The sequence below is a fragment of the Adiantum capillus-veneris genome, chromosome 7 (genome assembly GCF_014529385.1).
Source record: "Adiantum capillus-veneris isolate H3 chromosome 7, ASM1452938v2, whole genome shotgun sequence".
Lineage (NCBI taxonomy): Eukaryota > Viridiplantae > Streptophyta > Polypodiopsida > Polypodiales > Pteridaceae > Adiantum > Adiantum capillus-veneris.
Genome location: NC_140937.1, coordinates 158,007,154 through 158,151,332, shown reverse-complemented (window position 1 = coordinate 158,151,332; position 144,179 = coordinate 158,007,154). Strand labels below are relative to the sequence as shown.

At 45.1% G+C, this 144,179-nt stretch overlaps 1 protein-coding gene across 5 annotated transcripts; it reads right to left on the bottom strand.

Moving 5' to 3' along the window:
• Positions 1 to 24,313: 24,313 nt before the first annotated feature.
• On the bottom strand, positions 24,314 to 141,074 carry LOC147454909 (uncharacterized). Of its 5 annotated transcripts, XM_086516725.1 has the most exons (15): positions 140,577 to 141,072; positions 95,714 to 95,835; positions 70,530 to 70,672; positions 70,020 to 70,270; positions 69,862 to 69,908; positions 69,694 to 69,788; positions 69,519 to 69,621; positions 69,315 to 69,409; positions 28,319 to 28,457; positions 28,098 to 28,206; positions 27,829 to 27,941; positions 27,690 to 27,748; positions 27,491 to 27,599; positions 25,167 to 25,304; positions 24,314 to 25,038 (listed from the first exon to the last, which is right to left on the bottom strand). In XM_086516725.1, the coding sequence occupies exons 1-15, from the start codon at positions 140,983 to 140,985 to the stop codon at positions 25,033 to 25,035; spliced, it is 1,938 nt and encodes a 645-aa protein (XP_086372851.1). In that variant the 5' UTR covers positions 140,986 to 141,072; the 3' UTR covers positions 24,314 to 25,032. The 5 variants fall into 5 exon arrangements, with proteins under 5 accessions (XP_086372851.1, XP_086372850.1, XP_086372853.1 ...); XM_086516724.1 differs by having other exon boundaries at positions 24,314 to 25,304; XM_086516728.1 differs by lacking the exons at positions 24,314 to 25,038; positions 25,167 to 25,304 and adding an exon at positions 25,312 to 26,518 and having other exon boundaries at positions 140,577 to 141,074.
• Positions 141,075 to 144,179: the final 3,105 nt, after the last annotated feature.

The following is a 144,179-nucleotide window of genomic DNA, read 5'->3' as shown; positions in this document are numbered from 1 at the left end:
TCTATGAGTAGAAAAACGCTTCACTGCCACACATGGACTAGTAAACGCTTTTATCACCTCACAAATCACTCGACCACCAACAACTACTCTAATCCACAGATCCTAACTAAACCTATCTAGTCGCAGACCCTCGGCAAGACACACGCTTTCTGGCTATCCACTTGATCGCGGAATATCCTCTTCCGGATCCACTTAAGAAAAACACTTTCTTTAGCCGAAACTTATCTGAAACTAAATCAAGCAACCATCACACGAGTGTTAGTAGGAAACCTTCTTAGGTCCTTGTGTCCCCGGCAGCGGCGCCAATGTTGGACGTGGCGACTCACACACCCATGAAGTGCATGCAAACACTACCTAGATCAACATAATGTCAATCGAGGACACAGATGACACGATAGGCACACGGAGGAAATCTCTTTAGCTTGTCAGGCTGAGACCATCCTACACATACAACACTCAGGAAGGCCAACTAAACCACAATCAAAAACCTCACTGCTCTCAACTACACCACCTAGTCACATACACACATACGGAAGGTAACTCACCTAATCATGCCAGATTTGTACGAAACTTAAGGAACACCATCCCCTCACTAGGATACACCTGTCCCTAAGCTTCTACACTCAAAACCCTCACTCTAAACCCATCTGCGGAAAACGCGTAGGATGACAGAGCAAAATTTTGAAAGTGCCCGAAACTGAAATTTATGAGTACCTATGCATAGCTTATGTCGCCACAATTCTATAGACTACTAGCACGCAGAAAACAGACATCGTTTGATACACTTACGTCCACAAATAGCTCGTAGATGCGTCGGCGTGTGCGCTTCGTCTCGCGTGGAATGCTTGGCATTGTCACGTAGCTCTCCTCGAGCCTACAACAATGGTGCAGTCGAATATTCAATGTGTTGAGCGAGCCGGGCGTAGAGAGAGGATAAAGCTCACGCTCACTCTCTTTCTCTCTCACACACAGTAGACGGCAGCGTGTTAAGTATGGAGCCTGATTTACCCTTGTAATTTTCTGTGGTAAAAGCGCACATTTGTAAGGCCCCCATTATGAGGAGAAGCCATCGTGCGTGAAGGAAAATCACTCACTGGAAACCAAAAATTTTCATGGACAAGAATCAGGAGAAATTTTAGAGGCCGGAATATTCCTTTTCGCCGGAATATTATGGCCGACCGTCGGAAAGTGGTCGGAAAACAACCGGTCAGTTGGTCGGTGGCCGGTAGTCAATGGCCGATGGCCGGTGGTCGGAAGTCAATGGCCGGTGGCCGGTGGTCGGAAGTCAATGGTCGGTGGCCGGTGGCCGAATTCAATGGCCGGTGGCCAAATTCAACAGCGGACTTGTCTTCTCAAGGGCGGCCACACATGGGCGGATTGGAGGGTCCGATTTGGACTTATTCGCACAAGGGCGGCTACACATGGCTGTCTCTCATAAGAGAGGGCAGCCCTTTTGGCCTATAAAAGGAGGCCATTTCTACACACATTTCACAGTGTGAAGTTGATGCAACAAGGTGAGTGTGAGGTGGTGAGAGTGAAGCAAGGCGGGAGCTCCATTAAGGGTATAATCCCTTTGTAAACTACTTCTTGTTTTGAAGTACTAAAGCCATTGAGTGGCTGCTTTCCCGTGGACGTAGCCCACATTGGGTGAACCACGTATATCGTGTGTACTCTCTCTCTCTCTCTCTCTCTCTCTCTACTCTATAATCTCTTGTGTGTGAAATCTATCTCTCTCCATTAAGTAATCTACTCAAAAATCTATTTAGCTACGTCTTATTTCCTAACACAGCGCTCAATTTTGATTATGATAAAAGTCCTCCCTTTACAAAATGACCTAGGTACCTTATATACTAAGGCTACCTTAGGTTTAACCAAAAATGGGGTTGAATGGGTTAAATGGCTTTGTATTTACAATCTAGAAGTGTCATTGCACCCCGGCTTCTGAAACTAGAATAACTACTCATTACAAATGAAGTTTATAGCCATAATCCGCAGCATTTCATAACTCGCAAAAGATAAGACTTTGGTACGAAACTTGAGTTATGTTGTGTTGTTGACCCAACGGTCAACAAAAGGTCAAACCTTAAGGGAATTGGATGATTTGTGTGTGTACAAAAAAGTCTTTGCAATCCCTACTTGGGAGGGGGCGAGCCTTGCATGTAGGGGATGAGAGAGAAAGCCACACACACACACACACACACACACACAAGCTCCCTTTACACAAAGGGAATGAGGGACACATGTCAGCTCCCTAGGCCAAATGCCCACAAGGTGTACCCAATTCCTATTGGATGGCCTTGGAGGTGGACCGATGAGAATTAGGCTGGAGTAAATCTAGTTTAATTAATTTAAAAACACTTAATAAAAGAACCAATGAGAATTAAGTCCTCTAGAAGACTATTGTACAGTCTCCCAAGGGGTCCAATGAGAGTTTAGTTGAATTATTAAATTACATAAAGCTCTCACAGAAGGGTAAAGGGGGACATATGTCAGAAGGCTATCACTTATGTCACTTAATAGTCATTGGCTTGACCTGGGGAGGTCCAATGAGGGTAGAGCAAGAGCAATTAGCAAGAGGGCTCGCCCAAGAGAGAGAGGGGGCTGATTTTTGCAAGGCATTATCACACACACACTCACACAATCTCATGTGTGAAGAAAAGAAGACTATCTCTTCCCAAGCTTTAATGGAGAGCTCATCACCTACTCTAAGCTTGTGAGATAGAAGCCTACATCGACACACTCTTGGCATGTGGATGCAAATCCAACCAAGAGCCAAGCTTCAATGCATGCTCATCTCCTCTACCATGCTAATTACTAAGCTAAGCTATGCTAATATGAGTAATTATGTGAGGAGATGTACATCTTTCTCGTAAGATACTCCTTCTTCCTCTCAATCTACTCTCATACCCTGCTAGCTCTCACCATCTTCTAAGGTGTGTGAGGTCTTGGGTCTGAGACAGATAATTAATGTTGTGTTTGCTAAGTGTTTTTCTTAGTGCATGAAGCTTTCATCTTCATTGCACTAGCTAGTCTTGAAGGAACACAAAGAATTGTATTGTACAATGTCTCTCTTGATGGGAGAAACCATAATACAAAGCCTTTTGGAGGGGGGACCGGCTCCATGCAAATCCGGTCCTCAACTGTTGTCAATAGCTTAATTTCTCTCTCTTTTGAAAGTATTGTTCATGCTATCTAACTAGGTGTTATGCTTTTTGTTGCTCCCTCCACCCAAGCACTCTTGTAATTCTCATTAGGAATCTATTCTAATGAAATGCCCACTATGTTCATGCTAATTTCCGCTACACACAAGTTTTTATGCCATTAAATGTTACATTGGTATTAGAGCACAAGGTTTCTCTTTTCTTGCTCAAGAAGGGAGGTCCTCAAGCTAGCTATAAATGGTTGGTATTATTAATTGCCTGTGAGTAAGTAGAATAAGGATTTTTCAGCCTTGCAGTGTGCGTGCCTTTGTGCAGTTAATGGGCATCACCATCGAGAGCTATGGTCTTAATAGTGGAGTCCTACGAGGCTTGCCTATGGCTTAACCACTATTGAGATATTAGAAGCTTGACAGGAGGCGGTGCTATTTTGGTGTTGAAAGATTTACTCCTTGATGATGCATCTCCTTCCCAAAGGAGAACTCAAGAGCCTCCACTGAAGGAACGAGAAAGAAGTGAGTCTCCCGCCACCTCTACGGAGATGGCTCCACGAAGACGGTGGGCTAAACACTCTCTATGACCACCAAAGCGGAGAAGACCATCGCACTCTTCTCCACATCATAATTCAAAGAGGGATGATAAAAGGCAAGAGAAGAAGAAGGCAAGAGGACACCCTCTTCTCCATCTTCTTCATCCTCTTCCTCTTATGAAAGTGATGGTGAAGACGCCGAAGATCAAGACAAGAAAAAGGCGAGAAAGAGGTCACCCTCTTCTCCACCTTCTTCAAATTCTTCACCTTCTGAAGAAAGTGATGGTGCAACCTTTGAACCATCAAAAAGAAGAGGCCATAGGAAATCATATGCTGCATGGAAGAGGTCGTCCAAGTCGAAGAAATTCAAAGATAGAGGGAAGAGCATCTCTTTCCTTACCTATGATGGTTCCTTTGGTGCTACGGACAAAGTCTTGGCCTTTATCCAACAGTTCGATGCAGCGTTTGGAGATGAGGGCTTCACGGAGTCCTCTAAGCTACGCCATGTAGCTATGCACTTTCAAAAGTCCGCCAGACAATGGTGGTCTAGACTACGAGCCAACAGTGAAGCTCCACGAACATGGAAAGCTTTAAGAGCTTCCGTTATGAAGCAGTTTTTGGCCACCGATGCCAAAGACAAAGTACTCACCGAATGGCGAAGCTTAAAGCTCTCTCCCTATGAATCCATCCACAAATATGTAGACAAGTTTTGGGACCTACAACTCAAAGCCACTGTCTTCAAAAAGTTGGATTTTTGAGAGCAAAAGCAACAATTCTGTGCGGGCTTAACCGAAGAAATGGAGGAGTATGTCAACTCCCAAAGGCCACGTACCATATCGGCGGTAATACACCATACTATGGTGGCCTCTCGAATCAATTTGCAAACGGGGGCTAAAAGAAATAATAAGCCCACGGAAAACAAGGGTTCCAACGAGCCTAAGGGGAAGGACAATGTCCAAAAGTCTCCTAAGGGAAACTCCAGCAAAGCTAAAGAGAAGGGAGTTTACAAAGGTAAGAACAAACTCTCTCATGAAGAGCTTGAGCGTTATCGTAAGGATAACCGGTGTTTCAAGTGCGGCGAACAAGGACATGCATACCGCGCTTGTCCTCAAAAGAACAACCGCCAAGATCCTCCTAGAGCTTCCTTGGTTGAAATCCAAGAGGAGGAGACTCACCAAACTCACCACAAAGGATCTCCTCTATGCCATGCTTGGGGAAAGGTAAGAGAACATGATGATTTTATTCTCTTTGACCCTGGTTCTACTCACAATTTTATATCTATAGAGTTGGCCACCAAGCTAGGCATACAAGCTTAGGAGATGGGAGTCCTACCCGTAGACAGTGCTTTCAAGGAGCAAGAAGCTTCAGTCACTCCCTTAATTGGGAAATTGAGGCTTCATGTTCAAAGCTATGTGGACAAAGAGGACTTCTTTATCTCTCCTCTCAAGCATGAGGATGTAATCCTAGGGGCACCATGGTTTGATCGCCTGGCTGCCAATGTTAAATTCCCTTAAAGGAGAATCTCCTTTAAGTTTAGGAAAAAAGACATGTAAATAGATGCTAAGGAAATGGGTAACACTATTCCCATTGTACATACACCAACTTTCAACAAGTCAATAAAGAGCTCTATTTCCGTGTACATGATTTTTGTTAAAGATTCTCAAAATGAACCTAATGCTTTAGCAAAAGAAAATAAAAGCAACCAAAAGGAATTAGAGTTATCCAATTTTCTCAAGGGGTTTCAAGATGTTTTTATTGACGACATCCCTTGTGAGCTACCTCCTAAACGAGGTAATGATGACCATGCAATTGAACTTCTTCCAGGAAGTTCACCGCCTAACAAACCTCCTTATAGAGTTTCTCAAGCTCAACAAGAGGAGATTATGCGGCAACTGCATGAGTTAGTTGAGAAGGGCATGGCTAGGCCTAGCTCATCTCCATTTTGCTCACCTGTGCTATTAGTGCAAAAGAAAGACGGCACATATCGTATGTGTGTCGACTATAGAGCACTAAATAGGATCACTATCAAGAATAGGTTTCCCGTTCCACGGGTAGAAGACCTATTTGATAAGTTACAAGGATCGACCTACTTCAGTAGGATTGACCTAAAAAGTAGATATCCTCAAATAAGGATAGTTGATCAAGACATTGTAAAGACCTCATTTTGCACTACATTTGGTCTTTACGAATACATTGTCATGCCTTTTGGCTTGACCAATGCACCAGACACATTCAACTGCTTGATGGAGAAGCTGTTCAGGCCTCATCGGACCTTGTTCTTTGATGATATTATCATCTACTCTAATTCATTAGACGAACACGAGCAATACCTCCAGGTAATATTTCAAGTTTTAAGAGAGAATAAACTTTATGTTAATAGAAAGAAAAGTGAATTTTTCTTGCAAGAGATTCAGTATTTAGGTCACATTATCTCTCAAGATGGCATCCAAATGGATCCATCCAAGTTAGAGGTAATAAAAGGATGGCCTAAACCAAGGAATCTTCATGAACTAAGAAGCTTTATAGGTATGTGTGCATACTATAGACGCTTCATAGAAAAGTTCTCACAAATTGTCGGACCATTACATGACCTAACAAAGAAAAGCGTTAGGTATACATGGTCTGCTAAGGAGAACAATGCTTTCAAAAAGCTTAAAGAAAAGCTTATCTCTCAACCTAGGTTTACACTACCGGATCTCTCTTGAAACCATTTGAGGTCCAATGTGATGCTTGTGGTGATTGCCTTGGAGCTGTTTTGCTCCAAGAAGGGCACGCCATAGGCTATGAGAGTCGAAGGCTCGACCCTGTTGAGCAAGCTCTAGGCATATATGAAAAGGAACTCCTTGCAGTTCTACATGCCTTAGACTCATGGAAGCACTATTTATTGGGGACTCCTTTCATTCTGCGAACGGATCACCAAAGTCTTAAGTACTTCATGACGTAGACCAAGCTCTCCGACAAACAAATGAGGTGGGCAAATTTCCTTTCGCAATTTCATTTTCATATTGCTCACATTGCTAGCAAGCATAATCAAGTAGCTGATGCACTCTCAAGACGGCCGAGAGTGAATGCGGTTTCCATAGCAACTCACAATGATCTATCTTCAATGATAGATGAGTATGCTATTGATCCCGATTTTAGAGATGTGATTTCAGCCCTTGCATTAGGGAAGAAAGAAGAACCATTTACTTTACAAGACGGTTATCTTCTCTATGGCAATAGACTATGTGTTACTAACTCACTACGTGAGAAAGTAATGTATGAATCACATGCTCCACCTTATGCAGGGCATAGAGGGATTCAGTCTACCTTAAAGGGAAATGAAACATATTTCTATTGGCCTACCATGAAAGTGAACATACAAGAGTATGTTTCTAAATGTGTGGTATGCCAAAAGACAAAATTTGATAGAGGGAAGCAACTTGGATTTCTTCAACCCTTGCCAATCCCTAATTCACCATGGGAGAGCATATCCATGGATTTTATCTTTGGATTGCCTAAGTCTATCCATGGGAATACAGGAATATGGACGATACTAGACAGGTTCAGTAAACAAGCTCATTTTATACCTGTCAAAAAGACTATCAAAGCCCATCAAATGGCAACCCTCTTCATTTCACAAATTTTCAAGTACCATGGCTTGCCAATGTCCATAGTGTCGGATAGAGATCCTAGAATGACCAGTAATTTTTGGAAGGGTCTCTTTGAGAATTTAAGGGACAAGGCTAAACTTCTCTTCGGTCTATCATCCACAAACGGATGGCCAAAGTGAAATAGCTAACCTAACCATTCTCGATCTACTAAAATCCTATGTAACGGAAGTAGATCAAAGTTCCCAATGGGAGAAGTACTTACCCTTAGTGGAGTATGCTTACAATAACACTGTACATACTTCCACGGGAAAAGCACCTTTCGAGGTAATTGAGGGGAGATCAAAAAGTCCCTTGCTACTTAAGGTACATGGGAAGATCTTCGCTGCAGATGAGTATAGCCAAGACCTACAAGAATCTTTTCAAAAGATTAAGGATGCTATCTCTATCTCACAGCAAAGGCAAAAGGCTGCTGCTGCTGACAAGCACAGAAGATCCCAAGCCTTTAAAGAAAATGATTGGGTCTTATTAAAGTTTCCCAAGGCTCGATTAAGGCACACGACGGGCAAGAATCCTACGGGACACCAAAAGTACTATGCTAAGCTAGCAAAAAGGTACTATGGTCCCTTCCAGATTCTTAGGCCAATAAATGAGATGGCCTATCAACTCAAGTTGCCCAATCATTGGCTCATACACAATGATTTCCATGTGAGCCTATTAAAGCCTTACAAAGGAGAGCCACCTCAAGAACCAACTATTGAAGACCCACCGGATATCGAGGACCAAGAGGAGGTGCTGCAGCCCGAGTCCATTCTCCGACATGAAGACAAGGTATTAAGAGGCGGTAAGACTATCTGACGATATCTTATTAAGTTTAAGAATTATCCTTTTGAAGATGCTAGATGGATGCAAGGCATACAATTAAAGGATAACCTAAACCTTGTCAATGCTTACAATGCTTCCCAAGAGTAAGCAAATGTACAAAATGTTAAAAAATGAACAAAGTTTTTTTGTCTTATAAGACTCTTTTTCTATATTGTGCACAAAAATGAAGTAGTATGCATGCTTAGATCAAGTTTGCGGAGACGACGTCTCCCAAACACCAAGTAGATCTTGTCACTCTACTATGGAAGACTGATAGGACTAATGTGCAGACATGCTTGCAGCAGCCTCAGGCTCTCAAGAGCCAAATGGACTAGTCATCCATTGTGGAATGATGTCGTAGGGTAACATAGGGATCCTCTACCCGCTAAGAAAAGGACTCATGAATATGCTTTATCTTCTCTACACTATAGTAGAGTACGACTATGATTTCAAGAGAGAGGTAATGTCATAATAATCAATATCTAATTCTCCTAAATGATTTTCTCATGTTAAACTGATCATTTAATATGGGGAAGTGCCAGTGGAGAAAAAGCTAGAATGTTGGTTAAGCTAGCAGACCGGCCACAGTAGGGATCCAAAGGAGGGAAAATAGGGATCCAAAGGGGGGGCCATCTGCAAAAGATCCATGTGCAACAATAGGCTAAAAAGACCCTAAGGTTCAGCCCATTAAGACTTCCAAAATGCTAAGGTTTCAAAATTCAAAGGTTGTGTCCAAAGGTCAAACCTTAAGGGAATTTGATGCTTTGTGTGTGTACAAAAAAGTCTTTGCAATCCCTACTTGAGAGGGGGTGAGCCTTGCATGTAGGGGATGAGAGAGAAAGCCACACACACACACACAAGCTCCCTTTACACAAAGGGAATGAGGGACACATGTCAGCTCCCTAGGCCAGATGCCCACAAGGTGTACCCAATTCCTATTGGATGGCCTTGGAGGTGGACCAATGAGAATTAGGCTGGAGTAAATCTAGTTTAATTAATTTAAAAACACTTAATAAAAGAACCAATGAGAATTAAGTCCTCTAGAAGACTATTGGACAGTCTCCCAAGGGGTCCAATGAGCATTCAGCAGTCCAATGGCTTGCCTGATTCCTATTGGCCAGGAGACAAAGGGGTCCAATGAGAGTTTAGTTGAATTATTAAATTACCTAAAGCTCTCACAAAAGGGGAAAGGGGGACACATGTCAGAAGTCTATCACTTATGCTGCTTAATAGTCATTGGCTTGACCTGGGGAGGTCCAATGAGGGTAGAGCAAGAGCAATTAGCAAGAGGGCTCGCCCAAGAGAGAGAGGGGGCTGATTTTTGCAAGGCATTATCACACACACACTCACACAATCTCATGTGTGAAGAAAAGAAGACTATCTCTTCCCAAGCTTTAATGGAGAGCTCATCACCTACTCTAAGCTTGTGAGATAGAAGCCTACATCGACACACTCTTGGCATGTGGATGCAAATCCAACCAAGAGCCAAGCTTCAATGCATGCTCATCTCCTCTACCATGCTAATTACTAAGCTAAGCTATGCTAATATGAGTAATTATGTGAGGAGATGTACATCTTTCTCGTAAGATACTCCTTCTTCCTCTCAATCTACTCTCATACCCTGCTAGCTCTCACCATCTTCGAAGGTGTGTGAGGTCTTGGGTCTGAGACCGGGGATAATTAATGTTGTGTTTGCTAAGTGTTTTGCTTAGTGCATGAAGCTTTCATCTTCATTGCACTAGCTAGTCTTGAAGGAACACAAAGAATTGTATTGTACAATGTCTCTCTTGATGGGAGAAACCATAATACAAAGCCTTTTGGAGGGGGGATCAGCTCCATGCAAATCCGGTCCTCAAATGTTGTCAATAGCTTAATTTATCTCTCTTTTGAAAGTATTGTTGATGCTATCTAACTAGGTGTTATGCTTTTTGTTGCTCCCTCCACCCAAGCACTCTTGTAATTCTCATTAGGAATCTATTCTAATGAAATGCCCACTATGTTCATGCTAATTTCCGCTACACACAAGTTTTTATGCCATTAAATGTTACAATTCTGAAACTTCAATTGAACATCTCCAACACCTAAGATCTCACATGTCTGCCCATTGCCTAGCCAAACATGATCTTTATTGGTCACATAAGAGGTAAACCACTCCTTGTTTGGAGACACATGAAGTGATGCCCCTGAGTCTATCATCCAGTCACTCAGTGCATTTCCATCAGATGCTGTAAGAAGAGCTGAGTCCATTGTATTCTTCAAGAAGTAGATGTCTCCTGACACTAGACTGTCATCCTCTGCAACAATGTTTGTCACATTTATTTCTTGAATCTTCACTGAGGACTTGTTCTTCTCACCATGGTCTTCAGATTTCTCTTTGCCTTTTTCTACTTTCCATTCTCTACAGTCTCTTTTCATGTTACCCTTCTTGCCACAATGGTAGCATTCTATGTCACTCTTGCCTTTAGCACTGCGGGACTTGCTACGAGACTGATTCCTCTTTCCACCTTTGTCCTTTTCTTTGGTCCTTCCCCTGACAACTAAGGTTGTTCCTTTGCCTTTGTCCATTGTCTTTCTGTTAGTTTCTTCAGTAAGCAGACTGCCTTCTACACCTGCTATGGTTTGACCATAGCAGGTGTAGAAGGTTGTTCCTTTGCCTTTGTCCATTGTCTTTCTGTTGGTTTCTTCAGTAAGCAGACTGCCTTCTACACCTGCTATGGTCAAACCATAGCAGGTGTAGAAGGTTGTTCCTTTGCCTTTGTCCATTGTCTTTCTGTTGGTTTCTTCAGTAAGCGGACCTGCCTTCTACACCTCCAGATGGTCAAACCATCTGGAGGTGCAGAATTACTCAAAACTTTGCAAAAAGTGTCCCAACTTTCCGGCAATGTGATCAACGGGAACATAGCTCTAACAGGTTCATCAAACTTGACACCTTGAGCTGACATCTGACTGTAGATGGTGTTGAATTCATTCAGATGATTGAACATAGGTGTCCCTTCTTTCATCTTCAAGTCAACAAGCTTCTTAAGCCAGTATACCTGTGAAGCTGCACTCTGCTTCTCATAAAGATCACTCAACTTTGTCCATGCTTCATAAGCCGACATCTCGTCTGCTACATTGAAGTAAACGCTTTCTGCCAAAGTCAGCATAATGGTAGAAAGTGCCAATTCATCCATTTCGCTCCATTCATCTTCGTCCATATCTTCTAGTTTTATCCCCTTGAGCTTTATAGGTTTTATCTGCTTCTTTTGTACCAACACGTGCCAAATATGCTTCTTCCACAATGGGAAATTGGTTCCATCCAGCTTCTTGATATTGTAAAGAGCAGTGTCCTGTGATCCAACCATAGCTACGCTTCACAGTAGTTTACTTTCCTGGGAAAAATTTGGCAGAGTTTCCCCTGTAAATTGACCTCTGAACCAATATCAACCTGTCAAATGAACCAAGAAAGCTTCAGATTTTGCAGAAATTTTGGCAGAGTCTCCTTTGTAAAATGGCTCTCGTGTACTCAAAAAACAGACCAAAAACAACTCAAAAAACACTGTCTCTCTAACACTGTAAGTTGCGGGTAAACCTGTCCTGCACCTGTACTGGCTCTCACTATCCTGTCACACTATCCTGTAAGCATAGACCACGACAATGCCTCAACGGTAGTAAATCAAACATGCAATCCCAACTGTCTAACTCACAGTCAATACATCCTAGCTGCCTATCTAAGGGTGCTCTAGGGATCGCTCCAAGACTTGTATCACCGAAAGGATCTCCAATACATCCCATGTGGAAGTACCTGCAATGTCAAGATGAAATCTGGAATATCAAGCAGCAAACACAAGCTACCTGATGAACTAGTGGATGTCGCCTACAGTCTGTGTGTAGGTGCGCTCGTGTCTTATGTGACACGCCTCCAAGAACTGTGAGCCTTCCTTCGTTGTGTAGACAACCACAAATCAGCACTCTAGAAGTGCAGATATCCTCAGCACTTGCAGTCGTAGGCCGAAACCCCAAATTTGCAGAGTCGGATCTGCACCCGCCAAGACCACGTAGTCGAAAATGGCATGCGTAGAGCTTCGTCGAAGCCGAACGGTGGCCGAGATGACCTGAGAATGAAATTATGAGAACACCAAGCCCTTCGGGCTGCCCTACAGGATTTGGGGCCTTGTCTTCGCCTGTCGAATCTCACTCCAATCTGAGCAGGTGACTCTGCCTACCTGCAAATGCTGCCCCGAGCCTCGATCTGAGCTCTGATACCAGTTGAAGGAGTACGAGTGGAAGTGCGATGCGAGAGAGAGTGCGAGAAGAAGAGCATGACGATATGGTGAACTCGCTCTACTGTAATGTGTAGATCATAGTGAGTTCTTATTAGGTTTTAACAAAAGAATATGTGTACATACCTGGAGGCCCGCCCACTTACCTGGGCGACCACATTGGGCTTTATACCCCAACATCCTCTCCAACATGAGGATGCTATCCTAGGGGCGCCATGGTTTGATTGCATGGCTGCCAATATGAAGTTCCCTAAAAGGAGAATCTACTTCACCTATAGGGGAAAGAACATGTATATAGATGCTAGTGAGCGTGGTCGCACTATTCCACTTGTAAATCCTCTTGCTTTTGATAAGTCAATGAAGAGCTTAGTTTTTGCATACATGATTTTTGTCAAAGAGTCTCTAAAAGATCCTAATGTTTCATCAAATGTAAATGGTAGGAATCAAGAAGAGTTAGACTTGTCTAATTTTCTAAAAGGATTCCAAGATGTGTTCATCGATGATATCCCTATGGACTTACCTCCAAAATGAGGGGATGATGACCATCGCATTCAGCTCCTTCCAAGAAGCTCACCTCCTAACAAGCCTCCTTATCGAGTCTCACAAGATCAACAAGAGGAGATCATGAGGCAAGTACAGGAATTGGTAGACAAAGGGATGGTGAGGCCTAGTTCCTCTCCCTTTTGTTCTCCAGTCCTATTAGTGCAAAAGAAAGATGGTACATACCGTATGTGTGTGGACTATCGAGCACTAAACCATATCACTATCGGAAACAGATTTCCCGTGCCTTGGGTAGAAAATTTGTTTGATAAGCTACAAGGCTCTACCTACTTCAGTAGGATTGACCTGAAAAGTGGCTATCATCAAATAAGGATAGTGGATGAAGATATCCTAAAGACCGCGTTTCGCACAACGTTTGGTCTTTATGAATATCTAATCATGGCTTTTCGCTTGACTAATGCACCAGTTACATTCAATCGTCTAATGGAGAACTTTTTTAAACCTTATGGCAAATTCACTGGAGTGTTCTTTGATGATATCATCATCTACTCCAAGTCTTTGGAGGAACATATGCAACATCTCCAAGTGATTTTTCAAGCATTGAGGGAGAACAAGCTTTTTCTTAACCAAAAGAAAAGAAAATTCTTCCTTCAAGAGATTCAATACCTAGGTCATATTATCTCTCAAGATGGTCTCCATATGGATCCATCAAAGTTAAAGGTAATAAAAGCATGGCCTAACACAAGGAATCTACATGAGCAAAGAAAATTTATTGGTATGTGCGCATACTATAGACACTTCATAGCAAAATTCTCTCAAGTAGCAGGACCACTACACAACTTAACTAAGAAGAACGTTAAGTATGTATGGACTGCTAAGGAGAAAAATGCTTTTGATAAGCTCAAAGAGAAGCTTACTTTCCAACCAGTCCGCGTGCTTCCGGATCTCTCAAAGCCATTTGAAGTCCAATGTGATGCTTGTGGTGATTGCCTTGGAGTAGTTTTGCTTCAAGAAGGGCATACCATAGCATATGAGTGTCGAGGGCTCAATGCTGATGAACGAGTCTTGGGCATTTATGAGAAAGAGCTTTTAGTTGCTCTACATGCCCTAGACACATGGAAGCACTACTTATTGGGGACTCCATTTATCCTACGAATTGACCACCAAAGTCTCAAGTATTTCATGACGCAAACCAAGCTTTCCGACAAACAAATGAGGTGGGTGGATTTTCTTTCGCAATTTAATTTCCATATTGCTCACATAGCTGGTAAGCACAATCAAGTGGTTGATGTACTTTCACGACGACCAAAAGTTAATGCGGTGTCTATAGCTACTCACAATGATCTATCCTCTATGATAGATGAGTATGCTACTGACATAATATCAGCCCTTGCTTTGGGGAAGAAAGAGGAACCATTCACCTTGCAGGATGGTTATCTTCTCCACGGAAATAGGCTATGTGTTACCCATTCCCTTCGTGAGAAAGTTATGTATGAATCCCATTCTCCTCCCTATGCGGGGCATAGAGGTAATCAACCTACTCTCTGAGGAGTAGAGACGTATATCTCTTGGCCTACCATGAAAGTGGACATACAAGAGTATGTTTCAAAATGTGTAGTATGCCAAAAGACCAAATATGATAGAGGGAAGCAACCTGAATTACTCCAGCCATTTCCTATCCCAAATTCACCATGGGAGAGTATATCCATGGATTTCATCTTTGGATTACCCAAGTCTATCCATGGGAATACGGGAATATGGACAATAGTTGACAGGTTTAGCAAGCAAGCACACTTTATTCCTGTCAAAAAGACTATTGAGGCACACCAAATGGCAACTCTCTTCATATCTCAGATTTTCAAACATCATGGATTACCAACATCCATCGTGTCAGATAGAGATCCTAGAATGACCAGTAATTTTTGAAAAGATCTCTTTGAAAATCTAGGAACAAGAGGATCCCTTTTTACCCTACGACATCACTCCAAGATGGATGACTAATCCATTTGGTGCTTGGGAGATGTATCTGCCACAAACATGTCTGCTCTTTAGTCCATTTCATTCTCCCAAAGTAGAGTGAAAAATTCTACTTGGTGTTTGAGAGGCGTCGTCATCACAAACATGATTCTAAGCATGCATAATATTTAAATTTGTGCACAATAAAAAGAGAATTAGTCTTATAAGGCAAAAAATTGGTCACTTACAAGAAACATGTACATTTGCTTATTCTAATGTAGCATTTTAAGCATTGACAAGGTTCATACTATCCTTAAGCTATATTCCTTGCATCCATCTAGCATTTTCAAAAGGATAATTTTTGAACTTAATAAGATACCGTTGGATAATCTTACCATGTCGTAGTACCTTGTCTTTATGCCGAAGGATAGCTTTGGGTAGTAGCACCTCTTCCTGGGCTTCGCTTTCTAGTGGGTCTTCAATAATTGGTTCACTTGGTGGCTCTCCTTTGAGGGCTTAAGTAGGCTCACATGAAAAGCATTGTGTTTCAGCCAATGGTTGGGCAACTTGAGTTGATAAGCCATCTCAATGGTTGGCTTCAAGATTTGAAAAGGACCATAGTACCTTTCTGCTAGTTTAGCATAATACTTTTGATGGCCCGTAGGATTTTTGCTTGTCGTTTTCCTCAATCGAGCCTTGGGAAACTTAAGTAAGACCCAATCATTTTCTTTGAATGCCGAGGCCCTTCTATGCTTGTTAGACACAGCTTTTTGTCTTTGTTGAGAGATGGATATAGCCTCCTTAATATTTTGAAAAGATTCTTGTAGGTCAAGGCTATACTCATCGGTAGCAAAGATCTTCCCATGTACTTTAAGTAGAAAGGGACTTTTGGGTCTTCCGTCTATGATCTCAAAAGGTGCCTTTCTTGTAGTACTATGGACAATATTATTATACGCATACTCTACAAGGAGTAAGTACTTTCCCCATTGTGAGCGTTGATCTACTTCTGTAACATAAGTCTTTAGTAGATCGAGAATCGTAAGATTGGCTGTCTCACTTTGGCCATCCATTTGTGGGTGATACGCCGAAGAGAAATTCAATCTTGTACCTAGATGCTCAAAGAACCTTTCCAGAAATGACTGGTCATTCTAGGATCTCTATCTGACACGATGGATGTTGGCTCGCGTGTCAAAACAACCGACCTAATCTGAGTCTGAAAAAGCATGTAAGTCTAGCGGCAATGATCCCCCCTTGGGATAAAACAAGCCAAGATGTAAAGTGCCACTCAAGTAGTGGAGAATCCTCTTGATAGCCAGCCAATTCTTAGACCCTAGGTTAAGCATAAATCTACTGACATGTGAGACTACAAACTGAATATCTGGCCTCGTGTTGCATACATAAATGAGGCAGCCAATAGTAGTTTGGTAAAGAATGACATCAGCAGGATCACCAACATCATGTAGACTTAACTTCAAACCTGTTTCCATGGGAGTGGCAATAGGTTTGCAATCTCAAGTCCAAACTTACATAGCAATGTCTCTATGTAACTTTTCTGACATAAGGCAATACCACCATCACACTGCTTAAACTGTATACTTAAGTAATGATGCAACAGCCCCAAATCTTTCATCTTGAAAGTAGCATTTAAATCAACCTTAAATTCAGCAATATGTGCCTCATTGGGACCAGTGATCAACAAATCATGCCAATAAAGAACAACAATGAGAAGTACATCGCCCTCACACTTGACATACAATGTGCTTTCTGTTGGACTGTTATGAAAGCCTTGTTTGACCAAATGAGTGTCAGCTTTCTCATACCAAGCACGAGGAGATTGCTTCAACCCATACAAAGCTTTGTTACATTTGCACACCTTATCCTCTTGTCCTTTCTTGACAAAACTGTGAGATTGTGTTACATAAACTTCCTCAAATATGTCACCGTTCAAGAAAGTAGTAACAATGTCTAATTGATGTACATCCCAACCAAAATGAGCTACCAATGTACATAGAAAACGCACAGTAGTCATACGACAAGTGGGAGAAAAAGTCTCTTCATAATCTATGCCTTTTTGTTGTGCATAACCCTTTGCAACAAGTAGAGCCTTATAGCAATCAATCTCACCATCCGCTTGCGTTTCAACTTGTAAACCCACTTCGTACCAATGGCCTTATTGCCAGGAGGCAAATCACGTAAATTCCATGTGTCATTTTTTATAAGTGCATCATATTCTGATTGCATGGCAGCCATCCAATTTTTTGAATTCTATGCTTCATCAAAAGATAGAGGTTCCTCAACATCATGTAGGCTAGACACAGCCAAAGCATAACAATCTGATGCATAAGATGCATAGAGAGAGCGTGAATGAGTACGACTAGATAAAGGTGCATCCAATTTATTGTCACGCAATGTACGCACCAGCCATTTGGCATACCTCTAGCTTGCTCATTTTCAGCCCTTTCCTCATCAAGTACATCATATACATCTGCATCTGTAATAGGCTGATCTGTAACATTTTTTGAAACCCCCATAGGTTGTACATTTTCCTTATTGGAATTTATTCATACTTCCACTACTGAAAAGAGGCAACAAAGTGTCATAAATGTCTTGTGAGCATACATTATTGTCTCTAGTACATGACAGCACAAGGGCTGAACAAAATCTTCCACTAACACAATATCCCGTGAAACCAGAATATGCTTTGTTTGTGGATGATACAACCCGTAACCTTTGCTTTCAGCACTATAACCAACAAAAGTACATTTGACAGCCTCATCATCCATTTTTTTTCGTTGTGTTTGTGGCATCAAAGCATATGCCAAACAGCCAAAAACACGCATGTACTCAATAGAAGGCTTTCTATCATGCCATGCTTCATATGGAGTAATAGACTGCAAAGCTTTCGTAATACACCTGTTTAGTACATAAGTGGCACACATGATGGCCTCAAGACAGAAACAATGTGCCAAAGCTTGACTTTTGACCATACATCGTGCCATTCCCGTAAGTGACCTGTTTTTCCTCTCATCAACACCATTTTGCTGAGGCGTATAAGGCACTATACATTGGTGTTTTATCCCACGACTAGCTTGAAATGCATTAAATTCATGAGACATATACTCCCCCCCTCGATCGGAACGGAGGTTCCCCATAGTACATTTCGAGACATTTTCAACCATAGCCAGAAATTGTTTGAAGCACATAAAAACTTTGGACTTTGCTTTAAGCAAAAATACCCAATCATGCCTGGAGTAATCATCAACAAAAGTCACGAAGTAAAGGTAATTTCTCAAGGACAGAGTTTGCATGGGCCCACAAACATCACTATGCACAAGCTACAACCTGCATGTGGCCCTAACTGAACCATCCTTTGGAAACTTAGAACGCTGCATCTTACCCAAAATACAGCCTTCACAAACGTGTTTGACAGGTGCTTCAAGAGGCGGCAAAGAAGCAACCATGTCAGATTTTTGCAAACGCAGTAAACTGGCAAAATTTAGATGCCCAAAACGTGCATGCCACAGTTTTGCATATGAAACAGCCCTTGAATCTGCAATTGCATTTGCAAAATTTTGTCCACACTTGTCATACAAAGTGAGCTTATACAGCCCACGACACAAAATGCCAGATGCAACAATTTCATAATCAAAACTGAGATCATGTACTATACATCTGGCATCCACAAATTTGACTACAAGACCAAGTCTAGTAAGTGCAGATACTAACAAAAGATTCTTCTTGATCTCAGGTACATAAAGTGCATCAATAAGTGTGAAAGAACTACCATTTGCAGCAGTAAACACAATCTTTCCAACTCCCTGAACCGGATAAGAGGCATTGTTGGCACAAGTAAATGAATTCCCATGAGGGACAGACTCAAGAGAGGTGAACAGAATACGATGTGAGGTAATATGCTTTGTAGCACCACTGTCAAAATACCACACGTGTGAATCTGCAGCAACTGACATGCATGCATCGTGGACAGCAGGATTATAGGTAAACTCTGCACTAAAAGCCCATTCTGCATCAACATCAACATCACAGTCTCCTTTCATATAAGACTCAACAATAGCTGCATTTGTAGTGGAACTAACATTTGCAGTGGAACCACCCTCTTTCTTCTTAGCCTCTTTGGCCTTCACCTTAGGACACTGCTTGATCAAGTGATCATTAGCTTTACAATAATGGCAACGCATGTTCTTTTTTCCCTTATCACTAGAATTTTCAGACGAATTGCTGCCAGAAGAAGCATTAGGAACATGTGATTTTCCACTCGTAGAAGAATCATAAGAGTGGTTTCATTGTTGTTATCACCCTTTCTTTGAGCAGCAATAAAAGCCTGTTCAGCTGCACGCTGTCTAGTCCTGTTTTTTTGGAAAGTGACTCCTGTAGCAGCAGCAGCAATGTGCATAATGCAACAAACTTGACAACTTCAGGATTTCCTTGGGTCATAAGTCTCCAAGTACTAGCAAAAGTCTGGTAAGAATCTAGTAGGCATCAAGAACAGTCTGCACAAGGGAACTGTCTGAAATGACTTCACCTGCAGAAATAAGTTGCTCATTGATATCCTTGACTCCAGCAAGGAAAGTGTCCATATCATCTTTCTCATGCATAATCTTTGACTCCAGCTCTTTACGCAGCAATGCAATTTTTGCCTCATTGCAGCTTGCATAAAGACCAGCCAGAATGGCTCTTTACGCAGCAATGCAATTTTTACCTCATTACGGCTTGCATAAAGACCAGCCAGAATATCCTAAGCCTGTTTTGCATATTTCGCTGAATGAATGTGAGGAGTAACGGTGCGCTTCACAGACAATACAATCAATGCAAAAAACGGCACTGATAGAAATTCTGTACAAAATAACAAAATAGCATGTGCAGTAAAGTAGGTTGCAGTGGAAATGGAGGCCGAAATGAGCCCGAATCAAAAATCTGAGCACACTAAGCTCTACGAGGTATCCCAAAAATTTTGTCGACCTGCAAATGCTTGCCAAAGCTCATTGAAATCAGAGAAAATGAGCAGGCGTATGCTAGAGCTGCTGGCGACTAAGCCCGGGAGGATGCAACCTTCTCTGATACCAATTGTTGGAATTAGGGTTGCAGGAAAACGCACACACCTTGGAGAAGACGAAGGAAGCTCAAGGCACATAATAGAGAGTGTACTACTTAGTGTGCTATGGAAAGATAGACATCCCTAGAATGAATGGGCGTATACACAATGCACCGGGGAAAAAACTTCCAAGTGAGGGAAAAAATGCCTCGATGGTCCTAAGTGTGTTCACACACATCACTACCACATGTATATGGTAACATATTTGGCCTTGTAATGCATACAAAAATAAGGTAGCCAATATCTTGTTGACAGAGAGTCATAAAAGTAATCTCCAAATCATAAAGACTAAGCTTCACATGTGTCTCCATAGGAATAGGAATGGCGATAGTTTTTAAAGCCCATCTGTGCAATATTCTCAATATACTTTTTCTGACTCAAAGCAATACCTCCATCACCAAACGATGCAAAAGACCAAAGAAAAAAATCTCACAAGAGGCATTCAATTTAGCCTTGACAATTTGAAATGTGGTTCTTATTTGATCCAATGAGCATCATGTCATCAACATAGAGAACAATGATAAGATTACATCATTGCATGTTTCACATACAAAGTGCTCTCATTTTGACTATATTGAAAACCATGTGCAACCAAGTAAGCAGGTATGTTCTAATATGAATGCACAAGGAGATTTCTTTAAAACATACAAAGCCTTTTCAATGTACACACATTTCCTTTCTTCCCTTCTTAGACAAAATCACAAGGTTGTGTAATATACACCATCTCATGAAAATCACCATTCAAAAATATAATCTTTATATTCATCTCATATACATTCCAAGCAATATTAGCTATCAATGAACAAATGCTACAACAATGATAGTCTTATCATCTAATCCTTTACGTTGTTGCTCAACTTAACAACCAAATACATGCAAGTGAGCAATAGAAGGCTTATTTCCATACCAAATCTTCATGTAGAGTGATAAACTACAAAGCTCTAGTGGTCCGGACGCCTATGGAGTACATAACAAATTTGTTATCCTCTAACCAAAACGCATCTGGCAAAGTTAGGCTTTTGACCATACATTGTGCCATCTCCATAAGTGACCCACTTTTCTTACCAGCACACCATTTATTGAGGGGTATATAACAATAAAGATTGGTGTTTATCCCACGACTATCCAAAAATAAATTCAATTCTTTTGACATGGATACTCATAGTACATCCACATATAGTTTGAGCCCTGAATAGTCAGTGCTTGAAGCACATAATAATGTGGACTTTGCATTAAGCCGATATAACCATTCATGCCTTGAGATTTTCAATGAAAGTTGCAAAGTAAAAATGAGTCCAAATAGATAGGGTATGGATAGGACCACAAATCTCACTACAGGCAAGTTGCAATTTGCAGGAGACCACACAAAACCATCCTTTGGAAACTTAGAATGTTGCATTCTTCTCAAAATATACCCTCCACATAGATGGCGCCTCAAGAGGGGGCAATGAAGCAACCATCTAAGAATTTGATAAACCTACATAATTCAGATCACCAAAACATGTATGCCACAATTTTGCATCTACGAAAGACTTTGAATTAGAAATTACACCTGCCAAACCTTCCACATATTTGTAATATGCATTGAGTTTATACAACCAATAAACGAAGTAGTAGATGCCACAAACATATCACTTGAACAATTAAGATCATGAAAAATACATTTGTCATCCACAAATTTTAATGCAAGACTAAGTATCGCAAGCTTGGACACAAATAAAATAGTCTTCTTAATTATGGTACATACATTTTATCAAAAAGTATGGCAAGCTTAGAGACAAACAAAATAGTCTTCTTAATTATGGTACATAATTTTATCAAAAAATTCGAAAGATCTGCCACCTACGCGGTAGGGAGCACAAATTTAACGAAGCTGGCACACGTAACACTTTGTTTGTTAAAGACAATTGTAATCAGCTTGTAGCACTAGTGCCAAATTATCATACATGTGGATCTACAAGTATGCATCATGCATAGAATAGTCAACTAAGGTTTATGAGATCTATAGGTGCATATTATGGCACCATGCAATAAGGGGTGTACCAAAAAACAAGGAGATAGATTGCTACAAAAGTAAGGGTTTCTCAAAATACAGTGGGGAGATTGAGTGGGAAAGTAGCAAGCCTAAAAATGGAAAGCAAGAGACTAAATCAACCACTGAAAATTTTCAAAGAACCCCATGTTCTTCATTGTCTTTTGTTAGAAGCAAGGCATTGCAAAGGTTTTTAATTTCTAGATGACTTGATATAGGCCTCTTCCCTTCTTTAATTGCTTCTCTATAAAGCAAAAGCTACATCTAATTTCTCACATGCTTTGCTTCTTTTGATTTGGTTGTATGTGACTTTTTTTTACAACTAGTAAAAGTCTTTTTAGTAAAAATGTTGGGTGTGTAAATTCTCATGTATCTTTCTTCTTGTGATTTGGTTACACGCCAAGATATGTGCAAGATTGTAGCAAGCGGTTGTTTTGTTTGGATAAACTCCCACAATTCTCAACCAGCCAAGGAATGCACTGTGAAAACATAGTGGATCAAGTTAGTCATGTCACACTTTGTTCAATGTGGGTTGCTAATGGGTTTCTATCAGAATATTAAGACCCATGGCCATTCCTTGAGCTAAAAAGTGTCAAAAAAATGCTATGCTCCTTAATGGGATTTCATGCACACAAGAAATCACTTATTACGCGCCTTCTCAAATCTTGATCATGAGTAGATTAATTACTTGTCAAGGTTTCCTTAAAGTTTCAACGCTTTGTGCGTTTGTTACTTACCTTTCAGAAATGTAGCATGCAAGAGCTAGTGGGTTTCATAACAAGAGATGGTTTCAACTTTGACCAAAGGTAGTTTTATTCCTTGTGCTCGTCTTCGAGGCAACCACCTACAACTATGTTAGGGAGCTATGGTTGAAGAAGCAGCTCACCATGATTTTAGGAAAATTATTTTTTTCCTAATTTACTTTTTGACTTTTCTGCAACATAAGTCCTCCCCTAATGCGGTGCACATTTAGTCACATATTTGACATGAATCTTCTCCTCTTGGGTCTTCCATTCATGAGATGATATTAATCGTGTGCCTGTGATTGGTTTTTGTTCAATGTGTGCTCATAAATGATTTTCTTCTCATAAATATGTGCTCACAAATTATGATTATTCGATATTGGACCGGGGCGGGGTTTTTTTTTTTTTTGGGGGGGGGGGGGGGGGGGTGCATTGCCCTCCTAGAACTTTCTAATTTTTTACTCTCAAACTACACCATATGAAACATTTATGATTGACATACTTATCGTGTAGAAGCACATCCATGGCGTTCATGGTCACTATGAAAGCTTTAATTTTTTGTCTGTGGAATACAACTTCTCCAAAATAGCAATAAAAAGGAGAAATAAGACCTTAGACCCAAGGTCGCTTAACTTCACTAAGGCAAAACCTTTTAACCTTTTGTTTCTTGGAAAAAAGCTCATCCAAAACAGCAATAGAAGGGAGGAGTAACACCTTCAATCCAAGATCGCTTAAATTTAATTAGACCATTCATCTCAAATGCTAGCTTCACATTCAAGCCAATGTTCACGAAAATCGAGGGTTGTGTACTTTTTGACTGGCCAAAATTGCAAGATCCTCGCTAGGTTTAGAGCTTACCTTAAAGAAAACCAGTAAAATTTTACAAATTTTAGTGTACCTAAAAACCAAAGTGTGCCCTTTTTTTTTAGTAGTCTGGTGAGCTCTGACTCAAACCTTTGGAGCATGATTTGAGAGAACTGAAGTTGTAGCCATCCACAAAAGCAAGTGTAAGGGGGGAACGAGCAAGGCGTGTGCTCTTTCTATCACAAAGGTGGCATCCCTCCTCTTGCCTCGTTCAATAATTGTTTTACTTTTTTTCCTTTAGCAAGCCGGGAAGTCGGGACCTACTCTCGCAAGGTGAAGCTTTTGTCACTGATTTCAGCGCTGTGAGGCAACCTTAGACACCGCCTTGGGCACGATGAGCCTGTTCAATATTTTAGAACTTCCACCCTTGAATGACACTCAATCAAGGGATCCCAGGCAGACACTTAAACCAAGGATTTTGAAAAAAAAGTTTGGACCTATGTATCAAAGACAGGGTATCTTCATTGGCACTTAAAAGGCTTTCAAACAATGAGAGCAATCTTTAACAAGAAATAAAGGTTGAAAACAAGAGAAGCTTCTGTCGTTTCTCCAATGGGTGTGAGTGCAATATATATTAACCCCAAACCTTCAATCAATTTATAATGCTACTAGTTTTGTGTGTACACATTACCTATTAAAATGCATCCTCACTTTCTAGGCATAGACCCATTCTCTTTGAAGCTGGAAGGAGAACTACTTTACACTGACAAGAAATTCAGTTCTTAAATCTCTTGCTGTTACAAGGGTAAATCAAAATGATTGTCTTTAACAAATGTATTGACCATCTCAAAGTAGCTAGCCAAGCATGTTGGCAAATGCATGCTACTAAGACTAACTCGGGTGAGGGTAACATCCGAAGATCATTTCATGGCCTCCCGTCCTTGGTTTGGAACCTTGACAAATCACCGCAAGATGTTTGCATCCACAGCTCGGTGTAGGATTAAATGCATCTCCACGCGAGCAATGTTAAGTAGCCGCTTTAGCTGTCCTTTGAATCGTGACTCTGCTAATCTTTTCAAAATCTGAAATTCTACCGAGAAGTTTCTGTTCTGATGTTACTCTCTTCCCAATTCTCCGTTACCGCTTCTTTGTCAATAGCTGTCACCACTAGAATCTTCACCCGATTGGAACGAACAGAATCCCCTGATTATTACTTAGCCCACACACAAGCACAAGAGTTGTTGTACATTACGTTGAATGGTGCATTGAGACCGGATACGGGGTTTTTTGCTACGCAGCATTGGTGTAAGTGCCTTTCAATGATTGTCCATGAGCAACATTTCCGTAAGCTACTTTCAATGTGCCAGGCCGTGATATCACCATCAGATTAACCTTCAAAATCAGGGCATAACAACACTCTTGCCTTGATCTTGCAAAAGAGCAGTTTTGTTGTCATCTAAACATGGACCCTCAAAGCAATCATTCAACCCTGATGTAAAAACCATTAGTTGAAGAAATGGTTTGAGGAAAACGGAAACTGACAATATCATAAAATACTGGCGATTGAGAGAAGAATGAATGTTCATGCACAGCGTACAGTTTTTTACACGGAGATACCTGAGAGAGAACTGATGTTATCCGTACTGAATGATCAGCAGAGCCAGTAATGTACTTGTTTTGAGTAGGATGCCAATCTACAGAGGTGATTGCCCCATTGTGTTTGAGAGTGTGTTGAGCTTGCAGCTTCTTCTGCAACTGCATGAATACGTGGAACCAAGCTAAGAGAATGCACGACATCTGCTACCACCAGTTAAGGATGCTCAACAAGCCCTCCAAAAAGCAAAGGAATCTTCAATTGTTCAGTCAAAGTGGACGATAAGACTATTCAGTTTAAACAAAACAATTGAAACAGAGGATCCCCATATCAGACTTCAAAGCCGAGCATTGCGATAGATATACTCATCTGATACAAACCAAATCATCCTGTATGTGTAACTGTTGAGCTAGTATGTTTACTTATGAGTTCACAGATAAATGAATCAAGTCGCAAAATCTTTTCCAAATTTCCACTGATGCAAGAACGAACTCTATTCACAGCAGCAATCAAGGTGAAGATCATTTTTTAATGCAATAAAGGACTCCATTTAATGCCAGAAAAAACACATGCACATCGTACGAGGCAAACAATTAGTTCTACCCAGGATGAGAAAGCAGCACAACCAATCTTCCTGCTTGAATTTAAATTGTAACTCCACAGGCTTGAACAATAGCCTGTTATCTGTGGCACTCTCCCTTTGAGACCTTGTTTGCAAATCTTTCTTGTAAGAAATCCCAATGAATCATGCAACCCTAGGGAGCCTATACAGTACCCTTTTCCTTCTGATTCAGAAGGTTTGAAATGCTCGGAAGGTCATTGTTAAATGCCATCCCTTACTGGTGGATGGGCAGCTTGAAGTGATATCTGATAATCAAGTTCTCTCTCAAAACCAAAACAAGAGCAGCTACATTTTTTTATTTTCTTTTGGAACCCTCTGGTACACACAGTGGAGAGTCAAGACCGAGGTTAGAGATTCTATAGCCACGGAAGAAAACCGCTCCAGAAGAGAATCATGCCAATCCAAGCCCCGACCATGAAGCTGAAGACCAACGATGTCCATCCCACCTCAAGGAGCCCTCCAACAAATTTGCTGTGCTTGCTCTAACAGTGTAAAGGGAGGAGAAAAGCCCTAACCGAATCTTAGTCAAGGTAGCAGCATTGGAAGAAGGCTCTCCACCCAAAATATGCATGCAGCGAGACTTCCGTATACACCACACAGAGATGCTGGCAACCATGAAGAATCCGGAATCTCGTGCTCAAAGCAATAGTAGGAACCCAAATTAAGTATGCGAGGGCCCAGGGACACACCATGCATGAACACGGTCTGCAGCTTTCCCTTAGTATCAGAATGCCAGCCTGGAATTTGCTGCTTCTGTGCTAATCAACATCAAGAAACAAATTGTTCCGCCCTGACAGAGTGTGCCTAAGGGCAAGCCCACAAGCAATGCTTCAATGAGTCAGGCTGTAGTATATCTGTAGAGAAAGATCCATTGGTAGGGTACCTCTCTAGAGTTTCATCCCTTGGTGAAGTGGTTGCGTCAATCTATCCGCCGAAATCTGATCCCATTCATAGGTGGCAGGTGGCTAGTAGCCCTGCGACCAGTGCAGTGGGCTTGGCAGTGTGCGGCCACTACTGCAAAGTAGGGTTGATCCACTGCGGCATTGTGATACATACGACATTTATGTTCTGATACTCTACACCTTTGAATAGGGAAGCGCCAACCTTACGGAGGGCATGCTACATTGACTAGGGTGGGAGCTACACAAAGTATTTATCCCAAATAGTATGGCAGTCACCCGAGTCGAGGGGCCTTGTATGCTTCCAGAAAGGGGGCAGAAGAGGAGTGCGGAGAGCTATATTATGGGGTCCTGTGTCCCCAGAGGCTAGGAAATCATCTTTCAACATTCCTTCATACCATATACGTTCTGATTACAGTGGACCACCTTCCCCACCACACCCAGCCACTACCATTCAAGTCACTCATGATCCAACAAATATATATATCATGTCTATGGAGGACTGAGATACATGGATGTGCTTGGCTCGTCTCAGCACATTTGCATACGGTGTCTTCGTTAAACTTCTCACTGTCATGTTCTGCCATCTCCATTCATGGATACATTCAATTCAAACCTCCAAGTCAACCACTCTGTATTAACATCTTTTGAATGCTCTACAGGTATTAAAAAAGGTACCTAGCCACTACTCCTTATGGGCCACAATAAGCTGTTAAAAGTGAACCTTTTCTCCTATCAGTCTGCTCACATGTACCTGTTTCACATCTTTCAATAGTTCCAGACTCGCCCATCAATGCCTTTCATTAAACACAATTCGAAGCCTTACTTGGTATACGGGGGAGGTCAAACAATTGGATGTTAAAAGCAGCATGTTCCCTCGCACATCAAGTGCCATTTCATGCCGAGGTACAGCAACTTCGTTCACACGACAAAACCTGTAACAGAAGGCAAGAAAGTTAAAGCACTGATTGCAGAAGCTTAGATAGTTGCAACTTGCTCATCTATGTTTGACCTGGAATGCTTACATGCTGGCATCTTGCTCTTGAAGAACCTGTCCTTGATTATGTAAGCTCCATTCAAAAACCTGCCCATTTGCAAAATACAAAGGTGTCCTGTTAGACTCACGTATCATGTATCTGTTGGCAGCTCCTGAACTTACACTACCTTTCCATCAGCACCTAGACTGAAGATGCTAGCTTGGTCGGGTCCAAATTTTACACAGCTAACTGCTGAATCATGAGCCGGCCAGCCTGTAATAGGCAGTCTACCATAGGTATCTGTATCACTAAGTTAAAAGAGAGAACTTGGACACTGCAGTAATGTGGGATTTCCAAGATTCATGACGAAGTTCCTCGTTACGATCATAACGTCAAAAGGACACCAAAATTTGAAAACTGCGGTACCATGAGGTGCAAAAACATCCAAAAGGATACCAAAAATATGGATTAAGCCATCTGTTGCTCCTGCTGCTAGCATTCTTCCATTATGATTGAAGCAAATAGATGTGATTGTAGGTGGATCTTCCCCTAGTGGCAGGACAGTCTACAAACAAAATAGATGTCTCGCCCTCAACCTAGCAAACTTGAACAACACACCTCCCCCCTCCCCCCAAATAACAAAACGGACAGTAATGAAATTTGATACCCTTGCATACCAGGGGCTTCCAGGTCTTCATATTCCATAACGTGAGGGAGGCAAACCCCTTCGATTCAAAGTTATGTCCTCGGTAACCAGTAGAAGAAGCTGCGGAGGCAAAAATGGGTTCTGCAGGACTGCACTTCAAATCCAATATCCTGCTTCAAGTAAACACAGAAGATAATAATTCCATAACCCAAACCTAGCTTTGCTTTCCCTCAATTTATCAATATTGCCAATTTTGCGTGCTTGAAAATTAAACTCGATTTTGCAAAATAAGAGAAACCCCCAGGAACCTCATATATCAAGCATTTGCACATGGAAGCAAAAAGATAACTCTTCATCCTTTTGCACTAAGAACTCTTGAATTAAGAAATACAGGGACGAAGAAAACTTGAGCTCTTGGAGGCAAACCTGGACAAAACTTTAGACAAGAACATACTATGGGAGAGCCTGCAACCTCCATGTTCTTCTTTGCTCCAATGAGATATGAGAATCAAGAGTACAAAAGGGAGATAATGTAACCTCAACTACAAGGTAGTATATAGAAGCAGTCCATAATATAAACATGCTCGAAAGGACTGAGCATGTAGAGCTAAATGTTGCAAGAAGATATGTCAGTGTCACCTACCAGTTGTACCAGCAAGCTAGCAAGCACAGTGGAAAATGCGGAGGAAAAAGTCGGTAAACAAGGACAGCACTTCAATAATTCCGTACCCTGAGATAAGCTTGGTCGATTGCACTTGTCAAAACCAAACTCAAGAATATACATAAGTAGACAATGACTTCATGCAATCATGCCAAGTCAAGTCTGTACACACCACCGACCATGCGTAAATGTCACGTTCTCTTTCAACATTTCCCGAACCCCCCATCTTGGTCTAACATTTCGCATTAGACTCATCCAGAAGTCACGACTAGACAATCACATCATGGTCTTACATTTCACATCGAACTCGTCGAGATGTTTTTGATCCATTAGTCAAAAAGAGATAGAATCGCAAACATTTCATTTGTCAAACTCATATAAACCTCAAGTCCCTAGAGGGGCCATCCTTCCGTGTTTTATTACTCCACACTCCTTCCAAAAGATTACACTTACACTAGATCTAGCACAGAATATAGAACAGGTTTTTGACACATCAATCAAGTGATGGTTTGTGCCAGGTGAGTTGTGCATATGACACCATCGATCCAGTGTTAATTTGTGCCAAGAAAGTGCCCAAAATGCGTGTTGAAAAATCAATCCGATGTTGGTTTCTGAGAATGTATGCATGGTTCCTTAGTATGTTAACAGTCCAACACACATACATAGCTCAATAATACCTCCCGTGCTGTTCAGGCGGGTACATCAGTCAAGTGTTGGTTTGTACTAGCCCTACATTGTCCCATAGGATTGACACCAAAGAGACTTTTAGCTCCATTCAGACGGGGAAATCTGAATTCTCCTATCATGCTTCAAGATCGACATGGATATCCAAGGCTAATAGGATAAATACGGATATCTTTGCACATTTCAAGAAGCTCCCTATGAGGACTTCTATTAAGGCCTTGCGTGATTCTACAAATGGGTTGCACACAGATCCTGATGTCACAAGTCTGTGAGTGGCACACTTACCATCTTAAAAGATTGGTCGAGGGGGACCAAGGGGTTAGGCTTAAAAACCTAACCCTAACCCAGCTTGAAGACTTTGGCCGAGGGGCCCTGATCCTATAAATTCAAGCATAGTGAACTCCTTACTGCCATACGGACCCCCACCTGTAAATCGTGCCAAAAAACGTGGGCTGCTGACATGGCATCCGTACAGATCCATGTTTTACAGAATTATCCCCTGGGTGCCAGCTTTTGGAGGGAGAGCTTTTGGGAGCCATAGCTTTTCGTAGGAGTTTCTTTTAGGCCAGAGGTCACATGTAGAACGTTTATAAGCACAACCAAGGCCTCTAGCAGATTAGCTTGGGAGCAACAGCAAAGAGAGGACCCTCGGACATTGTACCTTGTGAAGCATCAATAAGAAAGAAATACCGAAAGGGGCGCCAGCCTTTGGGGCTAGTGCATCTGAAAGTAGAAGTCCGCCACTTCATGTCAATTCCTCTCTCTCTCTCTCTCTCTCTCTCTCTCTCTCTCTCTCTCTCTCTCATATTTCCACAGGAATTTTTACAATCTCGGCTTTTCCGGATTTTCGAATTTTCAAAATCCTGCATTTTTCAGACCTGCAGGGATTTTTACAAGGAATTTGGAAACTACAGAACTCACAGAAATTGCAAATTGACACGTACAGAAAGCAAATATATGCGATGTAGACTGAATGTGGAAACACATGTATGCATAATGCGGTGCGTATAGGTTTCTCTCTCCTCTCTCTTAGAAAGTGAAACAAATAAGGCAAGAAAGATGGCGGCGCACTACATGGTCACAAGCAAGAGGATGACAACCATTGAAAGGGAGTTGAAAGAATGCAAAGCCCACATGGATGAATGGAAGAAAGAGAAGAATTTAATTCTTGAATGGAAAAAGAGGGAGGAACAGGCGAGGGAGCTAGAACACAAGGAGTTCCGGGATGGAATTCAAGCTTTAAAAGGTAGCATCTCAGCCCTTCGGAAGGAACTCGACGAAACCAAAGAGGGAGGACGCCTTGAAGATGGAGAAACTCAACCATCAATGATCGATGAGCTGAATAGTATACGAGCACAAGTCAAAGAAATAAAGGAGGAAGGAGAAAAGAAGACCTCATGGGTGGAGGTTCTCTCCAAAATGCAAAAGAAGATGGATGAGGCTGAAAAATGGATTGAAGTTGTCAAGAAGGGAAAGGGCAAGGAAATTCCGACTACACCCGACATCATCAACAAGACACTAGAAGAGGAACAACGAAGAAGGGTACGCGCTCTACACGTGAGAGTGACCGGCCTAAAAGATTCAGATAAGGTGGACCAAGAGGTGAAGAGCCTCATGTCCATGATGGGGGTGGAGAAGCCCTCGCACACACAAGCTTGGAGAGTGGGCAAGAAGAGTGAAGGTAATGGGGAGAGTTCAAAAGAACGGGCTCCATTTTGAGCTTTCCCTCCATGGAAGAAAAGAAAGACTTTTTAAAGAAGAGGCCAACCCTCAAGAAAACAGGTATCTTTTTAGGAGATGATCTTACGCTCTCACAGCTTGCACATATGAGAGAGGTCATGCCAGAGATTATAGCAACAAGGGAGAAGGGAAAGTTAGCTTTCTACAGAAATGGACGAGTAGTGATTACAGAGCACCGCTCTACATGACTGTGCGAGACCTATGGGACCACTCTCAAGATGGCGGTTTGGAACTGTAATGGTTCGTATAGACTTGATGTGGGGGCCTTTGAGGACAGCTTCAGAGACAGAGACATTGTTTTCTACTCAGAGACTCATCAGGCTCCAGGAGAGTTGATGCCGCAGATATCAGGATACAGATGGGAGACAGCTAGCCGGACATGCACCAGATCTGCACATGGGACTAGAGGATCAGGAGGTGCAGGAGTTCTTTTCAGAGAGGAGCTCCAACCACTACTGCACGCAGCTAGCCGGACATGCACCAGATCTGCACATGGGACTAGAGGATCAGGAGGTGTAGCAGTTCTTTTCAGAGAGGAGCTCCAACCACTACTGCACATAGTTCGGAGAGATGATCATGCCAGATACTTGTGGGTGAGGCTTAGGGCAGAGACTGGACGTTTCTTGTACATTGCCATATGCTATTTTCCTCCCAACACTTCAGTATATGCTTCACCCAGAGGATAGTCTCCTTACTCTGTACTTGATGATGTCTTTTGGGAGTTCTCCAAAGATGGAGATATCGTACTCCTGGGGGATTTCAATGCCCGTACAGGCAGCTAACAGACGGTCTTCTATGACACCTCAGAGGAGATGCTTAGAGAGCTAGAGCTAGAGGAGATGGGACTTGAGAGATGCTCACACGACAAAGAGCATACAAAGTATGGGAGATACCTGAGGGAGATGACAACTACTCACAGTTTAGCCATACTGAATGGCTTACCGACTTTCCCATTGTCTACAGGTTTTACTTGTTTTCCACACAGACATGGGTCCAACACTGTAGACTATGTTCTGACACATCCGAGCTTTATCTCTCACATTCAGGATTTCACAGTGGGGCCCAGGCCTGTAGGGATAGCAGTAGATCATGCACTTTTGACATTATCAGTCTCCTTTGAGTACAATACATCTCAAGCCTCACGGGGTGGTAGACATCCACGCTATACTTTTACACCAGAGACTGACTCAATCTATGCAGAGGAGATACGTAGGCTTTTATGCACATCAGAGCCAGTATACACAGTGGAGGAGATCACATCTATGCTGACAGTGACATTACATGGGGCAGCGACAGAGGCATACCCACACACTCAGCCTGGTCAGAGACGTCGTTCTAGGTACATGTCTCAGAACAGCTGGTATGATGAGGAGTGTCGACAGAGGAGAGCTCAGATACAACGGGAGCTTACATTGGGAGTGATCACCTATAGACAGTCTCGTATTGCTACACGACGACTAGTGCGACGGAAGAAGCGAGCTTTCTTGGTCCAGATGGAGCAAGATTTATATCAGCTCTTCCTTAGTAGAGATTCAGGAGAGGCTTGGCGTCTATTCCATGAGCAGCCTCCCCCACCAGTGATTACTTCTATAGAGATATGGGGGCAGTATGCAACATCTTTATACACTGTACCTGGACAACCACCACTACCAGATCCACCACAGCCATGTCCGGCTACGAGCACCTTCTTTACCACTGAGATGGTAAAGGAGGCCATTGACAAGATGAAGACCAGACGGGCACAGGATCATGAGGGTTTGGTAGCAGAGCACATTATACATGATGGGGATTTGTTGGCAGAGATGCTTGCACGGTTATTCAACCGTGTCATGTGTGAGGGCTTCCCTGAGTCTTGGAGATTATCTACTATTGTACCTATCTTCAAGACAGGAGACCCCACAGTGCCGGGGAATTACCGTACTATCATGGTAGGACACACATTGGCACGGTTATATGCATCCATCCTTGAGCATAGGCTGAGCAGTTAGGCAGAGATTATGGGCATACGGGCACCTGGGCAGGCTGGTTGCAGGAGGGGTTTTTCCACACTAGATAATGTCTTTACACTCAAAGCTATCATTGAGGAGGGTCGAGCACATGGTAGACGGATATACTGCAGCTTTGTGGATTTCCGCAAAGCTTTTGACACAGTACCGAGGGCCAGATTGATGCGCCGACTTATGGAATTGGGGGTACACACAGAGCTGATATGGGGGATTATGGCATTGTACAGTTCAATGATGGGTCATGTAGTTCACTCCACTATCGGAGTGAAACAGGGATGCCCACTGTCCTCTACTTTATTTGGTATGTATGTTGATGAGGTCTCTCATTATATTGACAGAGGAGGAGATAGAGGTGCTCAGCTTGCGGGGACATGGATCCCTCTTTTATTGTATGCTGACGATATCGTGTTGATATCAGACTCACCAGAGGGTATGCAGAGACATTTGGACGCATTGCATAGTTTTGCGGAGGATAGTGGATTGTCTGTCAACCTTGGTAAAACCAAGGTCATGGTATTTAATACCACGCCACAGTGGGTTAGGAGATCAGCACCTACTTTCACATATGGGCAGGACAGTATGGAGTACACTGATGCATACACATATCTTGGGGTGGTCTTTAGTGGACCGAGGTTCACACTGAAAGTGGCAGCAGACACTAGATTGACTCGTGCCTATGCAGCCCTAGGCGGTTTAGAGAGGATTTGTTCGCAAGTTCAATTCTAGGAACCTCGAACAAAGCTCTGGCTTTTCGACACTTCGGTCGCTTCAGTTATGCACTACGGGGTTCAGGTTTGGGGACCGTCTGTTGACAGTGCTAGATGGAGTAATATGGAGAGACCCTTGATATCTATGATTTCTAGGCTGATTAGAGCCAAAGCCTCAGTCCCGCATGACATCATACGAGCGGAGCTGGCTGCCCCACCTATGGAGGTTGAGGCACTCACCAGATCAGTATCATTTGTACACAGCTTATGGGACACCACCAGGGACAGGTATGCCAGGCTTGCTCTTGAGTCATCCAGACAGCTGGCATTCCAGGGAGATACATCATGTTGGTATGCACAGATGAGCTCATGGTTTCAGAGGCATGGTTTCAGCATGGATAGCCTGCCCGACGAGAGACTTAGACCAAGATGAGCCAGGACGAGTGACTAGACTAGCTGGTCTAGTATTGAGCTGGACAAACCAAGCTGGACTACGCTAGTCCAGACCAACATAGGCGAGAGCTTAAACGAGCTAGCTCCTCGACCTATAGGCACAGTGGAGTGAAACTTCAGTTGAGGTCCCACCGGGCGTGCCAAAAATGAGAGCACCTATAGCGGAGATAATGTGTCATGCCCTCTATAGTGGGTGCTCCTTAGTGCAATGTGCGTGAGATCTCACTCCATAGAATGCAAACAAAGAAGACAATGAACAACAGAGCAACAATAGTACGACTCAGCAATGAACATGAACAGCATGAACATCGACTAACTCAAAGAAACCAATACAGACTCTGGCATGGCAGCACACTCAGCTCCAACCCAGATCTCATAGGTACAGTGGGGGTGTCGAGGCTCAACTATGTAGAGATGGTGCATACGTGTTGTGTACAACTCAAGATGACAGACTCTAGACCATTGACCGCACAAAAGTAGATGACACTATAAAACTCAAACAGCTACGGATATATACAACCATAAAGAGCCACCAACGGCTCACCAATATCTAATCCAGCTAAGACTATCTCAAAACTGTGGTCGTGGTAGTCTAGAAACGCGCCCGCTAGACCACCACCCGTATGCCAACCACGTGTCACAGCCCAGCCAAAGTCCATCCAATGTGGACTCAGCCCAAGTGCAACTAATCGTCTGCCCGGTGCCTATGACACTGTAGCCCCGCTACAATGATCATACTGATTTGGAAGGACTAGGGATTTTTGTTTCTTTCCATAGACCAGCCCATTAGTGCCCGAGCTGTTAGAGGGTGAGGTGCCCTCGTCAAAACTGCTATAATGCTTTCGGTGCTTTCTAGACTTCTTCTGGGATGTGATTTTGTGAGTTTTTTTCTCCGCTTCTTGTGCTTCTTTTCCTCCTCACTCGAGTCAGAGGAAGAAGAGCTCTGTGAGTTGCGGAAAGACGAGGACGAAGACGGAGAACTGGGGTCATCCTCAAAGCGAAAGCGCTTCTTGGATTTACTTGCTTCCTCGAAAGTGGATTTCCAACCTAAGTAGCCGGGATAATTTGTTGAATGGCTCTTCTTTCGATAATTTTTTGTAGTCTTTATCAGTTTGTTGACCTTCTACTCAAGAGCATCTTCAAACACCTCTTGCGAGTACAGTTTCTGCTTTTCTGATTTGCTTTCCTCTTCATAGCCGACTTGAGAGGTAAATGGACGGCATCTTGCCATCGTGAATAAACCTCGTCAAGTGCGTGGTTTTTTAAATACTTTCTGTACTTTGTGTACTTTGGGTCCTTGGGAGTACGTGATCATCCTTTTGGCACATGTCAACCTGTAATTGACGTCGGTACTCCATCCTGTCGAGATTTCCTGGCGGGAACGGGCCATGCTCTTCCCCTAATTTCTCTGAAGGAGGTCGGCTCCCGTTGGAATCTCCATTGGTTTCTACTGATCCCTCTCTAGGATTGCGGTTGACCTCATCGTCGCGAAGTCAGGTAGTCGGTGGAATAGTTTCCTCTTTACCGGATTCATTGTGAAAATCCATGTGTGTTGTGGGAAAAGGGAACAGATCCTTCGTAGAAGAAGAATCGGCTAAGCTATGATACCATTGTAATAGGCTTGAACACTCCAAGGGTGAAATCTACAGTAACACACGTGAGAAATTGCAAAACGATTGTATTGAACTATATATATATATATATATATATATATATATATATATATAGAGAGAGAGAGAGAGAGAGAGAGAGAGAGAGAGAGAGAAATGAAATGAAATGATATATTAACGTCTACAAAAGGCCAAAATGACCTATGAGACCAACTGATTACAATGATGAGTCTAGTACCAAGTCTGGGTACAAACAAAGAAAACTACAAACAAAGAACTGATAGGAGTGCTACCAACTCCTATGGGTGGCTGGTAGGCTAAGCAATGGTATCATGCCATAAAGGTACAAAGTGGGGATAAGTGTCACCATGATACAATATAGCAGTAGCATGAAGCCTATCCAGATCGACACTCTGGGTGTCGTGCTAGAATCCTGTGGATCCTCTGCCGCAATCTCCGCCGGTGCTGGGTGGCTCCCCTCCTCAATTGCGGTCGTCTCGATCTCCCTAACTCTATAGCTCAATCAATGAGAGTACCGCTGGTGTGTGTATGGGTGGGAACCGAGCTCTTTGATGGTGGTGTCCCCTCTGCCTCTATGGTACTCAGACTGAAGAAATCTGAGATGCGTCTCTGGGACTGTCTCTGTCTTTGCCCACTCAATAGAGCGTCTCTATGTCTCTGTATCTCAAGTAGGAATAATCCGAGACATCTTTGATCCTGATATCTCATGACTCTATCTAACGAGTCAAAACCATCTCTGAATAAACAATGAAAGCTTCCCCGTATCTCATAGTAGACTGTGCAGCGACATATGTAGTGAAACTCTCTCTCTGGCTCTGCATGGCATAACTGACATATCCTACTGTCTATTGGTATGCCTCTCAATCTGCCTGTCTCAATCCCAAGTTGGTGTGAAGATGTGCGAATCTGGCCTATAGCACATCGTAACCCATGAGATAGATGTGTGTCCATGTAACTGGGCCGTGTGACAAATCCGTCTGTCGTGAGTTGGAGAAGATGCTCTCTATAGAAAACCCTCTTCGTACCCAACTCCCGTGATGGCTCTATCCATGTCCTCTTGCTATCAATCTGGATAAGATCCTGCCGAATGAGTCTAGTAGTCTCCATCCGTGTAAGAGCCAAAGATGGTGCATCAAGAGAATACTGGAAAGGGGTAGTATCTAGGTTGGGTCTAGTCCTCTTTCGTCCAGGTCTAGCCAAGAGGTCTAGTCACTCGCCCTGGTCTAGTGGAGTCTGGACCAGTGTGCAGTAAGTAAAGGTCTTCGTGCTCAAAGCTTGGGAGGGCTTTTGGTTACTGCATGACACATACAAGGCAATCAAAAGAACGACAAAGCCCACTACTAAGTCATTTGAAGTACTACCACAGGAAGTGTCAAGCCTTTTTGCCAAGTAGAAGTCCACCAACCCCATTACCCCTACCTTCCCCCTCAACCAGTTCTACACCTCCCCAGTCACTCCCATCAATAAACTTCTCATCCACTGTGTTATAGCAAGCTCCAGTGCAACAAGCTCCTGCACATATAGCCATGGAGGAGCTCACAAGCGTTCTAGCTAAGGTGAATATTAGGTTTCCGACTTTCAAGGGTCTCTCCACAGAGGATGCTAGCTACCATGCCCGAAGGTTTGTTTCTCTCTACAGAGGTCGTGGCTTCAACCGAGAAGATACCTACTTTGTACTCTTCCCATCTAACTTGGATGGATTAGCAGACAAGTGGTACAGTCAGTTTGCAAAGAGCCACTTTACTACTTGGGCTACATTAAGACAACAATTTTGTGAAGCTTTCAGACCCGGCGACTTCCAAGAAAAGGTTCTGGATGAGTTGGCCAACCTGTTGCTTCAGCCCAAAGAGACTTTTGCAGAACTCATGACGAACAAAGTCTCTAGTCGTCAAGCTTCCTCAGCAACCAAGTGAGTTTATGGTCAAGAAATGGGTAGAGAAGGCTCTTCCAAAGACTTCTCAGCAAAAACTGAGAGAGAATCTCCGACTTGACGCCACCCTCGAGGAGTTTGTTGCGGCTGATACTAGGATAGAGGGGGCAAGGAAGCTGTTTACCGACTCTTCTTAGGTAGAGACTGCCTCTGTACTCTTGGAGAGTCCATGTGACCCTTTGACTTCTTTAGGTAGGGAACTTGAAGCCCTAAAACTACAACGCGCTCTTCAAGAGGAGAAATCAATCTCTCTTAGACAGGAGAAGCCCCCACATCACAAGGCTTTGGATCAAATCAAGAGGGAGCTAGAAGAGCTTAGATCGCAGCAGGAGACTAAGGCTATGGTATGGTGCAGCTCATGCCGCTCTCCAGGACACCCTCCACAGGACTATCCCCTTCGTGCTTATTGCCACTTCTGCGAAAAGTCTGGACATGAAGACAAAGATTGCTACTATATCAAGGGATTGCAGCAAATACAACAAAGTCTCGGTCCTTCTCCCCAACAAGGGCTAGCACCAACATCCAATATGGTTTCCCCCTATGGCCATCCAAATGACATGCCACCTTTGCTCAATACCCCTACTGTCCAAGGTATGTCCGGTACTTTTCCGTCTCAAAATTTTTATACTCATGCTCCCTCAGACCCTAAGAGCTTCTACACCTCAGCTTCCAACTCCATGCAACAAGAGCAGAGACACCTCCTCCCCCGTTTCATCCATCAAATCGGCCCATCTTATGCTACAGATGTGGAGAATATGGGCATTACCAAAGCAAGTGTCCTTTACCTGAAGGGTCTTCTCCTTGCCGTCATTGTCCGGAGTGGAGTCTAAGGACCATTACAGTAAGGATTGTCCCAAGCAAAGGGCATCCTCATCTTCAGGCCCAACCAGAACCAACAAGAATTCTCATTCCCGAAGATCAATCTGATCACACTGAACACCATCCCTCAGCCATCACCTGCTACTCATGCAGTTAGACCACAACTAGGGGAGCCTGCTGGCGTCCTCACTCGGGCACAAAGAGCAACTCTTGGTCTCATCTTGCCAACAGGTCCATCTCCACTTCCACAACCTCACCCAACTGACGAGCCCTTCATTGGTGCTAAGAGCAGGCCAACCTCTATGCTATCTGACATTGATAGAGCCTTCTTAGAAGCAATCGCTGACTTGCAACAGGTCAAAGTTCCAGAGGAAGCCCAGATCGAAGGAGCTAAGCCCACAGCGGAAGCAATCTTGAAGAACACCTTTCAGTAAGTGTCGCTTTACGATATGCTCCAGCTTAATGCAAACCTCAGAATTGACACCCTCTCAGTCATTCAATCTCTATACCCGAGTGCAGGGCCTACTGGCGGGCACCTCCCCGTACAACCCTCAAAGTCTTACATGATTTCCTATCCAGCTGCTCCCCTCACCGATTACAAAAGTCCTCGTCTCACTGTATCTATTCTTGGGCATCAATTCTTTAGCGTCATAGTCGATGGTGGATCTAAGATCAATCTGATGCCAAAGTTCACTATGTTGGCTTTAGGTCTATAGCTTACCCACCCTGCTCCACACCCTTAACCAAGCGTGTGCTCGAAGATGTAGCAGGGCATGTCTTGTACAGTTTCATGGATGGGTTCAGTGGATACAATCAGTTGGGCATCCATCCAGGTGATCAGATCAAAATGGCTTTTGTGACTCCTTGGGGTATTTTTATCTACACTAGAATGTTGTTTGGGTTGAAAAATGTTCCACCTTCCTTCAATCGCACAGTATATCTCATATTTTTTCCTTTGCTTATGGATCATCTTCGTATCTTCATGGACGATTTTTCAACCTTCTCGGGTGCTCAGTGTTCAACCCCAGTGGAGAATCTAGAGGAGCACCTCGCTCAGCTCTCTGCTATCTTCCTCAGGTGCAGAGAGGCACGCCTGAAGCTCAATCCGAACAAATGTTATATTTTGGTCACTGAAGGTACACTTCTAGGCCATGTGGTGTCTGCTAAAGGTTTAGCGCCCGATCCAAAGAAGATAGTAACCATCTTGAAGTTACCCCCTCCAATCAATCCAGCAGGTGTTCAGAGCTTTGTAGGACACATAGGCTATCATTGCAAGTTTATATGCATGTATGCACAGGTGGCTCAACCATTGACCCGACTCACCAGTGCTATTGTACCCTTCCAATGGTCAAAACGAGAGGCTGAAGCATTTGCATACTGCAAAAAATACCTCACTGAAGCACCTATTTTAGTTGCCCCTAATGCCAATCAACTGGCTGTGGGTGTTGTGCTGACTGAGCCTAGTAAGGAGTTCAACCAGGATCGCCCTGTTCACTATGCAAGTCGGCTGCTCACCAAAGTAGAGCGAAACTATAGTACCACAGAAAGGGAAGGTTTGCATATTGTGCTCTATAAAAATTTTGCCATTATTTATTTGGGGTCCACTTCACAATTATTACTGATCACCATGCCCTGCGCTATCTACTTAATAAGCCGCAAGTTGCAAGTCGAGTATGGCGGTGGCTACTCTTATTTCAAGAGTTTGATATCGAAGTGGTACTAACACCCCGACAAACATCATGGCATGGCTGACCACCTACCTCGCATCCAAACTGGTGAAGCAGCTACAGGGGTTGAAGATTACTCTCTTGATAGCAGTCTCTCTAAGATGGATACCACTCCGGAATGGTACGGTGATGTCTTGCATTTCCTATCTACTGGCCTCTACCCAGATAATGCATCTCCACTGCAGAAGAGAAGATCGATGTTGAAGTCTAGGCCATTCACTCTGATTGGAGGCCAGCTCTACAAGCCAGGACCAGATGGTGTTCTAAGGCGGTGTGTCTCCCCTCATGAAGTTAGGCATATTCTGGAGGATGCCCACAGTGGTCTCACTGGTGCCATTACCCCGGTCATATCATTGCCTAAAAGATTCTATAGAGTATTCTATGGTGGCCCTATGTTTTTCGGGATGCAATCGCCTATGTGAAAGTTTGTGATGTGTGTCAGCGCTGTGGGCCTAAACCAAGCAAGCAGTCCAACCATCCTCTGAAGGTCTCTATGGTATGGCTGCCCTTTGAGAGATGGGGCATGGATTTTGTGGGTCCAATTGCTCCTCCGGCCCAACCAGGTGACTGGAAGTATCTGTTGGGGTGGCTACAGATTATGCAGCCAAGTGGGTAGAGGTATTGGCGATAGCTAATTGCACTGGCAATACTGTCCGCATGAAAATATTTTGTGCAGGTTTGGATGTCCACTGGAGATCACCAGTGATAGGGACAGTCACTTTGTTAATGAAATGATTTCAACCTTGCTCGCCAACTACAAGATTTTTCATCGTAAGTCTTGTTCCTATTACCCTAGAGCAAATGGGCAGGCTGAGAGCACCAACAAGGTTCTGATAGCCCTTCTGCGGAAAGCATGTCATCTCCATCCGACGATGTCACGTGACACATCCCAACCCTATGTGTCCGTAGGCAAGCTACACCACAGCAGGGTTCAGTCAATCCAGTCAGTCTAGATTTAGCAATGATCTGGCACTTTTGTGAGCCTATTCGTAGACCGTGCATGCCCAGTCACTTAGTGTAGATGCATATCCTCTCGTTGCACACAGCATGATAATCAGTATTCCCTTCAGAATCCATCAGATTCAGTCAGGGGAATTTTCCAGTGCATTTAGCCTATTTTCCCTATTTTTGGTATTTTCACTTATTATTTTTAAGTGACTTCCCAAAAAAAGTAGGTAGGGCGATTTTGCTAAGTTAATATATAAGCAAACCCAAGTTAGCACTTTCTGGCAGAAGAGGCAGCAGGAGCTTCCCGCTCAACAGGCACCTTCTCAGCAGGAACCTTCAAGAACTCATCAAGCACCCGTCAACACGCACCCTAGCCTAGCGTTTTGGGCTTTTCCCAGATCCTTGGCAATTTCAGCCCCTACATAATCACCGTCAACAGTCAGGCCCTAGCGTTTCCTGCTACGCATCACTATCACCATCACCATCCAGAACCCCCATCAGCCTCAGCGTTTTACTAACGCTAGCAACATCTGCAAGTTCTCAGCGTTTTCAGCCCAAAACGCCAGCAAGCCCTGCAAGTTCTCAGCGTTTTCAGCCAGCGACATCAGCCCTAAAAACGCAGACCTGCAGCAGTAAAAACGCAGATTTTCAGCAGATAAATCGCAGCAGATCAGCCCTAATTTGGTTGCAGAAGAACCCCCAATTTCAGCCCATAAAAACGCAGCCAAAACAGTCATTTTCAGACACCGAAACAGTCCCGAAATTCAGCAGTTAGAAGACCACAGATTTCAGCCATCAAGTCGTCGTCGTCGTCATCGGCATAGTCCCAAATTGCATCAGTCCATTGCATCGTCATTGTACCACTTTGTGCAATCATTAAGTAGACCACTCTCGCCGACAAGAGTGGGGCCTTCGGAGGAGGGTTTTACAACGTCTCTGGTGTCGTATCCCTCTTCTCTCTCTACCTCTCAGTCTCATACACTTGCACACACATTGCCCATTCACTTTGTTCGTGATCATAGCATTTTCCACTAAGAACGGAAGGCTCTCCCTTCCATAAGAACTAAAAGGAACCTTGAGCACAGTTCGGAGCACTCATCTTGAGCAAAGCGCAAACAATCATTCCGCTACACCTAACATCTCCATCCGGCATCTTGGGCTCAAGCTATCCACAGCACCCTTTGGGCTTACCGCACTTCTTTCAAAGCCACGACCAATCACACTCCATTTCAATTAGCCTTCGGTTTTTGGAAGCAATAGCACCCTTCGAATTCAGCTCAGGATCTCCGCGAGTAGGCAGTCTGCGTGCCAATGGGGGTTTGGGGTCTGCCTCTGTCTCTCGCCTCACCCTATTAGAAGAAAGCTGCAGTTTGGCTTCTCAAGCTCTTGAAGCAGAGCAGCTTCGTTGCAAGGCGTGCCATGATCGCCATCTCCAAAAGCCAAAAATTATGCAAGGCTCAGTGGTGCTACTTTATCAAGCTCGATATCAGAAGTTGGTCCCAGCTTAGCAAGGACCATTCATGGTACAAGAAATTTTGCCACAGGGAGCAATTCAGTTAGTAACTTTGGAAGGTGTCCCCTTGCCGTTGTTAAATGGCTCCCGAATCAAATGCTATTATCCTTTGAATAAGCCATCTGTAGCTGTTTCTTGAATCTCCTCTCTCTCTTCTTTCACTTGCCCTCCCACCAGAGCCTGTGTTATGATAATGTCCTTGCACACTATCAGTCTCTGCTCTGCCTATCGACATTTCCTCCTTTCCTTCGGTATACTTTCTCTATCACTGTGTAACTGGGGTACTTGTTTTGTCCTAAACTTCTTGTAATCAGCCATTCTTTCCATGAGATTGAACTACCTTGTGGTATTGCTTTGTATCGTCCATCTTCACACATTTGAAGCTCAAAATGGGGTTTCTCTAATGTAACAGACTTTAGGTCATTGGAAACATTTCTCGCAATAATTCTCTTACCATTCTTCTTTCCAGTAGCAATGAGTTCCTTCTTCTTCTTCTTCTTCCAATGTTTTCTAAGTGCAGCTTTTGGGTCTCTCTATTACAATTGCTCTCTCTGTAAAATTTATACCCACTCTCTCTCGCTCTATCTGTGTAGCACTTCAGTTTGCCATTGATTAACCAAGTTTTCCCTCTCTCAAGAATCACTCCTTGCCATACAGGTTCATTCAACACCTTGAACTAATCACTAACCCTCGCCTTCCTACCTCCAGGTGAGTGCAATGTCTTCAATGTGGAGCTAACAGATGAAGATGCAAGCACTTAGCCTCAGACAGCATCAGAGTACTAGGCCCTAACCACTAGCCTCGTCCCTCTCTACACCATCTCGCTCTTACCCACTAGCCCCTCGCCTCTACCTAGCTGGCCCTCGCCCCTACACACTAAACCTCGCCCATCTCTACTAATCCTCGCCCCTCTCTATCTTCCCTCGCCCCTACCCAATAGCCCTAGCCCTACCTACCTCAATCGCCCCTACCCACTGCCTCTCGCCCTCTCTACCCTACATCGCCACCACCAACCTGTCTTGCCTTGCGCACCCCATCCTCCTCTCTGTCCATGCCCCTATCTACCGAGTGATCTCCTCGCCCTATCTCCCGCTGATCTCTCTCCCTGTCCCTTTTCAATTAAGGCACTACATGACCCTGGTTGTACTCCCCTCTCCTCTCAGCTATCGCAAAAGCTTAGCACCAGCAGGTACTGCAGTCCGGACAATCTACTCCCTTACAGTCTTTCAGTCTGCACTGCACAGTGGGATATATCATCTGATCTCATAATGATCTGCAGCAAGGTTATGGATTTGTATGTATGCTTTTGTGGGATTGAGCCTGGAATGTAAGCTCTTGAGGTACAGAACAGTATACAGCAACAGCTTGCTGAGTGTACTTTTTCTTCATCCATCTTTGACTGGTTACTGAGATAACATGGCAAGTAGTACTCGGCAAATACGACGGGAAGTTTTGCGTAAAAAGCCTTTGTGCAAGGAAAAAGAAAGTAGTTCTGCAGAGGAAGCAGAATCCGATCACAGCAGCCATGGTGTTACTGAGATGACTTCCAGTGAAGCCAGTGACAAGAGCTACAGAGTACCCTCTCACATGGTGGATCCGTATTCCAGCTCAGAATCAAAATCAAGGCCTTCTACAAGTCCATAGGTGGATCCCAGAAACATAAGAAAGAGGGCACAACATGTGATACGTCATGCAATCGGCAGACCTCCTAAGTCCAAAAGTCAGACACCTTTCACATTAAACCTTCACCTACAGCTACCTAATCCTTCTCTAAAGGATAATCATAGGCTAAAGATTCTAAGAAATTTTCCTAAGACATAGAGGCTAAGTCACCAAAGGCAAAGCTACCATAAGCTGCAGAATTACCCACTGATGTGCCTGGAGATATGGTACACGAGCTTTTGAACCATTTTCCCAAAGTGCGGGGCCACAACCTTACCCCTACCAGGATTGGTCATGCGCTAGACATGACCACCTTCCCATCTTTGAAACCAGCCACACGCACATACTCCAAGCTTTCGAAAGATGCCACAGTGCAGGCGTGTGAAGAGTTGCTACACTCTGATCACCCAGACTATGCGCGGAATAAAGAGTTGTGGAATCTCTTTAAGTATTGCTTTTTGCTTAGAGATGCCAAAGAAACAAACAAAAGTTTTCCCACAACGTTTCTCACTGTGAAGGACTCTACTATCTGATCCACACAATACCTTGTGGATTTCACAAGATTCTTTACACATCTTTGCAGTCCCGGGCTAAGAGGATTCGAGTCCCAGGTGCAATCGGTACAGTCTAGCTTTCAATGCTTTTGTAACCGGCCTGTTAACTTCAAAAAGGGCGGTAGATTTTACTTCAAACCTTGATTTAGCTTTCACCCATTATTAGTCGTCTATTCTACCTGTGCTATAATGACACAAGAGAGGGGAATGTGATACAGATGCTAGAATGCATCTGTATGCGAGTCAGACACCAGATTGGCCCCTAAATAGGCGCCCCTTTCGGTATTTCTTTATTCTTTAAAAGAGGGAATAAACGTTGTGGTTCCCTACAAGCTGCCCCGCACAACCTTGGCTGAATTTCAACTGTTCTGGCCCGATTTCGGTAGCATAACTGTACTAGGACCCTTCACAGTCAATATTCCCACGCATTGGATGACTTTCCCGACGCATTCGAACACTTCACAAAACCTGGCGAGAATCTGCAGCACGCTGAATTCTATGTTTCAGCCCCGAAAATGCACCAGATCACCTGTACAGCAGTCCCCTTGCGTCCTTGAACCTCTTGGGGGTATTACGGTCCGTTTAGGGCCAAAACCCTAAACCTGCAAAAATACACAGCAGGCTGTAATTCACTGTTTCGGACTCCGTTTCGCGTGCCGGTCACATCTGTAGCGAGACCTCGAGCTCCCGCACCTGTAGGGCTACTTGCCCTTTGAATCAGACAAGATTTTGGGCGTGAAACCTCTCCGAATTCACCTGTACCTGCGGGGGATTAGCCGCTAGCTAATCCAGTACCTGTGCAAGAGGCTCTTGCCTCGGCAATCACGCATGAACCCACACAACTGTACATTGGTCAATGTGATGAGCCCACTAGAGGGGCATAACCATAAAGAATAGGGGGGAGAGAGAACAGTGAGAGGTATGTAAGTCATGAAATCCTGCACCTCACTGTACATAAGAGGGTAAGCCAACACTCCATTGAAGCTCTCCCACCTGTGACAGCACTCAAAAACGAGCTCACAGCTGAAAATCACGTTTTAGCCTTCTCTTTAAGTAGTAAACTGGCCTCAGAGTGCCAAGTGTCACTCATTTGTGCATTTTCCCGCTTTAGACCCTCGGGTCTAAAAATATCTCACCTGCAGCCTCTGTTGACTTAGCCACAGAGTAACAAAATGATCCCCATGTCAAACTGCACGTAATGACGCGAAGACATTTTGCCGTCCAAAAATAGCAGTCCCTAAAATTTAGGAGTTTCTGCCATTACATTCTTCTAGGTCATCTGACCCTCTTTGTACACTGCAGCCACACCCAGAACTGAAATGTAGCCTATGTAGCAAAGGATTCCGCTTTGGCTGGCCAATGACCCCACTTTGGCTAACCATAGTCCTTGTCCAACCTTAGTGCTCTTTAGCCCTCAGGCCTGGACTCTCTCTGAACAGTTCCACACTGGCTATGCAATGCAGGGCAGTTAGATTTCCAGAGGGGTGTTTCCAAAAGGTAAAACAAACAAAATTCCCCAAAGAAAGAGAAAATAAACAAAAATGGAATTGCCACTGGCTGGTGACATACCCCCCTCTTGAAATCTCAAACATCCTCGTTTGCACCTATGTCGTACATGCTTATAGTCAGCACTCGGGTGTCCGGACACCGTGTCGACACATGTACGACACATACATGCTCACAGTCAACACCTCGTATACACATGTATTGCCTGCGTGTGAACCCTGTCCCAATGACATAGTGGAAGCGTCACACTTTGCCATTGCTTTGAGTCCATAACTTTCCAATGACAAAATGGAAGCGTCACATTTTGCCACTATCTTTTAGTACACGTTGGATCCAGTAACCTTTCGAGCATACCCAAACCGACAGTTTAAGAATGCAGTTACACATGTACTCTTCAATAGAAATAATTGTTGTACCCTTGACAAACTGACAAGAAATACTCACTTCTACAGCACTAAACAAACTTTGGACATTCCATAAGAGCAATTGCCAAACTGACAATCTGTACAGCTCTAACATTCATGTAACATGCACTTCATTTGAGCTCACTGTAAGTAACATGTACATCATTTCTTTCAGAAGCCATTGTCACACTAACAATCCATGTAGCTCTGAATCTCAAGGGGTCAAGGTAGGTTGCAAACCAAGGTTTTAAGTTCCCATACTTTTAGTGACTCTACGAGTTCACTTTTTTCCATCCACTTGACATCCACAGGTGAATAGCTTTTGAACTTTACCAAACAACACCTTGCAACCTTGCCTTTTCTTTTCTTTCTTTATGTGCAAAAATCTGTTCCGGGACCAAGATCTTGTCAAGTTCCTCGACTTACGGCTGATTTTCAGCTGGCATATCTTCTGGCACATCACCCACATAGGGTCTGAGAAGACTCACGTGAAACGCATTGTGAATCTTCCAACTCTCAGGCAATTTCATCCTTTATGCAATATCACTGATTTGCATACAAAGCATCGAAAACAATCTTTCTCTGCTCTTCATCTTGATCTTTGGAGATTAACCTGTGATCTACCCTTATGCTGTCACTTTTATTGGGCTGAGAATTCTCTTTTTGACCCAATTTTGGCAACATAACTGTAGTAGAAACCTTCACAACCAAAAATCCACATATCCAAGTGATTATCCACGCATAATAGAGCACTTTTGCAAACCTGGAAATTCAGCACGCTGAATTCTCTGTTTTTAGCTCCTAAAATGCTCCTGATCACTTATATTACTGTCCTCTAGCTTCCCCGAAGCTCTTGGGACAAAAAGGCATCAAATAGGGTCAAAACCCTAAATCTACAGAAAAATACAGCAAGCTGTATTTTCTTCTTTCGGGCTCTGTTTTGCGTGCCAATCGCACCAATTCGTAGCCTTTGATCTTTCGCATCAGTAGGACTACTTGCCCTTTGATTTACACGAGATTTCTCGCAAGAAATCTTGTTAAATCATCATGTACCTATTTTGAATTAGCCTTTAGCTAATTCGGTACCTGTATGAAATCATTGCAAGTGGAAGGAGTCTGCCCTTGTAACAACAGTGTATTCCACCACTGACTTGCATTTTTTTTCAGAAAAGTGACAGCTTTCCTGACTTTAAATGCTCCTTCCAACAAATGCTTTGTCAAACTGTTCGAGGAAAGAGAAAACCTTTGTCCTCTCATCAAAGCCATTGAATGTGTCAATGGACTCACTGATCATCTTCTTTGTATGGCTTTAGCTTATCCATTGACTCCAAATTGTCAAAAGAGACAGTTTGCATAATGGGTACACCTGTGGGAGCATCTGTACTCCCTGGCCAGTAACATGTTGATGTCCAGGTGTCATATTCACTGATTGGATTGAAAAACCAGCCATACCCAAGTTACCTTGTGACACCCCAAACTGACCTTGTGTGCCCTGAAATCCTGGGTGCAAACCAATGTTTGCATATATGGGGTTGGGCACCATGCCTTGCATACCCCTAAACACTATTCCTGGCATGCCAAAACTGCCTTGAACTTGATGTGCTATTGATGAAGATTGTATGAACTCCATAAATCTTGGATTCTCCATAAATTGCTTGAACATGGTCACGGCAGTAACAACCTGCAAAGCTTTCTTTGCTTGGCCTGAACTCTCGCCAATTTCATGTGCAGTTGGAATAGGCTGTCTATCCTCTGAAGAGAAATCCTCTTCCTTGTTGCCATCCATCCTGTATCCAAAGAAAGACTCGTAGCTTTTCTCACCTGTATCCAAAGAAAGACTCTCGTAGCCTCTCTCACCTGTAAATCCAAAGAAAGACTCGTAGCCTTTCTCACCTGTATCCAAAGAAAGACTCTCGTAGCCTTTCTCACCTGTAAATCCACTCGATCTACTTTCATACTCTCTATGTTTTCAAGGTCATCCCAAACACTCTCTGTGTCTTTAACCCAACCTGACCAAGGCTCACTTTTTGAGGAAAAAGTGATTTAATCCCGTCGATGGAACCATGTAACCGGCCTGTTAACTTCAAAAAGGGCGGTAGACTTTACTTCAAACCTTGATTTAGCTTTCACCCATTATTAGTCGTCTATTCTACCTGTGCTATAATGACACAAGAGAGGGGAATGGGATACAGATGCTAGAATGCATCTGTATGCGAGTCAGACACCAGATTGGCCCCTAAATAGGCGCCCCTTTCGGTATTTCTTTATTCTTTAAAAGAGGGAATAAACGTTGTGGTTCCCTACAAGCTGCCCCGCACAACATTGGCTGAATTGCAATTGTTCTGGCCCGATTTCGGCAACATAACTGTACTAGGACCCTTCACAGTCAACATTCCCACGCATTGGATGACTTTCCCGACGCATTTGAACACTTCACAAAACCTGGCGAGAATCTGCAGCACGCTGAATTCTCTGTTTTCAGCCCCGAAAATGCACCAGATCACCTGTACAGCAGTCCCCTTGCGTCCCCGAACCTCCTAGGGGTATTAGGGTCCGTTTAGGGCCAAAACCCTAAACCTGCAAAAGTACACAGCAGGCTGTAATTCACTGTTTCAGGCTCCGTTTCGCGTGCCGGTCACATCTGTAGCGAGACCTCGAGCTCCCGCACCTGTAGCGCTACTTGCCCTTTGAATCAGACAAGATTTCGGGCGTGAAACCTCTCCGAATTCACTTGTACCTGCGGGGGATTAGCCGCTAGCTAATCCAATACCTGTGCAAGAGGCTCTTGCCTCGGCAATCGCGCATGAACCCACACAACTGTACATTGGTCAATCTGATGAGCCCACTAGAGGGGCATAACCATAAAGAATAGGAGAGAGAGAGAGAGCAGTGAGAGGTGTGTAGGTCATGACATCCTGCACCTCACTGTACATAAGAGGGTAAGCCAACACTCCATTGAAGCTCTCCCACCTGTGACAGCACTCAAAAACGAGCTCACAGCTGAAAATCACGTTTTAGCCTTCTCTTTAAGTAGTAAACTGGCCTCAGAGTGCCAAGTGTCACTCATTTGTGCATTTTCCCGCTTTAGACCCTCGGGTCTAAAAATATCTCACCTGCAGCCTCTGTTGACTTGGCCACAGAGTAACAAAATGATCCCCATGTCAAACTGCACGTAATGACGCGAAGACATTTTGCCGTCCAAAAATAGCAGTCCCTAAAATTTAGGAGTTTCTGCCATTACAATCTTCTAGGTCATCTGACCCTCTTTGTACACTGCAGCCACACCCAGAACTGAAATGTAGCCTATGTAGCAAAGGATTCCGCTTTGACTGGCCAATGACCCCACTTTGGCTAACCATAGTCCTTGTCCAACCTTAGTGCTCTTTAGCCCTCAGGCCTGGACTCTCTCTGAACAGTTCCACACTGGCAATGCAATGCAGGGCAATTAGATTTCCAGAGGGGTGTTTCCAAAAGATAAAACAAACAAAATTCCCCAAAGAAAGAGAAAATAAACAAAAATGGAATTGCCACTGGCTGGTGACAGCTTTGCAACTCCTATGCTGGCTTGGGTTATTAACATAAATATAAGCCCGGTGGATGTGGATGTCGAGATGTAGAGTACGTGTCACAAAGTGATGACGTGGCGGACAGCAGAAACCCTAATTTCTGCTAGAAACCCTAAAATTCTTGCAAACCCTAATTTCTGCAAGAAACCCTAATTTCTGAAAATCGCGAAGGCTGGAAAAAAAAAACTTTCTTTTTTTGTTTAAATGATGAGTGACGCAAATTTTGCTTTTTCTCTACGCAGTGAGAAAGAGAGAGAGAATGCTTTTGCTTTCAAGTTTTGACTCTCTGTGAGAGAGAGCAATTGCTTTTGATTTGAAGCTTTTGGGGCTCTGCTTTTGGGCATCCCTTGTAACCTTTAAATTAGTGGTGAGGGCCTCACTTCTCAGAGCATCTGGACGCAGAGTCTGAGAGTGAATCCCGACCCACTCTCTTGTACTTTGAACTGATTAATATAAAAAGAAATACCGAAAGGGGCGTCAGTCTTTGGGGCCAATATCTCTAGGCACATAACTTTTTATTTCTTCTTGGTTGACGCAAGAATATGAACGAGATATATGAGCTGCTTCGAACCATCTTCGGATGACCAAGAAAGATACAATCAATGCTTATTGTGAAAGATTCTGGAGCTCTTTTCTACCCGCCTCTTCATTCAAGAAGATCTCGTTCAGAGAACAGATTGAGCGGTTCACCTTGGGTCTACCTACAGAGATCCGAGATCACTGCTTGGAGCAGAAGTCAGCTTTTATTCAGAAGTTGATGAGTCATGCAAAGCGGGGCTTTGCCATTCACTCTGGTAGTCTGACCTACCCCACAGATGAGGCCATGACACAACGAGCCGAACAGACTTCTGGGAATGAAAGTAGAAAGAAAAAGAGCAACCCAGAGAAAAGGGATGCACTACCCAAGCTTACTCCTGAGGAGAGAGCTCGCTTCATCAGAGAGGGGAAGTGCTTTGGATGCGGGGAACATGGACATATCTCCGCGAAGTGCCCTAAAAAGGCACAGAAAGAACAGAATGATAAAGACGACGACAGGCCTGAGAGTTCGACAGCAGCGAAGGAACATGGTAGAAAAGGCAGATAGAAAAGCAGAACTGGTACCACATGGCGTGGGACCTGCACCGAATCTAATGAATGACACTACAAACAAACTTTGCCGCTTTTGGGGCAAAGTGAAGGATCAGGAAGCTCTTTTGAAGGAGTCAAGGCCAACTTCTTTTCACTTGGAATTGGCGGCTCGATTTGGAATTACGCCCGACAGACTGACGCCACAGGCGGAGATAGTTCGACTGGTACCCGAATGGGATGTTGCCATTACATCCGAATGAATTCTTGCATGAACAAGCAAGAGCCTCCATCGACCATGGGGTGATTGAAGATATTGTGGACATATCCCTAAGTGGTTAATTTGATGTCCAGTCAGTTTGGAAAGTAGCAGAGGTTGCATTGGCATGTGTCGAGATTCCGAGCTCCAAGAGGCCCAGGATGAGTCCGAGCATTGGCAAACTTCGTTTGCAATGACAGGGGTGTTCAGGGCACGCGAGTGACGTTCTACTCAGGATCCCTTGGTACCACAAGAACTACGCCGTGGTTGACTACCGGGCCGAGAAAGCGACTTTGATAAATGAAGGACTTAGAGATTGTACTTGATGAACCTCAGTTTCTTACTCATTCTTTTGGGAGAGAACTGAACGATGGATAAAGGTTGAATATGTTTTGACCTGATCAAAAGAACGCCATGATTTTTCTCCACACTCATGCCGATTGCTTTTTAGAGGGCCTCAAGATCAAACCATTGATCTGATACCTGGAAGCACGCCACCGAACCGGCCACCTTACCGTGTGACCCGAGTACAGAATGAAAAGATTCTGAACCCAGTGAAAGACCTCTTGGAAAAGGGCCTTGTCCAGCATAGTCCTTCATCGTATTGCTCTCCACTGTTGTTGGATTTGAAGAAAGACGGATCTTGGAGAATGTGCATCGATTATAACGCTCTCAACAAAATCACCATCAAGAACAGATTTCCAATTCCTAGGATCGATGATATACTCGACAGGTACAGGGATCCTCATGCTTTAGCATGATTGACTTGAAGCGTGGATATTATCAGATCCGAATCGCGCCGGGAGTCTACAAGACAGCCTTTCGGACGACTTTTGGGTTATTTGAGTTTTTGGTGATGCCTTTTGGCTTAATCAATGCTCCTGTGACATTTAACCGGATGATGGACGGGATTTTTCGAGAGTACAGGCTATTTGTTGCCACTTTCTTTGATGATATCATTGGTTTCTCCAAGAATGAAGCAGAACACAGTGATCATATGCTTCAGAGATACATTTTTTTGGGACACTTTGTCTTAGCACAGGAGTGCAAATGGATCCGGCCAAGATAGACACTATCCGTGATTGGCCCGATTTGAAGAATGTCCATGAAGTTGAAAGCTTCTTGGGACTATGTTCGTACTACAGACGGTTCATTCGAAAGTTTGCAGAGGTTGCTTCCCCTTTGCATATCTTGATACAAAAAGGAGTCCCTTTCTCGTGGGGATCCGGAGAGGTGAGTGCCTTTCAGACATTAAAAGAGAAATTGACTACCGGACCAGATTTCACTTTGCCGGACTTGCAGAAGTCATTTGAAGTATTTTGTGATGCTTATGGTTGTAGTCTGGGTGCGGTCTTGATGCAAGAAGGCCATGTCATTGCTTACGAGAGCCGATTGTTCTCTAGGCCGGAGATGACAGCACACATTTATAAGAAAGAGCTTTTGATGGTTATCCATGCTCTTACTCAGTGGTGGCATTACCTACTCGGAGCGGATTTTACTGTCTTTACAGACCATCAGAGTTTGCGCTACTTCTTGCCATAGAAGCAGCTTTCGGACAAGCAGATGCGGTGGGCGAACATCTTGTCACAGTTTCACTTCCAGATTGTCCATGTGCAGGGACAGAAGAATGTGGTGGCAGATGCTTTGTCTCGAAAGCCGTTGGTTCTGGCTATTTCTGCGATACATCATAGGAGCTTCGAGGATATGGTCGATTGGTATGCCACAGATACAGATTTTGCAGATATTTTTCACACGGATACGGGATGGGGAGACAGTAGCTCGATACTCCCTTCGGGAAGGCTACTTGATGAGAAAGACTATGTTGTGCGTTACACAGCCGTTGAGGGAAAAGGTTATAACTGAATGCCACTGTCCACCTTTTACGAGTCACCGCGGCATTGCTACGACCATGAAGGGGGTAGAGAGATACTTCTTTTGGCCGAGACTCAAAAAGGATGTGGAAGAGTTGTGCGCAGTATGCCAGAAGGTCAAGTTTGACAGGCATAAGGCACAAGAATTGTTACAGCCTTTGAGGAGCCAAGGCCAACTTCATCTCGCCTGAATTGGCCGCTCACCACTTGAAGAAATGAGACCACCGATGGAGGCGGTTTTAGCAACACCCGGGCGTGATGTCGTCATTACACCTGTCATAGGCAAACAGGTGTAATAGGCAAACTTTGGTTGCATTGCCATGAGTATTTAGGGCACGAGGACTTTTATATCATGCCTCTCGAGGGGTGTGAAGTACTCCTGGGGATCCTTTGGTACCACAAGAACCGTGTGGTGGTTGATTATCGGGAAAGAAAGGCCACATTGAAGAATGAGAAAGGCAAAGAAATCACTCTTGATGTAAAATTAAAGGGCGAGTCCATCCCACTTGTATCGGCTTCGGCCGTTTCCAGATTGATGAAATCCAACCTTTTCGTTTACTCAACCTGTTTAAAAGAATTGGATGATAACAAGTCAAATTTGTTAAATTTAGAACACAAACGACAAGAATTTTTGCAAGCTCAAGCTGACTATTTCTCTGAGGGCTTGCCAGGAGAGCTACCAGAGAGACATGAAGATCACATGATTTGATACCCGGCAATTCGCCACCAAACCGGACATCTTACAAAGTAAGCAGAGCCCAGAACAAGGAAATCATGAACCAAGTAAAGAAACTTCCTGAAAAGGGTCTAATACAACCCATTACATCGCCTTTTTGTTCACCAGCCCTTCTAGTTTTGAAGAAAAATGGATCTTGGAGAATGTGCATTGACTATAGATCTCTCAATAAAATCACCATCAAGAATAAGTTTCAAATACCCAGGACCGATGATGTACTTGACAGACTACAAGGTTTTACATGTTTTAGAACAATCAACCTGAAAAGTGGCTATCATCATATCAAAATCACCCTGGAGATGTATACAAGACCGCGTTCAGGACATCCTTCGGATTGTATTGCCTTTTGGTCTCACATATGCTCTTGCAACATTCAACAGGATGATGGACTGGAGTACAAGCTTTTCGTGGGCACCTTCTTTGATGACATCATCATATTCTCCAAGAATGAAGAAGATCACAAGAATCATCTCTTATAGGTTTTTTACTGCGGCAACAAAGATTGGTGATCAACGGGAAAAAGAGCTAGTTTTTCCTCTCATAAATACACCTTTTGGGACACATTGTCTCAGCAAAGTGTGTACAAATGACCAACAAGATAGAAACCATTCGGAATTGGCCAGAACTAAAGAATGTGCATGAGCTTCGAAGCTTTTTGGGTTTATGCTCTTACTACACGCGGTTAATTAGAAAATTTGCGGAGATTGCTTCGCCATTGCATACCCTGACTCAGAAAGGTGTTCCGTTCACTTGGGGACCCTTTGAAATTGTAGCGTTCAATACACTCGAGGAGAAGTTGACGATTGGATCCTAATTTGATTTTACTATATTTGTAGAAACATTCTGAGGTTTACTATGATGCTTGTGGTAGTGGACTAGGAGCGGTCTCAATGCAAGAGGGCCATGTCATGCCTCAGTGGAGACATTTCTTGCTTGGAGCAGATTTCACAGTGTTTACACAGATCATCAAAGTTTTGAGATACTTCTTGTCCCAAAAGAAACTTTCAGATAAGCAAATGAGATGGGTGAACATGGGTTGTACATATCTACGAAAGGAGCTACTAGTAGTGATTCACGTGCTGACTCAATGGAGACATTTCTTGCTTGGAGCAGATTTCACAAGTGTTCAGAAATCATCAAAGTTTGAGATACTTCTTTTCCCAGGAGCAACTTTCAAATAAAAAAACGACATGGGTGAACATTTTGTCCGAGTTTCATTTCTAGATTGTTTACGTTACAGGAAAGAAGAATTTGGTGGCAAACGCATTGTTTCGAAAGCCACAGGTATCAACCATCTCAACGATACATCACCAAAACTTTGATGAAATGCTTGATGAGTCTTGTAGGTATCTTTGACCGGATTCAAAGTGGGGAGACTGTTGCAGGTTATACTATCAAGGAAGGTTATTTGATGAGAAAGACCATGTTGTGTGTAACTAAGAAATTGAGGAAAAAGGTGTGGACGGAGTGCCATAATTCTCCTTTTGTTGGACATAGAGGCATTGAGAGTACCTTGAAAGGGGTGGAAAGCTATTTCTACTGGCCTCAGCTCAAGAAGGACGTGGATGAATTTGTACACACTTGTTTGGTGTGTCAAAAGGTCAAGTTCGACAGGCATAAAATAGCAAGACTTCTACAATCTTTACCACAAGTGTAATGTGCAGCGGACGTGCTCAGAATTTGAGAACATAGAGGGTGAACTTAATTAGCATTAGCAACATAACCATATATTTGATTAACTTGGCATGAACAATACTTTTGCACAAGAGAGAGTTAGAGAACTTGACAACAATTGAGGACCGGATTTATGCGGAGCTAGTCTCCCCCTCCAATAGGCCTTTGTATTATAGATTCTCCCGTCAAGAGAGACTTGGTACAATACAATCTTTGTGTTCCTTGTGACCTAGGTGATGCAACGAAGATGGAAAGCTTCATGCATCACGAGCATAGCATAATCTTGTAAAAGAATTAACCATCCCCGGCCTCAATCCCAAAGCCTCAAACACCTTCGAAGGTGGAGAGAGCTAGCGGGGAATGAGGGTAGGGAAGAGGAAGAAGAAGTAACATACGAGAAATCGAAGTTCCTCACTTATCATCACTCTTCTTGCATTGCATAGCATAGCATAATAGCATAATAATGATGAAGAAGATGGCAAGCTTAAGCATTGGAGCATGGCTCTTGGTTGGATTTGCATTCAACTTCTCAACAAGCTTGGAGAAGGAGATGGAGCTCTTGCACTTTGCCAAGCAAGAATCAGCTTGTGAGTGTGTGTGTGTGTGTGTGTGTGTGTGTGTGTGTGTGTGTGTGTGTGTGTGTGTGAGAGAGAGTATACCCCCCAAGCACACCCCTAGCTTCACTTGGTCGACCCCTCCTTGTAGCTTATGAGCGAATTTGATTGGACCCCTACAAGCTTAGCCAATCACATGCTTTAGTTAAATCAAGCAACCATGCTAGCCTTGGGACAAGTGTCCCCCTTTCCCCTTTGAGAGAGAGGACTTGATAAATGCATAAACAATCAATTAAATTAACTAAACTATCATTGGACCCCTTGAGAGGCCAACCAATAGGCTTTAGGCACTCTATGAGGGCAACATGGAGAGGAACTTGACAAGTGTCCTAGTTGCTTCTTTAGACCAAGCTTGCCTTGTGTGAAGGTATGTGTGTTCTCCCTCATGCTCCTACAATGAGGGCTCGTCCCCCCCCCCCCCCCCCCCCCCCCCCCCCTTGAGTAGCGATCTTGTTTGACTTTTGGAACTCCTCAAGCCCCTCAAGCACCTTAGTCATGGAGCACCTTAGCACCTTAGTCATTAAGCACCTTAAGCACCTTAGTCAGCAAGCACGACAAGCACCTTAGTCAGCAAGCACAACAAGCACCTCAAGCTTGGGCCGGGTTCCCACCCCAATCACAGCCCTAGCTTGCCGAAGGTCAAAGGATTTTTAACACTAACCTTTGGAGGTCTTTAATAAAGCTAACCCTAAGGTCTTTAAGACCCATTAACTAGCCTTGCTCTTTGACAGACCATCTCTCATTTGGACCCCTTTAACCTTGGCCCCGTGTTGAGATAGATCCATAAGCACATGTCTATATTCTAACCCTTGTTCCTGTTTATTCTCCCACATTAAATGATCAGTTTAATATGAGAAAATCATTTGGATTGGTTAGATATTAGATTTTATGACAGACCACATCGCCTAATGCGGCTCTCACAAAGATGATGCTCCTAGAGCATAAGAATATCAATCATACTACCCACAAGGCATCTCTAAAGCTCCTAGCGCAAGTAGCCCCTCTAGTGCTGAAACTGGGGCCCACCTACACCCTGTACATTCTATGAGAAAATCCTCATAGGATCGGTGAGAAAAGACCGTTGCTGCAACAGGAACCAATCTTGCTATCTTCGAGGCCAGTTTGGATGGGGAATAATCCGCATCCGAGCGACCTCTAGAAAAACGCATTTGAAGTGACTGTCCCACCTAGGCCTAAGCAGAGCGTGCAGTCCGTTGGGCTACATACTCTGTCCAAGGATCCTCATGTGCAAATACATAGCAGGGGGACTCTCAATGTCAGCAAACAAGTGCACCACAATGTGTCTACATCCTACTGCATCCGGCGGCGTCACATTGAACTTGGCTAGAGGCCAAGGTGTATGTACCAACTCTGTCACCTCCAAGTCCCTTGTGTGGTGTGAGAACTCAACAGCCTGGACGGGGAGCCAGTCAGGAACTGTGTGCAGGGTCCACTATGTGTGGTCCCTGCCGCACAACGGAAAGGAGAAACCTACCGCTGTATCCAGAGCGTCGGTGCCTCGAGATCCTAGAAAGAGGACGTGAACTCGAAAGCAAGCTGCCTCAAGGTCAAGAGAAGGGTCATCGTAGGAAACGGGTGAAACTATAGTTCGAAAAATCCCAGCGTTTGCCGAAGTCTTTGCCGAAGTCAAAACTGGTCAACCCACGGGGGACTGTTGCAAAAGGAGAGGTCTGAACTAGAAGTGGCGTCCTCAAGTAGGGTTGTCCCTCTCAAGCCATGCAGCTCATAGCGAAAGCACTACCAAGGGAGCATCTACCTGCAAATGTATGTCTAGTCCCCTGTGTTGGAGGAGTGTGGGATGGGTCCGGTGATGAGATTGAGGGCCCTGCAGGGGAAAGGGGGCAGCAAGAGGTGGGGGTGGAGGAGAGGGTGTCACAAAGTGATGACGTGGCAGACAACAAAAACCCTAATTTTTGCCAAAAACCCTAAAATTCTTGCAAACCCTAATTTCTACCAAAAACCCTAATTTCGGAAATCGCGGAGGCTTTTTTTTTATAAAAAAATTGAATGATGAGCGACGCGAATCTTGCTTTTTTCTCCACGCCATGAGAAAGAGAGAGAACTTGCTTTTTTTATTAAAAAAGACTCTCTAAGAGAGAGAGAATTGATGCTTTTTATTTTAAAAGCTTTTGGGGCTCTGCTTTTGGGCATCCCTTGTACCTTTAAATATGTGGTGAGGGCTTCACTTCTCAGAGCATCTGGACGCAGAGTCTGAGAGTGAATCCCGACCCACTCTCTTGTACTTTGAACTGATTAACATAAAAAGAAATACCGAAAGGGGCGCCAGTCTTTGGGGCCAATATCTCTAGGCACGGAACTCCGCCAGGCCAGTGCAAATCTATTGTGATATGTGAATTGTTTTGAAGTGGTTATTTGGTGCTGTCGCGGTTGATTCTTGACTTGGAGTATCCAAGTCTGTTACAGTGGTATCAGAGCACGGCCGATTTCTCTTCTACGGGAAATCCGATCCCCAATTTTTTTTCCCGCGGCACCTATGGCTTCAGGCAATGATCAGTCGACTCCCTCTGCATCTAGCGATGCGGGCAGGGATCACAACGAAGATTCCGGCACGGAGTATGGCCCGCCTAGGCCTACTTAGGCGGAGCAACAGGAGATGGAGCGTCGTCAATTGATTGGCGATGCAACAAAGATGATGCTCAATTTTGCCAAGGACCCGAACATGGCAAAATATATGAACCAGACCTCTTTGAAAGAGGTACAGATGGAGTGGCAGAGAACCACAACACCACTCCCGAAACCGCTCTCAAGAAACCTTCTGCCTCCAAGAAATATACGGAGAAGGAACTGGAGAACGTGGTTGATGCACGGATTGCTCAGCTTTTCGACGTGCAAAAAAAAGACAAAAAGCATGGCAAAAAGCATGGCAAAAAGCAAAAGAAAGGCACTGACTTCCCGGGATATTTGGGTCGTCGGTCAACATTCGACAAGGCAAAGAAACAGAACAAGCGTGTCAAGTTTGAAGGCTTACCCAGTTCTTCTTCTTCTTCTGACAGTTCTTCTAGCTCTTCAGACTCGAGTGAAGAAGACAGAAAAAGCAAAAAGCGAAGCAAGAAACAAAGCTTCGGAAAGGGCAAGAAAAAGACAAAGGAGGCTGCATCTCGCCCAGAGACTAACAGTTCTACTGAGGACTCGTCTACAGACAACTCAGATTCCGATGACGGAAATTTTTATGCGAACAAGAAGAAATTTTCTTTTACAAAGCTAACCAGTATGACTTTCTCGAAGATAAAAGCAAGAAAGTCCAAGAGTTTAAGGAAGGTGGCCACTCTATCAAGTTTGATACTTTTTCAGGATACTCAGATGCTTCGAAGGCTTTGTCTTTTATACAGCAGTTTGACCTTGCTTTCGCGGGAGGACGCTATTCAGAGCACTCCAAGGTTCGGAGAGCTGCCTCTTACTTTAAGAGGAATGCTCGTACTTGGTGGTCCACTCTTCTTTTAAACAAGACTCAGCCAATTAAATGGCTGAAATTTAAGAAGCTTTTTATTTCTTCTTAGTTGACGCAAGAATATGAACAAGATGTACGAACTGCTTGGAACCATCTTCGGATGACCAAGAAAGATACAATCAATGCTTATTGTGAAAGATTCTGGAGCTCTTTTCTACCCGCCTCTTCATTCAAGAAGATCTCGTTCAAAGAACAGATTGAGCGGTTTACCTTGGGTCTACCTACTGAGATCCGAGATCACTGCTTGGAACAGAAGTCAGCTTCTATTCAGGAGTTGATGAGTCATGCAAAGCAGGGCTTTGCCATTCACTCTGGTAGTCTGACCTACCCCACAGATGAGGCCATGACACAACGAGCCGAACAGACTTCTGGGAATGAAAGTAGAAAGAAAAAGAGCAACCCAGAGAAAAGGGATGCACTACCCAAGCTTACTCCTGAGGAGAGAGCTCGCTTCATCAGAGAGGGGAAGTGCTTTGGATGCGAGGAACATGGACATATCTCCGCGAAGTGCCCTAAAAAGGCACAGAAAGAACAGAATGATAAAGACGACGACAGGCCTGAGAGTTCGACAGCAGCTAAGGAACATGGTAGAAAAGGCAGATAGAAAAGCAGAACTGGTACCACATGGCGTGGGACCTGCACCGAATCTAATGAATGACACTACAAACAAACTTTGCCGCTTTTGGGGCAAAGTGAAGGATCAGGAAGCTCTTTTGAAGGAGTCAAGGCCAACTTCTTTTCACTTGGAATTGGCGGCTCGATTTGGAATTACGCCCGACAGACTGACGCCACAGGCGGAGATAGTTCGACTGGCACCCGAATGGGATGTTGCCATTACATCCGAATGAATTCTTGCATGAACAGGCAAGAGCCTCCATCGACCGTGGGGTGATTGACGATATTGTGGACATATCCCTAAGTGGTCAATTTGATGTCCAGTCAGTTTGGAAAGTAGCAGAGGTTGCATTGGCATGTGTCGAGATTACGAGCTCCAAGAGGCCCAGGATGAGTCCGAGCATTGGATAACTTCGTTTGCAATGACAGGGGTGTTCAGGGCACGCGAGTGACGTTCTACTCAGGATCCCTTGGTACCACAAGAACTACGCCGTGGTTGACTACCGGGCCGAGAAAGCGACTTTGATAAATGAAGGGCTTAGAGATTGTACTTGATGAACCTCAAGTACAGGCTATTTGTTGGCACTTTCTTTGACGACATCATTGTTTTCTCCAAGAATGAGGCAGAACACAGAGATCATCTGCTTCAAGTCTTTCAGGCATTACGAGATCACAAGCTAGTGATTAATGCAAAGAAAAGTGAATTTTTCCTACGAGAGATACACTTTTTGGGACACATTGTGTCACCAACGTGTGACTACTATCTATCCTTTTTGTTGATTTCTTTCTTATTATCTATTTACTTTCACTTTTTGGAAACACCCCTCGGGAAATCTAACTGCCCTGCATTGCATAGCTAGTGTGGAACTGTCCAGAGGGAGTCCAGGCCTGTGGGCAAGAGAGCACTAAGGTTGGACAAGGACTATGGTTAGCCAAAGTGGGGTCATTGACTAGCCAAAGTGGAATCCTTTGCTACAAAGGCTACATTTCAGTTATGGGTGTGGCTGCAGTGTACGAAGGGGTTCAGATGACCTAGAAAGATACAATGGCAGCATCTCCTAAAATTTAGGAAATTGCTATTTTGGGACCTAAAAATGTGTTTGCGTCATTACCTCCGGAATGACAAGGAGAACATTTTCTTACTCTGCCGTGAAGTCAACTGGGCAACCGGTTGGGAGATTTTTAGGCGGCAACCGCGAAACGGGAAAATGCTTGTAAATGTGCCAAGTGGCACCTTCTGGTGCACTTTCCTCATGCAACAAGAAGTGGCGCTGAATTTGAAGCTGGGAGAGGCTCATTTTCAGATTTTGTCACAGGTTAAGAGCTATGGAGTGCTTGCTTTCCCTCCTATGTACAGTGCGGTGCCAGGAGTGATGCCGTGCACGCTACGCACTGCCCTCTCTCTCCTCTATGGCAGTATGTTATGCCCCTCTAGTGGGCTTTTCATTTGACCAATGTACAGTTGTGTGGGTTCATGTGCGATTGCCGAGGCAAGAGCCTCTTGCACAGGTACTGGATTAGCTAGCGGCTAATCCCCCGCAGATACAAGTGAATTCGGAGAGGTTTCACGCCAGAAATCTCGTCCGATTCAAAGGTCAAGTAGCCCTACACGTGCGGGAGCTCGAGGACTTGCTACGGATGCGACCGGCACGCGAAACGGAGCCCGAAACACGAAATTACAGCCTGCTGTGTATTTTTGCAGGTTTAGGGTTTTGGCCCTAAACGGTCCCTAATACCCCCAGGAGGTTTGGGGACGCGAGGGGACCACTGTACGGGTGATTTGGCGCATTTTCGGGGCTGAAAACAGAGAATTCAGCGTGCTGCAGATTCTCGCCAGGTTTTGCAAAGTGCCCGTATGCGTCATTCAATGCGTGGGAATACTCACTGTGAAGGATCCTAGTACAGTTATGCTGCCGAAATCGGGACGGAACAGTTGAAATTCAGCCAAGTTTGTGCGGGGCAGCTCGTAGGGAACCACAGTGTTTATTCCCTCTTTTTTTAACAATAAAGAAATACCAAAAGGGGCGCCTAAGTTAGGGGCCAATCTGGTGTCGGTCTTCTCATACAGGTGCAATCTAGCAGCCTGTATCCCTTTCCCCTTTGTTGTGTCTTGAAAGTACAGGTAGAATAGACGACTAATAATGGGTGAAAGCTAAATCAAGGTTTGAAGTAATGTCTACCGCCCTTTTTGGATTGAACAGGCCGGTTTCACATTGTGTCAGCAGCAGGAGTGCAAATGGACCCGGCCAAAGATAGAGACTATCCGTGATTGGCCCGATTTGAGGAATGTCCATGAAGTTAGAAGCTTCTTGGGACTATGTTCGTACTACAGGCGGTTCATACGAAAGTTTGCAGAGGTTGCTTCCTCTTTGCATATCTTGACACAGAAAGGAGTACCTTTCTCGTGGGGACCCACGGAGGTGACTGCCTTTCAGACATTGAAAGAGAAATTGACTACGGGACCTATTTTGACTTTGCCGGACTTGCAGAAGTCATTTGAAGTATATTGTGATGCTTGTGGTCGTACTTTGGGTGCGGTCTTGATGCAAGAAGGCCATGTCATAGCTTATGAGAGCCGATTGTTCTCTAGGCCGGAGATGACAGCACAGATTTATGAGAAAGAGCTTTTGGCGGTTATCCATGCTCTTACTCAGTGGCGGCATTACCTACTCGGAACGGATTTTACTGTCTTTACAGACCATCAGAGTTTGTGCTACTTCTTGTCACAGAAGCAGCTTTCGGAAAAGCAAATGCGGTGGGCGAACATCATGTCACAGTTCCACTTCCAGATTGTCCATGTGCAGGGACAGAAGAATGTGGTGGCAGATGCTTTGTCTCGGAAACCGTTGGTTCTGGCTATTTCCGCGATACATCATAGGAGCTTCGAGGATATGGTCGATCAGTATGCCACAGATACAGATTTTGCAGATATTTTCACACGGATACGGGATGGGGAGACAGTAGCTGGATACTCCCTTCAGGAAGGCTACTTAATGAAAAAGACTATGTTGTGCGTTACACAACCGTTGAGGGAAAAGTTTAGGACTGAATGCCACTGTCCACCTTTTACGGGTCACCGCGGCATAGCTACCACCATGAAAGGGGTAGAGAGATATTTCTTTTGGCCGAGACTCAAGAAAGATGTGGAAGAGTTTGTGCGCAGTTGCTTGGCATGCCAGAAGGTCAAGTTTGACAGGCATAAGGCAAAAGGATTGTTAAAGCCTTTACCCATACCCACCCGCCCCGGGAAAAGTATTGAAATGGATTTCATTTTTGATCTCCCGAGAACACACAAAGATCACGATGATTTTCCGATTACATGGCATGTCTGAGACGATTATCTCCGACAGAGACCCCAGATTTATGAGTGCTTTGAAGGCAATTTGGGAGAACATTGGCACACAGTTGCAGTTCTCGTCATCGTTCCATTTGCAGACTGACGGGCAATTTGAGATTGCCAATTCAATGATTTTAGATTTATTGAAGTCTTGTATCTCGGATCAGAAGACTCAATGGGAAAAGAACTTACCTTTGCCTACAATAACACGATACACTCTTCGACGGGGAAGACGCCATGTGAGATTGTTGAAAGTGCTGCGAAGGTTCCATCCTATTCGCGAGATTTGGATACGGCTTTTGCCAAGGTTCGCGAGACTTTGCAAGAGTCTCAAAAACGACAGAAAAAGGCAGCGGATCGCCATTGTCGCGACTTGAAATTGAAGAAGGATGATTGGGTGCTCTTACCTTTTGAGAAGGCACGCCTACGAAAGAAAAAGGGAAAGGAGAGGCTTTTTCCAAAGCTTAGTATGCGATACTACGGACCTTTCCAGATCACTGACAAGATAAATGATGTCTCCTTCCGATTGAAACTGCCAGATACTTGGAGGATTCACAATGCATTGCATGTGAGTCTCTTGAAACCTGTTAAGGGTGATGTGTCTGATGATGGGGAGCCTGATGAGCAACCCGAAGTGGAAGAAAACGAGGAGATCCTTGTTCCTGAACAGATTTTGGCACATAACGATACGAAGAAAGGTAAAGTCCGAAGGCGGTTCTTGGTTAAGTTCAAGAACTTTTCTGCATTTGATGCGAAGTGGATGGAGGAGGAGGACCTAGCAGATACTCCTCGGATTGTGAAACTTTACCTCGAATTTTTGGTTTAGCATAGTCTACTCCAAACGGAACCCAAAATTCAGCTTGGCCGGAGATCTGGTGCAGTGGGATGCACAAGAGGGGAGTTACTCCGCTCCTTTGTCAATAGATGCCTCGATTTTGATACTAAAGTCACTGATGTCTCTTTGAGCTTCAGGGATACTGATAGCTGACAGTATTCTGCTAGATGACTTTATGAAATGGAATTCCTGATAATGATACTGATTTGTTTCTTCACTTCTTTTGAGTGCAGGAACTGATAGACGAAATGACTGCAGCATTTTGGTCTACTTGATCTCGAATTGACGTGGTTGCAATAGGGGTTAGTCAATCGGACATCGATGAGGTCCCGATTGGACCTAGATGTGATTGCTAGCTACATTGCCGATAAATCATGCTCTAAGATCCGAATGAATGTTGAATGTCATGTGATGTCCTGTGATGTCCTGTGATGTGACTGTCGATTTTGTACATGTGCTAGATGTGTGTTCCTAGTACGTAGGTACTAACAGTCAGTGTCTGCTAAGACGGTTTATAGCTTTTGTCGGTTTTACAGGCGTAATTGCGGTCGATTACAATGCTTTCAAGAGGGGGGTATGTCACAAAGTGATGACGTGGCGGACAGCAGAAACCCTAATTTCTGCCAGAAGCTCAGGTGGAGAGGGGCTCCTCATAGGACTCCTGCTATAGGGGTCAAAACGGTTCCCTGTCGGGACCCAAATGCTGCTGAGTTGTAACGAGCCCGTCCCTCTCGATGGCGGTCGGGCACCTGTTGTCAGCCATCAGCTGGCTGATCGCTGGCCTCTATCGAGGTACCAGCCTGTGTGTCCCGAATACCTGTCTGCTCGGCATGTTCAGCCTTGGGGGGTTGAGCATGCACTGTGGGTGGAGATCTCCTGCGAGGATAGGCCTTCGCTAAGTGGTCCATCTGCCTGGAAATGAAGCACTGGTTCAAGAGTCCCAAATACTCCACCCTCTGGCGTAACCACCCCCCACTCACCCTATGTAGGACCACCTTCGGGAGAGAGTGAGTGTCACGAACCAGAACGCATGCACTGTGGGTGGAGATCTCTTGCGAGGACAGGCCTTCGCTAAGTGGTCCATCTGCCTGGAAATGAAGCACTGGTTCGGGAGTTCCGAATACTCCACCCTCTGGAGTAACCACCCCACACTCACCCTGGGTAGGACCACCTTCAGGAGAGAGTGAGTGTCACGAACCAGAATGCATACTGAAGGCACACCAGCAGCCTTGGCTGCAGCTGAAGTTTTCGTGCGCGGGGTCTCCAAGACTGTCCCGATCTCGGAACCAATCCTGGAAACAAGCGCCCTCCTAAGGCCAGGGAAACAAACCGAACGAAATAGGCAAGTCTGCCTCCTCGGCAAGAACATCCGATGTTGGATCGAAACCATGGCACCACTGTCGGAAGTGAGCTCTAACTGCTCAGATGGCCAACGGGCTCATCGAGGTGACCTTGGCAGCCATCTCAAGAGTCTCAAACTCAATCTGATAGTATCTCAAACTCAATCTGATAGTATCCTGGCCCGAGAAGCTGGATGTCAATGATCTTCCCCACCTCTGCTAGAAGGCGAGCCTGAAGGAGGTCGCGTACCTCTCCTCCACTGGGACGACTGCCAATAATCTTGCAGATGAGAGAGGTGGCTTGAAGGCGCTCCACCTCTGCTGCAAGGCTCGCTTGCTCTGTTGGCGACAAAGCAAGTAAGATGGTGGGCTTGGCGGGGTCGAACGAGGGGGCTTCCTGTGAGTCCCTCTGGGGTGGAGCAGGAGCCTCCATCTGTGTCTGCTCCTGCGAGGAAGGCGGGAAAGGGCGTTTGCCTGCTAAAGCGAAGGACGGCCAACGAGCAGGAACAACCACCGACGAAAGGCAGAAAAAAAAGGGGGGGAAACGGGGGCGGCGGGGGGGGGGGATTGGGGTGTGTTTCAGCTTGCGGAATGGAGGGCAGCGGCAGCGAGAGGACTGGGAGCGAAGGCAGCGGGCGGCAGGAGGCAGCAAGCGGGAGCAGCGCGAGGCAGCAGGGCAGCGCGCTGGTGATGGGGAGGGGGCAGCGAACGCAGGAGGGGGTGAGGGTGCAGGTGATGGCGAGCGAAGGGGACGAGGTAGCGCAGCAGCAGCAGCAACGAGCGAGGAAAATCCGCCTTGATACTGATGCTCTCACATCTATCAAAGTCGTGGAACACTGCTTTGACTGCGGATATTTGTGGCTTCTGAGATAAGGCATCTGCAACCACACTCTTCTTGTCCTTCAAACACACTATCTAAAAATGAAAATAAGGCAGGATGTTTGCCCATCTCATCTTCACGTCATCACACTATGACACCCTATTATTCTCCACCCATGTTGCTTGGCCCCAAACCATTTTTAGATGGTGGTTACACAGTACAATCCGACACGTTCGGTGGAGTTCAGTATAGACCAAAAGCTTAACAATTTCTTCACAACACATAAAGCTTTCTGGAGTTGCCGGATTTCTTAAAGAAAATGCTCTGCAATGGTGGAGTGTCCTCTTTGCCAAACCTTCTGCTCCGAAGACATGGGTATAGTTTGAGAGTGCTTTTGCAAACAATTACCTCACTGGCGCTTTCGAGTTGACGATTCTCCCTTCTTCAAACCAATTAATGATGTATCGTACTACAATAAAAATCTGGGATGCTTTCCTAGCTACCTCCGTCTACAAAGAAAATCTGTTGTTTTTCACCTTTGACAGGAACAGCTGGAGTAAAGGCATCTCCTCACCATGGCAATTCCAATGTCAACAATCCACATATATCCCTGATTTTTGAAGCGCAATGCCAATTGCAGATCGGTTCCAGATGAGTACAAAATATAATAAAGAGTGACAATTTTCTCATTGCTACAACCAGCCTCTAACTTCACGTCAACATCACGAGTTGAATTACAGCTTGAAGCAGAAGACTCAGCTAGACCTCAGATATATATGTTATGTACATGCACGTAGATATCCACGTTGTCAAGGATAGAAAATTGTGTTTTTTTTCCCGTGGTTCCAAGCAGTAACAGTTTGCTTGGCAACAGCTCTACTCATCTTTTTGGTGTGGTCATGGACTTCGATCTCCCGAGGGTTTTGAGGGGTAGGCTTTCTTCGCCCAATGTGCAAAAGTTGGGATTACCCTATATCGGCGCCACCATATATTCAGCTGACAGGCCCATAGCCACTGAAGGCTAAAGAGTGACAATTTTCTCATTGCTACAACCAGCCTCTAACTTCACGTCAACATCACGAGTTGAATTACAGCTTGAAGCAGAAGACTCAGCTAGACCTCAGATATATATGTTATGTACATGCACGTAGATATCCACGTTGTCAAGGATAAAAAATTGTGTTTTTTTTCCCGTGGTTCCAAGCAGTAACAGTTTGCTTGGCAACAGCTCTACTCATCTTTTTGGTGTGGTCATGGACTTCGATCTCCCGAGGGTTTTGAGGGGTAGGCTTTCTTCGCCCAATGTGCAAAAGTTGGGATTACCCTATATCAGCGCAACCATATATTCAGCTGACAGGCCCATATAGCCACTGAAGGCTATAAACCTTGTTGCTTCGAAATCTTTACCTTCTCTGTCTGCTCTAGCAAACGGTTTTTCCATGATTAGCGCTCTAGTTGTGCATGTCCTTTTTGGAGCATCTCAAGACCGCCAGATATGAGAATATTTATACAAATCAAAAGTGAAGCTTCAAAAAAGTATCCTAGACAGATCTTGTGAACTTTGGGGAGGGTAAAAGTGCACTATGTTTGATCTTTCATGAGTATGAGCTGCAGAGTTATTGACTACTACCCACATCAAATAGACCAGGCGTCACTTTTTAAGATAAATTATTCAGAATGTCCCACCATCCAGGTTTGACTCTGGGCCCAACTGGTTCACAATACATTCTAAAAGCGTTAGTGTCACACCAGCTTGTTGATTTCTCCAAAACCAACAAACAATACTTTACCCAAGTAAATATCCCATGAACCTTTGAAATTCTACACGTATCACTTTCCATGTAAACAACAGAACGTTACCGTGGAAATGCAATCTCGGTAGTAAAGTCGCAAACAACACGTTTGGCATCCACATTCCAGGCTTTGATACCTCGTTCTGCTGTACCTATGAGCAACTAGATAATGCCAACTTATGAGAGAATACCATGTTAGAGCTGGTTCCTGGACCAGTCTTCAATACGTTCATCAGCATAACAAGAGAGAATTTGAATGACTGCAAAATACCAAGCGGTCAGATTTGAAGTCCCATTCTAAAGATAACACTTCTGCGCCACAATAGATGGTAGCATTTCTTGAGGTTGAAGATCCTGGGTCAGAGTTCCAGATTCTGTTTAAAAAAATGTATTAGCATGGCAAGACTAAGCTTCCTGAGATCAAAATTAACCATTAGCAAAAGCACCTTACAGTCCCATCAACTGAAGCGCTAGCAATATTGCCACCCCCAGCAGAAAATCGGCATCTTGAAATCGGGCTAGTATGACCAGAAAAGCTCTCCTGGAGCAAAACAATTATTAGATCTTGACATAAGCGAAAATCAAATGACCCTCCAGAAAAACAGCCATTTGACCTGCGACTCAATGGGTATCTCCAAAAGCTCATCTTCTACTACCCCATCTGTGCTGACACAGAAACTGTAGTAAGAATCTATTTATCACATCTAAAAACATAACCTTTATATTTTCTAGTAACTAGTAATTGCAACAAACTATACATGGAGAATAACACCTAAAAATGTCTCCTTCAAAACTCTCGAGGGCTTGGTTGGTGACATTGATAAAAGATTGGCCTCTTCAGAAGTCAAAGGAATTTCCACCTGCTTGTTCAAAGCAAAATATTCCAGAGGAAAGGTACGGTCTATTGATTCTGCCTTGTTGACCCTTTCCTTCTCTGAACCACTTGATTGCATGGCCTGAAATGTAGGTGAAGTCTTACCATCAGCCTTCATGTTCAATTGCTGGGAACATTTCAACAACGCTCTGCAACACAAAAACTAACATGAATTGGACTCCAACAAGCAATATAACATGTAGGGACATAGAATATGCCCAAGATATCAATCTGACAAACACTGCATGCATGGAGCATTCATAATCATCAACTATTTATGTTGAGTGAGGCAAAAGAAAAGCTACATTAAGCAGGGATTCAAAATGCTTCAATAATAGGTTAAGGTCCTTGCATCTACAGTATAACACGGTCCTTGCATGTGAAAATACACAACTCAATTCAGGCTACCCTTTCAACTCAGAAATTTCTTGCTCTTTTGTTGCCAATGAATCTTGAAGTTGCTCATATCCAGTGGAAAGTACTTCAAGTTTCCGCTTCAAATCTTTTGTACTCTGTAACTCAGCACTTACTGTCACAAGTGCTGGTTGTCGTGATGTCTACCGGATTGTTAAGGTACATCTCTCTCTCTCTCTCTCTCTCTCTCTCTCTCTCTCTCTCTCTCTCTCTCTCTCTCTCTCTCTCTCGTTTGCATGGGCACTAACATGAATGGACACACACCAACCAGATTATATGCATCCATCATTGAGTATGAGCTGCGCAGATGGGTAGAAAGAGAGGACATCTGAGCACCAGGCCAGACTGGTTTCAAGAGTCTCACACTACAAGCTATTTTTGAGGAGGGCAGATTTCATGGGAGGAGGATTTATTGTAGCTTTGTGGATTTCCGCAAAGCTTTTGATACAGTTCTGAGAGGCAGATTGATGCACAAACTGCAAGAGCTGGGAGTGCCTGTAGAGCTCATATGGGGGATCATGGCCTTGTATACGACAGTTACAGCCTACAAGAAGAGTGTGTATGCCCCAAGGGATGTCAGAGATTATTCACTCCATCATTGGGGTGAACAGGGTTGTTCTCATCCGACGGACAGAACGAGGCGTCCGGTGGCGTCTAGTCCGGTCAAGGCGTCCGATCCGTCCGGTGGATTTTTTAGTCCGTTTGACCAGTCAACAGTCAGTTTGACAGTTTTGAGAACTTTGACTGTGCTTTTTTTTTGGAGGTTTTTGGGTTGCCTTTTGGCATAGATCCCTCCCACCTAGCCTAGGATCCCCCCCCCTTCACCTCTCACATGCCTTGAGCCTCATCTCTCTCTCTCTCTCTCTCTCTCTCTCTCTCTCTCTCTCTCTCTCTCTCTCTCTCTCTCGTTGCCCCTAATGTTGGGTATCCAAGCCCTTTGCAGTGATGTCTAGCCTATGAGAACACCTCTTCACACATGCAGAGGCTTAGTGGAGTTTGCATGAGTCAAAGAATGGTTGATAGCATTTCACAAAAGATATATATATGTAAAGAACTTAATTAAAGAAAGATGTAGCGTGTTCTTTTTTGCAAGCTGAGTCGATCTCTCTCTCTTTCTTTCTCGCTCTCTACTGTAGCACGCATGCACCACCATGCCTCCATAGCTAAAGCACCCAACACTGGTATCAGAGCCCTACCGGGCCTCGGCTCTCGACTCAGCCTCGCGGGAACCGCTTCTTGCAGAGAAGAGGATGGTTTTGTGGACCTGCTCGGATTCGGTTGCAACTGCCATCAACAAGGTCGCTTTAGCATCCTGGTGAAATTTCAACACTTGAGCGTCTCCTAATTAAGCCTCCTTAGCCTGCTACAAAGCAAATTCGTCATCTCGGCGTTGTCTGCTCCAGAATCGACATTATTTTCCTTCTTTGTTAATCCTTTCACACTACCTATTCACAGTGGCCAACCCAATTTAAAACTTCAAGCAAGAGGGCTTTCACACCTGTAAAGGTTGCAGCCTCAAGTAAAATCTCCACCATCAATTGCATTTTGGTAAATGCTATCGAGTGTTGAAGACTCAACAAATCTGAAGTCTGTAGCAATTGCAACCATCAACAAATATCATGTAAGTACGCCAAGATATGGACAGACAGTAGAGAAACCTGCCAAGAAGTTTTTATCGACTTTTGCACATTAATCAGTGGGATTTCCAAAGCACTTCAAAACACCGCTTGAGAGGTTGATAAGCAAGGGTTTTTTTTGGCATATCACAAAGCATATCAAGCATGGCATCAAAGGTGGATAAGTTTAATGGATCTGGCTTCCAGCCTTCCACACTTGGCAGATCAAAGGTAAAGGCTATTTGATGCGGAAAAACCTATGGAACGTGGTCAAGCCTCTCGCAGCCGACGAATATGGCACATCCGCTGCATTTACAAGGACATTATTTGTCGAGCAACAGAGGAAAGACGAACAAGCTTTTGGTATCATTCTAACTTCCTTAGAAGACGACTTTATTCATTATTTGGATGATGTTGATTCTTCAAGTGCTGCCTGGATAGAGTTAGAGAAGCTTTTCGGTGCCAAAGCTAAGTATTCAAAAATGAGTTCAAAAATGGAATTATATTCTATTCGCATGCGTGAAGATGAAAATATTGCAGCTTTAGCTATTAGACTGAAGAGCATCAAAACACAAGTAGTTTATGTTGAAGCCCCTGTGCCAGAAAAAGACCTTATAGCCGTTTTTCTGAATAGTCTCCCTGCAGAATTTCGTCAAATTGTCACTATTTTGAAGGAGAAAGATCCTCTGCCTTCTTTGGATGGTATTGTTAACTCATTGCAGGAAGAAGAGAAGCGAGTACCACGAAGCAGCTCTTTCGTACCAGCTGCATATGCAGCCCGTGGTTGCACTTAAATTGCCAATTCCACCAGGTCTACTACCAGCACTAGACCTTGTGCTATATGTGGACACAACAATCATCAAACCAAGGATTATTTCAGCAAAAATCCTTGCACCCATTGTGGAAAGACTAATCATCCATCGGACAAATGCTTTAAGAAGAACAAGCGACAGATCAATATGGTTGAAGGTGCTGAAGACGATGCAGCACCAATGCTTTTCGTAGAAAGTGATGTCTTGTAGTTTTGATTTTCTTTAGTCTGTCTTTATGATTCCATTATGTCAGTTTTTTTTCAATAATTGTATGGGTTATAGACTGCCATAAAATAAAATGGTAAGACCACCCTTTGTTGTTTGGTCGAGTTCTGGTATGTCTCACACCGATAGTTGTTTGAGGGAAGTACACACACACACACACCTATGTTATTGTCAAGGGGGGGTCTTCTACTCATGGTTTCAGGTGAATGAACTCTGCCATGGTCTGTCTGTCTCGAGTCCATTGTCAGTGGTTTGGGCTTGAGGGGGGGTTGTTGGGTATCCAAGCCCTTTGCAATGATGTCTAGCCTGTGGGAACACCTCTTCACACATGCAGAGGCTTAGTGGAGTTTGCATGAGTCAAAGAATGGTTGATAGCATTTCACAAAAGATATATATATGTAAAGAACTTAATTAAAGAAAGATGTAGCGTGTTCTTTTTTGCAAGCTGAGTCAATCTCTCTCTCTTTCTTTCTCGCTCTCTGCTGTAGCACGCCTGCACCACCATGCCTCCATAGCTAAAGCACCCAACACCTACTTCCACTTTTTGCACAATTGAGGCTTAAAAGGCCTACTTTTTTGTATCATCTCGATTATCAAATCTCAACTTAGCTATTTGATTTATGACATATGTAATGTGAATCGTGGTTCATGCCCATTGTGTCTCATTGTCTAGATTGTCGACTGGAGTGTCGGCACTTGGCACTTGCAAGTTGCCTTCTTGTCCAATGTGATAATCAATTGTCTAATTGTCTAAAGTGTAAAATCTAGGCTTAAGAATTGTGTGTTTTTATTTTTGAACGTACGTAACCATGTCGTACGACATAAAATTTTCTAGTTCGATGAGTACCATACGTCTTCGTACGTGGACAAAATGTACACGACCGTACGAGACCACCCTGGGGGTGAAACAAGGCTGCCCACTATTCCCCACTGTTTTGGTATGTATATGGATGAGGATTCAAACTACATAAAAAGGGAGGGAGATAGAGGAGTACAATTGGCAAGGATATGGATACCCTATTGTGGTATGCAAATGATATTGTGCTTATTTTAGATTCACATAAGGGGATGCAACGCCATCTTGACGCTTTACACACATTTGCATAGGATACTGGTATGTCTGTTAACCTTGGGAAGACCAAGGCTATGGTATTCAATACTACAATGCAATGATTCAGGTGATCAACACCCAGTTTTACTTATGGACAGGACCGAGTGGAATATACAAGTATGCACACTACCTTGGGGTGGTTTTTAGTGGCCCGATTTTCTCCATGACGAGAGTGGTAGAGACTAGACTAACTAGAGCATACACAGCTTTGGGAGGTTTAGAGAGGGTGTATTAACAAGTTCAGTTCCAGAGCCTCGCACCAAGCTATGGCCTTTTGATACTTTGGTTGCCTCAGCTATGCTATATGGAGTGCAGATATGGGGACCCTCAGTAGATCATCATCGTCGTCAGCATGGACATACAGATGGGTGGCGAGACATGGAGAGGCCACTTATCTCCATGATCTCCAGGATGATCAAGGCTAAGGCCTCGGTTCCCCATGCGATCATCCAAGTAGAGTGGGCCGCCCCTCCTTTGGTGGTTGAGGCTCTTACGAGATCAGTGGCATTCACACACAGCTTATGGGAACTCCCACGAGATCCTTATGCTCGGCTGGCTCTAGAGTCCTAACGGCACTTGACAACACAGGGAGATACATCACGTTAGTGTGCACAAATGGCAGCATGGTTTGAGCTACATGGTTTCTCTATGGACAGGCTCCCCCCCTTTCAGTATTCTCTAGATGCACCCCCTCTCTCTCTGACACAGAGGGAGGTCACTAGACTTATACGATAGAATCTATTTCACTTGGATACCCCGAGGACATGGATACAACCTATACACGAGCTGAGCACGAAGATGACTACATACAAAGAGCATTTTCTCCAGCTCACAAGGGATGGGTTCTTATCTAGGCCTCCCTACATGGACACTCACTTGTCTTGCGGCTTACGATGTGCTATTGAAGTTTTGAACAGATTCGGACATCATCACACTAGTTTTCGGAGATTGAGATTGGCCAATTTCGAGGCATTTCAGCTGAGGATACATTGTGCCAGCTGTGTTACAAAGAGCCAGAGACAGAGCTCCATTATATATGCCACTATACAGCATACTATGAGATATGTGGCCACCTTCACTGGCTCTTTAGAGAGGGTTTTGGGCTTCTATCTAGAGTTATAAGATTTTGGGATCGAAGATGCCTTGGACTCTTATCTACTAGAGATTTAGTGACATCGAGCAGGGTTACTCAGAGAGAGAGGCTCACTGACCAGGAGAGACACCCAGAGACACATAATAGTGTTCCTCCATCCAGAGATTGAGCAAAGACGAGTCCAGCAAAAAATTCTGGTGCTCTACCTCACAGGAAGTCGTTCGCTGCTTTGCTCTCCCCGCCATCGCTGCCCCCTCCCCGCTCTGTCCCACGTGCTGCCCCCCCCAAACCCCTGCTAGCTCACATTACCCACTCCCCCTCCTCTCAGGCACTGCCCACCCCCTGCCTGCAGCTCTGCCCTCTTCACCCTCGCTGCTCCCTCTCTCCCCTCACGCGCTGCCCAGCCCTACCCTCTCGCACTGCCCGCTCACCACCACTGCCGCATGCTACCCTCCTCGGCCGCCTGCTGTCCCCCTACACCCCCCACCCCCGACTTGCTTGCTTCCCCCTGCCCTTTTTGTTTTTCTTCTTCGACAAACCCCCCGCCCTGCTCTTGCACGCGCTGCGCGCGCACACACTCGCACCCCCAACCTATTGCTCGCATTGCCCCTTCCTCTTTGCACACTGCCTTCCTCTAGCCCGCCTTATCCGTACCTCCCACCCCTTCATTTTTACGGCCTTCGATTTGGTGCTCGGTCTCCCTTCAAGAAAACGACTCGCAGCAGCAAAGGTCGCGTCGTCACCACCCCCGCCACCGGTAGCAGACACGGATGGATGCTCATGCCCCGCCACAAAGGGACTCCGAGGAAGTCCCCTCGCTCGACCCCACCGAGCCCACCATCCGACTTGCTCTTTCGCCGACAGAGCAAGTGAGTTTAGAGGCTGAGGTGGTGCATCTTCAGGCCACCTCTGTTATTTGCAAGATCATGGGCACCCAACCTAGCAGAGGGGGGGTGCGGTGCGTGACCTTCTCAAGGCCCGCCTTTTAGCAGGGCTAGAGCTCATTTTTGATAGTGGCGCCATGGTTTCGATCCGGCTACCGATGCTATTGTCAAGGAGGCAGACCTCTCACCTACCCATCTCAATCTGCTTCACTGGCCTAAGGAAAGAGTACCTCCCACTCCTTTCTAGGATAGGTTCCGAGATTGAGACTATCTTGGAGACACCTCGCAGGGCAGCTTCTGTTGCTGCCAAGGTAACACGCATACCTACTCTCCGCGTTCTGGTTCGAGACACCCACACCCTTCAGAAGGTTGTTTTACTACTTGGGTGAGTGGTGGGTTGCTCCGTCAGAATGTGGAGCATTCGGGCCTCCCGAATCAGTGTTCATTTGTCGACAAATGGGCCATCTTGCGAAGGCCTATCCACAGAGGACGCCCCGACCCGCAACACAAGCCCGGCCTATTAAGGCTGCCCAAGCCCAACAAACAGGGACAGAGAGCACAGGCAGGTGCATCCTCCAAGACTGGTACCCAAGCAAAGAAGGGCTGGCAGCAGATTCATGGTCGTCATTGCCAAGGACCACCACGCCAGTTCGGCGCCCCTGGTGGCCGCCCTGCACCAGGCCAACAGCAGTGGGTTCCTACAGGGAACCGTTTCGAACCCCTACAGCAAGATGATCCGACGGACACCCCTTCCACCTCAGCCTCGCCACCGGCAGCCCCTCCTCCTACCGCTCCACCTACCGCCCCAACCCCCTCGCTTGCATCACCACCACCATTACCGCCTCCCCCCCTCCATCCCACCTACTGGCCCCCTTGCTCTGTCGTTTACCCCCTCACCTTATGCACAGCCGACCAAGGGGACAAGACCTCCCTAGACAGCTAGGAGGTCTCTTGGCAGTGCTTTTGCCACGAGCCGCATGGCGCAAGAGGAGGAGCGTTTTCTGCAGACGCCCGCCCCTGTTGGTGCAGACGTCACCTTTTGGAGCAGTCCCTTGTGGGCTGACTAGTTTCGACATCTGTCGTCGATGGGACTTCTTCACTTTATGATTTCACAGGATTCCTTGGCGACTCTTCTCCCGACCTTGACGCTGCTCGCTTCAGAGTTCACATACTTTTTCTAGCAGCTAGAGGGGCAGAAGCCCTGGACACAATGGTTGCTTTCTCCTTCCCACTGTGTGGCAAGGATCAGATTGAGTGGACCTTGGATTCAGTGACGGACTGGCTTCAGGTTCAGGCTCTCGAGTTCTCTCACCACACGGGAGACTTGGGAGTGACGGATTTGATACAGACTCTGTGGCCGTTGGCCAAGTTTTCTACGACACCACCAAATACAACAAGATGTAGGCACATTGTGGTCCACTTTTCTGCTGACACGAAGAGTACACCCTACTGTGTATATGTACATGAGGACTCCTCGACAAAGGAGGTAGCCCTACAGACTGCACGTTCTTCCTGGGCCTGGGTGACAGTCATTACTCCCCATCCAAGCCGGCCTCGAAGATAGCGCGGCTGGCTGCTGTTGCAGCATCCGTTTTTTCTCACTGATCCCATGAGGATTGTCTCATGGAATGTGCAGGGATTAGGTGGACCCCAATTTCAGTGTCAGAGGGGTCGCTTGCATCAGGGAGCTTCAAGGATGGCCAGTGGGTCATATGATTGATATATTTATGCTCCAAGAGCATCATCTTTGTGAGAGACGCATTCGGCGTTGTAGACAGATTCTGCGTGGTCGCTATGAAACCTTCTGGTGGGCTGCTTTTGGGCTTGGAGGCATCCAGGGAGGTGTATGTTTGACTATTGAGGACTCATGGCAGCAGGCCATTGTGGGCAGAGGTACACGTAGGGCCCAATGGATTACTATGCAGGTTCACAGTAACCTCATGGGCTTCCTGAACGTCTATACGCCTAACCATGCGAGTGCACAGGCTGAGTTTTGGTCACACACTGTGGAGTCTTAGCCCAATGCCTAGCAGTGGTGTGTTGAGGGGGACTTCAACATGCTGGAGGACCCCTCAGATAGAATTGGAGGCAGCCATGCTATTGTGCACGCAGCTGAGTTGGCAGCCTAGGAGCGCTTATGTATGACCTTGCGGATTTCAGATGTTTGGCAGCATGCAGGCTTTGGGCGACCCCCTGCCAGTCCTTCTTTCTCTTGTTCTGACCGCAAAATCGGGGGTGTGAATCTATCTCGGATTGATCGATTCTATGACCACATCTGTGACATGGGAGGATCTATAGGCATTTTGGCAGGGAGCAGCTTTTCAGATCATGAGCCACTGATTCTTACTTTGGCAGACAGACAGGCAAGTGGGAGTACCTTATTGCGCATCCCTGAGAGGATTTTACTGGATACAGAGCTCAGAGAGCAGGTGGTGGTGCTTTGAACAGAGAGTTTGAGCACACAGGGCACCCCACCTAGTAGAGTGGCCCACTCGACTTGCTGAGCTTAGTCGCTTCTTTCTCAAGGAATCTGCAGCTCGTTTGGCTGCAGCCAAGGAGGAGGGAGAAACGGCTTCGACGAGGCATTGGTTCCCTACAATGGATGCAGGAGTGCCATCACGACAGTCCTTGGATGGAGGAGCACATGCAGTAGGCTCGACAAGAGTTGATTACCATTGAGGAGCGACGCCATGAGTTTGCTTTCCATCGTCACGCCTCTCAGTGAACCCAGGTGGGAGACAGAGTTACTGGTGAGTTCTTTGAGACTATGGGTCCTGGCCATGCGCGCACCAGTGTTTGCCAGTTGAGGAGACCTCTTGGGTCAGTAGCCACAAAGCCTAAGGATATGTGTGCAGTTGCTACTGAATTTTATCGAGAGTTGCTTTCAGCTGAGCCTTAGTCAGAGCATCAGAATGCATGCAGAGAGCAGGTTTGGGCGCAGATGCCTTGCCTAGTTACTGAGGAGATGCATCAAAGACTTGAGAAGCCTCTCCAGGTGGAGGAGCTTCATGAGGCTCTCAGGGAACTCCCCCAGGGCTGCTGCCCAAGGGAGGATGGTTTGACTCCCAGTTTTTCCTTGGAGTGATGGGAGCTGCTTGGTCAGGATCTTTGTAGCGCTTACCAGCACATCCTGTACACTGGAGAGATGCCTAACAGCATGAGCGAGGGTTCGATTTACCTTATCCCCAAGGAGGGTGGCGCCTTGGATCGGATTCGACAGTGGCATCCCATTACCATTCTCAACTCAGCCTACAAAATCTTAGCCAAGGCTCTGAGTTTGAGAATTCGGCCGCTACTTGAGAGCATTATACATGGGACCCAGACAAGTTTTTTCAAGGAGCGCAGTATCCTTGACAACATCTTCACCTTTTGGGAGACTTCAGCCCTAGCACGCCTCCGAGGAGAGGACCTTGTGATTCTCCTTCTCGATTTTGAGAAGGCATACAAAAGAGTTGATTGGGATTTCCTAGAGGGCACTTTGCGCAAGATAGGGTTTTCAGATACTTGGAGCAGAGGAGTGTCGGCTCTCTATAGATGTGCACACAGTCAGGTGTTGTTGGCAGGGGGAAGAGAGGAGCACTTCATGCTCACGCGTTCGGTTAGACAGGATTATCCTCTTGCCCCCTTCCTATTTCTCTTCTATGCTGAGGCGATGAGAAGATTTCTGACTTCACAAGAGGTTGGTTTGCGCGGTTTAGACCTCCCTATTAGGGGAGACAAGTTGCTTGACTCTGAGTTTGCTGACGACCCAACCATGTACTTGGAAGGCCATGAGGCCAATTTGCACAGGTGTTGGCAGGCTCTTGAGGTGTTTTGTTGAGCGCCAAGAGCACTGATCAACTGGAGGAACACATTGGCTTTCTGGGTTGGCAGTGCTGACGACCCAACCATGTACTTGGAAGGCCATGAGGCCAATTTGCACAGGTGTCAGCAGGCTCTTGAGGTGTTTTGTTGTGCGTCAAGAGCACTGATCAGAATAGGAGGAAAAAGTGGCTTTCTGGGTTGGCAGTGCTCCTACGCCTGATTGGTCGTCGGGTGAGGGCTTCAGGTGGATCCCCCCAGGGACTTTTGTACACTATCTGGGCTGTCAGGTCGGCTTGGATTTGTCTCCAGAGCAGCAGACTCTCTCCTCCTCCTTTCCATTAGGAGAAAGCTACTCCATTGGAGTTTGGCACGGCTCTCTTCGGCTGGCAGAGTTGTAGTGGTCAATGCACCCCCCCCCCCCCCCCCCCCCATGCCTCGTAATTGTATGCTCTGAACCTCCTCAGAAAAGCCTGAAATTGAAGCCAGTCGCCAAGAGTGCGGACTGCCCCTCTGCCATGTGACCCCAAGAACGTGAGGCCTGCTACCAACCAAGTGGCCTCTGTGTGTGCTAACCATGGGGTTCCAAACAAGAGGCTGCCTCAAGCACTCCTCCATGCAAGTGGGCTGATGCTGCTCCAGGCCACTCCTCAACTGCTCCTAGGACCTAAGCAGGCTCTTGCTCAAACCAACCCTGTGCATCTTTGTAAAAATCCACTTGATGGACGAGCTCCAAGGGCCGCCCGCATGAGGGACTTGGGCTAGAATCTGGTAAAGTAGCAACTCCTTCCAAGGCTCCTTGCCGGGAAGTCCTCTGACCACAAGCTTCCCAAGGAGGGCTCTGCTCTACCGTGCTGGATCGATGATCCAGCCCCCCCTGAGAACATGGTAAAGTGATGACTTGCTAGGACACTTTGGCCCAGGCTGACTGAGTGTCATGCTGACATAAAAAATTCCTGATCAGCCTCTCCAGCTGGCTGATGCAGGAACTCGAGAAGATCAAGGAAGACGTGATGCACCGAATAGTAGCCTGTGGGAGGACTTGTGTCATAGATCTTAACCCAACAGATTTGGAATCAGGACATTGGCAGCTGTGGGCTTGGGAGAGTCGTCCTCCGGCACGAGTGCAGTGGGACCCAAGTGAGTCATTCTGGCGGGGTCCTTTCTCTTCAACCGATCACCCACACCCAGGGATTCCTTTTTTCCAGTACACAATTCGTTTGGGATGACACATACTGGCCACACGTAGCGAGGTTCACCTAACTGCAGCACTTCACTAGCAGGATGAGGGTCTCACAGCCGAGTTCTTGTCAGGCTTCTGGGAGCAGTTGTGGTACAGCAGGCAGCCAAGGAGAGCTATCAAGTTTCAGCGGCTGGTTGCACATAGGACTACAGCAATTAGGAATTGATTGGTAGCTAGCGGCTTCTCGGCAGCCACTGCAGGCTGTGGGCATCCTTTGAAGAGCCAGCGTCACTGTTTGTGGGATTGCCCCATGGCACAGTAGGTTTGGGTTTGGGTTCTTCGGTTGATGGATGATTGTAATTCAGGGGGGGCGACCTACACTTCATCTTGGCACAGAGCTCATCCCCCAAGAGTGGTGCTATGACAGAGAGTGGTGTTGGGAGCTCATCTGCGGCCTAAGACTCTGGTTCTCCTGGCCGGCCCGCTGCTTTCCCATCTTCAAGGCTCGCCCTGTCCCACCGGCAAAGACTATTCGTGACTTTTGGCTGGAGCTGATTCATACACTCAGGGGTCAATTTGAGAGACTTCAGGGCAGATACGACCGCATGTGGGAGCGCCGAGAGGCTTTCTTGTGACTTTGGCGCCAAGGCCCTTTCTTCACCATGGTTCAGGGTGTGCCTAGATGGCATTACCGGTCACCTTTGTGGCTTTCTCCTCCTCCCATCTCGTGACCTATCTCTCATTGTACGTATTTTGTTCTCTCATTGGGAGAGTCCCCATTTTTTTGATGTAGCCCTCTCTTGTAGAGGTGGTTTGTAGCCATGTGGGCAATTTTATTAACTAATGGAAGGATCTTATTCTTGGGGGGGGTTGGGGGGGGGGGGGGGGGGGGGGGGGGGGGGGGGAAGACGAGTCAAGCCACAGAGGAGGGATACATGACATATTAATAGCAGAGGTATACTAAGTAATCGAGCAGACCCAGGGTGAGGGGATGCTCCCATCGACGGAGGAGGTTGCAGCAAAGGTTCAGATCTATCTTGGCAAGACATGGGAGACGCCCTATGCAAACTCTCACCATGAAGGAGATTTTGGGATACTTTCCGCCTGTAGCTTCATTCAAGATCAATTAAGCTTTGCAGTAATGCCCTTATCGCACTACGACATGATTCTTGGTCAATCTTGGCTGTATCAGTATGATTCTGTCATCAATTTCAGAGATCATTCCATTCGGCTTTATCATGATCATCGAGAAGTGGAACTTCGTGGTCTTTTTAATGCAAAGCCTATCACCTTGGTCTCAACTTTACAAGTTAAGCGTTTGGTTCACAAGCGTAATTGTGCAACAGCCTTGGCTATGTTGCGAGAAAAAGAAGCAGAAACGGAAGAAACATCAAAATCCTCAACATCACCCACTGCTTACTTGCAACAGCCCTTCTTTAAACCATTCATGGACTTATTTCCTGATGAGCTCCCAACTACATTACCTCCTCGTCGTCCTGTGGATCATACAATCGATTTGATTCCCGGACAACCTCCTCCAGTTCGAGCTCCTTATCGCGTTTCATATTCAGAATCTCAAGAAATTCAGTGACAATTGGAAGATTTATTGGATAAAGGTCATCTCAGTCCCAGCAAAAGTCCTTTTGGCACTCCAGTCTTATTGGTAAAAAAGAAGGATGGCTCCATGCGTCTTTGCATTGATTATCGTGCTCTCAATAAGCTGACCATAAAAAACAAATTTCCTTTACCTCGCATCGATGAACTCTTTGATCAACTATTGGGTTCAAGGGTCTATTCCAAGATCGATCTGAAGTCAGGTTATCACCAGATTCGCATTAGAATTGGGGATGAATACAAAACAGCTTTTCAAACAAAGTATGGACATAATGAATTTCTGGTCATTCCTTTTGGGTTAACCAATGCCCCAGCAACCTTCATGACCTTGATGAATGAAATTTTTGGCCCTTATTTGGATAAATTTGTGATCGTGTACCTCGACGACATCCTTGTCTTCAATAAAACCATGGCAGATCACAAAGAACACTTGCAGATTGTCTTTGAGACATTACGTACAAATGTGTTGTACATCAACAAAAAGAAAAGCGAGTTTTTCAAGGATCACGTGGAATACCTTGGACATGTGATTTCTGCTACAGGGATTGTTGTGGATCCAAAGAAGATTAAGGTCATTATTGACTGGCCTTTACCTCTCACTATTACAGATGCGCGATCTTTCTTGGGTCTTGCTAATTTTTATCACACCAAAGTCCATAAGTTCTCAGATATTGCTTCTCCTCTAACGGAATTGACAAAGAAGGATAAGCTACATTGGACTCCTGAAGCAGAAAAGTCTTTTAATGAACTCAAGCATGCTTTGACGACAACACCTGTAGATCCTACTCAACCATTTGACGTGATGCTTCTGATCAAGTATCAGGTGGTGTTCTCATGCAAAATGATCGTGTCATTGCTTTTGACAGTCGAAAATTTTCAGCAATTCAGATGCGGTAACCAGTATATGATAAGGAATTTTTGGCTATCGTACATGCTTACCGCACTTGGAAACATTACCTTCTTGGCGCAATTCAGTGGTTAAAACAGATCATCGGTCTTTGACGTATATTTTTACTCACCCAGTGATGTATCCTCGTCAAGGAAGATGGGTTGAATTTTTGGCAAATTTTCACATCCTGATTCAGTATATGCCTGGTCTACAAAATGTGGTAGCAGATGCTTTGAGCCGCATGCCTCAAGCAACCAATTTTGCCATAACAAATGTGCACATGGAAATTCCTGCATGTTTCAGATGAATATTTGACAGATAAAGACTTTGGAGATGTCTTTCGAGCCCTCAAATCTTTAAGTCCCACTCCTTCAGAGATGAATATGTTTGCAGCATATACAATTGTGGATGAGTTACTCTACTATAAGGATCGTATTTGTGTTCCACATAAAGGATCTTTGAGGAAGATTTTGATACAGGAACATCATGAAGTATCTTTTGCTGCACATCCTCGAGTTAACAAAACATATCGGCTTTTGTCAACAACATATTTTTGGCCGCAGATACAAGTAGATGTTATCAAGTTTGTGAAAGCTTGTCACTCATGTCAAATCATGAAAGCTTCTCGACAGTTATCTCAAGGTTTACTTCAACCTTTACCCGTACCTAACGAAATATGGGAAAGTATCAGCATGGATTTTATTACCACTTTGCCTCGATCACCTAAAGGCAATGCTCAAATTCTTGTGGTAGTTGATCGATTTTCCAAAATGGTGCATTTTCTCCCTTGCAAGAAAACAATTTCTACTCTGAATGTTGCAACACTGTTCCTACAACATATTTTCAAATTGCATGGATTACCAAAATCCATCATATCCGATAGAGATCCGAAGTTTACAGGACATTTCTGGACCTCTCTATTCAAGTCTCTTGGCACCAATCTATTGTTCAATTCAGCCTACCATCCTCAAACAGATTGTCAAACAGAAAAAGTGAACCAAATTTTAGAAGAGATGCTTCGACATTACATTCAGACTTGATTACCATCTTGGGAGGATTATTTGCCACTTGAGGAGTTTGCTTATAATAACTCTCCTCATTCGATAACTTGAATGACACCATTTTAAGCAGCATATAGACATACTCCTCTTGTGCCTACGAACTTTGTTCTTCAACACAAAGTAGCATTAGCAGATCAATTGGTTCAAGAAACGCAAGATGTCCTTCTATAGATTCGAGATAAATTGCTACATGTTCAACAAAGTTATCAAAAGCAGGCACATAAGCATCGTCGATATGCAAAATTTAAAGAAGGTGACTTGGTTTTATTATATGTAGCATCTCATCGCTACATTCAATAGCAGGCAAATAAGCATTGTCGATATGCAGAATTTAAAGAAGGTGACTTGGTTTTATTGTATGTAGCATCTCATCGCTACAAAACAGTGAAGTCAGTCTTCCCAAAATTGCGACCTCGCTTCTATGGACCTTTCAAGATCATCAAGAAGAATTCGGTTCTCAGCTACATGTTGGAACTTCTGCCTTCATGGAGAAAAATTCATCCAACTTTTCACATTTCCTGGCTCAAACAATATATTCAAGGAGATTCACCTATTGTTGCAGACTTATCTTCCTATGTGCCAGAAATTGAAGATGAACACATTATTCTTGTTCCAAAAAAGATTCTCAACGTTCGTCAAAAAGAAACTAGACAAAAGATCAGAACTGAATTTCTTGTTAAGTGGATGGACTTAGATGAGTCAGATTCTACTTGGCAAACTGATGAAGAAATGCAACAATATCCTCACCTCCTCCAAGAATTCTTCGACAAACGGCAAACTTTCATTTGACACATGGGTTTTATTTTAAGAGGGAGGGAATGTCACGTTTGTGACTTAACTACATTACAATACTTACTCATTGATGCAGATATGCGAAGTGCCATGCCAAGCAAAACCCCTACGCTTGGATGGTCACACCCCTTCGCCCAAGAGATGTGCCTCTTCGCCAAAAGCCACACTCTTTCGACAACTGGTCACACCTGTTCTGTCACGTGACACATCCAACCCTATGTGTCCGTGGACAAGCTACAGAACGATCAAGGTTCAGTCAGTCCAGTCAGTCTAGATTAGAAGTGATCTGGCACTTTTGTGAGTCTATTCGTAGACCGTGTATGCCCAGTCACTTAGTGTATATGCATATCCTCTGGTTGCACACAGCATGATCATCAGTATTCCCTTAAGAATCCATCAGATTCAGTCAAGGAAATTTTCCAGCGCATTTAGCCTATTTTCCCTATTTTTGGTATTTTCACTTATTATTTTTAAGTGACTTTCCAACAAAAGTAGGTAGGGCAATTTGCTAAGTTAATATATAAGCAAACCCAAGTTAGCACTTTCTGGCAGAAGAGGCAGCAGGAGCACATGCTCAACAGGCACATGCTCAGCAGAACCCCCAACAATAACCCCCCAACAGTAACCCCTTGGCGTTTGGTTCCTCCATCCTCGCCATAGACTCATCAGCCCTAGCGTTTTCTCAGTTGCATCATCGCCATCACCACCAGCTTGTGTAGCGTTTTTGCACACCATCGTCAGCACCAGATCCCTCGCGTTTTTCCCATGGTCGCCATCTCCCCCTGATAGCCAGCGTTTTCTACTAACGCTAGAGAAGAACAGCAGCGTTTTTGGTATTCAGCCCTTGGCAATAGAAGACAACCAGCATTTTTGGTTTGTAGCCAATCTGTAGCAGAGCAGTTCAACGTTTCCATTTTCAGCCTGTTTGAAGCAAATGCCGCAGCGTTTTCAGCCTTCAGATCGGTAGCAGATTCAGCCCTAGAAGCATTGCAGAAGACCCCCATTTTCAGCCCTCGAAAACGCAGCCAAAACAGTCATTTTCAGCCACCGAAAACAGTCCCGAAATTCAGCAGATAGAAGACCAAAGATTTCAGCCCTAAAGTTGTCGTCGTCATCACCGTCGTCGTCATCGGTATAGTCCTAGATTGCATCAGTCCATTGCATCAGTCCATTGCATAGTCATTGTACCACTTTGTGCAATCAAAAAGTAGACCACTCTCGCCGACGAGAGTGGGGCCTTCGGAGGAGGGTTTTACGTCGTCTCTGGTGTCGTATCTCTCTTCTCTCTCTATCTCTCAGCCTCATACACTTGCACGGACAGTGTCCATTCACTTTGTTGTGATCATAGCACATTCCATTAAGAATGGAAGGCTCTCCCTTCCATAAGAACTAAAGGGAACCTTGAGCACAGTTCGGAGCACTCATCTTGAGCAAAGCGCAAACAATCATTCCGATGCACCTTACACGTTCACTCTACAGGTGCAACTCTTCGCCCAATGGTTGCAACTCTTCGCCGAAAGGATGTGTCTTTACATCTAAAGTCATGTCTCTTCACCAAGAGATGTGTCTTTTCATTTGTGTCTCTTCGTCTTCTATATAAGGAACCCTTGTATCACACTTTCAATCAATCAAACACAGAGTCTTCTGAGTCTTTCTTTGAGTTCAATTCAGTTTCTTAAGTTTTAATCATGAGTTTAAGTACTTAAAAAAGGATTAGTACCTAGAATCCTCACATTAGCGACCATGGGAGAGGATAGTGATGGACTTCATCCAAGATCTTCCCAAGACTTAGAGTGAGCATGATGGCATTTAGACTATTGTGGATTGATTCAACAAGCAAGCTCACTTCGTACCGATGAAGAAGAAATGAAGGCCAATCATTTGACATAGTTGTTTGTCTTGCATATTTTTCCGTTGCATGGGATGCCTAAGTCTATTGTTTCAAATAGAGACCCCAGATTTACTAGTATATTTTTGGAGAAGAGCGTGTGAGAACATGAGTACTATACTATGCTCAAGTTCTCTTTGTCGTTTCATCTGCAAACAGATGGACAATCAGAGATTACCAACTCCATGGTATTAGACTTGTTGAAGTGCTATATCTCTGAAAATGCATCTTGGTGGGAGAAGTATTTGCCATTGGTGAAATTTGCTTAAAATAACATTGTTCACACTTCGACACGGAAGGCACCATTTGAGATTGTGGAGGGTGGCAAAAAGGTTCCACACATTTTGTGCACCAAGGACAAGATATTTCAGACAGGTGACTTTGTACATGATCTAGGGATTACTTGTGCCAAGGTTAAGGATGTCTTGCAGAAGTCTCAAGAACGGCATAAGAAGGCAGCGGACAAGCATCAACGTGACGTGGTTGCAAGAAGGCGATTGGGTGCTTCTTAGATGTGAGAAGGCACGCCTTCAAAAGAAAGGCTGTTTCCAAAGCTAAGTATGCGATATTATAGGCCCTTCCACATAGATATCAGAAGAGTAAATGAATTGCCAGATATTTGGAAGATTCACAATGCATTTCATATGAGGCTACTGAGACCTTTCAAGGGTGAAGTGCCAAAGAACAGGGAGCTAGAGGAGCAACTAGAGGTAGAAAAAACCGAGGAGATTCTTATACGTGAACAGGACCTAGCACACAAGGAAAGGAAATTCAAGGGTAAGCTAGTCTGTAGATATTTGGTCAAGGTCAAGAATTATCCATAAGACACATCAATGTCAACATGAAAACCCAAGTATTTGCAAGTTTGTCCTCTTAGAAACCATGTGAAATTGTCATGTACACCCTACTTATAGTCCTCATCAACTCCTACAAGAAAACCAAAAGACTTGTTTCAGTTGATAAGAGCACCATTGGCCAAGCAAAAGGTAGCAAGAGCGTCCCGTAAATTTTCCAAAGTGTGTATCATACTGTGCAAAGAGCAAAGTGACATTTGCATACTCCTGATCCAACTAATTTGGTGAGTCATTCAAAGGCATAGCAAGACCGCGCAACTGTGAAGTCTTGCCTCGCAGAAAGTGTGACATGGCCTCAGCAAAAAACAAAAATAAGTGATGTGCCAAGGGGCATCCCTGCCAAATAGAACGAAACACATGAAACCTTTGCACAATGTGTCCTCTAATCGTGACAGAACTAGTACGATATAATGCAACAGCTCCCGAAATCCACTGGAGGGGAAAACCCTTCCTATGCATAGTTCCCTCCAAAAAAAACCAAACCACTCTATCATATGCCTTCTCAAATTCGAGAAGCATGATAACCACTAGTTGTCCCGATTGCCACACCCACTCAACTGCCTCATAAAAAGTGAAAATGTTGTCCAAAATACATTGATCATGTACATACATGCTTGTGAAGCATGGATGAGGTGAGATAAGAACGGTCTCAAACGCATACTAATCATGCGAGCCAAAATCTTATACACGGTAGACATGAGAGTGATCAGCCTCCATTTCAGAGGAAAGATGCATCTCTAGCTTTCACTATAAGAGAAATGCCACCGATGCCATAGTGGGAGGCATGTCTCTTGTAGCAAGAATATGTTGCAAACCAAAGAGCATAGCTGGACTGAACACATCCCAAAACTGCAAGAACCTTGGTGTCAACCCATCCAGTTAAGGACAAGAGGCGCCATCAATACCACCACTGCATCGTGCATCTCTTGCATAGTGAAAGGAGCCAATAAACTGAGTCATATCCTCTTTAACAATTGGGCGCACATTCTCTCTCTCTTTCACATGCCCCCCCCCCCACACCCCTGCCACCCCGAGAGCTCATCATGGAGGACATTGAGGCCATACTGCAGAGATCTATGAGAGAGTTCATGGGATGATCACCATTGTCTACTTTCTCCATTATGCACCTCATTAGCCCTCATGTGATTGTATCCCTCCCCATACGTTTTAAGCTGATGTATTATGTGACGTGGATGTTGATGATGATGATGATGTAGCTTAGGCTTAGATACCTACCCACTCTAGGTATCCTCATTTATTTTTATCTTATTGTTGCCCACAGATGGATGTAACCTTTTGGTCCTTTGGCCTTTTGAATAACATCTCATTTCGTCTCTCTCTCTCTCAGACATGGTATTACATTCATCATTTTGTAAGAGATTGGTCTCAAAGGTCATTTTGGCCTTTTAAAGATGTTAATATAACATTTCATTTCTCTCCCCAACCTAGCAGCGTCTCTCCCCTTCTGTCTCCCCCCACACATAAGGGCGGTCCTGTGGGGGAGGCATTAGTCTAAAGGTCCGCCTCCCCTCCCGCTCAAGCTCTTTCGTACGACTTGCTAGCCCTACTCACCATTACAACCCACCAACGACCTGCTGTATTCGCCTTTCACGCCAGCGATCTACTGCTCGAATACGGCCACTGCTCGCCATTAAGTTGGTGGTGAACCAAGGCAAGCTCACATAGGAGTTGTGTACAGCGACCTGCTGCTTGAATACAACCCCTATTCGACATTAAACCTGCAAATTGGTGGTGAACCAAGGCAAGATCCGAGTTGTGAGTAGACTATTAGACAGAGATAATGTCTTCCCTTGGTACCCCAACCCCCGCACGCAAGAGCTTCCTTGCGATGGCGGCTGCACCAAGGAAGGACCCCCTTGCCCGCCAACATGCAAGGATCATAGCTTTGGAGGCTTGATTTCAAGAGCTCATCAGGGAGAACGAAACACTCAAGCAACGCATGCGTAAGCTCAAGGACACGCACGCAGTAGAGATCCAAGCTCTACTTGCAAAAACAAATGCATTCGAAGCCACCCTCATGGAGACAGTCAAGGTGGTCCAAAAGGAAGTCCTCGAGGCAATACATAAGAAGATCGACACCAAGTTACATGCGGCCTTACAAGAATGCCGAATACAAGCATCACTAGGTCTCAAAGTCAGAAGCGGGGGGTTCCACACACCATGGTGCACCGACGAGGACACACTCAAGGACGCAATCACCAAGCTCAACGACATTCTTCAACCCATCCACATCGAGCCCGAAACCATCTCCTGGATAAATGACACACATAGATGTGTTCCACCCAAGCATTGTATCCTCACATTTAAGGACAAAGAGCAGCAGACGAAGCTAGTACGCCAATCCCGCCTCCTCAAGGGAAGAAAGCTTTGGATAGCCAAAGAATTGACCATAAATCAACTCAAGGCTAAAGCAAGCGAGCTCAAGAAGATGCACTATGCTCATAAAGAAGGCAAATGGGCGGTCTATCGAGGCAATAAAGCCATCATTCAAGAATCTGTATCTCCCAAACGAGACCCCCCCCAACCTAATGTCCCCCTAGGCTCTTTCCTTTTCTTTTCCTCTCTTTTATTCCTCAATGGACCCTCAATCCTTAATTGATATGTATCCCACACTCTCAACTCAACGAAGCAATTGTAATGTTTTGCTTTCGGTCCCATAGGTCATATCTGACCTCCGTGGACAATAATTCGTCAGGACCTGATCCAGCTCGACACCAGGAGGACATGGATAGAGCCGCCTCAGGAGTTGAGCACGAAGATGGCTTTCTATAGAGAGCATCTTCTCCACCTCACAGGAGATGGGTTTGTGATTCGACCCAGCTACATGGACACACATATGTCTCATGGTTTGCGTTGTGCCATTGGTCAGATACGCACATCCTCACATCAGCTCGAGATTAAGACCGGTAGATTCAGAGGGATACCAGCAGACAGCAGGATATGCCGATTATGCCAGAGAGAGCCAGAGACAGAGTTGCACTACATATGTCATTGCACAGTGTTCTATGAGATACGGGGGCGTTTCCACTGCTTATTCAGAGAGGGTTTTGGTCCTCTATCTAGGGTCATGAGTTATGAGGATCAGAGATGTCTTGGACTATATCTACTTGAGTTACACAGGTATAGAGACACCTTACTGGGGAGAGCTAGAGAGAGGCAGTCCCAGAGACACATTACAGATTTCTTTTCACTAGATATGGGACAGCCAGAGGAGCAGCCACCACTGCAGAGCTCGTCCCACACTCATTCGACCACTACTGGCACTCTCATCGACCGAGCATTGGAGCTACAGAGATACAGACGACCGCGACTGAGGAGAGGAGCTACACAGCATCGACGGAGACTACAACAGAAGATTCGAGCCATACTCTCTCGACATCCAGAGTGCAGATGAGGATGGATCCTCACCATTTCTTCCATCTTTGTTTCACACACTGTTACATCCAGTTTACCGGGTACCTATTGTATCAGCTGCTACACCCACGTAGTTTTAGATTGTAGTAGTAGTAGTAGTATTTTGTTCCACTTCTAGTTCTTTTGTACCCAGACATGGTATTAGATTCACTATTTTGTAACTGATTGGTCTCATAGGTCATTTTGGCCTTTTGAAGACGTTAATATAACATTTCATTTCATTTCATTTCTCTCTCTCTCTCTCTCTCTCTCTCTCTCTCTCTCTCTCTCTCTCTCTCTCTCTCTCTCTCTCTCTCTCTCTCTCTCTCTCTCTCTCTCTCTCTCTCTCTCTCTCTCTCTCTCTGTGCTGCTTTACTGCTGCTTTGTGGATTTCCGCAAGGCCTTTGACACAGTCCCACGCGAGAGACTCTTCCAGCGCCTTCACAGCATTGGGGTACCAACAGAGATGATTTGGGCCATATATACTCTCTACGAGAGGGTGACGGGTCGAGTTCGTTGCCCAGGCGGTTTTTCAGAGACCATTGCTAGCACCATTGGTGTTAAGCAAGGATGCCCACTCTCCCCGACACTCTTTGGGCTCTACATCGACGAGATCTCCGACTACATACTGCGAGCAGGGGGAGAGGGGAGCGACTTGGCAGGTACTCCGGTCCACATCATGTTATATGCTGATGATATTGTGTTGATTTCAGAGTCACCCGAGGGCTTGCAACGCCATCTTGAGGCCTTGGACGAATTCAGCACACACAGGGGGTTGACTGTGAACCTTGGCAAAACCAAGGTCATGATCTTTCACACATCCAGTGCAGTGAGGAGCGCTGCCACCTTCACAGCAGCAGGAGGACAGGTTGACGTAGTCACCTCCTATGTCTACCTTGGCATCACATTCACCAGCCTACCAGGACCCTTCACTATGAGGCAGGCTGCTGCTGACAGGCTCACCCGAGGATATGCAGCTCTGACCATGCTAGAGCGGAGATGCCACCAGGCACGCTTTCAGGAGCCCCGCACGAAGGGGTGGCTTTTCGACACCTTAGTCACCCCGGCCCTGATGTACTCGGCGGCAGTATGGGCACCAGGATTGACAGCTGACCAGCGGACACAGCTTGAGAGGCCACAGGTATGTATGATCTCACGCTTGCTCCGCAGCAAGAAGACAGTGCCACATGACATTATTAGAGCCGAGCTCGCCACACTACCTATGGTTGTAGAGGCACTATTCCAGACAGTCTGCTTCATCCAGAGGATGAGAGAGCTACCTCCTGACAGACTTACTCGTAGAGCATTTGAGGCAGCTATACAGCTATCAGAGAGTGAGCATGAGAGAGCATGGTACTCACAGGTCAGAGCATGGTTTGAGGGACACGGTCTTGACATGGAGAGCCTACCACCATTCCAGTACGACCCCCACTCACCATATGTTCACCTCTCTCGCAGTGAGAGGAACTTGGTATTGAGACAGGATCTGTGGCAGCTATACACTAGGAGAGTCTCGGAGTCACCTGGCTTGGGGACGAGGATGTCAGATTACAGAGACCAGTTTCTCACCATATTGTCTGGGGGGTTCATACAGAGACCACGCTATATGGACACATATATGCCACATAGCTCACGGGTGGCGATTGGTCAGCTGAGAGTGGCTTCACACAGGTTAGAGATTGAGATTGGGAGACATACTGGTGTTCCCAGGGAGGAGCGAGTCTGCAGAGCCTGCACAGAGGAGGTGGAGAGTGAGGAGCACTTTGTATGTAGATGCAGAGCATACACTGAGATCAGAGGCAGGTATGAGGCCTTATTCAGAGGACAGCCCACTCTCCGAGAGATCATGGACTCTCGAGATCAGAGACAGCTCGGACGTTTCTTACTAGAGATACAGAGCCATCGGGACACACTACTACAGCCACACACAACTACACAGACAGAGGGGAGACAGTCGCAGCTCACAGACTTCTTTCAGAGGATTGCCGCCCCTCCCTCACCAGACACTCAGAGGGGAGTGACACTCCCACAGGCGGAGGTGAGCCGAGCTAGACGACGGCCACGAGTCACAGGCTACAGGGGCGCGAGCTCCCACCACCGACAGATCGAGGAGATCCGAGCCCGGGAGCGCCGTGCCACTGAGGAGCGAGTAGCTCAGATGAGGGCCGACCCGACAGCTTTCATCCGGGTAGCCTTGGCACCAGCCCCGCCCATGTACCACATCTTACATCCCCCCATTAGTACAAGATGGAGCTAGATAGCTTGATGCATTCTCATGATTGTACTACCTTGAGCATATAGACATGCATATACCCCTAGAGATAGAGCTCCATCCCTCCTCAGATACTCCACTACCTACATTCAGTTCAGTTTTGTATCAGTTTTGTTTCATTTGTCTTTCCGATAGACGGATGACATACACACCATGTACATTTGATTTGTCTCATAGGCCGATTTCGGCCTGACATAGACGTTAAAAATCTTTCTTTCTTTCTTTCTTTTCTCTCTCTCTCTGTGCATAAAAAGTGGCTATAATTGTGTACAAAGAGACCGTTGGGAGATGCATCAGTAAAAATGAAACGAATGGCCGAGCGCCAAACTCCATCACTGTCCATAGATCCAAAACGAGGAGCATGGTATAAAAATTGCTTCCAAGGCTCAGCCCAAGGAAACAACCCTCGTACTATGAGCTTGGCAAGCAATGCCTTGCTTTGCATCTCTGGATGAATAATCAATCCCCAAGCATCCCTCCTCTCTATGCAAGATAACTTTGTCCCAATGAACTCGCGGCTGTATATCAGTAGACTCATCTGAACCACTCCATAAGAGGTTGTGCACTAGGCAGCGCAGATGTGCCATGACTCCAAAGTGAAGAGTCATGCAAGATGATGTAAACCAGGCCATCACAAGGACCTAATTCCCCACAAGGAGACAAATGCAAGGCAGACCAATGGCAAAGCTTCTACCTGATAGACTATAGAACAGAGGTGTAATTATGCTTATTTTTGGAAACTACGGGCTTTGAGATATCAAATATAAAGAGGGGAGGTTCCCGTGGGGATTCCCATGAATTATAGGTAGGTGTTTCCCTACATCTAACCCACAGTAGCATGACTCTAGTAAGCCCATGTCAGGGTCCTATTGCCCACCCATTTTTGAATTTCAGCAAGAATTTCTACTTGGCAACATATCTTAGGGATATTGCTACATTCTCTAAGGTAGTCTGTATGTATGAGTCTCCACAACGTACTCCCTCAAACTCTTTATAATCAAAAGACATTGAATAGGTCTTTGATACTTTTTATTGCATTCATTGGGTTGCTGATGCAGAAAAGAATTGGCTTGATTTGTGAAATGATGACCTTGTGGGCCCATCCCTTGGATCTACTGCTGCTTTATCAATGTCTTTAATGGGCGTCAAGCACTCAAAAACGGATCTCAAATGTCAAAAAGGAATAAAGATTAAAAAACCTTGAACAATCTAGCCAAAATAGATACAAGGGTATTTTGGGAATTTTTGAAATTTGAGGGGTATTTGGGAATTTCCACAAATCAGAGGGGTATTTTGGTAATTTTCCCTTGTTTGATTCATCCCATAATTTTTTTGGAGAAATCCCATTGGAGTTAAGTGAAAGCCCTAGGCTGAGGATTTTAGGGCAATTCCCAAACCAGTGAAAAATTACAGTTGCAATAGACTCAATAATCAATTCTAGTTAGAGTGTGTGTGTGTGTGTGTGTGTGTGTGTGTGTGTGTGTGTGTGTGTGTGTGTGTGTGCGCGCGCGCGCGCGTGCGCCTGTGTGTGTGTGTGGGCACATGTGCTTGTCTGTGCGTCTCTGATAACGTACACAGACCAACATTCCATCCACTGTCACCAGCATGCACCTGATATGCACATAGAGCTTAAACATTTTTGTCAAGCAGCGCAAAAAAAAAGGATATGAATACTGTCAAAGACTTCATTCAGAAAGTTTCCAAATGAAAGAAGAAGCGTATCCAGCCACTCCCTTGAAAAGTAAAGCTGGAAATGTGAATCCAATTGTGGGTTTTGGATATATGGAAGCGCTGCATGTAACACCAAAATGATACTTGAGTTTGAAAATAACTATTCAGCAATAATTTCTACTCAAAGAAAACTGATATTTTCATGTCGAAACAAGATGCGCATTGAAATTCTTATGGTCAAAATCAATCATATGTTCCTCACCTTGCTAAGAACTACCAAGCTAAGCATTTCTTACAAGAATAGCACAAGGTTGAATTGCACATACACTAATGTCTCTCCATATGGTATTGTAGAGTCGCATGTCAATGCAAATCAAGACCTGAGTTGTAGTGATATCTGTGCCAACCTTGACTAACGCTCGCATATAACTGACTAACGCTTGCATGGCCTGCAATGTATGGAAAACCCCTCCAGATCCATTTGCATTTTTTATCTTCATTTGCGTTTTTGGACAGGTGCTGCGTTTTTGCAGGAGAGGGGGCAGCGCTCAGCTTTGCCCACATGATCTTGCCTACGACACACGGCCTTGCATCCGGTGCATTGCCGGTCCGATTCCTCTTCAAATCCACAAATTTCAGCCATATACCACTGCTGTTTTTTCTCTGTTTTCAGCCCTCCAACGGCTGTGCACACAGAGATAAACCCTCCCTACACCCTCTGCATCGCTCCGAACCCTGCCGGGAGCGTACGAGCACGATGAAAATCGCTGGACACAAACGTTTTCATAACCTCGTAGTTGCGTTTATGGGTGGACAGCAGCCACATGGCTTGTGTTTTTCACAGAGGATGAAGTTACCTCCTACGAGGACACCATCCGGTGGTGGTCCGTGCGGTCTTTCAGTGACTACTGTAGTACACGGTATCTTCAACATCGGCTTGATCATTTACGGGCGTACGATCCTTGAGAGATCCATTCATTCCAGCCATCATCCGGCGGTTGCGCACTCTAGAGGGGGTGGTGACTTGTGTTTTGCTATGGACACACCTATGCACTCATCAGAGAAGTTCGCACAAGATATGGCCATGCTCATGGCATATGGGATTCAAACATTCCCAGAGAAGACATGTGAGAATTAGTGGTGCTAATCCTATAATTAAGACTTAAAACTTCATACTTAAGATCAAAATGACACTCAAGAGACTGAATGTGTGTTTGATTGATTGAATGAATGCTTTAAAACTGAGTACAATAGGCTCCTTATACAGGAGACGAAGAGACACAAATGAAAAGACACCTCTCATGGTGAAGAGACGCGACTTTAGGCGTAAAGTCACATCCTTTCGGCAAAGAGTTGCAACCATTGGACGAAGAGTCGCAACCGTAGAGCGAAGGGATGTGACCAATCATCGAAGGAGTGTGGCTTTTGGCAAAAAGGCATGTCTCTTGAGTTAAGAATCGTAACCATCCAAGCGTAGGGGTTCTCCTTGGCATGGCACTTTGCGTATCTGCAACTAGGAGTGTATGCAATACTGCAACATAGTCACAATCATGACATTCCCTCCCATTTAAAATGAGAGCCCCGGTTAAAGGAATGACTTCTGATGTTGATAGAACTCCGGAAAATCATTGAATCTCCGAAAATCTCAATCATTGAGTTATCTGAAACCTTTGTCTTGAACCTTTGCTTCTTGCGAAACCTTTTTGCTTTGATTGCTAAATCCCATGTCATTGCATTGTTCAAATACTTTTGAGAAGAATCTAGTTTAATCAGATTGACTGCAACAAGAGATTGATCTTCAAAATCCTTCATGCGATGTAAGACTTCTGGTTCAAAATCTTCCAATAACTGTGAAATATTTGGTGAAGAGGAAATCTTCTCAAGGCATTCTTTGAAGGGGGTTCAACTTTACTAATCTTTGGAGAGGCTTTTGGCTTGAGATTGTAATCATCTTCCAATAATGAATCCCAAAATTCTTCAGAATCATCTTCAGAAACTGTCACTTCATGACTTGCAATTGGCATATCATCGTCCAACAAAGAATCAAAGAAAGCATAGTCGTCTTCAGACTCGGAATCTGCAACTATGTCCTTATCTTTGTCTGGTAACAAAGTATCACTTGGAAAAACTTCGTCATCAATAATCATTTCTGCATCTGCATCGGAAATCATATTCGTTTCATAATCCACTATATCATGCCGTTTGACTTGTACACGTGAAGCTTGAATCACTCGTTCCACATGATAAAGCCCGTGTAAAATCAGTTCACGTCCATCTTTGAACAAATTGATAGTATGTCCTCGAAAGCTAATAGCTTGATCATATTGGAATAACCAATGCTGACCAAGAATCATGTCGTAATAGGATAAAGGCATGACTTCAAAATCCAGTTGATCTACATAATTTTGAATCTCGAACTACAACTGTCAAACTATCTCATCACAAGTTAAAATTATTCCATCTGCTAATTCCACATCATATAAGTGAGATGCCTTTTGAGTTGGTAAGCCAAGCTGTCGAACTATTTGAGTTCTGACGAAACTTTGATGGAGAGACCATTGAGAGTTCTAAGAAGGCTCAAAACTTGCTTTGAAAGAGGCTCCAAAACTGAAGAATCACACTGAGCATTCTTCATAAGAATAGTCGTATCCGCCGAGACATGAATTGTATTGACCAGTGATTTTCCTTTATCTTGAGCAAAAGCTAGTTGATGACGTAAAAGAATCCAGCGAATACAATTCTCAACGCAAAAGGCCACTGCAGCGTTTCAGCCCAATGATTTAGGAAATTGTGCGCAAAGGGGCTGCCTGGGGAAGGGTGCGAGCAAGAGAGAAATATTCAGCAATGGAAGGGAGTTAGTTGTGTGAAGCCAGCGCTGAAGTTCTGTTTAAAACCTGGCTTATCATACGCTGCATAAATGGTATCCAAGATGCCACGTGGCATTAAATATGCCATGGCACACACTTATGCATATTATAATGCGTGTAATTAAACGGCGTCATTTGTTGTTGAAGGGGCACATCAAATTGAAGCGGCAACCAAGAGAAAAGGGTAGCAAGTGAAGAGGTGTTTGTGAAGGGATTCGACTACTCAGTGAGGCACTGCACCACCCAAGGGCATCACTTGCGAAGGGTTATGTGAAGAGGTACAGGAAGGGGCAGCCGTTTCAGCCCAGCGTTTCAGCAATCCACCACTTGGAGAAAAGATATGAATAGGGCACGTCTCTTGGGAAGGGAAGCGAGCACTAGAGCAGAGGTCACCGTTGACCAGGGCAGCGCCTTTTCACATGAAAGGGTGCGAGCATAGAGAGTGCGAGATTCTCCGGGTACGCGGCACTCACACATCACTAATTCATTATAGTTATTAGTAGGTAATAAACAAATACCAACATTACCTCATACCGTCGGGAGAAAAATTACATTCCATCTTTCTGTTGCTTCCATAGAATTCCGGGAAGCAGATAGAGTGTAGCGGCGAGGGTGAGAGGCTCACAACCTTCGGGTCCCGGGAAAAAATTTGCTTTGATACCAGTGTGAGGATTAGTGGTGCTAATCCTATAATTAAGACTAAAAACTTCATACTTAAGATCAAACTGAGACTCAAGAACTGAATGTGTGTTTGATTGATTGAATGAATGCTTTAAAACTGAGTACAATAGGCTCCTTATATAGGAGACAAAGAGACACAAATGAAAAGACACCTCTCATGGTGAAGAGACGCGACTTTAGACGTAAAGACACATCCTTTCGGCGAAGAGCTACAACCATTCGACGAAGAGTTGCAACCGTAGAGCGAAGGAGTGTGGCTTTTGGCGAAAAGGCATGTCTCTTGAGCGAAGAGTCGTAACCATCCAAGCGTAGGGGTTCTCCTTGGCATGGCACTTTGCGTATCTGCAACTAGGAGTGTATGTAATACTGCAACAGTCACAATCGTGACAAGACACCACCATCTTGGGTAGACAGACACTTACCACTTGACCTCGACACATCAGATTACTTGCTTACACAGGAGCATCTACATGGACTTAGGGAGAGGATCTTGGATCTCTTCCTGGACAAGTTCATTGCTTGGATCTACAATCTAGAGTGGTACTTCAGTGCTTTGGACTCTCTCGGAGAGTTTACCCGCGAGATGCGAGAGATGAGGCATCCTGTGACTACATTCGGAGTCACCCGGAGCTTGGCTTGGATGGTAGTGCAATTGCTCTTCTACACTCCTGATCATTTGGATTGCTACCTTCAGAGTTGCTTACACTCACCCTCGGTAACCTTACAGCAGACTTATCCCCCGACCTCACTCCGAGCTCATTCACATTGAGAGCCACACCGACTTGCGGTTTGGTGGCATTGTTGGCATGGATTTTGTTTTGGTTGACACCGGAGGATTGGATATAGGAGATACATGCAAGACAGTGCAGACAGATTGGTCTGACCTTTCCTCTTCTTAGAGGATCTTCACAACGCAGTCTGCTCAGTCTGGCTTCCTTACTTCTACAGGATGATTACGGTGCAGACAGCTTGGTCTGACCACACCTCTTCTCAAAGGCCCTTCATAGTGCAGACTGTTGAATCAAGCTTTCCCCTCATCTTGGATTACCCTACCTACTGACAGGACACCATCTGGTGGTGGTCCGTGCGGTCTCCCGGTGACTGTTGCAGCTTACGGTAGCTTCTACATTGCAGGCTGTTTAGTCTGGCTTTCCTTGATTCGGAGGAGTTTACGGCGCAAATTGCGACATCTGGCCTTTTTGGAGTTTTACACAGCCTAGCCACCTGGCCACATTGGGTTACAGGTTCATGCATTGACACGCTTCCGGTCAATCTCCTGATGGTTCCTGGCTTCCTCATTTTCTCCAGACGGTTTGACTACAGACACCACAATCCTATTGGGCAAGTCACTTGCAGGTCTATTGGCACTTCTTTTACAATAAGGATTTGTTTTCACACTTAATTCGGGACCTTCACGCAGTATCTTCACCATGTATCGGCGGAGTACACCAGTTAGCTACATTGCTCATGACGGCACTTTACCATGGAGATCTCTCGGCGGTTGGGACACCCTGAACTGCTGCTACACTCTTGGAGTTTGCCGGAGTATTGTCCTTCAATGGACATCGTAGCAGACATCTTCATCATTTGCCTCACATCTTCGGCTTCATACAGTTTGTTCAGCATCCAGTGTTGAGAGGGGGTGTTAGACTTACACCACTCTACTGCTTCACGGGTCTAGGGCATACATGTACAGCTAGTATGTCTCCGGGCTAGCCACCCATAGTCTAGGTTGTACCTCGTTCGGACGCACGAGTTCAAGGCTGGCCGCCCACCTTTGTCCAGGCGCCCTCATATATGGAAATATATCATTTTCTTGTTGGGTCGTGGGGGATTTTTCTAGGCATTGCCCTACCTCCACTTGGGCACCTATGTATGGGGCCAGGGGGTACCGACTTCCACATCTATCTGTTGTACTGAGGTTCTCTTGTTCCGATAGTCCATGGGGGACTGATCGCCCCCTTTCCTACGCATAGCATTTGTGGTCTACTGTGTGTCTCTCTCTCTCTCTATCCTCTATCAGGCTTCCCAGAAAGGACACCACCATCTTAGGTGGATAGACATTTACCACTTGACCTCGACACATCAAATCACTTGCTTACACAGGAGCATCTACATGGACTTAGGGAGAGGATCTTGGATCTCTTCTTGAACAAGTTCCTTGCTTGGATCTATAGACTGGAGTGGGACTTCAGTGCTTTGGACTCTCTTACAGAGTTTACCTGCGAGATGCGGGAGATCACGCATCCCGCGACTACATCCGGAGTCACCCGAAGTTTGGCTTGGATGGTAGTGTAATTGCTCTTCTACACTCCTGATCATTTGAATTGCTACCTTCACAGTTGCTTACACTCACCCTCGATAACCTTACAGCAGACTTATCCCCCAACATAGGCAGTAGGCCACTCCCAGCTCATTTACATCGAGAGCCACACCGAGATGCGGTTTGGTGGCATTGTTGGCGCCGATTCTGTTTTGGTTAGACACCGGAGGATTGGAGGCAGGAGATACAGGCAAGACGGTGCAGACAGATTGGTCTAGCCTTTCCTCTTCTCAGAGGATCCTCACAACACAGACTGCTCAGTTTGGCTTCCCTTCTTCATACAGGATGATTACGGAGCAGACAGCTTGGTCTGACCACACCTCTTCTGAGAGGCCCTTCACAGCGCAACTGTTAGAGTCTGGTTTTCCTCTAATCTTGGATTATCCTGGTGACTGGTGCAGCTTACGGTAGCTTCTACAGTGCAGACTGTTTAGTCTCGCTTTCCTTGATTCCGAGAAGTTTACGAAGCAGATTGCTACAATCTGGCCTTCCTGGAGTTTTTCACAGCTTCGCCACTCGGCCACACTCGGTTACAGGTTCATGCATTGACGGGCTTCCGGTCATTCTCATGACGGTTCCTGGGCTTCCTCATTTCTCTAGACAGTTTGACTACAGACACCACAGATCCTATTGAGCAAGACACTTGCAGATCTATTGGCACTTCTTTTACGACAAGGAGTTGTTTTCACACTCAGTTCAAGTCCTTCACGCAGTATCTTCACCCTGTATCGGCGGAGTACAGTTGCTTGCTACTCTGCTCGTGACGGCAACTTCCAACGGAGATTTCTTGGCTGTCGTGGCACTCCAGACTGCTGCTACACTCGCGGAGTTCACCGGAGTATTGTCCTTCAATGGACATCGCAGCAGACATCTTCATCATTTGCCTCACATCTTCGGCTTCACACAGTTTGTTCAGCATCATGTGCTGAGAGGGGGTGTTAGACTTACACCACTCCGCTGCTTCACAGGTCTAGGGCATACTTGTATGGCTAGTATGTCTCGGGCTGGCCACCCATAGCCTAGGTTGCTCTTGGTTCGGTCGTCCGAGCTTGGGGCCCCGAGCCTGGGGCCGGCCGCCCACCTTATCAGGGCACCCTCATACATATTTCTTTTCTTGTTGGGTCGTGGGGGATTTTTCAAGACATTGCCCTACCTCCCCTTGGGCACCTATTTATGGAGCCAGTGGGGTACCCACTTCCACAGTCATACACTCACACATACTAATTGTACTCGGGATCTTCTACTCATGGTAGTCATGGGGGCCTCGCCCCCTCTTCACCACACATAGCGTTTGTGGACACACCTATGCACTCATCAGAGGAGTTCACACAAGATGAGTTCACACGAGATATGGCCATGCTCATGGCATATGGGATCACGATATTCCCAAAGAAGACACCACCATCTTGGGTGGACCAACACTTACCACTTGACCTCGACACGTCAGATCACTTGCTTACACAGGAGCGTCTACATGGACTTAGAAAGAGGACCTTGGATCTCTTCTTGGCCAAGTTCATTGGTTGGATCTACAGACTAGAGTGGGATTTCAATGCTTTGGACTCTCTTGGAGAGTTTACTCGCGAGATGCGAGAGATCAGGCATCATTACGCGACTACATCCGGTGTCACCCGGAGCTTGGCTTGGATGGTAGTGCAGTTGCTCTTTTACACTCCTGATCATTTGGATTTCTACCTTCAGAGTTGCTTACACTCACCCTCGGTAACCTTACAGCAGACTTATCCCCAGACCCGGTAGTAGGCCACTCCCAGCTCATTCACATTGAGAGCCACACTGAGACATCAGATCTGGTGGCATTGTTGGCGCAATTCTGTTTTGATTAACACCGGAGGATTGGAGGCAGGAGATACAGGCAAGACGGCCCAGACACATTGGTCTGGCCTTCCCTCTTCTCATAAATTATTCACAACGCAGACTGCTTACTCTGGCTTACCTACTTCATACAGGATGATCACGGTGCAGACAGCTTGGTCTGACTACACCTCTTCTCAGAGGCCCTTCACAGCACAGACTGTTGAGTCTGGCTTTCCCCTCATCTTGGATTACCCTACCTACTAACAAGACACCATCCAGTGGTGGTCCATGCAGTCTATCGGTGACTGCTGCAGCTTACGGTAGCTTCTAAAGTGCAGACTGTTTAGTCTGGATTTCCTTGTTTTGGACGACGTTTATAGCGCAAATTGCGGGTTTTACACAGCTTAGCCACATGGCCACCTTGGGTTACAGGTTCATGTATTGACAGGCTTCCAGTCATTCTCATGATGGTTCCTGTGTCCAGACAGTTTGACTACAGACACCACAGATCCTATTGAGCAAGACACTACCACGTCTATTGGCACTTCTTTTACGACCAGGAGTTGTTTTCACACTCAGTTCGGGACCTTCACACAGTATCTTCACCCTGTATCGGCGGAGTACAGCAGTTTGCTACACTGCTCATGACGGCACTTTACCATGGAGATCTCTCGGAGGTTGGGACACCCAAGACTATTGTTACACCAGCAGACTCATGGAATATCTTCCACCAGCAGACATCTTCATCATTTGCCTCACATCTTCGGCTTCATGCAGTTTGTTCAGCATCAATGTTGAGAGGGGGTGTTAGATTTAAACCACTCTTCTGCTTCACATGGGTCTACGACATACTTGTACGGCTAGTATGTCTCCGGGCTGGCCACCCATGTATAGGTTGTACTTTTGTCCGGCCGCCTAGGTTTGGGGCGGCCGCCCGCCCAGTACGGACTCCCTTGGGCACTCATATAAATGGGCCTAGGGCCCAAGGGGGTGTTAGATTTAAACCACTCTACTGCTTCACATGGGTCTACGACATACTTGTACGGCTAGTATGTCTCCGGGCTGGCCACCCATGTATAGGTTGTACTTTTGTCCGGCCGCCTAGGCTTGGGGCGGCCGCCCGCCCAGTACGGACTCCCTTGGACACTCATATAGATGGGCCTAGGGCCCAAGGGGGTACCCATTTATCAGATTGTATCTGGCATTTGTAGGGCCTCTTGCTCTAGTAATCAGTGGGGGGATTGATTGCCCCCTCTTCACCATATCTTGCGTTTGTGGTCTACTCTCTCTCTCTCTCTCTCTCTCTCTCTCTCTCTCTCTCTCTCTCTCTCTCTCTCTCTCTCTCTCTCTCTCTCTCTCTCTCTCTCTCTCTCTCTCTCTCTCTCTCTCTTTTCCGCACACGCGCTCTCAAATCTCCAAAACCACTCTCCACGGTCCCATCCCACTGCACTCGTGCCACAGGGCACCTCTCCCAAGCCAAAAGCCGCCAGTGACCTATCTCAAGATTTGTTGGGTCAAGATCTATGACACAAGTCCTCCCACATATGCCCACTACTCGTATCCTCTGAAAACAGCACTCTGCAACCTGTGGAGCCTCTGTGTAGACGAACCCTCTCCTTGGATCTCAAAGAACATGGGGGGTGTGGACTTTGAGATAGAGAGATAGAGAGAGAGAATATGACACCAGAATGTTGTCAAAACCCTCCTCCGAAGGCCACACTCTCTATGGCGAGAGCGGTCTACTTATGATTGCACAAATCTCTACAATGCTTTGGACTTGCCGACGATGTCAACGACGATGAGGACAACGACGAGACGGGCTGAAATTTGAAAACGCTAAGGGCTGAAATCTGCAAATCTTGTATCTGCTGAATTCTGACTCTATGTCGGTGACGATGTCGATGACGACGGTACGACGACGACGCACTGAAAACGCAGATGCTGAAATCTGGGTTTTCTGGGCTGAATCTGTAAACTTCACTGGATCTGACCGTGCGGCGAGGATCTGCTGCGGGAAGGTGAGATCTGCGAGGTTCGGGGGTTCTATTGCGGGTACTGACTGCTGAAAACTGAAAACGGTGGTGTATCTTAAGGTTTCGTCGCGATGGAACCGCGAAACGCCAAGACGTCAGGCTGATCCAAAAATGCTAGGGCTGATCTTTGTCTTGCTGTGGAGAATCTGCTAACACTGGGGAGTCTGCTTGATCTGCTATCGCCAGAAGTTGCCTGTTGAGCGAGTGCTCCTGCTGCCTCCTCTGCCAAAAAGTACTAGCGCTAGGTTTCTACTTATACAAACTTAGCAAAATTGCCCTACTTGGTTCCCAACAAAAGTCGCTTAATAAATAAGTAAAAAATATCAAAAATAGGGAAAATAGGTTTAATGCACTGGAAAATTCCCCTGATGGATTCTGATGGGAATGCTCATGATCATGTTGTGTGCAATCGGAGGATATGCATCTACTCATCTGTGGCTCCTTCAATGCTTCAACTTTGTCTATGGACGTAGGTCCACCTTCTTCAAGAATCTCCGAGGATGAAAATTTCTGAAACCACTTCCAACACAAAAACATGAACATACCTATTCCATGTAAAGTGATTGGAAAAAATTCTTGTCTGCCTAAAAGACTGCGCATGCAATGTAGATGAACAATTAGACGGAGTGCCAACCCGTTCACCACACACACGCAACAATGAGATCAAATCTTGTGTTGCTGATCTAATCAATCAACTGTGGCAAATCACAATGGAAATGCCCATGCTTGATGCTCATACTTTCTTGTGCTCTTTCTACAACTATGTCGTGCCAAGGAAGAGACATGGAATGTGAATTCCTTGAATGCGTACTTTTCAGCTTTTCATGAGAAATCCGCATACATCCGTGCTAGTTCATGAGTGAATCGAGCTCAACGTACAATATGGCATGCCTATGAAAAGGGATCACATAAAGACGCTGTCTAAAATACAGGAAACGATCACGAATGAAACACTCGAACAATGCCTGCTGACTAATCATTCGAACACATAGTACTTCCTGTGAGGGTTCTTTGGACCTAGGCTCGAGAGCCAAGATCAGTTCTTCCTGAGGGGTTCTTTGGACCTCGACTCGAGAGCCAAGATCGGTGCTTCGTGATTGATCAAATCAGCAACGAGGTTAACTTCACTAGAAAAAGCATCTACTAAACCATCATACAATCACATCGTGGTCATACAAATCATCATGCTCGTGAGAAATCACATCTTGACCATGCAAATCATCATGCTCATCATCATGCTTGTCATTATCATTCAAATCATCATGCTTATCATAATCATTCAAATCATCATGCTTAGCATCATGCAAACCCTCATGTGTGTCATGCTTTAAAGAAGAAGAGACGGAGAGAGTCTCCTTTTCCTGATTCTGTTCAAACTACGCTTGCACAATTGAAAAGAGCTCTCAATATCCCTAAAGCTCAAAGAGACATCACTGACTTTAGTATTTTAAAAATCAAGGCATCTGTTGAGACAAAGGAGCGGAGGAACTCCCCTCTTGTGCATCCCACTGCACCAGATCTGCGGCCAAGCTGAATTCTGGGTTCTATTTGGAATAGACTGTGCTAAACCAAAAGCTTCAAGGTAAAGTTTCACAATCTGAGGAGTATCTGCTAGGTCCTCCTCCTCCATCCACTTCCCATCCAATGCACGATAGTTCTTGAATTTAACCAAGAACCGCCTTCTTACTTTACCCTTATTCTTTGTGTCCTTATGTGCCAAAATCTGTTCAGGAACAAGGATCTCCTCGTTTTCCTCCACTTCGGGTTGCTCATCGGGCTCCCCATCATTAGGCACATCACCTTTGAAAGGTTTCAAGAGACTCACATGAAATGCATTGTGAATCCTCCAAGTGTCAGGCAGTTTCAGTCGGAAGGAGACATCATTGATCTTTTCAAAGATCTGGAAAGGTCCGTAGTATCGCATGCTAAGCTTTGGAAAAAGCCTCTCCTTTCCCTTTTTCCTTCTCAGGCGTGCCTTCTCAAAACGTAAGAGCACCCAATCATCCTCCTTCAATTTCAAATCGCGACGATGGCGATCCGCTGCCTTTTTCTCTTGTTCTTGAGATTTCTGCAAAGCCTCGCGGACCTTGGCAAAAGCCGTGTCTAAGTCGCGCATATACTCATCAGCGTTCAAAAATCTTATCTTTCGTGCTTAGGAAGGGTGGAACCTTCGCAGCACCTTCAACAATCTCAAATGGCGCCTTCCCCATCGAAGAGTGTATCGTGTTGTTGTAGGCAAATTCCACCAAAGGTAGACACTTTTCCCATTGAGTCTTCCGATCCGAGTTATAAGACTTCAATAAATCTAAAACCACTAAATTAGCAATCTCAGATTGCCCGTCAGTTTGCGGGTGGAAAGATGATTAGAACTACAACCGCGTGCCAATGTTCTCCCAAATTGCCGTCGAAAACAAACTCGTAAATCTGGGGTCCCTGTCGGAGACAATCGTCTCAGGCATGCAATGTAATCTGAACCTCAACGGCTGTGTAACGCCCAGCATGGTTTTCCTCATCAAGTAGCCATCCCGAATGGAATATTCCACTACTGTCTCCCCATCCCGTATCCGTGTGAAAACGTCTGCAAAATCTGGATTTGTGGCATACTAATCGACCATATCCTCGAAGCTCCTATGATGTATCGTGGAAATAGCCAGAACCAACAACTTCCCAGACAAAGCATCTGCCACCAGATTCTTCTGTCCTTGAACATGGACAATTTGGAAGTGAAACTGTGACGAGATGTTCGCCCACCGCATCTGCTTTTCCGATAGCTGCTTTTGTGACAAGAAGTAGTGCAAACTCTGATGGTCTGTAAAGACAGTAAAATCCGTTCCGAGTAGCTAATGCCGCCACTGAGTAAGAGCATGGATAACCGCCAAAAGCTCTTTCTCATAAATCTGTGTTGTCAATTCCGGCCTTGAGAACAATCGGCTCTCATAAGCAATGACATGGCCTTCTTGCATTAAGACCGCACCCAGACTAGGACCACAAGCATCACAATATACTTCAAATGACTTCTGCAAGTCCGGCAAAGTCAAAACTAGTCCCGTAGTCAATTTCTCTTTCAAAGTATGAAAGGTAGTCACCATTGTGGATCCCCACGAGAAAGGGACTCCTTTCTGTGTCAAGATATGCAAAGGGGAAGCAACCTCTGCAAACTTTCTAATGAACCGCATGTAGTACGAACACAATCCCAAGAAGCTTCTAACTTCATGGACATTCTTCAAATCGGGCCAATCACGCATAGTCTCTATCTTGGCCGGATTCAATTTGCACTCCTGCTGCTGAGACACTGTGTCCCAAAAAGTGTATCTCTGATAGGAGAAATTCACTTTTCTTTGCATTAATCACTAACTTGTGATCTTGTAATGCCTGAAAGACCTGAAGCAGATGATCTCTATGTTTTGTCTCATTCTTGGAGAAAACAATGATATCATCAAAGAAAGTGCCAACAAATAGCCTTTACTCTTGAAAAATCCTGTCCGTCATCCGGTTAAATGTCGCAGGAGCATTGGTTAAGCCAAAAGGCATCACCAAAAACTCAAATAACCCAAAAGTCGTCCGAAAGGCTGTCTTGTAGACATCTGCCGGCGCGATTCTGATCTGATGATATCCACTCTTCAAATCAATCATGCTAAAACACGAGGATCCTTATAATCTGTCGAGTATATCATCGATCCTAGAAATCGAAAATTTGTGCTTGATTATGATTTTGTTGAGAGCTCTATAATCATGCACATTCTCCAAGATCCGTCTTTCTTCAAAACCAACAACACTGGAGAGCAATACGGTGAAGTACTAGGCTGGACAAGACCCTTTTCCAAGAGGTCTTTCACTTGGTTCATAAATCTATTCGTTCTGTGCTCGGCTCACACGGTAAGGTGGCCGGTTCGGTGGTGTGCTTCCAGGAATCAGATCAATGGTATGATCTTCAGGACGAGCAGGTGGTAACTTGCCTGGCTGGCCCTCTGAGAAGCAATCAACATGAGAGTGGAGAAAATATTGGCGTTCTTTATCAAGTTTAGACATATTTGTCCTATCCTCATCACTCAACTCTTTCATAAAGATCGAGTAAACAAACAAATTGGATTTCATTAATTTTGAAATGGCCGAAGCCGATTCAATAGGGACAGACTCGCCCTTAAGTTTAATATCAACTACAATGGTTATGCCCTTCTTTGTAGTCAATGTCGCTTTCCTCGCCCGATAGTCGACCACGGTGTTGTTCATGTGGTACCAGGGAATTCCCAAGAGGACATCACAACCTTCCAAAGGCATTATGTAAAAGTCCTCATGCCCCAAATACCCCTGACAATGCAACCGAAGTTTGCCAATGACAGGTGTAATGGCTATGTCCCCACCGGGTGCCGCTAGAACTACCTCTGCAAGTGGTCCCATCCGATGGACAGTGATCTCAAGCCGCGCCGCCAATTCCGGTGAAATGAAGTTTGCCTTGGCTCCTCCATCAAAGAAGATCAGGGCTTCTTGGTCTTTCACTTTGCCTAAGCTCGGCAAAGTTCTGTACTCGCGTCCACCGTGCTGGAATCGGTAACCACGCAATCTGGAACAAGTCTTGTTTTCAGCTTGCCTTTTCTTCCACGTTCCTCGGCTGCTTTCGAACTCTCAGGCCTCTCGTCGTCCTTGTTGTTCTGTTCTTTCTGTGCCTTCTTAGGGCACTTCGCAGAGATATGTCCAGTTTCCTCGCATCCAAAGCACTTCCCTTCCCTGATGAAGCGAGCTCGCTCCTGAGGAGTAAGCTTGGGTCGTGCATCTTTCTTTTCTGGGTTGCTCTTTCTCTTTCTACTTTCATTTGTCGAACTCTGTGCCGCTCTTTGTGTCATGATCTCATTGGTGGGGTAGGTCAAACTACCAGAGTGAATGGCAAAACCCCGTTTCGCATGACTCATCAACTCCTAAATAGAAGTTAACTTTTGTTCCAAGCAGTGATCTCGGATCTCTGTAGGTAGACCCAAGGTAAACCCCTCAATCTGTTCCTTGAATGAGATCTTCTTAAATGAAGAGGCGGGTAGAAAAGAGCTCCAGAATCTCCCGCAATAAGTGTCCACTGTATCCTTCTTGGTCATCCGAAGATGGTTCCAAGCAGTTCGTATATCACGTTCATACTCTCGAGTCAGCCAAGAAGAAATAAAAAGCCTCTTGAATTTTAGCCATTTAACTGGCGCAGTCTTGCTTAAAAGAAGCGTGGACCACCAAGTTCGAGCATTCCCCTTAAAGTAAGAGGCTGCTCTCTGAATCTTAGAGTGCTCTGAGTAACGCCCTCCCGCGAAAGCAATGTCAAACTATTGTACAAAAGACACGGCCTTCGAAGCATCTCTATAACCAGAAAAAGTGTCAAATTTAATTGACTGTCCACCTTCCTTAAACTCTCAAACTAGATTTCTTCGCCATTTTCTTGCCCTTTCCGAAGCGTTGCTTTTTGCTTCGCTTTTTGCCTTTTCGGTCTTCTTCGCTCGAGTCAGATGAGCTAGAAGAACTGTCTGAAGAAGAAGAAGAAGAAGAAGAAGAAGAAGCATTGGGTACTCCTTCAAATCGAACACGCTTCTTCTGTTTCTTTGCCTTTTCAAATGTCGACTGACGACCCAAATAGACCGTGAAGTCAGTGCCTTTCTTCTGCTTTTTGCCGTGCTTTTCAGCTTTGTTTTGCACGTCAAAAAGCTGAGCAATTCGTGCATCAACCACCTCTTCTAATTCCTTCTTTGTATACTTCTTGAGAGCGGGAGGTTTCTTGAGAGCGGGTTTTGGGGGTGGTGGTGTGGTTTTTTGCCACTGCGTGTGCACTTCCTCAAAAGAGGTCTTGCTCGTATATTTTGCCATTTACGGGTCCTTGGCAAAATAAAGCATCATCTTTGTTGCGTCGCCGATCAATCGTTGACGCTCCATCTCTCGACGCTCCGCCTGAGTAGGCCGAGGCGGGCCATACTCCTTGCCGGAACCTTCGTTTGTGATCCCTTCCCGCATCTCCGGATGCAGAGGGAGTCGACTGATCTTTGCCAGAAGCCATAGGTGCCGCGGAAAAAAAAAATGGGATCGGATTTCCCGTAGAAGAGAAATCGGCCGTGCTCTGATACCACTGTAACAGACTTGGACACTCCAAGTCAAGAATCTACCACGACAGCACCAAATAACCACTTCAAAACAGTTCACAATTTATAGTTTATTCAACACTGGCCCGGCGGAGTTTCGTGCCTAGAGATATTGGCCCCAAAGACTGGCACCCCTTTCGGTATTTCTTTTTGTATTAATTTGAGTTCAAAGTACAAGAGTGCGGGCAGGCACTCACACTCAGACTTTGCGTCAAAATGCTTTGAGTTGTGAGTGGCCTGCTCACATATTTAAAAGTACAAGGGATGCCAAAAGCAGAGCCCCAAAAGCTTCTTTTAAAGCTGAAAACTTAAAAGCTTTAATAAATAAAGCAGAAGGAAATTCTCTCTCTCAAGCCTTATGCTTTAATAAAATAAAGCAGCCCAAAGCGTAGGAAAAACAGCCACGCAAAAGCTGGCCAAAAGCTGAATTGCCGCAACTGCAGCCTTCCGCAATATGCGCTGCAAAACGCGGGCTGCCACGTCAGCAGTGTTTCCGTCAGCAGGGCCACGTCAGTTTCAGCCACGTCAGCAATTCCAGCATGTGTGTGTCTAGTGGGCAGCCACGTCAGCATTTTCTTCCGGACACGGGCAGCCACGTCATCACTTTGTGACATTTTGTCACTGTCAAGTGCACAAAGCGCTGTTTAAGCCCTAAATGACCTTGAACCGAGCCTAGACACTCTTTTACTACTCGAATTCCAATGTCGACTGGCCAGACCATCTCGTGGCGAAGTGGTACCAATTAATGGCATCACCGGCAAGGTACATAGCTGCCGTCAGAACTTTGCTATTTCTTGTCTTCTTAGTTGTCGCAAAATAAGCATTAAATTGATGCAACCAAGAATGAATAACTGTAGCATCCATCTTACCGTCATACTTACTGAAAGTCAACTTTTCTGGATGGTTGGAATCCACGTCGTGGCTTGCGCCACTTGACGAACTTCCACGATCTTTGGGTGGTTCGGTCTTCGAAGCTAGGATGTGGGAAATAAATTTTTGATGACGAATCTCCCTTTGAGCTTCTCGTTCATCGCGCTCACGTTCGAAAGCAAGTCGATTTTCTTCTTGTTTTGCGGCAAGAGCAAGGCGATTTGCTTCCTGTCTATCCACCATGGCCATCATCTGCTTGACCACTTCCTCCATAGGGTTTGGTGGCGTAGACGGCAAAGGGGGAGGGTTGAAGAAATCATCTCCGGGTGGGGACGAGTCTCCGTCGCCTCTCTCATGCTCATCACCTGTATGCGAAGTATCCATTCCGCTTCGGGTGACAACCATGCACTATAATCTTGGGTTCTGAAGTTCGCGAGGAACTTGGGTTCTTGAGGGTCTTGAGGTTCTTGAGGTCCTTGATTCGTGAGAATCTAGGGTTCTTGAGGTTCTTGAGGTTTTCTTTCGCTTGCAAATCGCGTTGAGAAGGATCTTCTCTTCACCCGAGTTCTACTCTTTTTTGCAGGCGCACCCCTTGGCGGCCTTGCACTCACACCAAGGTTGCTTTTTCCCACCTCACGTCGATTGGCCGGCCGCTAAGTGCACGGTCCGCTCTCAATGAGTGAAAAGAGACACAAGGGGAGGCTGGACAAGCCCTTCTTTCTTGGGATTCTTGTCACTCTTCAACAAAACACGATTAGGAATTGCCACCATAGTTACATGGGATGTCGGGAACGGGGTCGGGACGGCAAAAGTCAGGAAACGGGGACGAGGGTCGGAACGGCAAAAAATAAAAGAGAGTTTTTTTGGCATTTTTTGACCTACACACATGCCACACACATAGAGCATCACTTTGACCATAAATTTACACTAAATAGACCAAAGAACACGAGTCATATAGGCTGAAATGTGCTAATAAAACATCGATGATCGATGGATACAAAATGAGAAGTGCATGCCACAAGGGCTCAAGAGTCAAAAAGCCTAAAGGACTTAGGACAAGCCTGAGGCCTCAAGGATAACAAAAAGTACAAAGGGCTATGTAGTAGGTAGAGTCGTAGACTCAAGAGTCTAGACTCGAGAGTCAAGTGATCAATGATCATCAAACTCAAGAAGTGCTCGCCTGCTGAATCTCCACATCGTCGTCGTAGTCGAGGTCGTCAGCAACGTATGAGGGCTCCGGCTCGGGAGGCTCGCATTGAGGCTCGAAATCCTCCTCTAGCTCCTCCAAAAGAGTATCCGCCATAGATGGATTCTCTTGTGCCATCTCCCACTCAGTGAAAGGATATGCCTTGTGTGTGATGCTCTTGGCAAGCATGCGCAAGTTAGCGCTCACAAACACCAAATCATTGGCCCTCTGAACGCCAAGGCGATTCCTCTTCTTAGAGGCAATGTGGCTGTACACACTCCATAGTTGCTCCAAGCAACTAGTGGTACATGCTTGGCTAAGGACACGAACAGCCAAGCGCTGCAAATGTGGGCCATCTCCTCCATAGTCCTCCCACCACAAAACCGAGCCAATCTTGTTGCGATCAAGCTGTGCATCTACACATCCATAGGAGCCCTTCTTTTGCCTGTAGTTGAGTAGCTCGTCTCTAATCTTGCGCCTAATGTCACTGCTAGGCTCAAGGCGCTCCAATGCAAGCCGCCATCCTTTGCTCACCTCCTTGTCGGTCTCTTGACGCCTTCCTTGAAACTCAGGGTCAAGCACATAAGCTGCCGCATGAAGTGGAGAGTAGTATCCATTCCACCTCGACTCACACAAGCCATGAATCTCCGCATACTGAACAGGGTCAGGCACAAGCTTCTCAAGTGCCTCTATCATCCGATCCATGGCTTCGTAGACTTTGCCAATGCATGGCTGCAAGCCATCCACCACTCGAAGTAGGTGTAGAATAGGCTTGACCATGGCGTCAAGAGTCTTCACCTCCTCCCACCAAGCGGCGTCGTCGGCCCATTCTCGGCATTTCAATCCTACTGCTGATGTAGACTCCGGCATGGCCTGGAACTCATCACTGAGAAAGAGGCCCCTTAAGGCTCCGCCACATGTAGACAAGCGGCCTAGCATAAGCCAATTGAATGCAAATCTTGTCTCTGAATATTTGAGCAAAGACAATTGGCTCCTCTTTGAGAATTCATGGCGCACTTTTTGATGGTTGAGCACAAAGGAGACAATTCGAGAGGCGTCACCAATGGTGGGTGAAATCCATGACAAGTTCCCTATGTCCTTGAGGAGGTTATTGAGGCAATGCGCCATGCAAAATGTGACATGGATGCTGGGATACATGCCCTCAATGATAGCTCCGGCTGCCCTATTTGACGCCTCTCCATCTGCAACCATACAAAGGACATTCTCCGGGCCGGTGATCTCTATGGTGCTTGTCCACTCCGCAGCAAGCATCTCGGCGGCCTTGCCACTATCGGATGCATCATGTGACTCCACAAAGTACATCTCCCCCCGAGAGTAGGCCACCACCCCGTGGATGGACCGCTTGCGAGTGTCGCTCCATCCATCTACAAGAAGAGAGACGCCATTGGGCTCCCACAAATCCTTTGTTGCTTGAGCCGCTTGCTCCACGGCAAGCTTCTCTTTGTCAAGAAGGGTAGTGCGAAGCCTCTCCGATGAAGGTGGCACATAAGAGGAGCCATATTCCCCTATTTTCGTAACCATGGTTCGAAAGTATGGAGACCTATCCACACAAAATAGAGCATGTTGCGTTAGTATGGAGAGTCGAGAAATTATAACCCATTATGAATACAAAATGGAAGATTGCAATGTGCATATGCCAAGGGAAACTCACCGCGAAGCATGGAAGGCAATGTGGTCGTGGAAGAAGAATCGGGCAACCGACCTATCTACCTCTTCCTTCAATTTAGGATTCCAATTTTCGTTGAGAGTGGTTTGGTGATGCGGAAGGGAAGAGGACGGTGTAGATCCATGGCTCTTGAAGGTTCGAGAGATGTCGTCAAGGTTGGCTTCCCTTTGCTCTCGCGGTGTCGCCGTGGCGGAGGGATCAACGGCAACAAAACGGCCCCTCTTGGCCGCTTCCGCAACCTCATACACCGTGAGTTTCTCAAGAAGATCCAACCTCTTCTCGGGAGCTACATGAGGGCAAAACTTCACCTCGTCACCGGGTTCATGAAGAAGATGGGCTCGCACTTTGTTTGAACCACCCAATCTCTTGTATGGACACAGCTTGCACGTCCATGGTCTTGCACCGCCACCTTTGCCACGCGAGCTAAAGTCGACTTCATCCCAACACGACCACGTTTGCACGGCGGGCCTCCTTCGAGAAGAAGCGGCTTGAGAAGTGGAGTTGGCTTGAGATGACATGATGGTGGAGAGACTCGAGAGAGTAGAGCTTAGAAGTTAGAAGGGTTAGAGGAGAGCTTGTGTGGAGAGAGAGTAAAGGAGAGCTTCAAAGTAGGTAGAAGAGGGAGAGGAGAGCTTCAAAGTTCAAACTTGAGCCTTGAGCTTGAGGGAAATGGAATGAGCTTGAGGGAAATGGAATGAGCATTGAGCATTGAGACTATGAGTATTAAGAGGCCCAAGGGAGCCTTTTATAGCCTCCCAAGGGCTAAGGCTTAAAAAATATGGCAGTTGGGGCTGCACAGAGCCGTTGCAAACGGTCAAAAACGGTTACTTTTTTGAATCCGACCCCGGCCGACCCCTGCCGTCCCCGTCCGGTCCGTCCGACCCCGGTCCGGCCCCGGTCCGTCCCCCCTGCGACCCGCCCGTCCGGCCCGTTTTCCGTCCGTCCCTCGGCGTTCCCAGCCGTTCCCGGCCCGGTTACGGCCGTTCCCCGGCCCTAGGGCCCGTCCCCCCCGTCCCCTGTAACTATGATTGCCACGCCCAAGTAAACTTGGGTTCGTGCGATCACGACAAGCAAAAATAATTCTTGTGGTTCTTGTGGTTCTTTCCTTGAGTAATGCAGAACACTTCCAAAGCTCTGATACCAATGTAAGGTGCAGCGGAATGAATGTTGTATTTTCTCAAGATTAGTGATCTTTATTGCTCAAGGTTCCTTTTAGTTCTTAGGGAAAGAGAGAGCTTTCTGTCTTGTAGAGTGTTGTGGTCACGAACAAAGTGAGTGGATATTGTGCGTGCAAGTGAATGAGACTGAGAGAAGGAGAGAGAAAAGATACGACACCCAGAGTTGTAAAACCCTCCTCCGAAGGCCCCACTCTCGTCGGCGAGAGTGGTCTAACTTTGATTGCACAAAGGTGTACAATGCGAATGCAATGGACTGATGCAACTTGGACTATGCCGATGACGACGACCGTGATGACGACGGCGACTTCGTGGCTGAAAACTTCTATGGGCTGAATTCGGTGGTTGTTTCGAGGCTGAAAATGACTGTTTCCTTGCTGTGGTTATGGCTGAAAATGATCAAGTTGTCGGGGGTCTTGCTGATGGTAAAAACGCTGAAGACTTGGACCTAGCAGGCTTCGTTTTTAGGGGCTGTTGTACCTACTGAAAACGCTGCAACAGCAGGCCTGTCCAAGGCTGAAAAACGCTGCAAGGGCAGCAGCCTAGCGTTAGTGGTTGCTGACAAAAAACGCTGAAGGGGTACAAACGCCAGCATAAAGGGGATGATGGCGATGTCTGCAAGAGGATGAAACGCCAGGGGTGAGACCTGATGGCGATGCTGTATCTAGGAAAAACGCCAAGGATGAGGTGATAATGGCGATGGATCTGATGCTGAGGGGGGGTACTGCTGAGAAGTTGCCTGTTGAGCGGGAAGCTACTGCTGCCTCTTCTGCCAGAAAGTACTAACTTGGGTTTGCTTATATATTAACTTAGCAAAATTGCCCTACCTACTTTTGTTGGAAAGTCACTTAAAAATAATAAGTGAAAATACCAATAAATAGGAAAATAGGCTAAATGCACTGGAAAATTCCCCTAACTGATGCTAATGGATTCTGATGGGAATTCCGATGATCATGTTGTGTGCAACCGGAGGATATGCATCTATGCTAAGTGACTGGGCATGCACGGTCTATGAATAGACTCACAAAAGTGCCAGATCACTGCTAATTTAGACTTGATTGAACTGACTGAACCCTGTTGTGATGTAGCTTGTCCACGGACACATAGGGTTGGGATGTGTCACGTGACATCTAGTGCCTCGACAGTGACTTTGTGGAGGGGGCCCTCCCTTTGTACCTTAAAGAAGCTGCAAGAACCTGTGATTGAGGAAGCCCTAACTGAAATGAGTACCTCCAGTCGCGTGAAGGCCCCCATCGCGTAGGGAGCTTTCAGCTCCACAGGGGTGTGCCACTCTACAGGTATAGCCTCTATAACATCCTGACACATGCTCTGTGCCCCCTCATGGTGTGTAGCTGAATGTCCTGAATTTCCTCAGAGATTACTATAAACTGCAACCAATCACTAAAAGTACAAGCTGGACCCTCTGCCATGTGGCCCCAAGAGACATCAGGTCTGCTACCAATTATGTGGCCTCGCTGTGTGCTGACCAAGGGTTCCAACCAATGGATGCCTCAACCACTCCTCAATGCATGTGGACTAGTGCTACTCAAGGCCAACCCCTCCCAAAACTGAAGCAGGCTCGCAGCAAAGCGATCCTCCCATCTCCTGCTCAAGCCTACTATGTGCATCTCTAAGAAGATCCATGGGTGGAGGGCCTCCATGGGCCACCCATCTGTGGAACCCCGGCCCGAATCCGGTGTAGCAACAGCTCCTTCCAGGGCTCCTCCCTTGGAAGAAGTCCTTTGACCACAAGCTTCCCAAGGAGCGCTCTACTCTCCCGTGCACAGTCAATGAGCCCCAACCCTCCCTTGAAGCAAGGTAAAGTAATGACCTGCCAAGAAATCTTGGCCCGAGCCTACTGAGTATCTTGTCCTGCCACAAGAAGTTCCTAATCAGCCGCTCCCACTGGCTGATGCAAGAACTCGAGAAAATCCAGCAAGACGTGATATACCACATAGTAGCCAACAACACCTGGTTGGCCACCACAACCCTGCAAGCAAGAGAAAGCCGTGCTAAGCTCCAATGGAGCAGTTTCCTTCTGATGGAAAGGAGGAGAGGAGCAATCTACTGCTCTGGTGAGAGATCCGAACCAACCTGACAGCCCAATGACGTATTGGTGTCCCTAAAAGAATCCACCTAAAGCCCTCTCCAAGCAACCAATCGGGCAAGGGAGCACTGCCAACCCAGAATAGGCAGTTGCAATCCATGCAAACCAAAAACCTGCTCATCGCCTCTGCATAGAAAAGGAACAAGGAGGGAGGCAAGAGGGCAGCCCGATCGAACCGAGTGTGTGAGCATGAAGCGTTCCCCTCTTCCCCCAGCCAACAACACCTGACTATGCACACGTTTGTACAGAGCTAACACTCTCCTAATCCATGCATCTGAAAATCTCATCCGACGCATAGTGTCCTTAAGGAAGCCCTAGTCAAGACTCAACTATGTCATACGCCTTCTCAAAATTGAGGAGAAGTATCACAAGATCCTCTCCTCGGAAACGTGCGAGGGCAATCGCTTCCTAGGAGGTGAAAATGTTGTCAAGGATGTTGCGCTACTTGATAAAACCCCTTTGTGTCTCATGTATAATGCTCTCAAGTAACACTTGAATTCTCAAACTTAGAGCCTTTGCTAAGATTTTGTAGGCTGAATGGAGAATGGTGATGAGACGCCACTGTCAAATCTCATCTGAGGAGCCTCTCTCCTTGGGGATAAGGTAGACCAATCCCTCACTCATGCTGTCAAGCATCTCCCCAGTATGCAGATTGTGCTGGTAAGCACTACAGAGGTCTCGACTAAGCACCTCCTAGTACTCCAAGAAGAAATTGGGAGTCAAACGATCCTCCACTGGGCAATTGCCCCTGGGGAGTGCCCTGAGAACCTCTTGAAGCTCCTCAGGTTGGTCCCATATTTCCAAGTTGTGGGCTTTTAGCCTAGAGGTAGGGCATTTTTTCTACACACCTATATAGGCAATCCCCCCCCTTGTAGTGTTTGGGCATTTCACTTGTATGCAGAGCTTGTCAGCTTTGGTGGACTCTCTCTATAGCATTTTCTCTCTCTAGCGCTTGTGTGTGCTACCTTCTCTCTAGTTTTTTTCTCTTGCATCAACGTTTTCTTTCTCTTGCAAATGCCCAACAATCTCTCTCTATCTTGCTAGCACTAGCCTTTCTCACCGCTTTGACACTCTATACTGCAGGTTTTACTACAGTTCTTACACCCGTGCCTGTTCGGTGGGCGGTACGCGATAGGAGGTCGATTCGAGGAGATCTATCGCAATAGATACGAGATCCATTGGCTGCCCAATCCCGAGAGGAGGTTTGCTTGCAATTGCAGACGAGATCATCACCCATTTCCACTGCACCTTTAACGTGTTTGCGGTTTTTCACTCATTTTGGGTTGATTTGAAGGTTTCCCTTCATCCACCTTGACCTAGCCTCGACACATGCCCAAGTTCTCCCACACAACGGAGAGGGGTGATAATTCTGAGGTTAACTCAGTCCATGATTAAGAAGTACAACAAGAAGAAGTTCATGATGGAGCCTTTATCAACGAGGAGTGGGAAGATTGGTCCCGGTTCTACTGCGGTGTAGGTGATCAACCAATAAGGTACCTACCTTTCCCTCCCATCAGTAATTGAATGGCGACAACTATGACATTTGGAAAGAGACTGTTAGGGAATAAAGGCCTAAGTGCCTTGTACTTATTAACTTATAAGTTAAAAGACTTATAAGTGAGGGGGCCCAAGTGTGAATGGCCCCCTAGTCACTTACTCATATACTCAAAGGTCAAGCCCAAAATAATAATCGTGACTTCTCCCAGATTTCTACGAGCGTTCTCTCTCTCTCTCACGTTTTCTCTCTGCGTGAGCTTCTTCTGCGCCACTCTCCTCTTCTCCTTCACTCTCATTGCATAGAGTAGCAAGTGGGCTCTCTCTCCTGCTCCCCCACACATGGTATCAGAGCTTTAGGGTTTCCATGAGAGCCATTTTCGCAACACAGATCAGAATTCTGTTCTTGCTCGATGCGGGAAGGATATTCAACCGTTTTCGATCAACTCTGTCGCGAAGGGATCCTCTCACCGTGTAGAATCGACCTCCGGTGACAGTTTCCCCAAAATTAGGGTTTCAAAAACTGGCGAACAGCAGCCTATTTCTGCTGAAATTGACCAATTTCGGGGTCAATTTGATGCAATTTCATTAGGGCAAGTCTCACAGGTCAATCTTACAGGTGTTTCCACCAACGAGGTTCTGAAAATTCAGCAAAACAGGTGTTTACAGGTCTGATTTTTGCCCCAAAACAGGGAATTTCAGCAAGCAAATGATGTATACACCTTGTGGAAACCTTTGGTAAGGGTTTGGCAGTGAATGTACGCCGTTGTGGGGTGATTTCGCGTGAAATTTGCTCGCTGTTTTTCTGTAACAGCAAGCTGTTTTTTGCCCGATTGCGCACATTTGGGCGTGTTTAGGTCGGCAAAACAGGGTTTCAGTGTTTGCAATCACTCAGAATGGCTTCTAGCAGTGAAAGTGGCAATTTGTTGCACATTCGCAAGCTTGAAGGTGCCCATAACTTTGCTATATGGAAGAAGCAATGTTATAATGTGATGTTGCAGAAGAAACAGGCGAAACCTATTAAGTTACAGGGTGTGAAACCGGTTGATATGGAGGTTGAAGAATGGGAAGAAGTGGACGAGTTGGCTCGCTCCACGATCATGCTTTCGGTGTCTGACAATTTACTCTTCAATGTAGAGAATGAGCAGACAGCATGGGGCATGTGGAAGCGTTTAAACGAGTTGTATGCACAGCAGAGTGCTGCCAGTAAAGTGTATTGGCTTAAGAAGCTTATGGATCTCCGCATGAAGGAGGGCACGCACATGTCAGTGCACCTCAATGAATTCAATTCTATTTTCAGCCAACTGACAGAGCTGAAATTCACGATTGATGAGGAATTCAAAGCTACTTTTTTGCTATGCACATTGCCCGAGAGTTGGGATGTATTCCGGACAGCTCTTAGTAGCTCAAGTGCGTCACTTAAGTATGCAGATGTAGAGAGTTCTCTCTTGATGGAAGAGATGAACAGGAAGAACACCACAGGTGGGTCTTCTAATGCATTGCACTTGAGAGGCAGGTCTCAACAGAGGGAGAAATCTGACAGTAAGGACAGGGCACGCAGCAAATCTCGTAGGAAAGATGTTGTGTGTCATCATTGTGGAAAGAAAGGGCATTATAAACGGGAATGCTATGAGTGGAAGAAAGAGAAGAACAAGGGTGCTGAAACTGATGCAAAGGACAAGGGAAATGCCAAGAAGAGCACTGTGTTGATTGAGGAAATCAATGTTGCTAGTAGTTGTGACAGTGACAGCAGCACTGATGTACTCAATGCCTCCTCTGTGGATGCACATACCCTTGCTATGGGTTCTGATGTGGACATGCATACTTGGATTCTTGATTCAGGTGCCTCCTTTCATGTAACACCTCATAGGGATTGGTTTACACAGTACTCAGGTGAGGTGCAGGGCACTGTTTATTTGGGAGATAACTATGCATGTGACATTGCAGGTATTGGCAGTGTCCAGTTTTCCTTTGCTGATGGTATGACTTTTGTTTTGCACAAAGTGCGCCATGTGCCACAACTCAAGAAGAGTTTGATTAGTACAGGGCAGCTAGATGATGCAGGCTATCACACCACTTTTGGTGATAGCAAGTGGAAAATTTGTAAAGGGGCCCGGATTGTAGCCAAGGGTTGTAAATCGGACACTTTGTATCCTTTGCATGTATCTAGTGTGCGTGACCATGTTGTCGCCGTAACCGAGCAGCCAAGTGTTTCTTTGTGGCATGGCCGGTTGGGACACATGAGTAAAAGAGGAATGGAAACTCTGTCTCGTTGTGGTTATTTGCCGTGTTTGAGGTATGCTGATTTTTCTCATTGTGAGCACTATATTTATGGTAAGCACAGTCAAACACCGCACAAAAGGTCCCTTTCTTTGAAGTCTGACAGGTTAGACTTAGTGCATTCCGATGTATGTGAAATGCCACAGTTGTCCTTAGGGGGAAAGAAATATTTTGTTTCGTTTATCGATGATGCTACACGTAAGGTGTGGGTGTATCCAATACGTGCTAAAAGCGATGTTTTGGATACTTTCAAGAAGTTTCTTGCGTTTGTTGAGAATCAAACTGACAAGAAGCTTAGGTCTTTGCGCTCAAACAATGGGGGGGAGTATGTATCAAAAGCATTTATTGACTTTTGTGCTACTAAAGGTATTAAAAGAGAGCTCACGGCTCCTTTTAATCCCTCTCAGAATGGAGTTGCAGAGAGGTTGAACCGGACTATCCAAGAGAAAGTTCGGAGTATGCTGTCACATGCTGCATTACCTCATGGTTTTTGGACAGAAGCTGTGCAAACAGCTATTCACTTGATTAATCGCTCACCTAGCAAGGCTTTGGGTGGAAAGGTGCCTGAGGAGGTGTGGTCTGGCAAGCCACCCTCATATGCACATTTAAGAGTATTTGGTTGTGAGGCCTATGTTCACATCCGGAGTGAACTGCGCACCAAACTAGAACCAAAGTCTCATAAATGCATTTTCCTAGGATATGGTGAGGATGGTGAAATGGGGTATAGATTATGGGATCCCGCATTACGGAAAATCATACGCAGCAATGATGTCATCTTCAATGAGAATTGCATGCACAAACAGCCCACAAAGGTCGAGGAAGTGCGCCGGGTTGTTTTTCGTGAAGATGTTACATATGGACAGCCAAGAAGGCCTGATGTTCAGCAGCCTTTACATGCTGAAAATGGTGCTGAAAATCAGCCCCAACAAGTTGCCATTGATGCACCACAGGTAGGGGAACAGGTTGATGCTCCTAGACCGCCCGTTGTTGCGATGCAACCGGCTGAACAGCCTGCTGTTTTTGATGGTTTACAGGCTGAAAATCCACCTGTTATGGATCATTGGGTGCGTAGGTCTACTCGGGTGACAAGGCCCCCCGATAGATATGAACCGTCTTTGGACTATGTCATGCTTACTGATTGTGGTGAGCCGTCTTGCTATAAAGAGGCTATGCAACGGGAAGACAGTAAGAAATGGTTCAAAGCAATGGTTTCGGAAATGCAGTCTTTGGAGAAAAACCATACATGGGACTTGGTTGATTTGCCTAAAGAACATAAGGCTCTGCCATGTAAATGGGTTTACAAGACCAAGGTCACATCTGATGCTTCTTCTAAGTACCAGGCACGTTTGGTTGCTAAAGGGTACAAGCAAAAGCATGGTGTGGATTTTGATGAGATTTTTTCTCCTGTTGTAAAGCTTGCCACATTACGTCTTGTTTTAGGCCTGGTTGCTTCTGAAGATATGGAGTTAAAGCAAATGGATGTCAAAACAGCGTTTTTGCATGGCGATTTGCTTGAGATGATCTATATGATGCAGCCAGAAGGTTTTGTGTCAAAGGGGCAAGAGAAGAAAGTATGTAGACTCTTGAAGAGCTTGTATGGTTTGAAACAGTCTCCCCGTGCATGGTATCACAAGTTTGATACATTCATGAGGTCTCAAGGATACAAAAGAAGTAATTCTGATCACTGTTTGTATATCAAAACGGCAAGTGATGGATCCCTTATATTGCTGATTTTGTATGTTGATGACATGCTTATTGCGGGTAAAAATGTCACGGAGTTGGATGCATTACAGCAAAGCTTAAAGAATCGCTTTGACATGAAGGATCTTGGTGATGCTAATCATATTTTGGGCATGCGTATCTCTCGAGATAGACCTAACAGGCTTCTGTATCTATCTCAACGAGATTATGTTAATAAGGTGCTACATCGTTTTCATATGGATGGGGGAAAGGCACTTGGTACTCCGCTGCCTCCATATGTAAAACTGACTGCACATGACTGCCCAAACACAGATGATATGCGGGCTGAAATGGCCAAGATTCCTTATGCATCAGCCGTTGGCAGTTTGATGTATGCTATGGTTGCTACACGTCCGGACATTGCATTTGCGGTGGGAGTGGTAAGCAGGTACATGAGCAATCCTGGCAAAAAGCATTGGGAAGCAATGAAGTGTATCTTGAGATAGTTAAAAGGCACTAAAGACTTGTGCATTTGTTTTGGGAAGAGTGAGACATCTGTGCATGGCTTTACATATGCAGATTTTGCTGGACATCCAGATTGCAGGAAGTCTACCTCTGGATATGTGTTTACATTCACAGGAGGTGCAGTTTCTTGGATTTCTAGACTGCAAAAATGTGTTGCTTTGTCTACCACTGAGGCTGAGTATGTGGCTGCCACTGAGGCATGCAAAGAAGCTTTGTGGCTCATGCGTTTGGTAGAAGAGCTTGGCATTAAGTCACCGGTTCCTGTGCTACACTGTGATAGTCAGAGTGCTATTATGCTTGCAAGGAATCCTGTTTTTCATGCCAAGACAAAGCACATAGAGGTGAAGTATCATTTTATCAGAAGTGTGCTTGATGACAAGAGCATTACACTTGTCAAGGTGCACACAGATGACAATCCTGCAGATCTTTTGACCAAGAGTCTTCCAGCAGAGCGGTTTGCATATTGCCGACAGATGATGGGTGTTGGATGAGTAAGTGCATGATCAACTGATGTATCATAGTTAGTTGATTCTTTGATCTCCCAAGGTACATTGCCTTTAGGTGGCAGGTTGTTAGGGAATAAAGGCCTAAGTGCCTTGTACTTATTAACTTATAAGTTAAAAGACTTATAAGTGAGGGGGCCCAAGTGTGAATGGCCCCCTAGTCACTTACTCATATACTCAAAGGTCAAGCCCAAAATAATAATCGTGACTTCTCCCAGATTTCTACGAGCGTTCTCTCTCTCTCTCACGTTTTCTCTCTGCGTGAGCTTCTTCTGCGCCACTCTCCTCTTCTCCTTCACTCTCATTGCATAGAGTAGCAAGTGGGCTCTCTCTCCTGCTCCCCCACAGAGACCATGGCGGCGGTCTTCAACTCTTACGTGCTTGGAGGTTGTAACTTTCAAAAGCCAAGGGATCCTCCACGAGTGAAGCTATGGGAGCGTGTTAATGCTCAAATCCAATCATTTATCATCCTTAACAGTACACCCTCTGTCGTCAATCACATCCGATTGATGAAGGACGCGAGACAGATTTGGGATGTCTCCGGCTTTCATCTTTATATGATCGAGTTTCTGTAACACGCTTGGACACTCCAAGCGAGAAATCAATGGCAACACACGAAGAGAAACTTCATAATCACTGAACTTTAACACAGAGAGAGAGAGAGAGAGAGGGAGAGAGAGAGAGAGTCAACACGGCCCGGCATAGTTCCGTGCCCAGAGAGATTGGCCCTAAAGACTGGCGCCCCTTTCGGTATTTCTTTTTCATTAATCATTGCAAAGTACAACTCCCGCTGTAACAAACTTGGATACCCCAAGTCAAGATTCTACAGCGACACAACAGAGATTCACTTCAAAACGGTCCACAAAAGACGACACAGCCCAACGTAGTTCCGTGCCCAGAGGTATTGGACCCAAACCCCTTTCGGTATTTCTTTTTATATTAATCTATGTTCAAAGTACAAGAGAGAGTCGGCAGGCGCTCACTCTCAGACTTTGCCTCCAGATGCTCTGAGAAGTGAGGCCTAGCCCACTTATTTATAAGTACAAGGGATGCCGAAAAGTAGAGCCCCAAAAATCTTTAAACTCAAAAGCTTTTAACTCAAAAGCAATTGTCCCAAAAGCTACTAATACGTCAACCAACGCAATTACGTTGATCCGTACGGAATGCCACGTCAGCAATGTCAGTGCAAAAAGCGGGTCCGTACATTGCCGTCCGTACAACTGCCACGTGTCAGCGCAAATTCCGATGCGTTTTCCCGGATTGTCCGTACAGGTAGTCTGTCGGCGCAATTCTACAGGCTGCCACGTCATCAGTTTGTGACATACCCCCCTCTTGAAAGAATTGTAATCGCCCTCAATTACACCTGCAAAACAGAGAGGCCATAAACTGTCTTAGTAGACAATGAGTGTTAGTACCGACGCACTAGGCACAATACATCTAGCACATGTACCAATCGACATTCACATCACTTTACATCACAGGACATCACATGACAAATCACATTCAAATTCATTTCAAATCTCAGACCATGATTAATCGGCAACGTATTTAGTAATCGCATCTAGATCCAGTCGGGACCTCATAGATGCCCATTAATTAATCCATATTGCAATCATATCTATAAAGATTTATGAAACCGAAATGCTGCAGTCATTTTGTCTTTCAGGTCCTGCACTCAAACAAGTCAAGTACAAATCAATCAATATCATTTTCATTTTCAGGAATTCCAGTTCATAAAGTCATACAGCAGAATACTGTCAGCCCAGCAGTATCCCTGAAACCCAAAGGGACATCAGTGACTCTATATCAAAAATCAGGGTAATCTGTTGACAAAGGAGCGGAGCAACTCCCCTCTTATGCAAGCCCACTCCACTAGATTCACCCATGCTAAAATCGAGGTTCTATTGGAGTAGACTATGCTAAACCGAATGCTTCAAGGTAAAGTTCCAAAATCTGAGGAGTATCTGCTAGGTCCTCCTCCTCCATCCACTTCGCATCCAATGTAGTCTTGAATTTAACCAAGAACCGCCTAATCACTTTACCTTTAATCTTTCTATCTTTATGTGCCAATATTTGTTCTGGAACGAGGATCTCCTCGCTTTCCTCCCCTTCGGGTTGCTCATCTAGCTCCCCATCATTGGACACATCGCCTTTAAAAGGATTCAAGAGACTCACATCAAAAGCATTGTGAATTCTCCAAGTATCGGGCAGCTTCAATCTAAAGAAGACATCATTTATCTTTTCTTTTATCTGGAAAGGTCCATAGTATCTCATGCTAAGCTTTGGAAAAAGCCGCTCCTTTCCCTTTTTCTTTCTTAGGCGTGCCTTCTCGAAACGTAAGAGCACCCAATTGTCTTCTTTTAATTTCAAATCACAACGGTGTCGATCTACTGCCTTCTTGTGTCTTTCCTGAGATTTCGCTAAAGCCTCCCGGACCTTGGCAAAAGCAGTGTCCAAGTCCCTCATGTACTGGTCGCCTTCAAAAATCTTATCTTTCGTGCTAAGGAAGGGTAGAACCTTCGTAGCACCTTCAATAATCTCAAATGGCGTCTTCCCCGTCGAAGAGTGGATCGTGTTATTGTAGGCAAATTCCACCAAGGGCAAAAAAATTTCCCATTGAGTCTTCTGATCAAAAATGTAAGACTTCAATAAATCCAATACGACTGAATTTGCAATCTGAGATTGCCCATCTGTTTGCGGATGGAAAGATGACGAGAACTGCAACCGTGTGCCAATGTTCTCCCAAATAGCCTTCCAAAACAAACTTGTGAATCGGGGATCTCTGTCACAATACGGACACTACGTGCCAATAGAAAAGCACAAACTGAACAGACTTTTAGTACTTCAATAACAGCTAAACTGAAAGAGAGAGACGACACGCGACACGGAGTGGCGGAATTCCACCCTAGGGAGTATTGGCCCCAAACCTTGGCGCCCCTTTCAATATTTCTTTATATTGCATCAACTCAGTACAAGCCGATAATCCAAACTCTGCACCTTCTCCAGGAAGCATGCCAGAGAATGAGCCCTAACCTCATATTTAAAGGCCCTTGGCCTGAAAAGCGGTTACAGTGAAAAACCTTCAAAACTCAAAAGCTTCCGGTCCAAAAGCAATGCCAAAAAACTGCCAGAGGTAATTTACAAAAATCCGTACAGCCTGCCACGTCATCAACAGCTACACAATTTCTTTTGTGTGTGTGTGTGTGTGGGGGTCTTGCTTATTTCCTTTATGTCACTTGGGCCCCATCGGACGGGGTCCCCATAAGTTGGTAGGACTTCTTCTTTGTTACTTGTTCTTCTTAGGGTTTAGGCCCCTCGGCCGACATCTGCAAGTTGACTCCCTTCTTCAAGGCTGACACGTCAGCAATTTGTGACATCTCCCCTTCTTGAAAGAGAGTAATCGTCCGCGATTACAGCATATCTGCAAAACAACTCAAGTTAGCTCAAAATTTTCCGAGGGACATTCCAAGGGACAATCAGTTTGCTCTTTTTTTGTTAAGGAGTTAGCTTCTCCTTTCAGCTCTTTTGATCAAGGAGTTAGCTTCTCCTTTCGTCTAGATTAAAACTCTTGATATGCTGGCGTAGTAAAATTAACTATCACACCCAAACCGTACTGATCTTCCATAGGTGTCTTGATGCACTAAAATTACATACCCAATCTCATCCAGTTAGGAATATTCAGTAGTTGGCACATCACAATGCAACACAAATGCTTATGTATGCATGTTACAAGACACAACAAACAGCGTCGCTGAGCACTCCCCCGAGACAAACGGTTTGCGGTATGAAGCTACTCAACGACTACCTCATCACTCCCCCCGCAAATAACCTAAAAAGGTCCAAGCCATGAGCTCCGAGGACTGTACAACCAAACACTCCCCAGACCGCAGTCTGCGTCGCTTGGAGCTTCAAGCATACAACCAAACGCTCCCCAGGCATCGGCCTGCGTCGTTCAGAAGTTTTCTAGCATACAACAGAACGCTCCCCAAGCATCAGCCTGCGTCGTTCCGAGGTTCAAACAATACCAAAACAGTATTTCTCACTTCTTCACCCGGGAGTAAAATCACCAATCAATGAAAACAGTATTTAAAACCAGAGTCATTTCAAATCAGCACCAAAATAGGTCAAAACAGATACCATCCATTTCAAACAAGATCACCAAACAAGTTCTCAAACAAAATTCAAACTTAAAAAGCAATCTCGACATTAGCCGAGCTCGAAAAGTCGACTGACTTTCCATCCCAGAACCTGCACCAAAAATTAGGGTTAGGTTCATTCCATAAGGTCGTAGCCGAGCTCAGCATGGTCCATCAGCTCTTGGACAGACAGTGTTTCTTTGGCGGCGATGGTAGTCCCAAGATAGCAATCGCACCGAACCTCCAAGGTTATCTTTGCGTCTTCTCCAAAAAGCATGCCAGAGAACGAGCCCTAACCTCATATTTAAAGGCCCTTGGACTGAAAAGCAGTTACAGTGAAAAGCCTTCAAAACTCAAAAGCTTTTGGTCCAAAAGCAATGCCAAAAAGCTGCCAGCGTAATTTACGAAAATCCGTACAGCCTGCCATATCATCAGCCAGCGTAATTTTCAAAAATCAGCCACGTCATCAGCAGCTACGCAATTTCTTGTGTGTGTGTGTGTGTCTGGGTCCTGCTTTATTTCCTTTATGTCACTTGGGGCCCTATCGAACGGAGTCCCCATAAGTTGGTAGGACGTATTCTTCTGTTACTTGTTCTTCTTAGGATTTAGGCCCCTCGGCCGCCATCTGCAAGTTGACTCCCTTCTTCAGGGCTTTGACATGTCAACAGTTTGTGCTTTTGAAATTGATCCTACTGAAACAAGAGAATCTCTGTAATCAGTCAAGAATATCATCGATCCTCAGAGTCGGAAATCTGTTCTTGATGGTGATTTTATTGCGAGCTCTATAATCAATGGCAAATGCACATTCTCCAAGATCCGTCTTTCTTTAAAACCAACAACACAAGAGAGCAGTAGGGTGAAGTACTCAGCTGGATACGATCCTTTTCCTAAAGGTCTTTCACTTGGTTCATGTAAGGTGCAGCGGAAGTGAATGTTGAACTTTGCTCAAGATGAGTGCTCTGAACTGTGCTCAAGGATTCCTTTTACTTACGGCACGGAGAGCCTTCCGTTCCTTTAGTGAGAGAGTGCAATGGAGACAAACAAAGTGATGAACACTGTGAATGAAGGTGCTGAGACTGAGAGATAGAGAGAGAAGAACACGACACCAAAAATGTTGTCAAACCCTCCTCCGAAGGCCCCACTCTCTATGGCGAGAGCGGTCTACTTATGATTGCACAAATCTCTACAATGCTTGGACTTGCCGACGATGTTAACGATGATGAGGACAACGACGAGACGAACTGAAATCTGAAAATGCTAACCGCTGAAATCTGCAAATCTTTATCTGCTCAATTCTGACTCTATGTCGGCGATGATGTCGATGACAACAATGGGACGACAACGCGCTGAAAACCCCAATGCCAAAATCTGCGTTTTCCGGGCTGAATCTACAAACTTCACAAGATCTGACCGTGCAGCGAGGATCTGCTATGGGAAGGTGAGATCTGTGAGGTTTGGGGATTCTACTGCGGAATCTAACTGTTGAAAACTGAAAACGCTGATGCTAGCTGAGGTTCTTTCGAGATGAATCTGCAAAACGCTGAGTTGCTTTGCTGATGCAAAAACGCTAAGACTGATTTCTGTCTCTGATGCAAAAACGCTATGGATCTGATGCTTCTTCTAATGCCGGGCTGATCTGCTGTGCAAAAATATCAGGGCTGGTCTTGATCCCAAAAATGCTAGGTGTTGCAGTTTGCAAAACACTAAGTCTTCTAATGGGGTTCTGCTGAGAAGTTGCCTGTTGAACCTTGGTTCCTGTTGCATCTTCTGCCAGAAAGTGCTAGCAATCGGTTTTCTTATATACAAGCTTATCAAATTTGCCCTACCTAGTTCCCAACAAAAGTCACTTAAAAATAATAAGTGAAAAATGTCAAAAATAGGAAAACCGTGTCTATGCGCTGTAAAAATGCTCCTGATGGGTTCTGATAGAATATGATGGTCATGATGTGTGCAACCAGAGGATATGCATCTAATCTAAGTGTCTACACATGCACGGTCTGCAAACAGACTCACAAAAGTGCCAGATTACTTCCTATTCTAGAAAGACTTGACTGAACTGAACCGTGGTCATGCTGTAGCTTGTCCACCGACACATAGGGTTGGATGTGTCACGTGACATCCCCTCCTTTTCAAAGTGAGCTAATGGTACCGAACTGTATGGCGTCGAGGGAGGTCACCACCAATATCCGGAATCCTGGAAAGGACTCTTCGCCGGTGCACTCTGATGCGTATACTTAAACTTCATAAAGGTCTGCAACGCTTGCTTCTTTGGGCCGCGCCGAAAGCGACACAAAGTCATCTTTAATGCTTCCACTTTGTCTATAGTCATGCGTCTACCTTCTTCAAGAATCTCCGAGGCTGAAAATTCCTGAAACCACTTCCAACACAAAAACATGAACATACCTATTCCATGTAAGTGAATGGAAAAAATCTCGTCATCCTCAAAGACTTTGCATGCAATGTAGATGAATAAATAGACGGAGTGCCAAACCGTTCACCACACACACGCAAACAATGAGATCGCATCTTGTCTGCCTAATCTCAATCAATCAACTGTGGCAATTCACAACGGAAATGCCCATGCTTGGTGCTCATACTTTCTTGTGCTCGTTCTACGAATGTGTCATGCCAAGGAAGAGACATGGAATGTGACTTCCTTGAATGCAAACAGTTCATCTTTTCATAAGAAATCCGCATACATTCGTGCTCGTCCATGAGTGAAACGTCCTCAACGTGCAATGTCATGCCTAGGAAAAGGGATCACATAACGACGATGACCAAAATACAGGAAACGATCACGAATGAAACACTCGAACAATGTGTGATGACTAATCATTCGTACACATAATACTTCCTGTGGGGGTTCTTTGGACCTCGACTCGAGAGCCAAGATCGGTTCTTCGTGATTGATCAAACCTGCAATGAGGTTAGCTTCACTAGACAAAGTATCAACTAAACCATCATCCTTGTGAACAATAACATCTTTATCATGCAATTCATCATGCTTATCATTATCATGCAATTCATCATGCTCGTGAATAATCACATCTTGATTATGCAAATCATCATGCTTATCATTATCAAGCAAATCATGTGTGTCGTGCTTTGGAGAAGAAAAGACTGAGAGAGTCTCCTTCTCCTGATTCTCTTCAATCTGCGTCTGCACATTAGAGAATAGTAGGACAAACTTTTGCATGTGTTGATATGTCTGCGGTTCATGCTCTAACCGTCTTTCTTTGAGCTCACGAGCCAATTCGGCTAGTCGTTCTGTGGACTCGCGATCCAATTCTGCGTGTCCTTCCTTGGCCGCCAAGCGTGCTTGCTCGCACTCACGCTCTATGGCTGCCATTCTTTCTTCGTGCCACACTTCTCGTTGTCTACCTTGTCGGACCATCATGTCCATCATCGACTTGACCAAAGCCTCCAAAGGAGTTGGTGCAATCCGTGGTGTAGATGGGGAAGGGGGAGGGTTAGAAAAACCTCCTAGTGGGGAAAATTCTTCTTCGCCACTGCCATGCTCATCACCTCCATGCGAAGTATCCATTCCGCTTCGAGTAATCACCATACACTGACATCGTGGTTTCTTAAGTTCACAAGGAACTTGGGTTCTTGTGGGTCTTGGTTCTTGAGTTCTTGAGGTGCTTGAGGGTCTTGAGGTTCTTGAGATTCTTCTTTAGCTTGTAATCTGTGTTAGAGAAGGATCTTCTCTTCACACGAGTTCTGCTCTTTTCCGCGGGCGCACCCCTTGAAGGCCTTGCGCTCACACCAAGGTTGCTTTTTCCCACCTCATGTCGATTGGCCGGCCGCGAAGTGCACAGTCAGCTCCCAATGAGTGAAAAGAGGCACAAGGGGAGGCTGGACAAGCCCTTCTTTCTTGGGTTTCCTGTCGCTCTTCAAAAACACGATTAGGAATCGACTCGCCCAAGAGGACTTGGGTTACGTGCGACCACAACAAGCAAAAAAAAAATATTGTGGTTCTTGTGGTTCTTTCCTTGAGTGACACAGAACACTACCAAAGCTCTAATACCAATGTAAGGTGCTGCAGAAGTGAATGTTGAACTTTGCTCAAGATGAGTGCTCCGAACTGTGCTCAAGGATTCCTTTTACTTACGGAAGAAGAGCCTTTCGTTCCTTTAGTGAGAGAGTCCAATGGACACAAACAAAGTGATGAACACTGTGAATGAAGGTGCTGAAACTGCAGGATAAAGAGAGAAGAATACGACACCAAAAATGTTGTCAAACCCTCCACCGAAGACCCCACTCTCTATGGCGAGAGCGGTCTACTTATGATTGCACAAATCTCTACAATGCTTGGACTTGCCGACGATGTCGACGATGATGAGGACGACGACGAGACGGACTAAAATCTGAAAATGCTAAGCCCTGAAATCTGAAAATCTTTATCTGCTGAATTCTGACTCTATGTCGGCAACAATGTCAATGACGACGATGCGACGACGACGCATTGAAAACGCAGATGCTGAAATCTGTGTTTTCTGGGCTGAATCTGCAAACTTCGCGGGATCTGACCGCGCGGCGAGGATCTGCTATGGGAAGGTGAGATCTGCGAGGTTTGGGGGTTCTACTACGGAGTCTAACTGCTGAAAACTGAAAACGCTGATGCTAACTGAGGTTCTTTCGCTGAATCTGCAAAACGCTGAGTTGCTTTGCTGATGCAAAAACGCTAGGGCTGATTTCTGTCTCTGATGCAAAAACGCTATGGATCTAATGCTTCTGCTAATGCCGGGCTGATCTGCTGTGCAAAAATGCCAGGGCTGGTCTTGATCCCAAAAACGCTAGGTGTTGCAGTTTGCAAAACGCTAGGTCTTCTAATGGGGTTCTGCTGAGAAGTTGCCTGTTGAACCTTGGTTCCTGTTGCCTCTTCTGCCAAAAAGTGCTAGCGCTCGGTTTTCTTATATACAAGCTTATCAAATTTGCCCTACCTAGTTCCCAACAAAAGTCACTTAAAAATAATAAGTGAAAAATGTCAAAAATAGGAAAAATAGGTCTATGTACTGTATCAATGCTCCTCATGGGTTCTGATAGAATATGATGGTCATGTTGTGTGCAACCAGAGGATATGCATCTAATCTAAGTGTCTGGACATGCACGGTCTGAACAGACTCACAAAAGTGCCAGATTACTTCCTATTCTAGACTGACTTGACTGAACTGAACCCTGGTCATGCTGTAGCTTGTCCACGGACACATAGGGTTGGATGTGTCACGTGGCAGTTCATAATCTCTTCATTCTGGGCTCGGCTCACACGGTAAGGTGGCCGGTTCGGTGGTGTGCTTCCAGGTATCAGATCAATAGTATGATCCTCAGGACGAGATGGTGGCAACTCGCCTTGCAAGCCCTCAGAAAAGCAATCGGCATGAGTGTGGAGAAAATCTTGGCGTTCTTTATCAAGTTCAGACATATTCGTTCTGTGTTCATCATTTAACTCTTTCAAATAGATTGAGTAAACAAACAGACTAGATTTCATTAATTTGGAAACGGCCGAAGTCGATACAATAGGGACAGACTCGCCCTTCAGTTTCACATCAAGTACAATTTTTCGACCCTTTTCATTTGTCAATGTCGCTTTCTTCGCCCGATAATCGACCACGGTGTTGTTCTTATGATACCAAGGGACTCCAAGGAGGACGTCACAACCTTCCAAGGGCATTATGTAAAAGTCCTCGTGTCCCAAATACCCCTGACAATGCAACCGAAGTTTTCCAATGACACGTCTAATGGATATGTCCCGTCCGGGTACCGCTAGAACTGCCTCTGCTGGTGGTCCCATTCGATCGGGTGTAATCTCGAGCCGGGCCGCCAATTCAGGTGAAATCAAGTTGGCCTTGGCTCCTCCATCAAAGAAAATCGGGGCTTCTTGATCTTTCACTTTGCCCCAAGCCCGCCAAAGTTCTATACTTTCATCAATCATGCTTGGGTCATTACCCATGCAATCTGGAACCAGTCCTGCTTTCATCTTGCCTTTTCTGCCACATTCCTCAGCTGCTCTCGAACTCTCTGGCTCTTCATTTTGTTCTTGTTGTGCCTTTTTAGGGCACTTCGCGGAGACGTGCCCATGTTCCCCGCATCCAAAACACTTCCCTTCTTTGATGTAACTGGCCCTCTCTCGAAGAGTGAGCTGGGGTCGTGTATCCTTGTCTTTCTTTTCTTGGGAACTCTCTCTTTCTACTTTCTTTGTTAGAAGTTTGTTGGGTTCTCTGAGTCAAGATCTCATCAGTGGGGTAAGTCAAATTGCCCGAATGTATCGCAAAACCCCGTTTCGCATGACCCATCGTTCTTGAATAGAATTGACTTTTGTTCGAGGCAGTAATCTCGGATCTCTGAAGGAAGTCCGCAACAAAACCGCTCAATCTGTTCCTTAAACAAGACCTTCTTAAATGAAGAGGTTGGTAGAAAAGAGTTCCAAAATCTCTTGCAATAAGCGTCCAGAGAATCTCTCTTGGTCATCCGAAGATGATTCCAAGCGGTTCGTATATCTCCTTCATACTCCCAAGTCGGCCAAGAAGAAATAAAGAGCCTTTTGAATTTCAACCATTTAATTGGAGCTTCCTGCCTCAGAAGAAGAGAGGACCACCATGTTCGAGCATTTCCCTTGAAGAAAGATGTAGCCCTCCTAATCTTGGAGTGCTCTAAATAATGCCCTCCAGAGAAAGCTATGTCAAACTGCGGGATGAAGGCCAAAGCCCTCGGAGCATCTTGGAACCTAGAAAAAGAGCAAACTTAATCGATTGTCCACCTTCTTTGAATTCTTTTACTTTCTTGCCTTTATCTTCGAGGAAGTCATATTGGTTGGCTCTGTAAAAATGCTTCTTCTTTGCATAAAACATGTGATTGTCGGAGTCCGAACTGTCTGAGGATGACTCCTCTGTAGAACTGTAAAAACTAGGCGAAATCTAGGCTTCTTGCCCTTTCTGAAGCTTTGCTTTTTGCTTCGCTTTTTGCTTCGCTTTTTGCCTTTTGTCTTCTTCGCTCGAGTCAAAAGAGCTAGAAGAATTGTCAAAAGAAGAAGAAGAAGAAGAAGAAGAAATGGGTAGTCCTTCAAATCGTACACGCCTCTTCTGCTTTCTTGCCGATGCAAAAGAAGATTGACGACCCAAATAACCCGGGAAGTCAGTCCCTTTCTAGTACTTTTTCTCGTGCTTTTTGGATTTGTTTCTTGGGTCCAAAAGCCGGCTAATCTGTGTATGAACCACCTCTTGTAATTCTTGCTCTGTAACCATCCTCGTAGAAGGAGGTTTCTTGATTCTCGGTTTGATGGGTGGTTCTGTGGCTTTCTGCCACTGGGTCTGTACTTCTGCGACGGATTGCTGAGACAAAAATTTTGCAAATTTTGGATCTTCGCACATCTGCTTTGTTGCCTCGTCAACCAGTTGTCGACGTTCCATCTCTTCAATCTCGAACTGAGTAGGCCGAGGTCGGCCATACTCTTCCTCTGTTTGCTCGTGAGAATCTTCTTCGTGATCTCCTCCCGCATTCGCAGATGCAGAAGAATCGAGTGTTTCTTGTTGGAATCCATAAGTGCCGCAAGAAAAGGATTGGATTTCCCGATAGAAGAGAAACCGGCCGCGCTCTGATACCACTGTAACAAACTTGGAAACCCCAAGTCAAGATTCTACCACGACACAACAGAGATTCACTTCAAAACAATTCACAAAAGAGGACACGGCCCGATGTAGTTCCCTGCCCAGAGGTATTGGCCCCAAAGACTAGCACCCCTTTCGGTATTTATTTTTATATAAATCTTTGTTCAAAGTACAAAAGAGTCGGCCGGCGCTCACTCTGAGACTCTACGTCCAGAATCCAAATGCTCTGAGAAGTGAGGCCTAGCCCACTTATTTATAAGTACAAGGGATGCCCAAAAGCAGAGCCCCAAAAATCTTTAAACTCAAAAGCAATTGTCCCAAAAGCTGCTAATAAGTCAGCCAACGCAATTTACGCTGATCCGTACGGAATGCCACATCAGCAATGTCAGTGTAAAAAAGTGGGTCCGTACACTGACTGCCACATGTCAACGCGAATTCCGACGCGTTTTTCGGGACTGTCTGTACAAGCAACCTGTCGGCACAATTCTGGGGTTTCCTGCAGGCTACCACGTCATCAGTTTGTGACACTCGCCGGTCCTCAGCTCTCAGACTCTGCGTCCAGATGCTCTAAAGAGTGAGGCCCTTGGGCTCCTTTTATTCGTACAAGGGATGCCAAAAGAAGAGCCCCAAAAGCAGTTAAACTCAAAAGCAATGGGTCCCAAAAGCAACTGGCTCCAAAAACTGCCAAAAACAGCCAGCGTAATTTTCGGAATTCCATACAATATGCCACGTCAGCATGTCAGCACGAAAAGCGGAAATCCGTGCTACTAGTTCACATGGCATGTCAGCGCAAATTTCGGACATTCGTACAACTGCTGTATAGCCTACCACATCATCTGCCTGTCCGCGGGTGGTCATGCCACGTCATCAATTTGTGACAGTTTCTCCAATGAAGCGGATAGCTTTGGAGGTGTAATTGAGGACCTTGAATGCCAAGCAATCATCCATGAGGAATCACATCAACAAGATGCAGGCACTCCAACAGGAGATACTTCAGATGGGAAAGTTGATCAATGCAAAGGACAAGCCCATCCAGCTTTTAGCCCAGTTACCTCCTCGATATTCCAATTTCTATTATTCACTTATTACGAGTGGCAAGTTGAATGCTATTTCATGGGATGAGATTGTTACAATGGTGTTGGACCAAAAGGATCGATTCCATGCGGAAAATAAGTCACGCTCCAAGCCTTGGCCAGTTCTTCCAACAACAACAACAAAAAGCAAAAGGGTAAGAAGAAAAGCAACAACAATCCAAAGAAGAGTGATATTGAAAAAGATGCCTTGAAGGCACATCAGCATTGCAATCATTGTGGGTAAAAGGCCATTATTGGTGGAAGTGTCATGAAGCGAGTTCGAGATGCTTCGACTTCTACGACGATATAGTCACCGACTTTTGATTATTTAGATACTTCCTTCGCAAGATTCTCCAAGGACATCGAAGGTTGAGACAGCTTTTGTGGTTCGAGATGGTCGTGATTGGATTCTTGATAGTGGTGCTTCAAGCCACATGACACCTTTGAAGGAAATTTTAGATACCTAGATGAATCCAGGATAAGCCAAGATTCACCCTTCAAAGAAAGTGCAAGGTATAGCTATACCCATGGTAGTCACCCACAAGACAATATAACCATCAGCTCCATCATGCATAGTATTGACTAAATACCACGACATCCCCACTAACGTCGTCGGTGCTTTTGTCCATACTGCAACGACACTATGGTACTACTTTCATTGGCGACAAGTTTGAAATTCTTGTTTAGCAAGGGTTCCATGGAGTCGATTCCAGATGGCAGAGGGGGTATACATACCTCCAACATTCTTTATGCTCCGTAGCTAGGTTTTCATCTTATGTCTGTGCACAAGGTGTGCAAGCTAGGTATAGAGGTGATTTTCACGAGGATGCGGTGTCCATTCGGGATCGAGACTCCAGCAAGGAGGTCAGAGGGGAGACAGTGGAGAATGGTCTCTACAAGCTCCATGCTCTTTCTTCAATGATTGGCACTCACAAAGTGATTTATGGCATTACAGGTTTGGCCAGTTAAACACTGATGCTCTTCATAGTGCTTTTCATGAACACATGATTGAAGGCTTACTAGATGTTGGAAGTAAGCATTGGAAATGCATTATTTGCATTCGTTGAAGCAACACAGAGAGGCTATTCAGAAGCACTCTACGTGCCGAGCAACTGCACTTTTGGAGTTGGTTCACAATGACCTTTGTGAACCTATGCAGACTCCGTCTTTGGGCACTCACAAAGTGATTTATGGCATTACAGGTTTGGCCAGTTAAACACTGATGCTCTTCATAGTGCTTTTCATGAACACATGATTGAAGGCTTACTAGATGTTGGAAGTAAGCATTGGAAATGCATTATTTGCATTCGTGGAAGCAACACAGAGAGGCTATTCAGAAGCACTCTACGCGCCGAGCAACTGCAGTTTTGGAGTTGGTTCACAATGACCTTTCTGAACCTATGCAGACTCCGTCTTTGGGCAGAGCTCTTTACTTCATGTTGCTGGTGGATGATTTCAAATGCTTTACCTGCGTATATTTCCTACAGCCAAAGTCAAGAGGAAATTGATCTTTTCAAGAATTGGCGTGCTCTTGTTGAGAAGGAGAGCAATAAAGTGTCGAAGACAATTCGATCACACAAAGGTGAGGAGTTTACCTCCAAAGCATTCATTCAATTTTGTGCAGACCATGGCATCAAGCGAGAGCTTGTGAATACAAGATCGCCCTCAGAAAATGGAGTTGTGGAGCAGAAGAATAGGGCACTGGTTGAGATGCCGCAGACTATGCCTGAGCAATGAGTATCAAGATTTGCCGAAGTCTTTGTGGGCGCAGGCACTTGCGACGACAATTCACACTATTAACTGATCTCCTACCTCTTCAGTTCCAGGAAAGACTCGAGTTGAGCTTTTGTAGCCGTTGCTTTTGGGCCTAGTGCCTTTTACATAGGAGCCTTGGGGGTTGGTTCATGCATATTAGTGTATGGTTGCGTCCAGTGCTCGGTTGAGGGGTCTCCATTTCAAGAAATAAATATGAATTGTGGATGAAAACAATGGTCTGTCAATTTCCTTTTATGAGTATTGATCTAAACTTCTAGGCCTCCTATTGTATATTTAAGTGCTATGAAATACTATTTGTACAATATATTTCTAATTTCAAAAATGTCCATTTCGATCTCGTGCGGAACTCTGAAACACCAATTTTTTGTTACCGATGGTGACTATGATCCCATGGAACCCATGATTCTCCGTTTCAAGAAATAATTTTGAACAAATAAATGGGAACAATGGTCTATCAATTCCATTTGATAGGTACTGATCATTCTAGGCCTCCTATGCCCCATTTGGTCTCAGGTGGAGCTCTGAAAAATCAATTTTCCGTTGAAGGTGGTGACTATGATCCTATGGAACCCATGAATACTACCACCACCCAAATTGCATCGCTACTAGATGCAACAGCCATAAACAGCTTTCCACATCTTACACAAACAAGAATGTTTGTAGATGCGACTCAACACACAACAAACCCTGCTGAGTGGACCATGCACACCATTGTGCCCTATCTACAAAGCGGAAGATATGCTCGGTCACAGCAGCTACAGGACTAATATGACTGGTCTTCTTTTTGGCCAAACTTTATGGGTTAGTGCTTGAGGCAGAGCTGAGCTCATGTGCCTCTCTCTCTCTCTCTCTCTCTCTCTCTCTCTCTCTCTCTCTCTCTCTCTCTCTCTCTCTCTCAAGCGCACATGCAAACACTCATGCACAATGTAAGAGCGTACATACCAAACCAAGCTTGCCAGTCCTCACTACTCTGAAGCAAATTCGGGCCATGGCGCTCAAAGAACTCAACCACGCGATCTATACGACCCTTCTGTAGAGCATGGATGATGTAGTAGCGCTTGAGCGAGGTCTCAAATTTGCGGAGGGCAAGCGCACGGTGGGCGTCAAAAGGAGAGAAAAAACATTTTTGAAGAAAGGCAAGCAGGGAGTGCATTTTCTCTTCTTCATAGCGAGGGATGTAGATGGAGAAGAAGAGGGTGAGGATTTGGTCCACCTGGAAAGCCTGTGCATGGTCGCTTGAGAGATCAACCTCGAAGCTTTGTAGCGTGTTCGTGAAACCCCTGAACAGCAGAAATTCGCGTATCAGCTCCTCTGCAAACTGCATTTGAATCCTCGCATCTTCCTTCGCCATCGCCTGAAGCAGGCTTACGTCTCCTTTCAGACACCCATGTCTCAGGTGGTGACCTTGGTGCCCGCTAGTAGGTAGTGAAATGAGCTTACAACACTTCAAAAAATTTGACCCCTTCACTTCAAAAAATTTGAGTTAAATTTTGCAGCATCTCTAAAATCAATATTTTTCCACCCCTTTACCATAAGATTGGTTCTCCCAACGGGGGGGAGGGGGGGGCTTTCTAGAGTCTCCTTTTTCTCAAGATGACGTGGCCAAAAAAAAAGTTACGCCATGAGCAACGGATGCGCTCTCCTATCCAAGCTATTGCTAATTACAGTGCCAATTCCTTCTGCACACAGCCTGCTTGTACGTTTTCTCAAGCCCATGCAATCTTAGTGAAAGGGCATAAGCAGCATCTTGATATCCTTGCGCAGCAAGAGCAAACGTGGATGTTGAACATGAGGAACACTTGGAAGCCAAAGAGGGAGCTTTGCAACAACAAGCTACAAGCGGGCACGCACCCCCTCCTGTCTCCTTAGGTATGTCTCTGCTTGCCTTACGGTAATCATTTATATATGTTGTTGAAAATTGCTCCAATTTATGCATGTTCAGTCCATCCGCCACTGCCCAATTGATGCAAACTCCCTAGCTTCACTTGTGCCTTCGCTATCTCTTTTTGCTGCTTGTACTTGTTGGAATTTTTGCATAATTTTTTCTTTGCTTTCTTTTGGTCTTCTTTGTCAAGCCATGGCTCGGGTGTAATGATCTTCAATGCTTTGTATACCTCCGAGCGCTTGTGCTTCAAGTAGTTGCACATCCGTGTGTGCATCTATTTGGCGGAGAAATGATGCTCCACACTCTCCACGTAAAATGCATTGTGAAGCATGCTGATTACCTTTTCTTTGAGCTTGGTTAGTATTGCTTTCCATTTCTTCATGAGATGGTGACTGAATACATGTAAGCAAGAGTTGTGACAAGCACTGTGAGGTGAGGTGTGTCCTATGGTGTGAAAGCACGAGTGGCCAATTGTCGGGCAAAAGCCAAAGTAGATAGCAACTGTGTAGGAGGTGTGGGAGCGCCAAACAATGGGGCAGGAATGTGCACTCAATGTGTATGAGGCAGTGTGAAAGCATTGGTGATGCCACAACCACAACATCTGCCTCCACCACTGGAGTGTCGGGCTTGCGATGTCTCACGTGAGTGCCTAGTGGAGACAGATGACTCAGAGCACTGTGATCACTCTGAAGATGTAGAGTGTGAAGTGGATGGTCGGTGTGAAGTGCCAACACCTTGTGATGGTGATGGGGATGGTAATTGTGATGGGCCAACACCCTAAGGTGGGGCAGAGTGAATGTACTCATACTATCTCCTCTGTGTGGATGATAGAGATGCTAAAAACTCCTCCATGCTCCTTTGATCAATTTCAAGCATGCTAACAATTTAAATTGAGGAGTTGATATCTCTCAATATTTCCATGATATCATGGACATTTACAAAGATAAATCTAATCCTTCTATGTGCAAAAGACCCACACCAAAGGGCACTTGAAGATCTGATTCATAGGCACAGATATGCAGCCCACAATTGGGTGACTACAATTTGCACACCAAAGCCAACATACCAACTTGGGAGCTACCTACCAGGAGATACATCCATGATCTCTTCATAAAGTGTGAAGAAGGGATGTTACCCCCACATTATGGTGCATCTACCTACCAAATGAATCCATAAATTATGCTCATCATTGAGATCTATAGCTACATAAATATGCATAAGTACACTAGTTCTACACACACACACAGCTAAGATGCATTGTGAGGCATTAGATAATCTTGTATTGAGTATTGTTAACTAGAAAAACACACTCATTTTACTTGAAAATTTAGCCTCTAGCTTGGGTTTGCGGATCAGTCATTAGAAAGTACCTATATTGTGTATCGTAGGTACTTTCACAACACCTATCTAGGTACTCCAAAGTACCTTTTGTAAATAATAAAAGGTACTTTAAAGCCCTCCTTGAGTACTTTAAGTACCTAGATTGTATGCCATGGTATTTCTCTCATTCACATAGCTTTCCATTGCATTATATCATAGTCTCTCTCATATGTGAATTGTGTTTATCTCCTCTCCCTCTCATACTCATCTACTACTAATCTCAACCAATTATGTACGATTTAGTAATTTCTAATAACATGGAAATTATTAATTTTCTCAACCTCTTCTAAGATGTCTACACACAACAATAAATAAGCTTGAGATAGGCAAACAAAGGCCAATAATTGTTAGGATGATGGCTAGAATTTGTGGTACCAAGGGGTAGTGAAGAGATGGATATAAGATATGTGTATCTAGGGTCATTGGAGAAGATAGATGGGTTTTTGTTTGAGTGTAATGTCTCTGAGAGAGAGAGAGAGAGAGAGAGAGAGAGAGAGAGAGAGAGAGAGAGAGAGAGAGATCATTGGGAAAGTGGCTACTATATGGGGTCACCCCAATTTTTGGGCCATAATTTTCTCATTTTTAGTAACCTAATTACTTCGATCAATTTGAAGATTTCAAACTTTCAAGCCTCATTTATTGTTATTGTTATTGCATTGCAATATGTGCTCACAATTACTAGTCCAAGTGTCCATGGATGCAACCTCATGCATAGGTGCAATGAAATGCTTCATCTCCTCTGAAAGTATCATTTTCTTACCAATTAGAAGCTTTTGAGAACTCATCTTCATTTATGGGCGTGTTCCTAACATGAAACTCTTATCGAATTTCATATTTGCTCTTTTTATGCTATATTTGTGTATTAGTATTGCTCACCATGTGAAACACCAGAAGGATTTGTTCTTTGGAATCTATTGGAGTTATGCAATCATTCCCCTTAGCAAGCTTTCAAGTTAGATACATAAAAGTCTCATGCATAGGTGCAATGCTATGCAATTTCTTTGTATTGTATCATTGATTATGGTGGATAAACCATTGTAATGATATGAGTATAATTAAGTGATTAGAGATACTACTTGCACAATGCAAGAGGGACATAAACTTGACACAACACTAGATGATATTAATATTGAGACTTGTGTACATAAGATCCTTTTATAGCCTTGAGCTAGGCATCTAGTGCACGTAGTGGGTGATATCATAGTTAAGATAACAAGGTATATATGGAGTAATTTTTTTTTTCCAATTAAGACTACTATCTAGGCTTTCCACATGAGCTA

Coding starts and splice junctions, on each gene's coding strand:
- LOC147454909 (XM_086516724.1), bottom strand. CDS start 140,985: ATGGCGAAGGAAGATGCGAGGATTCAAATGCAGTTTGCAGAGGAGCTG. Junction 69,622..69,693: donor TCAGTTGATGGGACTGTAAG/GTGCTTTTGCTA, acceptor TTTTTTAAACAG/AATCTGGAACTCTGACCCAG. Junction 28,458..69,314: donor ACCGAGATTGCATTTCCACG/GTAACGTTCTGT, acceptor TACTTGAAGCAG/GATATTGGATTTGAAGTGCA.